Source organism: Oncorhynchus mykiss, chromosome 16 (assembly GCF_013265735.2).
Source record: "Oncorhynchus mykiss isolate Arlee chromosome 16, USDA_OmykA_1.1, whole genome shotgun sequence".
NCBI classification, from domain to species: Eukaryota; Metazoa; Chordata; class Actinopteri; order Salmoniformes; family Salmonidae; genus Oncorhynchus; species Oncorhynchus mykiss.
This window is the reverse complement of record NC_048580.1, coordinates 27,554,239-27,668,372: the sequence shown is the minus strand read 5'-3', so window position 1 is coordinate 27,668,372 and position 114,134 is coordinate 27,554,239. Positions and strand designations below refer to the sequence as shown.

The 114,134-nt window shown below is 43.3% G+C and overlaps 3 protein-coding genes across 5 annotated transcripts; 1 reads left to right on the top strand and 2 right to left on the bottom strand.

Moving 5' to 3' along the window:
• Positions 1 to 7,062: 7,062 nt before the first annotated feature.
• atp2a1l (ATPase sarcoplasmic/endoplasmic reticulum Ca2+ transporting 1, like) lies at positions 7,063 to 22,280 on the top strand. Of its 2 annotated transcripts, XM_021565504.2 has the most exons (22): positions 7,063 to 7,396; positions 9,807 to 9,824; positions 10,351 to 10,433; positions 12,161 to 12,265; positions 12,948 to 13,086; positions 13,777 to 13,857; positions 14,126 to 14,211; positions 14,611 to 14,908; positions 15,205 to 15,371; positions 15,650 to 15,738; positions 15,941 to 16,043; positions 16,591 to 16,839; positions 17,073 to 17,291; positions 17,465 to 17,576; positions 18,140 to 18,366; positions 18,594 to 18,814; positions 19,143 to 19,345; positions 19,632 to 19,851; positions 20,051 to 20,168; positions 20,398 to 20,515; positions 21,075 to 21,119; positions 21,964 to 22,278. In XM_021565504.2, the coding sequence occupies exons 1-21, from the start codon at positions 7,279 to 7,281 to the stop codon at positions 21,077 to 21,079; spliced, it is 2,979 nt and encodes a 992-aa protein (XP_021421179.1). In that variant the 5' UTR covers positions 7,063 to 7,278; the 3' UTR covers positions 21,080 to 21,119; positions 21,964 to 22,278. The 2 variants fall into 2 exon arrangements, with proteins under 2 accessions (XP_021421179.1, XP_021421178.1); XM_021565503.2 differs by lacking the exon at positions 21,075 to 21,119 and having other exon boundaries at positions 21,964 to 22,280.
• Positions 22,281 to 22,295: 15 nt separating this feature from the next.
• sult1st6 (sulfotransferase family 1, cytosolic sulfotransferase 6) lies at positions 22,296 to 72,945 on the bottom strand. Its single transcript, XM_036946678.1, has 7 exons — positions 72,102 to 72,945; positions 69,283 to 69,411; positions 40,195 to 40,292; positions 39,743 to 39,869; positions 29,584 to 29,678; positions 28,234 to 28,414; positions 22,296 to 22,913 (listed from the first exon to the last, which is right to left on the bottom strand). Exons 1-7 carry the CDS (start codon positions 72,286 to 72,288, stop codon positions 22,801 to 22,803), a joined length of 930 nt encoding a protein of 309 aa, XP_036802573.1. The 5' UTR covers positions 72,289 to 72,945; the 3' UTR covers positions 22,296 to 22,800.
• Positions 72,946 to 73,022: 77 nt separating this feature from the next.
• On the bottom strand, positions 73,023 to 107,232 carry LOC110491768 (U4/U6 small nuclear ribonucleoprotein PRP4-like protein). 2 transcript variants are annotated; one of them, XM_021565505.2, is made up of 11 exons: positions 107,104 to 107,232; positions 92,904 to 93,256; positions 91,624 to 91,708; positions 91,233 to 91,362; positions 78,020 to 78,245; positions 77,580 to 77,688; positions 77,119 to 77,150; positions 76,893 to 76,992; positions 75,159 to 75,224; positions 74,752 to 74,844; positions 73,023 to 74,024 (listed from the first exon to the last, which is right to left on the bottom strand). In XM_021565505.2, exons 2-11 carry the CDS (start codon positions 93,254 to 93,256, stop codon positions 73,878 to 73,880), a joined length of 1,341 nt encoding a protein of 446 aa, XP_021421180.2. In that variant the 5' UTR covers positions 107,104 to 107,232; the 3' UTR covers positions 73,023 to 73,877. The 2 variants fall into 2 exon arrangements, with proteins under 2 accessions (XP_021421180.2, XP_021421181.2); XM_021565506.2 differs by lacking the exon at positions 107,104 to 107,232 and adding an exon at positions 93,338 to 93,843.
• Between the last annotated feature and the right edge of the window lie 6,902 nt (positions 107,233 to 114,134).

Sequence of the window (114,134 nt, the reverse complement as noted above, 5' to 3'; positions counted from 1 at the left end):
GACTTTCATATGGTCAACGTTTCTCATTGGTTAAGCACCCTAGTAAGGGTTATTGTCAATGAATGGCTTACGGCAGAATCTCAAGTAATACTATTAACTCATTAATGAACAACAGAACGCATTACTTGACGCTGTAGAATTTGACTTTTCGCTTGCTATACCCCTGCATGAAGCTTCTGCCGCAAAGAAATGACTAGGTGCAAATGTCATTTAAGTAATTCAATAATATTGATCCCATGTTGCTGGGTGGACTCGTGCAAAAAAAATGTGGATCACTCTCGCACTCCATTCTATATATAAAAGAAAATATCAAATTTCTCTCCTGTATCTCCCAGTCTCTGTTTTCATTCGTCTTGCTGTCATCAACACTCGTCCTTCAAGGCGCTCTGTCCATCAATACGCCTTCCTTTCACAACCCCAATAAGGTGAGGGGTGAAGGAAATAGCAGTGTTAAGTTTAGACCTAAAAATGCATCATATGACCATGCTCTATGATCATTGCTCTGTGAAAAACGGGATGTCTACTCAAACCTTTCCCTATAGTTTCCCTGTACTATAATTTCCCTGTACTGTACTTTTCTATTCTTGGCCACATCAATTCCTGCAGTGTCATTCTCTAGCATGCGCCATTTGCAATTACAGATAGTCATTCGAAGAAAGAAGTTCAAGAGAGTAGGTTACGAATGCACATACAGTACCAGTCAAATGTTTGGACACACCTACTCATTCAAGGGTTTTTCTTTATTTTGACTATTTCCTACATTGTAGAATAATAGTGAATACATCAACATGATGAAATGACAACCAAAAAAGTGTTAAACAAATCTAAATAGATTTTAGATTCTTCAAAGTAACCACCCCACTGCCTTGATGACAGCTTTGCACACGCTTAGCATTCTCTCAACCAGCTTCACCTGGAATTATTTTCCATCTGATGCAGCACTCCATCACTCTCCTTAGTCAAATAGCCCTTACACAACCTGGAGGTGTTTTGGGTCATTGACCTGTTGAAAAACAAATGATAGTCCCACTAAGTGCAAACCAGATGGGATGGCGTATCGCTGCAGAATACTCTGGTAGCCATGCTGGTTAAGTGTGCCTTCAATTCTAAGTAAATCACAGACAGTGTCACCAGCAAAGCACCATCACACCACCTCCTTCATGCTTCACGGTGGGAACCACACATGCAGAGATCATCCGTTCACCTACTCTGCGTCTCACAAAGACAGCGTTTGGAACCAAAAATCGCACATTTTGATTCATCAGACCAAAGAACAGATTTCCACCGATCTAATTTACATTGCTCGTCTTTTTCTTATTGGTGTCCTTTATAAGTGGTTTCTTTGCAGCAATTCAACCATCACGCAGTCTCCTCTAAACAGTTGATGTTGAGAAGTGTCTGCATTTATTTGGGCTGCAATTTCTGAGGCTGGTAACTCTAATGAACTTATTCTCTTCAGCAGAGGTGATTCTGGGTCTTCCTTTCCTGTGGCGGTACTCATGAGAGCCAGTTTCATCATAGCGCTTGATGGTTTTTGCGACTGCACTTGAAGACACTTTAAAAGTTATTGAAATGTTCTGTATTGACTGACCATGTCTTAAAGTAATGGTGGACTGTTGTTTCTCTTTGCTTATTTGAGCTGTTCTTGCCATAATATGGACTTGCTCTTTTACCAATTAGACCATTCTGTGCTTCATACTTTGTGGGAACAGTTTGGTGAAAGCCCTTTCCTGTTTCAGCATGACAATGCCCCGTGCACAAAGCAGAGGTCCATACAGAAATGGTTTGTCGAGATCGGTGTGGAAGAACTTGACTGGCCTGCACAGAGCCCTGACCTCAACCCCATCAAACATCTTTGGGATGATTTGGAAGCAGACTGCGAGCCAGGCCTAATCGCCCAACATCAGCGCCTGACCTCACTAATGCTCTTGTGGCTGAAGTTCTGGCAGCAATGTTCTAACATCTAGTGGAAAGCCTTCCTAGAAGAGTGGAGGCTGTTATAGCAGCAAAAGGGGGACGAACTCCATATTATTTCCCATGATTTTTGGAATGATATGTTCGACAAGCTGTTGTCCACATACTTTTTGTCATGTAGTTACCTCAATTGCTGCCACACTTATTGCGCTATGAATGGAAAAGTCAAATGCTAATGCCTATTCAAATCTGACAAGCTAGCAAAACTAATGACACTATGTCAGAAACAAGGAGGCCTCTTTTGCTCCCATCCAACAGGGCTCGTTTTCCTGTCGGCTCCCATGAGTCTTGTGCGTGGGATATCCCTAAGTGAAAGGAATGGTGTGAACAACCATGTACTGCTGAATGCCCTTTACGACAAGTGAAGGCCCCAGCATGATGCAGGGAAAAGTCCTAAAATGGCCCCCGACATCTAAAGGTCCCCACTAATGCGTAAAAGTATGACTTATGGAACTAAACCTTATGGAACTGCATTCCCGAAATAAAATGACACTGGGTGCTATGCCCAGTTGCATGGTGTCACCTGGGCTATTTATATCCAGTGAGTCATTCTGACTACATAGAGACTCAGCTGCCACTTCTATTCTTACTGTATCTAATGCTGTAACAAGTAACCCTGCTAATGCCAACGCTATAGCTACTTTATCTATAGCCTTGACTGTGTACTACTAGTTAATGCAGCGCTGTCAATACCTCAACACAGCAACCTTCATGTTTTTATCGATGTTTCATTCATTTCATTGCTAACACTGAATTTGCAGAACAAATCGGTCTTAAGGCCTGCACAGAAGGCATTTGCTTCATACGACAGCTAATTAACGTTACGCTAACTACAGAACTTGGCCAGAGTTAAAGCTATGTACATTCCTTTCTCTGTGGATAGGCTCTGAAGTATTTTGGAATTGTGCACATGTTGTAAACAGGCGTTTTGTCCCTATTGGTTTTCAATACATATTGAGTTATGTCACTGTATGAACTTATCAGTGACTGGGCCAAGGGAACTGGGTGGTATCTCACAAACAGGATCCATGAAGCAGACAGCTACCTTTGATGAACAACCAGTGAATAATTGAGTTTATGAAGAAAGACCAAATGTACATGTTATCTCAAAGTTTAAGGGATAGTTCAGCCAAATTACAAAGTTAATGTTCCCCAATTAGCATTCAAATATTTCATGCCCATTTCAATGCGGACGTTAGTGGTTGGTGGCAGTGTTAGTTTATAAATCCTTAAGAGTCTATTGACGCGTCTCATTCTACCGCATCCGCCTATGTCGGCCTTGGTGGAAGGTGGCTGAGCTACAGTGGTGTTTGTCAGACCGTGAGACATCCTGAAAATGTCTGCAGCGTCCAAACTATTATGATCACTCTATGATGTTCTCAGTTTTGCTCAAAGACCCCCACAAGTGTCACGGGACTCTTCTGAAGGTAACCCATACAAACTAATGGAAGTATGGAGGTAGTTTTGTGCCAACAAAAATAAGGGGTTGTGTCCCCCCCAAAAAAAGCTACATTTTTCTGTGCTTTCCTAGATGTAGGACAGACACTTCAAAACCTTATTCCTTATGATTCGTTTTTGGATTGTCTTTTTTGCCACTTATGAATGTGTTATTCAATGTGTTTCTAAGGGCTATAGTAGTAAATGCCAAATTCTATATAATTCAACTTTTTTTAATACCTAAAGGGGTCCTAAAATTCTAAATCAAATAGCTAAATGATACATGGTATGACCATCTTAAAACAATTCCATATGTTAGCTGAGTTACTTGCGCCTCCATAGCTCTGACATTTTGAGTTAGTGGAAGTTTAACTGTGCAAGTCAGCAGGAACAGGCTGCGTTCATGTTTCGTAAGTTAGCTACCCACACAGCTGCAACACTGCGATAGTTATCACTCGCATAGAACCGGGACGCATATAGGATCTGGGGGTGGGGGGGTTAAGGCAGCACATGGCGATCTTTCAGGCTGGCATGACGGTGTGGCACGTTAGCGCTGCTGTTGGAGTGGCAGGAAGGGGTGTTGTGGGTGTCCCGGGGTGCCTGGGTTACACCACCCCAAGTTATCACAGGCAGCACAGAGGGTACTGACTGACACTGCACCCATAGACAGAGATCAGCAAGAGTGAGGGAGGGAGGTAGGTAGGGAGTGAGAGAGAGAGCAAGAGAGAGAGAGTGAGCGAGGATATTGAGTTAAATGTCACTGCTCTACCCTGAGGGAGACACTGACAGGCCGACCCTTTTCACAGCCCCCAAATCTCAGAGGTCAGGCAGGCCATACAACAGCTGAGAGGACCCAGCCTGGCTGAAGAGGGGAGGAGGGGGGGGGATGAAGGAGAGGAGAGGGGTGGTGAGAGACATTGGCAGAGGAAAAGGAGCATAAAATGTGTCATAAAAATGTCAGGGGACACCGAAGGAAAATTAATTCAAGGCTGAGAATAAAATAAGTGCCTGTACAGCTATCGTTTGTTTTTGGTTGATATACATGTATGGTCGGGACGTTTGACATGTGTACTGTACACATTGAAGTTATCAAGAGTATGTGTCTTGCCACTTGTTCTGTACGCTAATGTAATGCATGAAATAGTTGAAGTCAAGGCTATCTTTATTCAGAACACAGATATGGCGTTTAAAAGAAAACATATGTATCAAGCCTCATAATATTTTGTTTGTGACTGTGTGTCAATTATTGTATGCATGCATACATAGAGTGCATCACGTTTTAATTTGCTCATCTATCACTTATTCCCAAATCAACCCCTTGGCACTTGTGTAGATGTGATTTAATTAGATGGGTGTAAGCAATATGGTGGTAGCTCCATCTTGCCCTCTGATAGGCCAGGTGTAGTTGCCATACTGCAGACATCTATTGAATCCTTTTAAATCAATACAATTGCCTAGAGGGCAGGGCCTGAGGGTTAATTTGGCATTCGGGATATGTATGTGCCCTTCACTACTCACCCACTGTACAATTAATTTTATGGGGCTGCTTTGCCCATCTGCAGGGAGAGGAGACCTAGGTCATAAGGTCAGCCGCAGCTGCCTGGGCATCTGAACTCAAGGCCTGGAAAGCCCATTACTTCTCAGTATCGAACAATGCTTCTCAGTATTTGTCGATGTGCCCTTGAGCAAGGCGCTCAACCCTAATTGCTCCTATAATCCTGTTGAAGCCAGTGGTTCCCCAACCCTAATTGCTCCTATAAGTTGCTCTGGATAAGAGCGTCTTCTAAATGTCTCATATGTAAATGTCAAATGAACACTCGAGTCATGGTAGGTGCATTGTTTAAAGCAAATGGTCACCCACAAATCCATAAATTGTTCGTTTAAACCAAATGAGCGTTCAAGAAATGTCCCTCCATTGTACTACATTCGACCGAGACTTAACCACAGACCCACGAGTAAGGCAAACGGGAGCAAATGGAATCGTTTCCTCCTGAAGTGTCTTAATCAATGAACCATGACCATAGGTGGTGCCCGAGAGGACCGCTTGTCAGGTTATTCATCACGGATGAATGACAACTTCTGTTTCTCTCTAGAAGAAACCCCGTAACAGCCTTTAGGTCAGAAGGTGTCCATTTAAAATGAGCTAATAAACCAGTGGGGAAGACAACAGTTTTTTATTGAGTATTAGATTTAGAGAAATATCTGGACTTGCATGGTGTCATCAAACTGGGTTAATAAATACAACTAGGCTTTATTTTTTTTATCTATAAAACTGGCCACCGTTTTCTCTTACAAGTGAAGTAAGAAAAACAACCATACTCCAAGAATATTTCAAACTTGAAGTGAAGATACATTACCGAACTGATTGAAAGTGCATAAATCTAAATGATCAATGACCCTTTGACCAATGACATATGATACTTCCATAAAGTCCAAGTAATGCACCAGTTAACCACTGACCTAATTCCTAGAGATTTATGTCTTTGACTTTCAAAGTCCATTTTTGGTAGTATTGGTAGTACTTTAATATTCTATGCCACTATCTTTTCTCTTTAAAATACATTTTACCTGGGTCTTCTCTTTTGTTTCTCGTCAGTCGGCAGGCATTAACCGAATCAATGCTCTGGTTCTGCCACAAGAAGACATTGTACAGTTGCTGCATGAGTGTCGATTTCGGGGATCAACTGTCACACATCTACTTAATCTGCGTCATATCTCCCAACTGCCTTTCCCTCCTTCCCCTCCCCTCTCTCCACGGCGGGGTTCTCTCTACTGAGCGATAGTAAGATATACCTGCTCTCCTCTCCTGCTGCCCCACCAGTCATTCCTTTAACTCATACTCTAACGCCTTTCTTCTTTTATTCCCTCACTCCTTTTCTCTGCCCTTCTATTCACTCTCACTCCCCTTCTTTTGTTCTTTCTCTTTGTTCTTCTCATTTGCTCTCACATTCTAACACACTGTGTTACTCCATGCTTCCCAAGGTCCCCCAGGCCTCAAATGGTATGCAAATGGTATGCTTCTCATCATCTCTCTCATCTGTCCAACAAGTCTTTTGATACTTGTTTAATGAAAGGAAAAGAGGTGCAGTGAGATAATTACGATGATAAATGCCCCCCAACATTGCCCAACAGAAGTGGGCATAACCACATAACTGTGGTTTGAACTATCTGTTCGGTTCCATGTGAACCCCCATGCATCAATGTACCACCCTGGTTGCCTAGGCTTCGATGTCACTGCGCTCCGCTAATGCTTGTACTAAGTTAACCTTCCACCACCTCTCTCTATCCATCTCGCTCTCTCGCACTCTTTCTCTGTCTCGGCCCCCTTCCTCAGCAGAAACCAGTTGAGCCGTCACTCAATGTTTCCCCTCCTCCCCCTGCAAGATCTTCTGTCTCACTCTCTCACCTTCTCCCCTATCCTTATTCCACTGACCATGCATGTTCCAAAAACAGTTCTTATTCCATGGTACACACCCCCCCCCCCCCCCCCCCCCCTTCAACTCCGTATCCCCCCCACACACCCCCTTCCCCCCTCCTCCCCCAGGCCAAGTCCACAATTCCTGTCCAAGTCTACCAGCTTACCTCCCTATTACTCCACCTCGAGCCCCACCCTCACCGTCCCATATCTCTCATGCTGGAATTTAGAGGCGTGTACAATTGGGGTCCCCACCAATAGTGTGGCCGTGCTGATATAAAACCCTGCAGCAGTGTTTGCTTATTCGCCTTTCTGTCAGTCCAGCACTCCTGCTTGTGGAGGGGTCGAACAAAATCAAGGGACCAATACAAGTCCTAGTACCACACACAAAAGAAAAAGGAGCAACACAACGAAAATCAAAAGAGCACGCCTAGACACTGCTAGTAGCAAGGATGGAGAACGCGCACACGAAGACGCCGGCAGAATGCCTGGCCTTCTTCGGGGTGAACATGGAAACCGGTCTCACCCCAGACCAAGTCAAGAAGAACCTGGCCAAGTATGGCCCCAATGGTGAGACCCACGGAGGGATGGAGGGGTGCATGAAGACAGGGGGACATAGAAAAGAAATGGAATCTGACGGTAGAATAGACTAAGTACGGGAGGTGTGCCCTGTAGCATAGAGACCACTGGGTTAGGCATTTACAACCAGTAGATGTGATGTTTAATATGTGAAGGAAGGATCATATCTGTTAAGGACATCACAAGTTTTCCTCACTTTGAAGTTTTATTTTTTCTTCTTTAGGGACACTTGCAGCGGGCAGTGAGGTTCTGTGTTGGATTATTTTTTTAGAAAAGGGTTAGGTTCAGTTGCCACAGGTGGTAGACATGGACATACAGAGACGGAGAAGCAGAGACTTTTGGGGGCTTTGAAGGGCTATTTAAAGAGGAAAGGAAGAGGAGTGGGAGGCAGAGAGACGGGTGATGGCTCAAGAGTCTTCATGGGTAATATACAGGGCGAGCATTTTATATATTTTTTTATTTCACCTTTATTTAACTAGGCAAGTCAGTTAAGAACAAATTCCTTATTTACAATGATGGCCTACCAAAAGGCAAAAGGCCTCCTGTGGGGATGGGGGCCTGGGATTAAACAAATTATTTAAATACAACATAAATATAGGACAAAACACACATCAAGAGAGGCAACACAACACTACATAACGAGAGACTTAAGACAACAACATATCAAGGCATCAACACATGACCACACAACATGGTAGCAACACAACATGATAGCAGCACAAAACATGGTACAAACATTATTGTGCAGCACAAAGGGCCAGAAAGTAGAGACAACAATACATCACACAAATCAGCCACAACTGTCAGTAAGAGTGTCCATAATTGAGTCTTTGAATGAAGAGATTGAGATAAAACTGTCCAGTTTGAGTGTGTGTTGCAGCTCGTTCTAGTCACTAGCTGCAGCGAACTGAAAAGAGGAGCAACCCGGGGATGTGTGCTTTGGGGACCTTTAACAGAATGTGACTGGCAGAACGGGTGTTGTATGTGGAGGATGAGGGCTGCAGTAGATATCTCAGATAGGGGGGAGTGAGGCCTAAAAGGGTTTTATAAATAAGCATCAAGCAGTGGGTCTTGCGACAGGTATACAGAGATGACCAGTTTACTGAGTAGTATAGATTTCAGTGATGTGTTCTATAAGTAGCATTGGTGGCAAATCTGATGGCCGAATGGTAAAGAACATCTAGCCGCTCGAGAGCACCCTTACCTGCCGATCTATAAATGATGTCTCCGTAATCTAGCATGGGTAGGATGGTCATCTGAAACAGGGTTAGTTTGGCAGCTGGGCTGAAAGAGGAGTGATTACAATAGAGGAAACCAAGTCTAGATTTAACTAAGGGTAGAGAAAGCTTGTTTGACACTAAGAAAGCTTCGTTGTAGAGCATTTAAAACAAAATCTGAGGGGCCAGCTGAGTATAAGACTGTATCATCTGCATATAAATGGAAGAGAGCTTCCTACTTCCTGAGCTATGTTTTTGATGTAAATTGAGAAGAGTGTGGGGCCTAGGATTGAGCCTTGGGGTATTCCCTTGGTGACAGAGAGTGGCTGAGACAGGAGATTTTCTGACTTTATACACTGCACTCTAAAAGCAGAATTTCTGTCCTAGTGCAGCGGGGGAGGTCCTTAGATGGCTAACAGGGATGAATGATATGAAATATGATCACTGAGTTGCTGATCATTGACCAATTGCATGCAGCGTGAACTAGATAGACCAAGCAAAGTTAGATGGAAGTCTGCTTCGATTAGCTCGCTGAAATGCCCACACCATTTTGTGTTAATTTAACATTGCATAAGCTGGTCACAATTGCATTTCTGGCCACAGTTTGTTAATGATCATGCTTTTGTAGCAAAAAGTATTTGATGAATAAGCAAGTGTATCGATACACTTACAGGAAAGACTACAATCAGCAACATGGTAATTGCTATTATCAGATAATTGTCCACAATTCCATGGGCTACATTTCAATGCATTTCTGGTTTATGGCTAGTTTATGGGCAATCCAAATGTTATGTTGAATTAGTGTGTTCTTCCAGATTTTAAGGCTTGTTGATACAAAGCAATAGTTAAAACACTGATACATTATTTATTGAATCTGTTGTACACTAAGACACTTTAAAGTACAATTTATCTAGGTGAGATTTTTGTTTTTGGTTCACCCAAAATGGTGGAAAGTAAGTATATAGACATTCACCAAACTGTGCTTTAAAATGTCTTAGTGTACAACAGATCCAATAAATAATGTATCATTGTTTAACTATATTATATATCTGCCCAGTCCAAGTGGTGATGAACTAAGCTAAGTCTGACATATCATACAATATCATGCAATTTATTTTGTGCTAATATTGTTTTTTGGTTTCTGCCCACCTTCCCTTCCCTGCATCGTGATTGGACAACCCCAGCACTGCCAGCTGAGGAGGGTAAGTGTTTTTTTCCACATCAACTGTCACTCATCCGAATTCACAAATAAGAAGCATATTGTGGAAATGTACCAACGTTTATCAATATTATGAATACTTTTTTACACGTGATTCACATCATTTTAAAAATGACTACTGGCTTCAATCCAAAATAAGATCAACCTTTATCAGGAGTTAATTGAAACATGCAAGCAATCGTTTGATTGTGGAGTTTCTTGCACATTATTGTATAATCCTCACACTCTTGTATAATCCTGGTAACTGAGCAACCACATTTATAGGTGTATGACTCCAAATCATTCAATACATGGGTCATTTCCCTTTTTTATATGATAATCACTTATTTGGGGTTGGAAATCAAGCAAAACATGACATACATTATCTCTCTTACACAGCATTCGGCATAATGTTTATCTTGCCTCCAGACACTAGACAAAAATAACAAATACACACAAATTCTCAGAACATTATTTAATAATACTTTTTTTTCTATTTCTATCTCTCTCTCTCTCTCTCTCTCTCTCAGGTAAGACCACCTGGGAGCTGATTGTGGAGCAGTTTGAGGATCTGTTGGTCAGAATCCTGCTGCTGGCTGCCTGCATCTCTTTTGTGAGTGAACAAAGTCTATGCTTGTATTATTTCATCCGGGTTATTTTGCTCACGATAATAGTAATTGTAGCCAAGAACACCTGTGAAATTATTTCAAGATGTTAACATCAAGTTTAATTCCCTTCCCACCCCAGAGTGAGAAGAAAATACTTATTTCATATTTTTTTTAGGGGGGGGGGGACCACCCATCATACACCCTCATACCTAATCTACACATTTTTTGTTAAGACCCGTAATTGATATCAAACAGCTGTGACAGTGGCACTTAAAGTTGTAGGCCTACACCTGTAACCCAAGCCACTGGCCTGAAGAATGATCCTGCATATCACTGCTTTGGCATTGCTGTCTTGTCACCCTATCAAACAACTTGTACCTTCTCTTGGCACTCCAAGTCCCCTTCCCTCTTAAAATATATTTTTGAACAGGAGAACTTGGGGTGGGGGTACATTGAACAGGACAAATATAAGCACCCCCTATTTGATCTTGAGAGGGGTGGTTGGAGGTGTATTAATTCCTACCACACGCTTTCCACCCCTTGGGGCAGCTGTCAGGATGGCCTTAGAAGGCAAATATTGAGGAGTGGGTGAGAGACAGGGGGTGCAAGGAGTAAGGGGGGGTCGAGGGGGTAATGATTTATTTTAAGAAAGACTCAAGCCAGGGAAGAGAAACTGTATCCTTCGGGAAAAGGTCAGGTCTGATGGAAGGAACGATGGGCTTCCACAGAAAGAGGTAGAGAAGGTTGAAGTGGATACTGTAGGAGCATGGAGTTATGGGACATGGAGATCAAGTGTACAGGGATGGTGTCGTTATTGTGAAATACAGCAAACTGGAGCATTAAACTGCAAACTGGAGCAGTTGCTTCACTTTAGACAACAGCTGAACATCATCCACACAATTTAAGAAAACATTTTAACACAGCCAGCTGATTCGGTGTTTACCCATTAAAGTGTTGAGAGCATATATGGAGTGTGCGACTATTTTTTAAATATTTTGACATAAGTTTACTATTCCAAAATTGCAAATGCACAAATGCGAAATTTCAAATGCATAAAACATACGATTTACACAATTCAAACATTTTTGCACACAGCACTTATAAATGAATTAACAAAATGCAAGTTAAGTAGGTTTATTTCTGAACCTGTAACAATTTTGCCACCTGTTGTTGTGCCCATGTACACTAGCATTGAGTCTGTGTAAGAGTATCAGACAGTAAACAGACTAAAATAGAACAGTGATGGAACACACACATGAAATCATTTTCTAAATGCCTGATAGTGCCCTGCAGTGCCCTCTGAACACTGCTTATTCACAATCATCTGAAACATCCTCACAAGCTTCCCAAGGGCTTTTAAGCCAGGGGCTTCCCTCTGGAGAATTGTCATGTCCTAAAATCCATAACATCATTATAAACATGTGTAAACCATATATAAATCAACAGAAACCTACAGACAACCACAGACTATCAAATAGCCCATAGACATTCCTTGCTTTGCGGCAGATTCAGAATCAGACAACTTTATTGCCATGCCACAAATGTTACTAGGAATTTATTTTGATGTTTTACACAAAACCACTGTATCAGATAATAATTGCATTGATTTAACATTGATTTGACTGTGATCAAACACGGTTTCTCCTGCAGACAGCGTGACTGTATGCTGTGATGCAAATGCTAACACCAAATGCTAACCATTTTCCTCTGTTGTCCACCTGTTTGTGCTCAGGTGCTGGCTTGGTTTGAGGAAGGTGAGGAGACCGTCACTGCCTTTGTTGAGCCCTTCGTCATCCTCCTCATCCTTATCGCTAACGCTGTTGTTGGAGTGTGGCAGGTCAGTCGTGTTGACATACACACGTACACGTTGAGCAATGATACATACCCGCAGATTTGATGACCTATAGCATGTGGGTTGGTGACATAGTGCACGTGGGTTAGGGTTACTGAGAAAGATCAGTTTGCTCAATTGAAACAGAATTATTTTTGGACACCAGTGAGAATGACAGCCGGGCATGTTTTGAGTAATAACAAACAAACAGACAGCCACCTGCAGGGTAGCCTAGTGGTTAGAGCGTTGGACTCGTAACAAGAAGGTTGCAAGTTCAAATCCCCGAGCTGACAAGGTACAAATTTGTCATTCTGCCCCTGAACAGGCAGTTAACCCACTGTTCCTAGGCCGTCATTGAAAATAAGAATTTGTTCTTAACTGACTTGCCTTGTTAAATAAAGGTAAAATAAATCAAATTAAAATAAATTGACTGTGGCTCTGTTAGTTTTACCATGGTCTATTTCCTTAACATTTCTAACAGTTGTATTGTCTGTAGTTGTGTTATGAGTTAGGGCTACATGTTGTGACTAGTTATGCCTGCATTATGTTATGACTAGGTGTTTGTATTGTCTGTGGCTACGTCAGTGTTGACTACAGTTGGTGTTTGCATCGACTGTAGCTGTGTTAGAGTTGAAAGTGGGTGTTTGTATTGACTGTAGTTGCACGCGTGTCTGGTTGTCTGCCACAGGAGCGCAATGCCGAGGACGCCATCGAAGCTCTGAAGGAATACGAGCCTGAGATGGGCAAAGTCTTCCGTACTGACAGAAGGAGCGTGCAGAAGATCAAGGCCAATGTGATGGTTCCTGGTGATATTGTGGAGGTGTCCGGTGAGAGACCCATCTTTCTCTTAATGACCTATATTTTGATTCTGTAATTTCTTGTACACCGTTTTAAAGACCTAGAGACTAGGGACTCTAGACTATAGACTCATGCTGCAAGCTAAAGCTCAAGCTAAAGCATGATGGGACAATTCATCTGACTGTTGATGACTCAATGTGCCAATGTTTTAATTGTATGTGTCCCCCTAACAAATACATGCATTTTATTATCGCTTACCCAATCAAATGTTTTCCTTCCTTTTTTACCACTTTAGGTGTTAAGTGGCTTTATTGTGTAAACTGTTGAGAAAGAAAGTTAGGGACCCACAGAGTGTATATTTGAAAGGATTTTCAAGAGCAGGATGGAGGGGAGATGGGGAGGCCTCTTACCCATATAAGGCAGCGAGAGGGAGGGAAGGAGGGAGGGGGCAAACGGCTGTGAAATCATGCTGAGGGAAGGAAAACAAAATCTTGGGTATAAATACCCCCCTACCACCTGCCACACCTCTTCTCCCCTTCTTGCCCTCTCTCTCTCCCATCTCTCCCATTACCCACTGGTGTTCATTTATCATAGTACACCTGTTGCCCTTCAAGCCAGTCATTTCTATGGCATTCCTACGGCTTATTTTGATTGGTTGGTGTATAATGTGTCAGTTGAGGTTAAGCATGCATACTTATCTCCCCCCTCCCCTTCCCCAGTCGGTGACAAAGTCCCCGCTGACATCAGGATTGTTGCCATCCGTTCCACCACCCTCCGCATTGACCAGTCCATTCTTACTGGTGAGGATCCTTACACACCACAACTCCCTACCATATAATACATAACATGTTGTTTCAACTATGCAGAAACTAAAACAACAATACACAGTTACATGATTAAAAATCATTACGGATAAAGAACACAATCAGGTCTAAAGACCTATTTACATTATAGTCCTATAAGAAATGTGAGAAAGGGTACTTTTTAGACCTGTATAAGGCATTGTCTTGCATACTGTTTTCTTGTTATGTGTCGTCTCGTTGACCATTGTCTGTGGGTCCCCCTCAGGTGAGTCCGTCAGTGTGATTAAGCATACTGACCCCGTCCCCGACCCCAGAGCCGTCAACCAGGACAAGAAGAACATGCTTTTCTCTGCAAGTATCCCTCCACCCCTCCTTCCCTCCATACCTCGATCTCTCTATTCTGTTCTCCCCTCCACCACTGTGTCACTACATCCTTCTTCTCTGTATTCACCTGTCCCTACCTGCCTCCATCCTTTTTCTACACCTCTATCCCTCACTCTGGCCCTCGGCCTTTCTCGCTCTTTCGTAAACACAGCCTCTAGCGTTCTCTATTCATGACTAGTAAACTTTTCTTAATCCTCTTGGTTCCTAGATGAACAGAAGGCCTACAGTAGTGTATAACAGTTTGTAACAGGGTGTACAGTGTGAAATAGTGTATAACCATATAAAAAAAATGTTTTTACGTTGTATACTAAATTCTACGTTATTTTCTCACTGTCTATCCACCACTTCCACCTCTACCAACCACAGGGCACCAACGTCGCTGCCGGCAGGGCCATTGGCGTGGTTGTGGCTACCGGCGTCTCCACCGAGATTGGCAAGATCCGCGACCAGATGGTCGCCACCGAGCAAGAGAAGACCCCCCTGCAGGCCAAGCTGGATGAGTTCGGCGAGCAGCTGTCCAAGGTCATCTCCCTGATCTGTGTTGCCGTGTGGGCGATCAACATTGGCCACTTCAACGATCCCGTCCATGGAGGTTCCTGGATCCGTGGTGCCGTCTACTACTTCAAGATCGCCATTGCCCTGGCTGTGGCCGCCATACCTGAGGGTGAGGGAGAGAGGGATGGAGGGAGAGAGGGATGGATAGGGGAAATAGAGATGTAATGGGGAGGGGAAGGGGGCATGAATGTGTGTCTTTGGGGGAGAGATGGGTTGTGGTGTGTATGTGCGTGTCCGTGTATGTGTGTCTGTGTGTGTACTTGTGTGTGGTTGTTCAGGTATGTGCGGTTCACACAATGCTCGTTGTATGTGATATTCCATTGTGACTAAATGCACACTATGTTATTCTCACTATATCACTACTATTTGATTTACTCACGGTTTCGACTTTCATCTCTCTACCAGGTTTGCCCGCTGTCATCACTACCTGCCTGGCTCTCGGTACCCGCCGTATGGCCAAGAAGAACGCCATTGTCCGCTCTCTGCCCTCTGTGGAGACCCTGGGTTGCACCTCAGTCATCTGCTCTGACAAGACCGGAACCCTGACCACCAACCAGATGTGTGTGACCAAGGTGGGTGCTGCACAGAACATAGTACCCTATAACGGGTCTGCAACTGGCAGCCCACGGGCCAAATCCGGACTCCGAACCGATTTAATGTGGCTTGCCAAGGTTGTCTTAGTAGAAACATACAGACAAATTTGTACACAGACACACATTTCACTGGGACATTGGGCAGCATATTGTTCCCTATATGACCAATTTGGGCACATTCAGACACTTGACAGACTCGAACACGTACACAAACTGAACAGTAATTTCACAACTTCCCTTTGTTTCTTCCTCTCTAGATGTTCATCATCAAGAATGTCGACGGCGACCATGTCAACCTGGACATGTTCGACATCTCCGGCTCCAAGTACACCCCCGAGGGAGAGGTGTAAGTAGTCCCGTTTCTGTGGCAACCAGCGTTAACTTTACGACATAGGTACCATTCAAGCTACCGAGCCTCATATGACCACTATGTGAACGCATCTTCTCTTTATTCCCTCTTTCTCTATTCTCCCTATATCTTCCTTCTTTCCCTCTGTCAATCTCTCTCTCCCTTTTTCTTCCACCTCTCTATCTCTTCCCTCTCTTAGCTCCCAGGGAGGTGTTAAGACCCCCTGCGGATCCTACGATGGCCTTGTTGAGCTGGCAACCATCAGCGCCCTGTGCAATGACTCCTCTCTGGACTACAACGATGTAATGAATTGACTGATTTGTTATTTATTTATCACATTAGTAGGCAGGGACAGCGCACCATTCATTCATTCCATCCGTCAATAGTTCAGTTTTCCCATCAAGTCCTCGCTATGTCGCTCATTTTCTTCTGTAGTCCCCTAAACACAGATAAAACGACATGGCTAACACATATTTATGCTCTGACAAAGCCATTGTGACAAAGCTTTGAACTCTGTTGTTTAGTCGTCACATACAGCGGATAGGTGCAGTGAAATGTGTTGTTTTACAGGGTCGACCGTAGAAGTGCGGCGCCCCTGGAGATAATTAGGGTTAAGTGCCTTTCTCAAGGGCACATTGACAGATTTTTCACCTTGTCAGCTCGGGTATTCAAACCACAACCTTTTCCGCTTGGCAACTGAAATGTACTCCCTGCCGTCGTGGCGAAACAAACATTGAGTAACATGTTTTATGATTACGAAGGTGTCCCGTTGCTGTAGATTCCACCCTCGGCCTCTTCTTAACTTCTTTTCTGTGACACTTTATCTCTATTTATCTCCCTTCCCTCCAGGCCAAGAAGATCTATGAGAAAGTGGGCGAGGCCACCGAGACTGCCATGTGCTGCCTGGTTGAAAAGATGAATGTGTTCAACTCCAAAGTTACAGGCCTCTCCAAGCCTGATAGAGCCAATGCCTGTTGTGCTGTGATCAAGCAGCTGATGAAGAAGGAATTCACCCTGGAGTTCTCCCGCGACAGGAAGTCCATGTCTGTGTACTGCACCCCCTCCAAGGGCGATGGTGGAGCTAAGATGTTTGTGAAGGTCAGCTCCTCTCTCTCTCCACTTTCGAGCTCTCTTCTTCTAGTCCTCTTCCTCCAATGCGTTGAACATGGGCTTATGCCTTATTGTTCCGTTGCAAGTAGTTTATTAGCCACTAAATTATAGTCTCTCAACAGTTTTAGTGACAACTGCATTTTCAAAGCAGTAATGGAAGGAGTTTGATTTGGTCCCTTTGTGAAAACCCAACCTCTCTCCGTTTCCTCCTCACTCAATAGGGTGCCCCCGAGGGTGTGATTGACAGATGTGCCTATGTTCGCGTTGGCACCACCCGCATTCCCCTGACTAGTGCCGTCAAGGAAAAGATTTTGGCTGTGATCAAGGAATGGGGTTGCGGCCGCGATACCCTGCGTTGCCTGGCACTTGCCACCCGTGACACCCCCCTGAAAGTCGAGGAGATGAAGCTTGAGGATGCCACCAAGTTCATTGATTACGAGGTGAGAAAAAAAATATTTCTCTCTGTAGATAGATGGATGGATAGATGAGAGGATGGATGGATACATGGACAGATCCGTGGATGGACACCTTTTTTGGATGGATGTCTAGCCAGATATATCCAAGTTGGTTTTGACTCATCTTCACCTTTGTCCCTCACTCCTCTCGTCCCCAGACTGACCTGACCTTCGTTGGCTGCGTTGGTATGCTGGATCCCCCACGTAAAGAGGTTACGCCCGCCATTCTGTTGTGCAAAGCTGCTGGAATCCGCGTCATCATGATCACTGGTTAGTGTACCACTACCTTCTCTCTAGCACCCATTCCCAATACAGACCATCCTCCTTTACAAAGTGACTGTGTATATGTTTCCTTTATCTATGAGTTTGTGTTGTCTGTTTCTAAGTAAATATTATAATCTCCTGTGACTTTGATCTAGTTTGTGTCGCCTCCGTTCTTAAGTAAATATTATACTTGTCTGTGTTGAAAGTGGTGTTGCATCCACAATGGTTTTTGTTGTGTCTGGGCTATCACGTGTCTATTGTGTTAATATCTCTGTTTACATAGACTGTATTCCAGGTATTCCACGTTATATTAGCATGTTTTGTTTGTTGCTAATTCCCAGTCACAAATTACCTGGGGTTGAATTGGAGAGAAACATTTTTTTCCTGTAAAATTACTGTAAAAAACAACAACTGTAAATTCACCAGTAATTCAACTAAAATGTCAAAATGAGTTTCACGTTGAAAACGCAGTTCCCCTTCGATTCCACCCCTGGTCATTATTACTGTACAGTACATCTTTCTCTTTATCCTTCATCTGATTGGCTAATGTCACCCTTCGACTCCCTCAGGTGACAACAAGGGAACCGCAGTGGCCATCTGCCGTCGTATTGGCATCTTCACAGAAGACGAGGATGTGACTGGAAAGGCCTTCACTGGCCGTGAGTTCGACGACCTGCCCTCATTTGAAATGCAAAGCGATGCTGTCAGAAACGCTAGTTGCTACGCCCGTGTGGAGCCCTCCCACAAGTCCAAGATCGTTGGGTTCCTGCAGGGCCAAGACGAGATTACCGCCATGGTGAGGCCAAGACATATGTGTAGATACACATGCAATATACTATAAAATACACAAGTCTTCAAACGTTTCATAGTAGTTCAAGTGAATCCAAAGTTTACCCCAAATTCCTGTAACGTAACTGTTAGTGCACTGGAAGTGATCCAGTACTCCTCCAGCGATCTTTGAATGACTGACTTGCACATGCACCACTTCAACTGACCCTCTCTCTCTCCCTCCCCTTAAACCAGACCGGTGATGGTGTGAACGATGCCCCCGCCCTAAAGAAGGCCGAGATCGGCATCGCCATGGGCTCTGGCACTGCCGTTGCCAAGTCTGCCTCTGAGATGGTCCTGGCTGACGACAACTTCTCTTCCATCGTGTCCGCCGTCGAGGAGGGCCGCGCTATCTACAACAACATGAAGCAGTTCATCCGCTACCTCATCTCCTCCAATGTTGGTGAGGTCGTCTGGTGAGTGTTCTGTCCATACGGGACGGACTGGGTTCGAACCCTGGGCTCTCTGATACTGTGTTAGCCCATCGAGCTAAAACCTAGGTATTAGGTCGTCTGGTGAGTGTTCGTATGGGACCAACTTTTGAACCCGAGATTGTGTTAGCCCATCAAGCTAAAGCCTAGGCATTAGCTTAGGGACCTAACTTCTCTCCTCCTTGTCCTCCCCATCCCTTCAACTGTAGTCTGCTTTCATCTATTATTCTCTGGGATTTGTACTTTTTTAACTTGTAACCACTTGTAAAACCTAAATCAATCAATCCACCTTTTCTTCCCTTCACTCATTCAGTATCTTCCTGACTGCTGCCCTGGGTCTGCCCGAGGCTCTTATCCCCGTCCAGCTGCTGTGGGTCAACCTGGTGACTGACGGTCTCCCTGCCACCGCCCTGGGCTTCAACCCCCCCGACCTGGACATCATGGGCCGCCGCCCCCGTTCCGCCAAGGAGCCCCTGATCTCCGGCTGGCTGTTCTTCAGATATATGGTCATTGGAGGTAAGTGTGGAAGAATAGGACAGGGGAACTATCTGTTTTTGTCCCAAATGGCAACCTATTCCCTTCATAGCGCACTATTTTTGTCCTGGGCCAATAAGGTTTGTACTATATAGGGAATATGGGCCCTGGTCAAAAGTAGTGCACAATGAAGGGAATAGGGTGCCATGTAGGACATATCCCCTGTCTACTTTGCATTAGTAGGGTCCTGTAAGGGCTGGTTGAACACCACCAAGGTGTTCACCACCTGAGTCTGTGTCTGACGGTAAGTCTCTTTGGTCCGCACCAGGATATGTCGGTGCCGCCACTGTCGCAGCTGCCGTCTGGTGGTTCATGTACGATCCCACCGGCCCCGGAGTCACCTTCCACCAGCTGTCCCACTTCATGCAGTGCCACGACGAGAACGAAGACTTCGTCGGCATTACATGCAAGGTGTTCGAGGCCTCTCCCCCTATGACGATGGCTCTGTCCGTGTTGGTCACCATTGAGATGTCCAACGCCCTCAACAGGTCAGACGCAGAATGCACACGCACAGGCACATGCACAGACACACACTCATACACATACAGATGCAAGAGCACAGACACACAAGCACACACACAGGCATGCACTCGCGTACACACACACACACACACACACACACACACACACACACACACACTAATCATGTGATGTTAAATTGTCTCCTTTAACCCCCCTCCCTTACAGCTTGTCTGAGAACCAGTCTCTGGTGCGCATGCCCCCATGGAGCAACTTGTGGCTGGTTGGAGCCATGGCTCTCTCCATGTCCCTCCACTTCATGATCATCTACGTCGACCCCCTGCCCGTAAGTACTGTCGCTGTGGAAATGGTCTTATCACAGTCCTCTGTCACTGTGGAAATGGTCTCATCACAGTCCTCTGTCACTGTGGAAATGGTCCCATCATATGCTTATATGCTTAATAAATTTGACATTTATATTGCTCAGAAGACATTACTGAGTATTTTCTGCCAGTAGTTTGTCAGTTGTTCTTCCCTAATAACCCTGTGTTCTTCTCTTCCCTTCTCCCGCCCAGATGGTCTTCAAGTTGACTCACTTGAACGTGGAGCAATGGTTGATTGTCCTGAAACTCTCTTTCCCTGTCATCCTGATTGACGAGGTGTTGAAGTTTGTCGCCCGTAACTACCTGGAGAGTAAGTGTGCCTCTAACACACACACAAACACACCGTTACCATTGTAACCAAATGAATGGTATTCTATCCTTGTATTTGCAAGCAATTCTGCTTCTAAAGTACTTTGTATAACAGTTATACCCTAGCAGTTCTACTGTATAACATTCCTTGTTCTCCATTTGAATAACAGCTTCGATAAAAATCTTAAATTAATTCCTTCTTTCATTCACCCTGGTTATCTTTTATTTGGTATGAAATGAATAATCCTGCCATCTGGTTAAGACCATTTGTATCATAATGTTAATGCTTGTTTAACCTCTTCTAAATGTCTCTCTCAATTGTTTCAATAATTTTATCATCGGCTCTCACTGCCTTTATTTCTTCTTTATCTGTATACTCTGCTCTCTCTTTCTCTAACTCCCTGTATTCATCCTTTTTCCTCTAATCTCCTTTTTCTAACTCCCTGTCTTCCATCTTCCTATCTTCATACTCGCTCTCACCTCTCTCTCATTCTCTTTTATTTAATCATATAACTCCATCCTTTCATTCCTCAATAACACGTTGAATCATCTTTTTACAGACTAATCCTGCCTATCACCCACCATTAGCCTGTAACCACAGCAAGGTATCCCACCAACTGCGTCGCTAGCGGTTCTCTCTTTGTGTGTATGTCATTGTGTTTATGTCAGGAGAGTGGGTGTACATGTGCAAAGCGAACCTGTGTTTTATAACCTGCCCAAGTTGCGTTCTTGACGTTTTCAGTCTTCCGGGGGATCTCTAGCCTATATGCTCAAATGTGTGTGGACATGCTACTTCTGTATTGTATCTGTACTGCTCTGTATTCTGCTGGTCTGGTTTATGGATGTTGTTTTCCACTGTTATACGTATCATTCGTATCAGTGATGTATCAGTAGGCTTTGGGGATTTGTCCCAGATCTGTTTGTGCTGTGTAGCCAACTTGTACGGTTGTGACATAGAAGTTAGTTATACAGCACAAACCAGGATATCATGAATCATGTCCTGTTGTTGCTGCTGTTGTGAGTTGTCTAGATGCTTCGGCATTGACTGAGTCTGAGTGGGTAGATGTTTGACGCAGTAACTGTTGTTGCCGTAAACATTTGTAATATGAGCGATTATTCGATAAAAGTGTGATATATTTTTTGCTCAGTATACTTTACCTCTGCAGTAAATAACCATATTGTAATATTTACATAGTGAACGTTCAGATCCTATACTAATAAATTGCATAGAAATCTTTATAGAAAAAAATTATGACAAGAAAGGCTATTAATTAGCTATTATAGTATTATAGCTATTGTGATAATGCTACTATGGTTGAAATAACATGGTAATTATAGTTTCATTACATATTACATATCTCTGCTGCTAATTTCACCAGCTTTCATTTAAAACTAACATTGCAGTTAGCTCTTTCCCTCTGATTTACTGCTTTTTTTCTTTCCCTCTAGAAAAATAGAAATCTAGAAGAAGAGGAATTAGAGAGGTGGAGAAAGGGAGGACGAGGAGGAGAAGATTGAAAACGATGACGTTCACAACCAATGAATGAGGAGCTCTTGTGAGCCAACCAATAGAACAGAGGGGACAGAACAGGAAAGTCAACGAGAAAAAAAAAAAAACAATTTTTAAAATGCACATAAAACAACCTCTGTATATGGAAAGAGATTCAATTGGATTGGGGTTTTACTCCACCAAAACAATATTCAAATATTTAAGATTTTATTCATAGAAATAATGTATTAAAAAGAGATTTTTTGTTAAACTTGGATACCCTTGACTGTTGTTTTTTTTTTTGTTCAGTTTCTCCACCACAATCCAACTTGTGTTACATTTCACTACTACTCATTACTTTATCCGGGTCTTTGCCCCCATGTGCTCTACATCAGTCCAGTGTAGGAGAGAAGTACTGTGCTGAAGGTTGTCCATGACATTAAACAAAGGACAAGTTCCCTCACAACACTTAAGGTATTATATCTTTACCATGAATGAACAAAGTGATCACTACAAATGATGCATTGTGAAGCACATTTTATTGACAATTTTTTTAACAAAGGGCTGATTTTCAAGACATAAAATCAATGATTTACTCTCAACAGTACATCTGCATAAGCGGACAAACATTCAAATAAATGGTCTATATCTAAGCAATAATGGGTGTTTGATACTTTCCTTTGGCTTCTCACAAATCCCACGTCATTGGAAAACGTTCAACTGTTAGTGATTCGGACCTCATATAGTAAAAGTCTGCCCAGTTGCATTGTGTTGGAAATACAGAGACGAAAATCCCGCTAGATGTCAGTCCGGAAAGGGATGTCAGCATCCTTCATTTTTCTTTTGTAGTCTTCATCAAACAGTTGTGTCTGGGCAGGGGAGAAATGATTGGTCCAATCACCTACTACACCTGAAAGAAAACAAGAAGAGATTGAGATTGAGTCATTCCAACACACTCAGATACTGAAATACTAAATATCCTGAAATAGTCAATACACTGAAATAGTTAATGTACCGAAATATACTGAAATAGTCAATATAGGTGTTGAGAAAATCTTGCTCCAAGAATCAGGCAGAATTGATTTATCAGCAATAAGAGTTTATTCAAGCAATTGCAGGGAAGCTTACCCTCCAGATGAAACCGGAGAGTAACTTAAAAATGTACAAATGACACAGTAATATATATACTTTACCTACACAAAGAATAGCTTACATGAGAGATAAGGGAGATAAGGGGAGATAAGGGGTACTTTACTCCCTTAAAGCATTATACAAACAAAAGCAGGTTCTAACCAGTTCTCACAGCCTTTGGGGCACCAAAGATAAGGAGCCAATAACAGATCACTCTTTTGTGCAGTGTATGAAGAGGTTATTGGACAGTTGAAGGACAAATACCAGTGAATAGTACATATACTTCTAAAAATTACTTCTAAAAATTCACCTTTCCAGAAACAAGTCTCTCACTGTTGCCGCTTGCTATAGACCTCCCTCTGCCCCCAGTTGTGCCCTTGATACCATATGTGAATTGATGCCCCCCATCTATCTTCTGAGCTCGTGCTACTAGGTGACCTAAACTGGGACATGCTTAACAACCCGGCCATCCTACAAACTAAGCTTGATGCCCTCAATCTCACACAAATTATCAATGAACCTACCAGGTACAACCCCAAATCAGTAAACACGGGCACCCTCATAGATGTCATCCTAACTAATTCGCCCTCCAAATACACCTCTGCTGTTTTCAATCAAGATCTCAGCGATCACTGCCTTATTGCCTATATCTGTAATGGGTCTGCGACCAAACGACCACCCCTCATCACTGTCAAACGCTCCCTGAAACACTTCTGCGAGCAGGCCTTTCTAATCGACCTGGCCGGGGTATCCTGGAATGACATTGACCTCATCCCGTCAGTAGATGATGCCTGGCTATTCTTTAAAAGTGCCTTCCTCACCAGCTTAAATAAGCATGCCCCTCTCAAAAAATGTAGAACTAGGAATAGATATAGTCCTTGGTTCACTCCAGACCTGTCTGCCCTTGACCAGTACAAAAACATCCTGTGGCGTTCTGCATTAGCATCGAATAGTGACATGCAACTTTTCAGGGAAGTTAGGAACAAATATACACAGGCAGTTAGAAAAGCTAAGGCAAGCTTTTTCAAACAGAAATTTGCATCCTGTAGTACTAACTCAAAAAAGTTTTGGGACACTAAAGTCCATGGAGAATAAGAGCACCTCCTCCCAGCTGCCCACTGCTCTGAGGCTAGGAAACGCTGTCACCACCGATAAATCCACTATAATTGAGAATTTCAATAAGCATTTCTTTACGGCTGGCCATGCTTTCCACATGGCTACCCCTACCCACCCCTACTTCTCCTTTACCCAAATCCAGATAGCTGATGTTCTGAAAGAGCTGCAAAATCTGGACCCCTACAAAAAAGCCGGGCTAGACAATCTGGACCCTCTCTTTCTAAAATTATCTGCCGAAATTGTTGCAACCCCTTATTACTAGCCTGTTCAACCTCTCTTTCGTATCGTCTGAGATTCCCAAAGATTGGAAAGCTGCCGCGGTCATCCCCCTCTTCAAAGGGGGTGACACTCTAGACCCAAACTGCTACAGACCTACAGTGGGGCAAAAAAGTATTTAGTCAGCCACCAATTGTGCAAGTTCTCCCACTTAAAAAGATGAGAGGCCTGTAATTTTCATCATAGGTACACTTCAACTATGACAGACAAAATTAGGGAAAAAAATCCAGAAAATCACATTGTAGGATTTTTTATTAATTTATTTACAAATTATGGTGGAAAATAAGTATTTGGTCAATAACAAAAGTTTATCTCAATACTTTGTTATATACCCTTTGTTGGCAAGGACAGAGGTCAAACATTTTCTGTGAGTCTTCACAAGGTTTTCACACACTGTTGCTGGTATTTTGGCCCATTCCTCCATGCAGATCTCCTCTAGAGCAGTGATGTTTTGGGGCTGTTGCTGGGCAACACGGACTTTCAACTCCCTCCAAAGATTTTCTATGGGGTTGAGATCTGGAGACTGGCTAGGCCACTCCAGGACCTTGAAATGCTTCTTACGAAGCCACTCCTTCGTTGCCCGGGCGGTGTGTTTGGGATCATTGTCATGCTGAAAGACCCAGCCACGTTTCGTTTTCAATGCCCTTGCTGATGATAGGCTTTGTTACTTTGGTCCCAGCTCTCTGCAGGTCATTCACTAGATCCCCCCGTGTGGTTCTGGGATTTTTGCTCACCGTTCTTGTGATCATTTTGACCCCACGGGGTGAGATCTTGCGTGGAGCCCCAGATCGAGGGAGATAATCAGTGGTCTTGTATGTCTTCCATTTCCTAATAATTGCTCCCACAGTTGATTTCTTCAAACCAAGCTGCTTACCTATTGCAGATTCAGTCTTCCCAGCCTGGTGCAGGTCTACAATTTAGTTTCTGGTGTCCTTTGACAGCTCTTTGGTCTTGGCCATAGTGGAGTTTGGAGTGTGACTGTTTGAGGTTGTGGACAGGTGTCTTTTATACTGATAACAAGTTCAAATAGGTGCCATTAATACAGGTAACGAGTGGAGGACAGAGGAGCCTCTTAAAGAAGAAGTTACAGGTCTGTGAGAGATTGTTTGTTATTGACCAAATTCTTATTTTCCAACATAATTTGCAAATAAATTCATAAAAAATCCTACAATGTGATTTTCTGGATTTTTTTTCTCATTTTGTCTGTCATAGTTGAAGTGTACCTGTGATGAAAATTACAGGCCTCTCTCGTCATTTTAAGTGGGAGAACTTGCACAATGGGTGGCTGACTAAATACTTTTTTGCCCCACTGTATATCTATCCTACCCTGTCTTTTTAAGTTCTTCGAAAGCCAAGTTAACAAAACAGATTACTGACCATTTCGAAACCCACCATACCTTCTTCGCTATGCAATCTGGTTTCAGAGTTGGCCATGGGTAAACCTCAGCCACGCTCAAGGTTCTAAACAACATCATAACCGCCATCAAGACATTACTGTGCAGCCGTATTCATCGACCTGGCCAAGGCTTTCGACTCTGTCAATCACAACATTCTTATTGGCAGACTCGACAGCCTTGGTTTCTCAAATGATTGCCTCGCCTGGTTTACCAACTACTTCTCTGATAGAGTTCAGTGTGGGCCTGTTGTCCGGACCTCTGACAGTCTCTATGGGTGTGCCACAGGGTTCAATTCTCGGGCCGACTCTCTTTTCTGTATACATCAATGATGTTGCTCTTGCTGCTGGTGATTCTCTGATCCACCTCTACGCAGACGACACCATTCTGTATACTTCTGGCCCCTCCTTGGACACTGTGTTAACTAACCTCCAGACGAGCTTCAATGCCATTACAACTCTCCTTCCGTGGCCTACACCTGCTCTTAAACGCGAATAAAACTAAATGCATGCTATTCAATCGATCACTGCCCGCACCTGCTCGCCAGTCCAGCATCACTACTCTGGACGGCTCTGACTTAGAATACGTGGACAACTACAAACACCTGGGTGTCTGGTTAGACTGGTTAGACTGTAGACTATGTTCTCGTTGGCTGGCCCTCGCTTCATACTCGTCGCCAAACCCACTGGCTATAGGTTATCTACAAGTCTCTGCTAGGTAAAGCCCCGCCTTATCTCAGCTCACTGGTCACCATAGCAGCACCCACTTGTAGCATGCACAGGTATATTTCACTGGTCACCACCAAAGCCAATTCCTCCTTTGGTCGTCTTTCCTTCCAGTTCTCTGCTGCCCATGACTGGAACGAATTGCAAAAATCTCTGAAGCTGGAGACTCACATCTCCCTCACTAGCTTTAAGCACCAGCTGTCAGAGCAGCTTACAGATCACTGCACCTGTACATAGCCCATCTGTAAACAGCCCATCTATCTACCTACCTCATCCCCATACTGGTATTTATTTATTTATTTATTTTGCTCCTTTGCACCCCAGTATCTCTACCTGCACATTCATCTTCTGCCGATCTACCATTCTAGTGTTTAATTGCTATATTGTAATTACTTCGCCACCATGGCCTATTTATTTCCTTAACTTACCTCATTTGCACTCACTGTATATAGACTTTTTTTTTCTTTGGTTCTACTGTATTATTGACTGTATGTTTTGTTTATTCCATGTGTAACTCTGTGTTGTTGTATGTGTCGAATTGCTACACTTTATCTTGGCCAGGTCGCAGTTGCAAATGAGAGCTTCTTCTCAACTAGCCTACATGGTTAAATAAAGGTGAAATACAATTTTAAAAATAAAAATAGTACTCTTCAACTCGAGCATTTACATAGCATTTTTGCCCCATCCCACTGAAATAGTCAAGTGTATTTACTGCAATAAACAACTGTCCAAGGCAGTTAATACATAACATGCTCAGAGTAACTATAGAGAGAAATAGTAATGGCGTCTTTTTGGAGCCACTAACTCCGCCATGGTTAGTTGGACAAAGCCTATGGAGAAAATTAATGGCGTTTTGGCGTTCTATGAGATAATATTCATCAGCTAATGTCACTTTTTGGGAATTTTGAAAAAATGTATGTAATTAAAGAAAAAACAAAACACATAAAGGCTTCATAGTAATTTATAAAGGTCATGTTAACTGACTATGATCTCATAGAACAAAACGTGTAAGATCGCATAAGCCTGTGTTAACCTCAGACCTTATTTTCTGCGTTTATTCCAAAACCTTATTATTTTGCCATTCATTTTTCCTATATGGATGGCTGAACTGGGGGGCCAGGACCAAGTTTGGGAAACCCTAGACAAGACGTGACATAGTAAACAAAAAAATCTGGGACACTCAAATTAGTATGATATGTTACATTTGGTATGGTTATATAAGTCAGAAGGTTACTTAAGGCAAAAATGAAAGGAGGGTGGATGGATAGGCGTATAACGCAAAACTCTAACAGCCCAAAGGGCGGGTGGATTGGTTGGTTGGTCGGAGGATATATTGTACAAATTGCAATTCGTAACATATCATACAAAATGGATGACGGACAACCACAAATTAATTCATACCATACCAAACATAATATATAATACTAATTTGAGTGTCCCAGAATTTTCGTTTATTATGATACGTCTACCCCTGAGTTCAGGTTGATCATATACATAAAGACAGCTAGGGAGAGCCACAGCAGTGTGCAATCTGCCACGGACTCAGATAAGTCACATATGTCTTAATAGTAGATAGAGGGAGGCAGACCTTTTCTCATGAAGGGGGAGATGGACTGGTCAAAGACTGGTTTGGGGATAAAGGAGTAGTTGGCCATCGGGTTCTCCTTCATGGTCTTAAAGGAGGTCAGCTCCACAATGCGGCTGATGACATCATCTGCGAGCGACAGATCAAGGTAGTGCATGATGCGCTCCACTTCTCGTTGAGGATTCTGTGAGGAAGACAAACAATGAGAATTTAGCTGGAATATGTGTGTGTGTGTGTGTGTGTGTGTGTGGGGGGGGGGGGGGGGGGGGGGGTAGTACTTGCAAAACACCATTAGAGTTTAGTTTGAGAAAGACGCCTCACATGTCCTCAACTGGCAGCTTCATTAAATAGTACCCGCAAAACACGTCTCAACATCAACAGTGAAGAGGCAACTGCGGGATGCTCTCCTTCTAGGCAGAGTTCCTATGTCCAAAGTCTGTGTTCTTTTGCCCATCTTAATCTTTTATTTTTATTGGCCAGTCTGAGATATAGCTTTTTCTTTGCAACTTTGCCTTTGCCTTTGTGTTTTGCGGGTACTATTTAATGAAGCTGCCAGTTGAGGACATGTGAGGCGTCTTTCTCAAACTTAACACTCTAATGTACTTGTCCTCTTGCTCAGTTGTGCAACGGGGCCTCCCACACGTCTTTCTATTCTGGTTAGCGCCAGTTTGTACTGATATGTGAAGGGAGTAGTACACGTCATTGTACGAGATTTTCAGTTTCTTGGCAATTTCTCGCATGGAATTGCCTTCATTTGTCAGAACAAGAATAGACTGACGAGTTTCAGAAGAAAGGTCTTTGTTTCTGGCCATTTTGAGCCTGTAATCGTACCCACAAATGCTGATGCCGCAGATGCTCAACTAGTCTAAAGAAGGCCAATTTAATCGCTTCTTTAATCAGAGCAACAGTTTTCAGCTGTGCTAACATAATTGCAAAAGGGTTTTCTAATGATCAATTAGCCTTTTAAAATTATAAACTTGGAGTAGCTAACACAACGTGCCATTGGAACACAGGAGTGATGGTTGCTGATAATGGGCCTCTGTACGCCTATCGGGCACATTCTGACTTTGAATTTAAGCATGGGGAAACGCATGTGCCAGCCAGTTCTGCTTTTGGGGTAGAGATCATAGAAATGGAGGTGTGGCAGAGATGTGTTTACAGATAAGATCATTCTGATCATTCTGACCCTGGCTTCACACATAAATCCACCACCTTTACGAGAGAGAAAAGCTATACATTTATAAATTACAGTGCTGGTCATAAACTGTATATGTGCAAGTTTTTGTGTTGTGTGCTTCTCTATGTGTGCACATGCATCCGTGTGTGTGGACATTTGGTGCCACTCTCCCCTACCTCTTTCATGTCTTCATAGAAAATGTAGAGTATATTCCTCTTCTCTCGTTCCTCCCAGTAACCCTTCACATGGTCGTACCAGGACCCCCATGCCACTGAGGGAGAGTACAATACACAGTTGAACCACTTACACTCAAAACCAACCAACTCTCATTCTATCAGCATTTACATTAGCACTATCATAAAAGTATTCTGTCTCCATGATAAACACAGGCTAGAATTCTTTCACGGAAAGGGCATATTATTTTCTATGAACAGTTCGTGCAGGAGAAGCTGGGTCCCATGCCGTTGATTAACATTGTGCACCGCACGTGTCCTCTACGGAACGGATCTCGTGTATGATTGTATGGACCAAAGCTTTAAAGTTAAGCGGCAATTGTGTGCCTTGCAGCAGAATCCAGGGGTCTGACCTATGCAGGGATGAGGGTCAGCATCTATCCAGGACTGAGTGCCGAACTGCTAACACCGAGGGAAACCTACAACGAGGTGAGCTCCCAGCTACGCAAGTTAAAACTGAGATGTGGCTTCATCCGCCAGGCAAAACTAATCTTGACCTTCCAGAACACAACACACGTTTCCACAGCCAAGGAAGTGCAAGATGTCTTCAAGAAGCCCATCAAACCCAACACACAAGGGGATTAGCCAACAGATGGAACCCCATGACTGGCTTATTATTCAGGTACGCTATATCCATGCACAATCATGCAGCCTAGCCTATGGCTATGATGCTGCCCTCAGCATAAGACACTGAAGAGGATACCCCACACATTTGGGGAAAAGGAATAATATAAATATTATTGCTGAGCATTGAACTTGTTAGAATTATATTGCCTATGCTCCAGGACATTTACATAGAGATGACACCATGCCAATTAATGAACAATGGACAACATACAGACTTAAATCTGCTTGGGGGGATGATTTATAGAGAGGGTCTTGTGGGTGGTGACGTGACTTTCATTAACGTGATGACTGTTATTTATCGAATACTAACTATGTTTAATTGTCACCCAATTCTATTAATCATGTAACAATTAACTCATTAGGAATTTGGGGCCACCACGGGAGAAGTTGTTTAACAAGTTACTATCTCCTGAATTAACTCTAGAAGATATATAGATACAGTGCCTTGCGAAAGTATTCGGCCCCCTTGAACTTTGCGACCTTTTGCCACATTTCAGGCTTCAAACATAAAGATATAAAACTGTATTTTTTTGTGAAGAATCAACAACAAGTGGGGCACAATCATGAAGTGGAACGACATTTATTGGATATTTCAAACTTTTAACAAATCAAAAACTGAAAAATTGGGCGTGCAAAATTATTCAGCCCCTTTACTTTCAGTGCAGCAAACTCTCTCCAGAAGTTCAGTGAGGATCTCTGAATGATCCAATGTTGACCTAAATGACTAATGATGATAAATACAATCCACCTGTGTGTAATCAAGTCTCCGTATAAATGCACCTGCACTGTGATAGTCTCAGAGGTCCGTTAAAAGCGCAGAGAGCATCATGAAGAACAAGGAACACACCAGGCAGGTCCGAAATACTGTTGTGAAGAAGTTTAAAGCCGGATTTGGATACAAAAAGATTTCCCAAGCTTTAAACATCCCAAGGAGCACTGTGCAAGCGATAATATTGAAATGGAAGGAGTATCAGACCACTGCAAATCTACCAAGACCTGGCCGTCCCTCTAAATTTTCAGCTCATACAAGGAGAAGACTGATCAGAGATGCAGCCAAGAGGCCCATGATCACTCTGGATGAACTGCAGAGATCTACAGCTGAGGTGGGAGACTCTGTCCATAGGACAACAATCAGTTGTATATTGCACAAATCTGGCCTTTATGGAAGAGTGGCAAGAAGAAAGCCATTTCTTAAAGATATCAATAAAAAGTGTTGTTTAAAGTTTGCCACAAGCCACCTGGGAGACACACCAAACATGTGGAAGAAGGTGCTCTGGTCAGATGAAACCAAAATGGAACTTTTTCGCAACAATGCTAAACGTTATGTTTGGCGTAAAAGCAACACAGCTCATCACCCTGAACACACCATCCCCACTGTCAAACATGGTGGTGGAAGCATCATGGTTTGGGCCTGCTTTTCTTCAGCAGGGACAGGGAAGATGGTTAAAATTGATGGGAAGATGGATGGAGCCAAATACAGGACCATTCTGGAAGAAAACCTGATGGAGTCTGCAAAAGACCTGAGACTGGGACGGAGATTTGTCTTCCAACAAGACAATGATCCAAAACATAAAGCAAAATCTACAATGGAATAGTTCAAAAATAAACATATCCAGGTGTTAGAATGGCCAAGTCAAAGTCCAGACCTGAATCCAATCGAGAATCTGTGGAAAGAACTGACAACTGCTGTTCACAAATGCTCTCCATCCAACCTCACTGAGCTCGAGCTGTTTTGCAAGGAGGAATGGGAAAAAAGTTCAGTCTCTCGATGTGCAAAACTGATAGAGACATACCCCAAGCGACTTACAGCTGTAATCGCAGCAAAAGGTGGCGCTACAAAGTATTAACTTAAGGGAGCTGAATAATTTTGCACGCCCAATTTTTCAGTTTTTGATTTGTTAAAAAAGTTTGAAATATCCAATAAATGTCGTTCCACTTCATGATTGTATCCCACTTGTTGTTGATTCTTCACAAAAAAATACAGTTTTATATCTTTATGTTTTAAGCCTGAAATGTGGCAAAAGGTCGCAAAGTTCAAGGGGGCCGAATACTTTCGCAAGGCACTGTATATCTTACATCAATAACAATCACTTATTAATCATTACCTCATATCAGTCTCATTCTGAACATTGCAGACTTCTTGAATCCGCAAGAACCCCAGCCTTTCTGATTATTCAGTACTACACAAATTGATTTAATCATTTATTTACTAACTAACTAAATAATAACACAGAATACACATACACACTTACGTGACACAAACGTCCCTAGTGGACTGACAAGATATGACAGCTTGTTTCACATATGGAGGGAGGGGTAGATAAAGAGAGGGAGAGACAAATAGAGTCAAACTTATCGTACATTTGGAAACTACCCTCAAAGTAATAATAAGACTTTGCTCATGAACCACTGCTCGTTTGGGGTAAGGAATGTAATGTATTTATGTGTAGATGTCTTTGTCCTTTGTCTCTCTGAAACCGATCGATCCTTCTATGGGAAGTGGCTCGATGAGTGTAAGGCTCTGGTTGTCTACCAGAGGTCTCAATGTCCTTAGTTGTTCCGGGTTGTAGTGGATGTTTCTTCAGATACACCAGTTATTGTCTGATAGGATCTTCTCCTTCCTTTCTCGGGTAGATAGTCAAATTCTAGATCCATTTACATGTACAGCTGGAGACTGTCAAATGTTCTGGTCTAGTCTTTATCTTCTTCACTCGTGTTGAGTCTTAGAGTTTCAACCATTCATAATGTTTAGCTCACACTGTCCATCTGCTGGTCTGAATATGTTACATTTTAGACAGTCCTTTTATGCATTCTGGTTGGAAAGGTGGTTCCATCCCACTGACATGCTCTTCTGACCTCATTAGGGGCGTGACTTAGTTAATGTGCAACGGACATGAAAAACTATTATCTCATTAGAAAACCAAAATCACATTCCTATCTTAACAAACATAGTTTCATTGTTCTTCATATTCTATTAGCATCATATTGGATGGAAAACTGAAAGCTAGAATGTGTTTCCTTCCTAAGTTACAGTATTTGGTTCATACAGTTTTTAATAACATCACAAAATAATAAACAATATGACAGGATTATTCTTTAGATCCCCACAGACCATTCTTAACATTCCTATCTTATAAATATTATTCCAAAGTTCACTCTTTGGGCAAAATGTCTCTGTAACAAAGACATTCCTTTCCCAATACTGAGGAGCAAAGGGAGAGTTCTCTTTCACTTAATTTACGACAGGGTGTGACGGCGTCATCTCTCCTGTGGGAGAGAGGGGGGTCTGCCTATCTGTCAGCCATTTGGCATGCTGATCTAAGGCCTTGGATCCTCACCCAGAGTCATGACAGTGGTGAGCGACCAATTGGTGGGTTTCCCTGTGGGTCCTGCTTTTTATTTTGTATATCCATGGGCTTTTCAACATTAAAGATAGTATTGACATTCTAGAAGAACAATGGCAACACTAGCTATTCTCTAAGGAATTTGAAAGGCCTTAATATTCCTATCAAACATTCCAGCTGTCTTGATATTTTAGCAAGAAACCATATAACAATGCCCCAAGAAACACACCTGCTCCAAAAGGATGCAAATAGAATAGATAACCATTTCTACAAACTGGCTGTTTTTCATCAGCCCCAAACAAAACTAAGGGTGCAATAATGATACATAAGAAACTCAAAATCACCATCCTTGATAAAGGCAAAAACCAAGAAGGCAGAATCACTTTCCTTAAATGTATCCATAATGGAAATAAAAATTGCCTTTATTCATGTGTTTGCTCCAAATTCATATGATCCTCAGTTTTTTATTCTCTGAACACCATATTGTTAGAATTAACTGAATTCCAACTGGTTATTAGGACAGACATGAATGCCAATCTGAACATGCAGGACAAATCTAATAAAACCAACTACAATCCACAGGCAACCAAGGCTGTCCAACATATACTCTCTGATTACAACCTCAATGATGCCTGGCGAGCTCATAACTCTAAAGCAAAATGCTTTAGGGTACACTTTCTATTCAAACAGGCACAATATATTGTCCCGAATCGATTTCCTGCTATTATCTACTCCTCTATTTTCTTTAATCAAGAAAATGTAAGTTCGACACAATATGACCCTATGTAATCACCAGGCGTATTACTTACTGCTAGATACAAATTTCAGAATCTCCTTAAAGAGCCACAAGATGGCGCTGTAATGTTTCCTTATTACAAAATGCAACTTTCTGTGAACAATTTGAAACTGAATTTCAATAATTCATATTTATGAAGAAAAATTAAGTCAATGATCCTCAGATTTTATAGGACACCATTAAAGGTTTTATTGAAAACAATGCAACTTCATTTGCATCTGGGCTGAATTAATAAAAATGAAAGAAGATATCAGAAGTGTCAAAGTTATTAATAATGTTAGAGCGTTCTCAACAAACACTTTTATAAGACCAGGTAGGGACTACACGATTCAAAGTCAAGACATAACTACATCTTTTGATAAGATAGTGAGCAAAATTTGCCATCCATCAAGTTAGACAATTACTTCCATGGTAATCAAGCCAGTCATCTACTGACTAACAAGCTTCACAGTAACAATAAATTAGTGGATATTGCAACTATTCAATCTGAATGAGGTGAATTACTATCAGAACCCATGTATTGGTCACATGCACGTGGTTAGCAGATGTTATTGGGAGTGTAGTGAAATGCTTGTGCTTGTAGTTCCGACAGTGCAGCAATATCTAACATGTAATCGAACAATTCCACAACAATTACCTAATACACACAAATCTAAATAAAGAAATGGAATAAGAATATATACAGTTGAAGTCTGAAGTTTACATACACTTAAGTTGGAGTCATTAAAACTAGTTTTTCAACCACTCCACAAATTTCTTGTTAACAAACTATAGTTTTGGCAAGTCGGTTAGGACATCTTCTTTGTGCATGACACAAGTCATTTTTCCAACAATTGTTTACAGACAGATTGTTTCACTTATAATTCACTGTATCACAAATCCAGTGGGTCAGAAGTTTACATACGCTAAATTGACTGTGCCTTTAAACAGCTTGAAAAATTCCAGAAAATTATGTCATGACTTTAGAAGCTTCTGATAGTCTAATTGACATCATTTGTGAGTCAATTGGAGGTGTACCTGTGAATGTATTTCAAGGCCTACCTTCAAACTCAGTGCCTCTTTGCTTGACATCATGAGAAAATCAAAGAAATCAGCGAAGACCTCAGAAAAAAATTGTAGACCTCCACAAGTCTGGTTCATCCTTGGGAGCAATTTCCAAACGCCTGAAGGTACCACGTTCATCTATACAAACAATAGTACGCAAGTATAAACACCATGGGACCACACAGTCGTCATACCGCTCAGGAAAGAGACGCGTTCTGTCTCCTAGAGATTAACGTACTTTGGTGTGAAAAGTGCAAATCAATCCCAGAATAACAGCAAAGGACCATGTGAAGATGCTGGAGGAAACAGGTACAAAAGTATCTATATCCACAGTAAAACGAGTCCCATATCGACATAACCTGAAAGGCCGCTCAAGAAGGAAGAAGCCACTGCTCCAAACCACCATAAAAAAGACAGACTACGGTTTGCAACTGCACATGAGGACAAAAGATCGTACTTTTTGGAGAAATGTCCTCTGGTCTGATCAAACAAAAATAGAACTGTTTGGCCATAATGACCATTGTTATGTTTGGAGGAAAAAGAGGGATGCTTGCAAGCCAAAGAACACCATCCCAACCGTGAAGCAGGGGGTGGCAGCATCATGTTGTGGGAGTGCTTTGCTGCAGGAGGGACTGGTGCAATTCACAAAATAGATGGCATCATAAGGGAGGAAAAGTATATGGATATATTAAAGCAACATCTCAAAACATCAGTCAGGAAGTTAACGTCTCTTGGGTAGAGGACAGTATTTTGACGTCCAGATGAAAAGCGTGCCCAAAGTAAACTGCCTGTTACTCAGGCCCAGAAGCTAGGATATGCATATAATTGGTAGATTTGGATAGAAAACACTCTAGTTTCTAAAACTGTTCAAATGATGTCTGTGACAGACAGGCGAAACCCCGAGGACAAACCGCCCCCCCCCCCAAAAAAAAATTCTGTCTACCTATTTTCAATGGCTATCACTTTTATTATAAGGCCAAGTCCTCCCAGATTGCAGTTCCTAGGGCATCCACTAGATGTCAACAGTCTTTAGAAAGAGTGTCAAGCTGGCTTTTGGAAAAATGAGCCAGAAATTGTAGTTTTTCTTGGTGGCTCCCATTTTGGCTGTAGTGTTTTCATGCATGTGGATGAGAATGCATTCTTTGTTGTTTATCACCGGTAAAGACAATAACGATTCTCCGTCTTAAATTTTATGATTTATTTATGTGTTAGGGTAGCTGAGGTTTGATTATAAACATTGTTTGACTTGTTTGGATAAGTTTATTGGTAACGTTTGGGATTCATTTTGTATGCATTTTGAAGGAGGGAAACCGGTGGATTATTGAATGAAGCGTGCCAGCTAAACTGAGTTTTGGGGGTTATAAAGAAGGACTTTATCGAACAAAAGGATCATTTGTGATGTAGCTGGGACCTTTTGGAGTGCCAACAGAACAAGATCTTCAAAGGTAAGGCTTTTATTATATCGCTATTTCTGACTTTCGTGGCGCACCTGCCTGGTTGAAAAATGTTTTTCATGCTTTTGTATGCGGGGCGCTGTCCTCAGATAATTGCATGGTGTGCTTTCACCGTAAAGCCTTTTTGAAATCTGACACAGCGGCTGGATTAACAAGAAGTTAAGCTTTATTGTGATGTATGACACTTGTATTTTCATGAATGCGCCAGAAATGTGAATTTCACGCTCTGCCGTTTCACCGGATGTTGTCGAGGTGGGTCGCTAGCGGAATGCCTGCGCCAGAAAGGTTAATGAGTAGAAATTGAATCATCTTGCTGTGGTTCCCTGACACACATAGGTTGATGGAGTGGTATTGTGGGTGACCCGGCATATAGAACGCCCGTTCAGCGCTCTAACATTAATGGGAATGGAGAGGAGCTGAGTGGGGATGTTCAGCTCGGAAGCCAGGATAGCATCCATAAAGCTGTCATCGGCCCCAGAGTCGATGAGTACCCGAAGAGATTGACTGGTTCCCCCACAGAAAAATGGCATGAAAAGGGGTGCGAGTAAAGGGAGAAGAAAAGTTATCTGTATGGCCCACCAGAGTACTCACTCCTACTGGTGAGACTGGTCTTTTAGTGGGCAGGTGGAGACGAAATGACAAGTAGTCACGCAATTCAGGCAACTCTTAGTGTGAAGCCTGTATAGCCGTTCAGCTGGAGACAGCCTAGCTCTGGCCTAGTTGCATAGGCTCGGGAAGAGGTGAATCGGCATCTTCGAAGGCTCTCTGAGAAACTTGGGTAGCCTCGGGTTCTCTCAACAACGGAGCTGTCAGGGACTTTCAGGATAGCTCAGAGACGAGGTGGAATCGACTCGCCTCTCATTCCTTCGTTCCCGTAGTCGCCCATCGATCCAAATTGTCAAGGTGATGAGTGAGTCGAGATCCATTGGTAGTTCCCGAACTGCAAGCTCATCCTTTACTTCCTCCGATTCTCCATGCAGGAACATGTCAAATAGTGCCTCCGTGTTCCAGGCTCTCTCAATTGCCAACGTGTGGAAATCAACCGCATAGTCTGCCACACTGCGGGAGTCTTGATGAAGCTGGAGTAACTTCTGGGCAGCCTCTCTCCCGGACAATACGTTCTTTACTTCCGCCACAAACTCCTCCAGATTGAAGCATACGACAACTCCTCGTGCCTTCCAATGGTGGCTCCTTGGGAGAAGATGGCGTTGCGGAGCTGGTCCGAGTCTGCTGGGTTGTACTGGCAATGACGTTTCAGGTAAAACCCAGATGCAGAGTATCAAAGTAACAAAAGTTTATTACTAACACAGGGACAGGCAAAACGACAGGGGCAGGCAGAGGTCAGTAATCCAGTGTGGTGTGGCAAGGTACAAACGGTTGGCAGGCTCAGGGTCAGGGCAGGCAGAAAGGTCAAAACCGGGAAAAACTAGAAGTCACAGTCAACTTAGTGTATGTAAACTTCTGACCCACAGGAATTGTGATACAGTGAAATAATCTGTCTGTAAACAATTGTTGAAAAAATGACTTGTGTCATGCACAAAGTAGATGTCCTAACTAACTCGCCAAAACTATAGTTTGTTAACAAGAAATTTGTGGAGTGGTTGAAAAACGAGTTTTAATGACTCCAACCTAAGTGTATGTAAACTTCCGACTTCAACTGTACATATGCTATTTGGCCAAAAACATGTGAACACGTGCTCATCGAACATCTCATTCTAAAATCATGGGCATTAATATGGAGTTGGTCCCTTTTTTGCTGCTATAACAGTCTCCACTCTTCTAGGAAGGCTTTCTACTGGATGTTGGAACATTGCTGCAGGAACTTGCTCCCATTCAGCCACAAGAGCATTAGTGGGGTTGGGAACTGATGTTGGGCGATTAATCCTGGCTCGCAGTCAGCATTTCAATTCATCCCAAAGGTGTTCAATGGGGTTGAGGTCAGGGCTCTCTGCAGACCAGTCAAGTTCTTCCACACCGATCTCGACAAACCATTTCTGTATGGGCCTCTATTTTGTGCATGGGGGCATTGTCATGCTGAAACAGGAAAGGGCCTTCCCCAAATTGTTGCCACAAAGTTTGAATCACAGAATGGTCTAGGATGTCATTGTATGCTGTAGCGTTAAGACTTCCCTTCACTGGAACTAAGGGGCCTAGCTCGAACCATGAAAAATAGCCCCAGACCATTATTCCTCCTCCACCAAACTTTACAATTGTCACGACATATTGGGGCAGGTAGCGTTCTCATGACATCCGCCAAACCCAGATATGTCCGTCGGACTGCCAGATGGTGAAGCGTGATTCAACCCTCAAGAGAACGCATTCCCGCTGCCAATGGCGGCGAGCTTTACACCACTCCAGATGACACTTGACATTGCGCATGGTGATCTTAGGCCAGTTTGCGGCTGCTCGGCCATGGAAACCCATTTCATTAAGTTCCCGACGAACAGTTCTTGTGCTGACATTGCTTCCAGGGGCAGTTTGGAACTCGGTAGTGAGTGTTGAAACCGAGAATATATTATTTTTACGCTCTACAGCACCCGTTCTATGAGCTTGTGTGGCCTACACCTTCGCAGCTGAGCCATTGTTGCAGCTCTAGGAGGGCAGAAATTTGCCCAACTCAATTGTTGGAAAGGCGACATCCTATCACGGTGCCACATGGAATGTCATTGACCTTTTCAAGACGGGCTACTCTACTGCCAATGCTTGTCTATGGAGATCGCATGGCTGTGTGCTCATTTATCCTGGCATTGAAAGCACCATGCTCTACCAACTGAGGCATAAAGGACCACATTGGTATTAGTCATTTAGGAAAATGTTAGTTTCATTATATTACTTACGTTCTCCATTCATGAACTTGTGGATGTAGCCGTCCCACGGTCCAGGCTCAGGCTGGGTTAGATTCATGCGGTCAAAGTGGTAGTAGCTGACCAGGTTGTCCTTAGCATTCCTTGCAACATAGATAACCTGGGGAGAAGATGGCCATTGGAAGGTGTATCGTTTTGGTTGTCATTTACTGTTCTATGGATAATTTTTCAGATAACGTTAACTGAACATATTTACTTAATTCTAAAGCATCTCCAAACTCATAAAAAAAAAATCTGAATCTAGTACCTTTCACACTATAATTCCGACCAGAACTGTAATGTGCTAGCTCTGATATTGTCCCTTCACATCGTCCTTTTCAGCATGGTTCCAACAACTACGGTGGATGCATAACTAGCCCAGCACAGTACAGTTCGGCTCAGCTTAGTAGTATGAAAAGGGAATTAGGAGTCGTACTCCACCTTACCTTGCATTTGTTTTTCCAGAACCCTTCGGGCACCAACTTGAAAGGCAGATGGGTCTTGATGACCCTTGGGGGGTCCATGTTTTTAAGGAGGCTCAAGCCTAGGAGACACAATAGGATAAGTAAAATATTAGGGAGTTCTTGAAGGGTTAAAGTATGGGTCATTCTTACATTGCACTGGCTTTTGCATCCCTCGCCTTGAATTTGGGGATGTGGTTTGATGTGGGTGTGTTATGTTTCCTATGTTTTTTTGCTATGATTCTTTGGTATGTATGTTTGTTATGTTCGTACCCTGGCAGTTATTGTTGTTTGACCCTCTATACTCAACATAGTTGAGTTATCCTTAACATCCTAAACCACTGTACTATTTTTGACAGGGCCCTGAGTTTGAGGATGAGCTTGGAGGGTACTATGGTGTTGAAGGCTGAGCTATAGTCAATGAACAGCATTCTTACATAGGTATTCCTCTTGTCCAGATGGGATAGGGCAGTGTGCAGTGCGATGGCGATTGTATCATCTGTGGATCTATTTGGACAATATGCAAATTGAGGTGGGTCTAGTGTGTCTGGTAAGGTGGAGGTTATATGATCCTTAACTAGCTTCTCAAAGCACTTCATGATAAGAGAAGTGAGTGCTACGAGGCGATAGTCATTTAGTTAAGTTACATTTGCTTTCTTGAGTACAGGAACAATGGTGGATATCTTGAAGCAAGTGGGGACAGCAGACTGGGATAGGGAGATTGAATATTTCTGTAAATACTCCAGCCAGCTGGTCTCTGCATGCTCTGAGGACGCGGCTAGGGATGTCGTCTGGGCTGGCAGCCTTGCGATGGTTAACATGCTAAAACGTCTTACTCACATTGGCCACGGAGAACGAGAGCCCACAGTCCTTGGGAGCGGGCCGCGTCGGTGACACTGTGTTATCCTCAAAGTGGGCGAAGAAGGTGTTTAGAATGTCTGGAAGATGTCGTGTCCACGACACGACTGAGTTTTCCCCTTTGTAATCCTTGATTGTCTGTAGACCCTGGCACATACTTCTCATGTCTGAGCTGTTGAATTGCGACTCCACTTTATCTCTGTACTGACGTTTTTCTTGTTTGATTGCCTTACGGAGGGAATAACTACAGTGTTTTTTATTTAAAAAAAATAAAACCCTTTTTCTCCCCAATTTCGTGGTATCCAATTGTTGTAGTAGCTACTATCTTGTCTCATCACTACAACTCCCGTACAGGCTCGGGAGAGACAAAGGTTGAAAGTCATGCGTCCTCCGATACACAACCCAACCTAGCCGCACTGCTTCTTAACACAGCGCGCATCCAACCTGGAAGCCAGCTGCACCAATGTGTACCTGGCAACCTTGGCTAGCGCGCACTGCACCCGGCCCGCCACAGGAGTCGCTGGTGCGCGATGAGACAAGGACATCCCTACCGACCAAGCCCTCCCTAACCCGGACAACGCTAGGCCAATTGTGCGTCGCCCCATGGACCTCCCGGTCGCGGCCGGTTACGACAGAGCCTGGGCGCGAACCCAGATTCTATGAAGGCACAGCTGGCGCTGCAGTACAGAGCCCTTAACCACTGCGCCACCCGGGAGGCCTCCAGTGTTTGTTTTCAACCATATTCCCAGTCACCTTGCCATGGTTAAATGCGATGGTTCGTGTTTTCAGTTTTTGCGTGAATGCTGCCATCTAAACACATTTTTTGGTTTGGGTAGGTTTTAATAGTCACAGTAGGAACAACATCCCCTATACACTTCCAGATGAACTCAGTCATCATGTCTGTGTATACGTCAATGCTATTCTCAGAGGCAACCCGGAACATATCCCAGTCCATCAAGGTGAGGGGTATTCCTTACTAATCAGTTACCTTGATTCATATTGGGACCAATCTTGTCCAGAAAGTTGACTCAAGTTTGCGAAAATGCACCTGGAAGAACCTAGATGATCATCAAAACTCTGTTCTATAGACAGATTAATCAAAAGTATAACTTTTTGGATGACATGGGTCCCGTCATGCCCGGTGAAAACCAAACACTTCATTCCATGGTAAGAACCTCATACCAACGGTCAAGCGTGATGGTCGTGTGATGGTTTGGGGATGCTTTGCTGCCTCAGGACATGGACAACTTGCTTTAATAGAAGGAACCATGAATTCTGCTCTGTATCAGAGAATTCTACAGGAGAATGTCAGGCCATCCGTCTGTGAGCTGAAGCTGAAGCGCAGCTATTTCATGCAGCAAGACAATGATCCAAAACATACTATCAGGTCTGCATGAAAATGGTTAAACATTTGAAGTTTTGGAATGGCTAAGTCAAAATCCAGGCCTAATCCCAATGTTGTGGCAGGACTTAAAACAAGCAGTTCATGCTTGAAAAACTACTATAAAATGTTGCTGAGTTAAAGCAGTTCTGTATACAAGAGTGGGCTAAAATTCCTCCATAGCGATGTGACAGGCTGATCAACAACTACAGGAAGCATTTTGTTGCAGTCATTGCAGCTAAAGGTGGTACAACCAGTTATTGAATGTAAGGGGGCAATTACTTTTTCAGACAGTGGAATTGGGTGTTGCACAACTTTGTTAATGAAATATGTAAAATAAGTATAGATTTTTTTGTTATCTGTAAACTCCGGTTCCCTTTATCTAATATTAGGTTTTGGTTCTAGATCTGATAACATTCAGTATAAAAAATATGCAAAAATCAGAAAGGTGGCAAAAACTTTTTCATAGAACTGTATTTGCTGCTTCGTCACTCAATCCCGTTTTAAAAGTCTCCCTAAATGTTTTACATTCCCTGAGACCAACCAGAAATGTTTCCTTCTGCAAATAGCCTACTACTGTAGGTGTGTTTCGCTCAGTGCAACAGAAAGCAGGGGTGTAGTGCTGCCACATAGTTGCTATGTAACTTCTTACAATGGTGCTGGTTTAGTAAATTTAGATCAAAGCTGAATCAATGTCTTTCAAGATCATATAATGATTCATTAGTATTCTACCTGACATAACCAAATCCAAATAGAATAGTATATTATAATGTTACTGTTACACCAAAAACACCACCTAATTTCTTACGGTATTTTAGGATACTTAACATTATTTGTCACATGCGCCAAATACAAGTGTAGACCTCACAGTGAAATTCTAACTTACAACCCCTTAACCAACAGTGCAGTTCAAATAGAGTTAAGAAAATATTTACCAAATAAACTAAAGTAAAAAATAATAAAAAGTAACGCAATAACATAACAATAACGAGGCTATATACAGGGGGTACCGGTACCGAGTCAGTGTGCGGAGGTACAGGTTAGTTGAGGTAATTTTTACATGTAGGTAGGGTTGAAGTGACTATGCATAGATAATAAACAGCGAGCAGCAGCAGTGTATAAAACAAATGGAAGGGGGTGGGGGTCAATGTAAATAGTCCGGTGGCCATTTGATTAGATGTTCAGCAGTCTTATGGCTTGGGGTAGAAGCTGTTAAGGAGATTTTGGTCCTAGACTTGACGCTCCGGTACCGCTTGCCATGTGGTAGCAGAGAAAACAGTCTATGACTTGGGTGACTGGAGTCTCTGACAATTTTATGAACTTTCCTCTGACACCGCCTATTATATACTGTAGGTCCTGGATGGCAGGAAGCTTGGCCCCAGTGATGTACTGGGCCGTTCGCACTACAATCTGTAGCGCCTTACGGTCAGATGCAGAGCAGTTCCCATACCAGACAGTAATGCAACCTGTCAGAATGCTATCGATGGTGCAGCTATAGAACTTTTTTGAGAATCTGGGGACCCATGCCAAATCTTTTCAGTCTCCTGAGGCGGAAAAGGTTTTGTTGTGCTCTCTTCACAACTGTCTTAGTGTGTTAGGACCATGAAAGTTCTGAAGATCTCATGCAACGCTGTGTACTACTCCCTTCACAGATCAGCCAAACTGGCTCTCCCCAGAATAGAAAGAGGAGTGGGAGGCCCCGGGGCACAACTGAGCAAGAAGACAAGTACATTAGAGTGTCTAGTTTGAGAAACAGATGCCTCACAAGTCCTCAGCTGGCAGCTTCATTGAATAGTACCTGCAAAACACCAGTCTCAATGTCAACAGTAAAGAGGCGACTACGGGATGCTGGCCTACTAGGCAGAGTTGCAAAGAAAAAGCCATATCTCAGACTGGCCAATAAAAAGAAAAGATTAAGATGGGCAAAAGAACACAGACACCGGACAGAGGAACTCTGCCTTACAAAACAACAGACAAAAATGTAAATGCAATAAAAAATGTTTTTTAAATTCAAACAAAAAAGATAATAAAAAAATAATGAGACATTAGCCGTAGGCAATACATTTCTTGGCAATCGCTAGCAATATTTCTGTTAGCTTTATAGTATGGCTTTGCCTAAGATTGGAATTAGTAAATTTACCCAGTAGACAGACCTCCGGGTCTAAAGGGAATGCAGCCCCATGAATTGAGTATATGGTATCACATACCCCCTGCCAGAATCCGTTTAGTTTTGAACACTGTCAAGTGGAGTGGACGAATGTTCCTTCATCTGAGCCACATCTAAAACATAGGGAGGAGATATCAGGGTTGAACTTGTGCATTCTAGATGGGGTGATATAGAGCTGATGAAGGAAATTAAACTGGATCAGTCTGTATCTGGAGTTCAATGGGAAAGTAACACCATCCCTGTATAGGTCACTCCATAGCCCCTCATCAAGATCAATACCCAGATCTTTTCCCCATCTAAATCGGGTTTATTTTGCTCCGGCAGTGGTAGTCCTGACATAAGAGCATCGTAAACACAGGAAATGGTCTTGAACAATGGTTGATCTGCATGGCAGAGTTGTTCAATAGGTGACATCTTAGGTAGGTTCCATTGTCCCTTGAGATTCACCCTAATAAAATGTTGTAGTTGTATGTAACTTAAGAAGTCCTTGTTAGACAAGTGGTATTTCTGTTTCAGCTGTTCGAAGGACGTACGAATTCCCTCCTCATAACAATGAGAGTGATACCCTTATCAGACCATGGTCTAAAGTTACTATTCTGGAAAAACATAGGAATCAATCTATTGTTCCATAGAGGGGTTTTAGGGGAAATAAAACCTCTCGTCTGAACAGCTCATGCAGTAGCACCATGCCAGGACAGAATTTATAATTAAAGGGTTGTCTGTGGTAGTTTTTATAGATCTTCTGTCCCATTTGTAAAATAATTCTGCCCCAGAGTCCTCATTCAACCATGAGGGAGAATGACCATTGTCAAACCTCTGAGCCAGAAATCTAAACTGCGCAACCCAGTAAAACATCCTGAAATTGGGGAGGTTTAAGCCCCCTTGACCGTAGTCAAGGGTCAGTTTGTCCAGTCTAACCCTAGGGGTTTTGCCGTGCCATATAAAATGTCTGGTCAACTTGTCGAGAGAGGGGGCACATGGATGGGGAGAGATTGCAACAAATATAGAAATCTGGGCAAGACATTCATGTTAATTAAATTAATTCTACCCAGTAGAGTGAGAGGCAAGTCCATCCATTTTCACAGGTCACCTTCCACCTTTTGCAACAAGCTGACCAGATTGAGTTTATAGAGGTTGTTCAGGTTACCATCCACCATCACCACCCAAATATGTGAAGCCCATAGGCGACCATCTAAAAGGAAACTTATGCTTAGTGGTATGATGATCAAAGACAGACAACGGTAAGATTTTGCTTTTGTTAATTTTTAAATTGACCTTATATCCAGAGAAATAACTATAATACTGTAATAGGTTATGTAAGTGAGAGAGGGAATGTTCTGGATAGAAATAAGATAAGGTCGTCCACAAAAAGTGATAATTTATGAGTATGGTGGCCCACCTCAAAGCCATGTACAGTGGGGCAAAAAAGTATTTAGTCAGCCACCCATGTGCAAGTTTTCCCACAAAAAAGATGAGAGAGGCCTGTAATTTTCATCATAGGTACACTTCAACTATGACAGACAAAATTAGGAAAAAACTACAGAAAATCACATTGTAGGATTTTGAATTCATTTATTTGCAAATTATGGTGGAAAATAAGTATTTGGTCAATAACAAAAGTTTATCTCAATACTTTGTTATATACCCTTTGTTGGCAATGACAGAGGTCAAACGTTTTCTGTAAGTCTTCACAAGGTTTTCACACACTGTTGCTGGTATTTTGGCCCATTCCTCCATGCAGATCTCCTCTAGAGCAGTGATGTTTTGGGGCTGTTGCTGGGCAACATGAACTTTCAACTCCCTCAAAAGATTTTCTAAGGGGGTGAGATCTGGAGATTACTAGGCCACTCCAGGACATTGAAATGCTTCTTACGAAGCCACTCCTTCGTTGCCCGGGCGGTGTGTTTGGGATCATTGTCATGCTGAAAGACCCAGCCACGTTTCCTCTTCAATGCCCTTGCTGATGGAAGGAGGTTTTCACTCAAAATCTCACGATAAATTAATTCTTTCCTTTACACGGATCAGTCTTCCTGGTCCCTTGGCAGAAAAACAGACCCAAAGCATGATGATTCCACCCCTATGCTTCACAGTAGGTATGGTGTTCTTTGGATGCAACTCAGCATTCTTTGTCCTCCAAACACGACGAGTTGAGTTTTTACCAAAAAGTAATATTTTGGTTTCATCTGACCATATGACATTCTCCCAATCTTCTTCTGGATCATCCAAATGCTCTCTAGCAAACTTCAGATGGGCCTGGACATGTACTGGCTTAAGCAGGGGGACACGTCTGGCACTGCAGGATTTGAGTCCCTGGCGGCGTAGTGTGTTACTGATGGTAGGCTTTGTTACTTTGGTCCCAGCTCTCTGCAGGTCATTCACTAGGTCCCCCCGTGTGGTTCTGGGATTTTTGCTCACCGTTCTTGTGATCATTTTGACCCCACGGGGTGAGATCTTGCGTGGAGCCCCAGATCGAGGGAGATTATCAGTGGTCTTGTATGTCTTCCATTTCCTAATAATTGCTCCCACGGTTGATTTCTTCAAACCAAGCTGCTTACCTATTGCAGATTCAGTCTTCCCAGCCTGGTGCAGGTCTACAATTTAGTTTCTGGTGTCCTTTGACAGCTCTTTGGTCTTGGCCATAGTGGAGTTTGGAGTGTGACTGTTTGAGGTTGTGGACAGGTGTCTTTTATACTGATAACAAGTTCAAACAGGTGCCATTAATACAGGTAACGAGTGGAGGACAGAGGAGCCTCTTAAAGAAGAAGTTACAGGTATGTGAGAGCCAGAAATCTTGCTTGTTTTCCACCATAATTTGCAAATAAATTCATTAAAAATCCTACAATGTGATTTTTTCTGGATTTTTTCTCATTTTGTCTGTCATAGTTGAAGTGTACCTGTGATGAAAATTACAGGCCTCTCTCATCTTTATAAGTGGGAGAACTTGCACAATTGGTGGCTGACTAAATACGTTTTTGCCCCACTGTACATATGAGATGAATAATGCAAGATATGCAAACATTATTAAGTGACTATGCTTAGGACATCCGGGATCCATTGAGTGAAGAAATGGACTGGGTCACGGCCCTTGCGGTCCTCTTTCAATCCCACCACACGGATATTGCTACGCCTGCTCTGGTTCTCCATCTGGTCTACCTTGTTTATGAGAGAGGCGTTGTCCTTCTGCAGCTGTGATAGACTGCAAGATGGCGTAGCAGTGCAGACGTGGTTTGTCGTTCTCCCCTGTACATTTTGTATTTTTCGTATTTTTTTGTATATATTTCCATTTATTTTCAAATTAAATATACCTTCCGGTAACCTGCCTCACCCAATTTGATACGGAGCCGCAATTTTTAGACCTTTTAGCCAGAACCTCCATCAGCAGCTAGCCATCAGAAGCTAACCAGCTAATTAGCTACTAGCTATTTCGTCATTGTCAGCCACTGCTAGCGGCCTTTACCTTCGGCACAGACACCAGACGCTTTATTCAACTTGCCAGCCTGCCAGTATCGGACTGTTTTCTCCACTACAATGCCAGATTCCTGCCGTAAGCCCTGGACCATTACTCCTGATCATCACAGCTAGCTAGCTGCCACTGAGTGGCCCAGCACGGAAGCTAGCTATGAGCCAGGCCCACCTCCCGGCCCGCTCAGTAATCACTCAGCTACACAGCTGATGCCGCCAGGACTCTTCCCGGACTCTTTCCCAACACGGCTAGAATTCCACTACTCCACCGGATCCTTGCTGTAAACTCTGGACCTTCGCACCGGGTCATCACTGCTAGCTAGCTGCTACCGAGTGGTTATAGTGGCTAACTCCCCTGCCCCGAAGCTAGCACCAGTTAGCCGCGAGCCAGGTGCATCTCCCGGTGTTAAAGGAATATAACAATTCCTATATGTGTTCATTAACCAATTCAATTGAAATCACTCTTGTCTGTTTCTAAGAATTTGTAAGATCCTTATTTGCATAAAATAGACAGAGACCAGTCTACCAAAATTACACAATAGCATTTATTCTCGAGAGCATTGGTCCTAATACAATGTACATTGGTTTATATACCTCACATTTCGTCATAAATGTCTCTCCTCCTCTCGGATACAATGGAAATATAGTTCACAAGCCTTCCCACATTGTCTGCCACCTGTTAAATAATCTACTACAAGCCCAAGGTCTCCCCCCTCCCTGGGTAGGGACAGAATGTCCTGTAAGGAACACAGTATTCCAGCCGGTCTGACGATAGCTCCATTAGTTTCTAACAAGGAACAGAAATTCCTTGTTCTAATTTTTGACTAAAACTACACACATTATATTCAGTATTATGATTATAATAAGATTCACACATTCATACAGTAGCATAGTAGTATTCTGTTGAGTTATAGTTCTAAGTTAAATGTATACATAATTGAGTCATTATTCATAAAAATCCCATAACACCCGGGTAGCAAACAAAATTACTACAACCACAATACCTCTTTTGCCAACTGGCCTGGACCCTTAGTTGACACGAAGCCCCGCCGTTCCACCACGACTGGTCTGCTGACATAACTCCATCCGCTGTGCCCCCAACCAGCCTTTGCCGGACGTCGGAGCAGGCGCATCTACTAGCCCTGGTCTGCTAACTTTAAACGCTGTGTCTCCCGCTTGCTAGGTAGTAACAACTACCCAGCGGCTTCCCTGTTTCATCTATTGCTGTTCACTGGACCCTATGATCACTTGGCTACACAAAGAGGCGTTGTCCTTCTGCAGCTGTTTTATAACCTGGTCATGTCGAGTGATGGTATCTTTAATGGTGCTAATGCGTAACTCAGCCTCAGTCGTTTTCAAAAGGAGATCGTTCAGGGAGGATTTCAGGTCGTCAATGGAAGAACGGAGTTCAGACGATTTCTTGTCAATTTCCAGTGAAAGACCTTTGTTACTATCTTGAATTTCCGGGAGGAGAGTTTTTTATTTTACTTGTTTTATTTATTTCACCTTTATTTAACCAGGTAGGCCAGTTGAGAACAAGTTCTCATTTACAACTGGCCAAGATAAAGCAAAGCAGTGCGACACAAACAACAACACAGAGTTACACATGGAATAATAATAATAAATAGTTGGATGGGCTATTTACAGATGGGCTATGTACAGGTGCAATGATCTGTGAGCTGCTCTGACAGCTGATGCTTATAGTTAGTGAGGGAGATATGAGTCTCCAGCCTCAGTGATTTTTGCAGTTCGTTCCAGTCATTGGCAGCAGCAATAATTTAAAGGAACTGGAAGGAAAGGCGGCCAAAGGAGGAATTGGCTTTGGGGGTGACCAGTGAAATATACCTGTGCATGCTACGGGTGGGTGCTGCTATGGTGACCAGTGAGCTGAGATAAGGCAAGACTTCACCTAGCAAAGACTTATAGATGACCTGGAGCCAGTGGTTTTGGTGAGCAATATGAAGCGAGGGCCAGCCAACGAGAGCATACAGGTCGTAGTGGTGGGTAGTATATAGGGCTTTGGTGACAAAACGGATGGCACTGTGATAGACTGCAAGATGGCGTAGCAGTGCAGACGTGGTATGTCGTTCTCCCCTGTACATTTTGTATTTTTCGTATTTTTTTTGTATATATTTCCATTTATTTTCAATCTCTTTTCCATTTTTAAATTAAATATACCTTCCGGTAACCTGCCTCACCCAATTTGATACGGAGCCACTATTTTTAGACCTTTTAGCCAGAACCTCCATCAGCAGCTAGCCTTCAGAAGCTAACCAGCTAATTAGCTACTAGCTATTTCGTAATTGTCAGCCACTGCTAGCGGCCTTTACCTTCGGCACAGACACCAGACGCTTTATTCAACTTGCCAGCCTGCCAGTATCGGACTGTTTTCTCCGCTACAATGCCAGATTCCTGCCGTAAGCCCTGGACCATTACTCCTGATCATCACAGCTAGCTAGCTGCCACCAAGTGGCCCAGCACGGAAGCTAGCTATGAGCCAGGCCCACCTCCCGGCCCGCTCAGTGATCCCTCGGCTACACAGCTGATGCCGCCAGGACTCTTCCCGGACTCTTTCCCAACACGGCTAGAATTCCACTACTCCACCGGATCCTTGCTGTAAACTCTGGACCTTCGCACCGGGTCATCACTGCTAGCTAGCTGCTACCGAGTGGCTATAGTTGCTAACTCCCTGCCCCGAAGCTAGCACCAGTTAGCCGCGAGCCAGGTGCATCTCCCGGTGTTAAAGGAATATAACAATTCCTATATGTGTTCATTAACCAATTCAATTGAAATCACTCTTGTCTGTTTCTAAGAATTTGTAAGATCCTTATTTGCATAAAATAGACAGAGACCAGTCTACCAAAATTACACAATAGCATTTATTCTCGAGAGCATTGGTCCTAATACAATGTACATTGGTTTATATACCTCACATTTCGTCATAAATGTCTCTCCTCCTCTCGGATACAATGGAAATATAGTTCACAAGCCTTCCCACATTGTCTGCCACCTGTTAAATAATCTACTACAAGCCCAAGGTCTCCCCCCTCCCTGGGTAGGGACAGAATGTCCTGTAAGGAACACAGTATTCCAGCCGGTCTGACGATAGCTCCATTAGTTTCTAACAAGGAACAGAAATTCCTTGTTCTAATTTTTGACTAAAACTACACACATTATATTCAGTATTATGATTATAATAAGATTCACACATTCATACAGTAGCATAGTAGTATTCTGTTGAGTTATAGTTCTAAGTTAAATGTATACATAATTGAGTCATTATTCATAAAAATCCCATAACACCCGGGTAGCAAACAAAATTACTACAACCACAATACCTCTTTTGCCAACTGGCCTGGACCCTTAGTTGACACGAAGCCCCGCCGTTCCACCACGACTGGTCTGCTGACATAACTCCATCCGCTGTGCCCCCAACCAGCCTTTGCCGGACGTCGGAGCAGGCGCATCTACTAGCCCTGGTCTGCTAACTTTAAACGCTGTGTCTCCCGCTTGCTAGGTAGTAACAACTACCCAGCGGCTTCCCTGTTTCATCTATTGCTGTTCACTGGACCCTATGATCACTTGGCTACACAAAGAGGCGTTGTCCTTCTGCAGCTGTTTTATAACCTGGTCATGTCGAGTGATGGTATCTTTAATGGTGCTAATGCGTAACTCAGCCTCAGTCGTTTTCAAAAGGAGATCGTTCAGGGAGGATTTCAGGTCGTCAATGGAAGAACGGAGTTCAGACGATTTCTTGTCAATTTCCAGTGAAAGACCTTTGTTACTATCTTGAATTTCCGGGAGGAGAGTTTTTTATTTTACTTGTTTTATTTATTTCACCTTTATTTAACCAGGTAGGCCAGTTGAGAACAAGTTCTCATTTACAACTGGCCAAGATAAAGCAAAGCAGTGCGACACAAACAACAACACAGAGTTACACATGGAATAATAATAATAAATAGTTGGATGGGCTATTTACAGATGGGCTATGTACAGGTGCAATGATCTGTGAGCTGCTCTGACAGCTGATGCTTATAGTTAGTGAGGGAGATATGAGTCTCCAGCCTCAGTGATTTTTGCAGTTCGTTCCAGTCATTGGCAGCAGCAATAATTTAAAGGAACTGGAAGGAAAGGCGGCCAAAGGAGGAATTGGCTTTGGGGGTGACCAGTGAAATATACCTGTGCATGCTACGGGTGGGTGCTGCTATGGTGACCAGTGAGCTGAGATAAGGCAAGACTTCACCTAGCAAAGACTTATAGATGACCTGGAGCCAGTGGTTTTGGTGAGCAATATGAAGCGAGGGCCAGCCAACGAGAGCATACAGGTCGTAGTGGTGGGTAGTATATAGGGCTTTGGTGACAAAACGGATGGCACTGTGATAGACTGCAAGATGGCGTAGCAGTGCAGACGTGGTATGTCGTTCTCCCCTGTACATTTTGTATTTTTCGTATTTTTTTTGTATATATTTCCATTTATTTTCAATCTCTTTTCCATTTTTAAATTAAATATACCTTCCGGTAACCTGCCTCACCCAATTTGATACGGAGCCACTATTTTTAGACCTTTTAGCCAGAACCTCCATCAGCAGCTAGCCTTCAGAAGCTAACCAGCTAATTAGCTACTAGCTATTTCGTAATTGTCAGCCACTGCTAGCGGCCTTTACCTTCGGCACAGACACCAGACGCTTTATTCAACTTGCCAGCCTGCCAGTATCGGACTGTTTTCTCCGCTACAATGCCAGATTCCTGCCGTAAGCCCTGGACCATTACTCCTGATCATCACAGCTAGCTAGCTGCCACCAAGTGGCCCAGCACGGAAGCTAGCTATGAGCCAGGCCCACCTCCCGGCCCGCTCAGTGATCCCTCGGCTACACAGCTGATGCCGCCAGGACTCTTCCCGGACTCTTTCCCAACACGGCTAGAATTCCACTACTCCACCGGATCCTTGCTGTAAACTCTGGACCTTCGCACCGGGTCATCACTGCTAGCTAGCTGCTACCGAGTGGCTATAGTTGCTAACTCCCTGCCCCGAAGCTAGCACCAGTTAGCCGCGAGCCAGGTGCATCTCCCGGTGTTAAAGGAATATAACAATTCCTATATGTGTTCATTAACCAATTCAATTGAAATCACTCTTGTCTGTTTCTAAGAATTTGTAAGATCCTTATTTGCATAAAATAGACAGAGACCAGTCTACCAAAATTACACAATAGCATTTATTCTCGAGAGCATTGGTCCTAATACAATGTACATTGGTTTATATACCTCACATTTCGTCATAAATGTCTCTCTTCCTCTCGGATACAATGGCAATATAGTTCACAAGCCTTCCCACATTGCCTGCCACCTGTTAAATAATCTACTACAAGCCCAAGGTCTCCCCCCTCCCTGGGTAGGGACAGAATGTCCTGTAAGGAACACAGTATTCCAGCCGGTCTGACGATAGCTCCATTAGTTTCTAACAAGGAACAGAAAGTCCTTGTTCTAATTTTTGACTAAAACTACACACATTATATTCAGTATTATGATTATAATAAGATTCACACATTCATACAGTAACATAGTAGTATTCTGTTGAGTTATAGTTCTAAGTTAAATGTATACATAATTGAGTCATTATTCATAAAAATCCCATAACACCCGGGTAGCAAACAAAATTACTACAACCACAATACCTCTTTTGCCAACTGGCCTGGACCCTTAGTTGACACGAAGCCCCGCCGTTCCACCACGACTGGTCTGCTGACATAACTCCATCCGCTGTGCCCCCAACCAGCCTTTGCCGGACGTCGGAGCAGGCGCATCTACTAGCCCTGGTCTGCTAACTTTAAACGCTGTGTCTCCCGCTTGCTAGGTAGTAACAACTACCCAGCGGCTTCCCTGTTTCATCTATTGCTGTTCACTGGACCCTATGATCACTTGGCTACACAAAGAGGCGTTGTCCTTCTGCAGCTGTTTTATAACCTGGTCATGTCGAGTGATGGTATCTTTAATGGTGCTAATGCGTAACTCAGCCTCAGTCGTTTTCAAAAGGAGATCGTTCAGGGAGGATTTCAGGTCGTCAATGGAAGAACGGAGTTCAGACGATTTCTTGTCAATTTCCAGTGAAAGACCTTTGTTACTATCTTGAATTTCCGGGAGGAGAGTTTTTTATTTTACTTGTTTTATTTATTTCACCTTTATTTAACCAGGTAGGCCAGTTGAGAACAAGTTCTCATTTACAACTGGCCAAGATAAAGCAAAGCAGTGCGACACAAACAACAACACAGAGTTACACATGGAATAATAATAATAAATAGTTGGATGGGCTATTTACAGATGGGCTATGTACAGGTGCAATGATCTGTGAGCTGCTCTGACAGCTGATGCTTATAGTTAGTGAGGGAGATATGAGTCTCCAGCCTCAGTGATTTTTGCAGTTCGTTCCAGTCATTGGCAGCAGCAATAATTTAAAGGAACTGGAAGGAAAGGCGGCCAAAGGAGGAATTGGCTTTGGGGGTGACCAGTGAAATATACCTGTGCATGCTACGGGTGGGTGCTGCTATGGTGACCAGTGAGCTGAGATAAGGCAAGACTTCACCTAGCAAAGACTTATAGATGACCTGGAGCCAGTGGTTTTGGTGAGCAATATGAAGCGAGGGCCAGCCAACGAGAGCATACAGGTCGTAGTGGTGGGTAGTATATAGGGCTTTGGTGACAAAACGGATGGCACTGTGATAGACTGCAAGATGGCGTAGCAGTGCAGACGTGGTATGTCGTTCTCCCCTGTACATTTTGTATTTTTCGTATTTTTTTTGTATATATTTCCATTTATTTTCAATCTCTTTTCCATTTTTAAATTAAATATACCTTCCGGTAACCTGCCTCACCCAATTTGATACGGAGCCACTATTTTTAGACCTTTTAGCCAGAACCTCCATCAGCAGCTAGCCTTCAGAAGCTAACCAGCTAATTAGCTACTAGCTATTTCGTAATTGTCAGCCACTGCTAGCGGCCTTTACCTTCGGCACAGACACCAGACGCTTTATTCAACTTGCCAGCCTGCCAGTATCGGACTGTTTTCTCCGCTACAATGCCAGATTCCTGCCGTAAGCCCTGGACCATTACTCCTGATCATCACAGCTAGCTAGCTGCCACCAAGTGGCCCAGCACGGAAGCTAGCTATGAGCCAGGCCCACCTCCCGGCCCGCTCAGTGATCCCTCGGCTACACAGCTGATGCCGCCAGGACTCTTCCCGGACTCTTTCCCAACACGGCTAGAATTCCACTACTCCACCGGATCCTTGCTGTAAACTCTGGACCTTCGCACCGGGTCATCACTGCTAGCTAGCTGCTACCGAGTGGCTATAGTTGCTAACTCCCTGCCCCGAAGCTAGCACCAGTTAGCCGCGAGCCAGGTGCATCTCCCGGTGTTAAAGGAATATAACAATTCCTATATGTGTTCATTAACCAAGTCAATTGAAATCACTCTTGTCTGTTTCTAAGAATTTGTAAGATCCTTATTTGCATAAAATAGACAGAGACCAGTCTACCAAAATTACACAATAGCATTTATTCTCGAGAGCATTGGTCCTAATACAATGTACATTGGTTTATATACCTCACATTTCGTCATAAATGTCTCTCCTCCTCTCGGATACAATGACAATATAGTTCACAAGCCTTCCCACATTGTCTGCCACCTGTTAAATAATCTACTACAAGCCCAAGGTCTCCCCCCTCCCTGGGTAGGGACAGAATGTCCTGTAAGGAACACAGTATTCCAGCCGGTCTGACGATAGCTCCATTAGTTTCTAACAAGGAACAGAAAGTCCTTGTTCTAATTTTTGACTAAAACTACACACATTATATTCAGTATTATGATTATAATAAGATTCACACATTCATACAGTAACATAGTAGTATTCTGTTGAGTTATAGTTCTAAGTTAAATGTATACATAATTGAGTCATTATTCATAAAAATCCCATAACACCCGGGTAGCAAACAAAATTACTACAACCACAATACCTCTTTTGCCAACTGGCCTGGACCCTTAGTTGACACGAAGCCCCGCCGTTCCACCACGACTGGTCTGCTGACATAACTCCATCCGCTGTGCCCCCAACCAGCCTTTGCCGGACGTCGGAGCAGGCGCATCTACTAGCCCTGGTCTGCTAACTTTAAACGCTGTGTCTCCCGCTTGCTAGGTAGTAACAACTACCCAGCGGCTTCCCTGTTTCATCTATTGCTGTTCACTGGACCCTATGATCACTTGGCTACACAAAGAGGCGTTGTCCTTCTGCAGCTGTTTTATAACCTGGTCATGTCGAGTGATGGTATCTTTAATGGTGCTAATGCGTAACTCAGCCTCAGTCGTTTTCAAAAGGAGATCGTTCAGGGAGGATTTCAGGTCGTCAATGGAAGAACGGAGTTCAGACGATTTCTTGTCAATTTCCAGTGAAAGACCTTTGTTACTATCTTGAATTTCCGGGAGGAGAGTTTTTTATTTTACTTGTTTTATTTATTTCACCTTTATTTAACCAGGTAGGCCAGTTGAGAACAAGTTCTCATTTACAACTGGCCAAGATAAAGCAAAGCAGTGCGACACAAACAACAACACAGAGTTACACATGGAATAATAATAATAAATAGTTGGATGGGCTATTTACAGATGGGCTATGTACAGGTGCAATGATCTGTGAGCTGCTCTGACAGCTGATGCTTATAGTTAGTGAGGGAGATATGAGTCTCCAGCCTCAGTGATTTTTGCAGTTCGTTCCAGTCATTGGCAGCAGCAATAATTTAAAGGAACTGGAAGGAAAGGCGGCCAAAGGAGGAATTGGCTTTGGGGGTGACCAGTGAAATATACCTGTGCATGCTACGGGTGGGTGCTGCTATGGTGACCAGTGAGCTGAGATAAGGCAAGACTTCACCTAGCAAAGACTTATAGATGACCTGGAGCCAGTTGTTTTGGTGAGCAATATGAAGCGAGGGCCAGCCAACGAGAGCATACAGGTCGTAGTGGTGGGTAGTATATAGGGCTTTGGTGACAAAACGGATGGCACTGTGATAGACTGCAAGATGGCGTGAGCAGTGCAGACGTGGTATGTCGTTCTCCCCTGTACATTTTGTATTTTTCGTATTTTTTTTGTATATATTTCCATTTATTTTCAATCTCTTTTCCATTTTTAAATTAAATATACCTTCCGGTAACCTGCCTCACCCAATTTGATACGGAGCCACTATTTTTAGACCTTTTAGCCAGAACCTCCATCAGCAGCTAGCCTTCAGAAGCTAACCAGCTAATTAGCTACTAGCTATTTCGTAATTGTCAGCCACTGCTAGCGGCCTTTACCTTCGGCACAGACACCAGACGCTTTATTCAACTTGCCAGCCTGCCAGTATCGGACTGTTTTCTCCGCTACAATGCCAGATTCCTGCCGTAAGCCCTGGACCATTACTCCTGATCATCACAGCTAGCTAGCTGCCACCAAGTGGCCCAGCACGGAAGCTAGCTATGAGCCAGGCCCACCTCCCGGCCCGCTCAGTGATCCCTCGGCTACACAGCTGATGCCGCCAGGACTCTTCCCGGACTCTTTCCCAACACGGCTAGAATTCCACTACTCCACCGGATCCTTGCTGTAAACTCTGGACCTTCGCACCGGGTCATCACTGCTAGCTAGCTGCTACCGAGTGGCTATAGTTGCTAACTCCCTGCCCCGAAGCTAGCACCAGTTAGCCGCGAGCCAGGTGCATCTCCCGGTGTTAAAGGAATATAACAATTCCTATATGTGTTCATTAACCAAGTCAATTGAAATCACTCTTGTCTGTTTCTAAGAATTTGTAAGATCCTTATTTGCATAAAATAGACAGAGACCAGTCTACCAAAATTACACAATAGCATTTATTCTCGAGAGCATTGGTCCTAATACAATGTACATTGGTTTATATACCTCACATTTCGTCATAAATGTCTCTCCTCCTCTCGGATACAATGACAATATAGTTCACAAGCCTTCCCACATTGTCTGCCACCTGTTAAATAATCTACTACAAGCCCAAGGTCTCCCCCCTCCCTGGGTAGGGACAGAATGTCCTGTAAGGAACACAGTATTCCAGCCGGTCTGACGATAGCTCCATTAGTTTCTAACAAGGAACAGAAAGTCCTTGTTCTAATTTTTGACTAAAACTACACACATTATATTCAGTATTATGATTATAATAAGATTCACACATTCATACAGTAACATAGTAGTATTCTGTTGAGTTATAGTTCTAAGTTAAATGTATACATAATTGAGTCATTATTCATAAAAATCCCATAACACCCGGGTAGCAAACAAAATTACTACAACCACAATACCTCTTTTGCCAACTGGCCTGGACCCTTAGTTGACACGAAGCCCCGCCGTTCCACCACGACTGGTCTGCTGACATAACTCCATCCGCTGTGCCCCCAACCAGCCTTTGCCGGACGTCGGAGCAGGCGCATCTACTAGCCCTGGTCTGCTAACTTTAAACGCTGTGTCTCCCGCTTGCTAGGTAGTAACAACTACCCAGCGGCTTCCCTGTTTCATCTATTGCTGTTCACTGGACCCTATGATCACTTGGCTACACAAAGAGGCGTTGTCCTTCTGCAGCTGTTTTATAACCTGGTCATGTCGAGTGATGGTATCTTTAATGGTGCTAATGCGTAACTCAGCCTCAGTCGTTTTCAAAAGGAGATCGTTCAGGGAGGATTTCAGGTCGTCAATGGAAGAACGGAGTTCAGACGATTTCTTGTCAATTTCCAGTGAAAGACCTTTGTTACTATCTTGAATTTCCGGGAGGAGAGTTTTTTATTTTACTTGTTTTATTTATTTCACCTTTATTTAACCAGGTAGGCCAGTTGAGAACAAGTTCTCATTTACAACTGGCCAAGATAAAGCAAAGCAGTGCGACACAAACAACAACACAGAGTTACACATGGAATAATAATAATAAATAGTTGGATGGGCTATTTACAGATGGGCTATGTACAGGTGCAATGATCTGTGAGCTGCTCTGACAGCTGATGCTTATAGTTAGTGAGGGAGATATGAGTCTCCAGCCTCAGTGATTTTTGCAGTTCGTTCCAGTCATTGGCAGCAGCAATAATTTAAAGGAACTGGAAGGAAAGGCGGCCAAAGGAGGAATTGGCTTTGGGGGTGACCAGTGAAATATACCTGTGCATGCTACGGGTGGGTGCTGCTATGGTGACCAGTGAGCTGAGATAAGGCAAGACTTCACCTAGCAAAGACTTATAGATGACCTGGAGCCAGTGGTTTTGGTGAGCAATATGAAGCGAGGGCCAGCCAACGAGAGCATACAGGTCGTAGTGGTGGGTAGTATATAGGGCTTTGGTGACAAAACGGATGGCACTGTGATAGACTGCAAGATGGCGTAGCAGTGCAGACGTGGTATGTCGTTCTCCCCTGTACATTTTGTATTTTTCGTATTTTTTTTGTATATATTTCCATTTATTTTCAATCTCTTTTCCATTTTTAAATTAAATATACCTTCCGGTAACCTGCCTCACCCAATTTGATACGGAGCCACTATTTTTAGACCTTTTAGCCAGAACCTCCATCAGCAGCTAGCCTTCAGAAGCTAACCAGCTAATTAGCTACTAGCTATTTCGTAATTGTCAGCCACTGCTAGCGGCCTTTACCTTCGGCACAGACACCAGACGCTTTATTCAACTTGCCAGCCTGCCAGTATCGGACTGTTTTCTCCGCTACAATGCCAGATTCCTGCCGTAAGCCCTGGACCATTACTCCTGATCATCACAGCTAGCTAGCTGCCACCAAGTGGCCCAGCACGGAAGCTAGCTATGAGCCAGGCCCACCTCCCGGCCCGCTCAGTGATCCCTCGGCTACACAGCTGATGCCGCCAGGACTCTTCCCGGACTCTTTCCCAACACGGCTAGAATTCCACTACTCCACCGGATCCTTGCTGTAAACTCTGGACCTTCGCACCGGGTCATCACTGCTAGCTAGCTGCTACCGAGTGGCTATAGTTGCTAACTCCCTGCCCCGAAGCTAGCACCAGTTAGCCGCGAGCCAGGTGCATCTCCCGGTGTTAAAGGAATATAACAATTCCTATATGTGTTCATTAACCAATTCAATTGAAATCACTCTTGTCTGTTTCTAAGAATTTGTAAGATCCTTATTTGCATAAAATAGACAGAGACCAGTCTACCAAAATTACACAATAGCATTTATTCTCGAGAGCATTGGTCCTAATACAATGTACATTGGTTTATATACCTCACATTTCGTCATAAATGTCTCTCTTCCTCTCGGATACAATGGCAATATAGTTCACAAGCCTTCCCACATTGCCTGCCACCTGTTAAATAATCTACTACAAGCCCAAGGTCTCCCCCCTCCCTGGGTAGGGACAGAATGTCCTGTAAGGAACACAGTATTCCAGCCGGTCTGACGATAGCTCCATTAGTTTCTAACAAGGAACAGAAAGTCCTTGTTCTAATTTTTGACTAAAACTACACACATTATATTCAGTATTATGATTATAATAAGATTCACACATTCATACAGTAACATAGTAGTATTCTGTTGAGTTATAGTTCTAAGTTAAATGTATACATAATTGAGTCATTATTCATAAAAATCCCATAACACCCGGGTAGCAAACAAAATTACTACAACCACAATACCTCTTTTGCCAACTGGCCTGGACCCTTAGTTGACACGAAGCCCCGCCGTTCCACCACGACTGGTCTGCTGACATAACTCCATCCGCTGTGCCCCCAACCAGCCTTTGCCGGACGTCGGAGCAGGCGCATCTACTAGCCCTGGTCTGCTAACTTTAAACGCTGTGTCTCCCGCTTGCTAGGTAGTAACAACTACCCAGCGGCTTCCCTGTTTCATCTATTGCTGTTCACTGGACCCTATAATCACTTGGCTACACAAAGAGGCGTTGTCCTTCTGCAGCTGTTTTATAACCTGGTCATGTCGAGTGATGGTATCTTTAATGGTGCTAATGCGTAACTCAGCCTCAGTCGTTTTCAAAAGGAGATCGTTCAGGGAGGATTTCAGGTCGTCAATGGAAGAACGGAGTTCAGACGATTTCTTGTCAATTTCCAGTGAAAGACCTTTGTTACTATCTTGAATTTCCGGGAGGAGAGTTTTTTATTTTACTTGTTTTATTTATTTCACCTTTATTTAACCAGGTAGGCCAGTTGAGAACAAGTTCTCATTTACAACTGGCCAAGATAAAGCAAAGCAGTGCGACACAAACAACAACACAGAGTTACACATGGAATAATAATAATAAATAGTTGGATGGGCTATTTACAGATGGGCTATGTACAGGTGCAATGATCTGTGAGCTGCTCTGACAGCTGATGCTTATAGTTAGTGAGGGAGATATGAGTCTCCAGCCTCAGTGATTTTTGCAGTTCGTTCCAGTCATTGGCAGCAGCAATAATTTAAAGGAACTGGAAGGAAAGGCGGCCAAAGGAGGAATTGGCTTTGGGGGTGACCAGTGAAATATACCTGTGCATGCTACGGGTGGGTGCTGCTATGGTGACCAGTGAGCTGAGATAAGGCAAGACTTCACCTAGCAAAGACTTATAGATGACCTGGAGCCAGTTGTTTTGGTGAGCAATATGAAGCGAGGGCCAGCCAACGAGAGCATACAGGTCGTAGTGGTGGGTAGTATATAGGGCTTTGGTGACAAAACGGATGGCACTGTGATAGACTGCAAGATGGCGTAGCAGTGCAGACGTGGTATGTCGTTCTCCCCTGTACATTTTGTATTTTTCGTATTTTTTTTGTATATATTTCCATTTATTTTCAATCTCTTTTCCATTTTTAAATTAAATATACCTTCCGGTAACCTGCCTCACCCAATTTGATACGGAGCCACTATTTTTAGACCTTTTAGCCAGAACCTCCATCAGCAGCTAGCCTTCAGAAGCTAACCAGCTAATTAGCTACTAGCTATTTCGTAATTGTCAGCCACTGCTAGCGGCCTTTACCTTCGGCACAGACACCAGACGCTTTATTCAACTTGCCAGCCTGCCAGTATCGGACTGTTTTCTCCGCTACAATGCCAGATTCCTGCCGTAAGCCCTGGACCATTACTCCTGATCATCACAGCTAGCTAGCTGCCACCAAGTGGCCCAGCACGGAAGCTAGCTATGAGCCAGGCCCACCTCCCGGCCCGCTCAGTGATCCCTCGGCTACACAGCTGATGCCGCCAGGACTCTTCCCGGACTCTTTCCCAACACGGCTAGAATTCCACTACTCCACCGGATCCTTGCTGTAAACTCTGGACCTTCGCACCGGGTCATCACTGCTAGCTAGCTGCTACCGAGTGGCTATAGTTGCTAACTCCCTGCCCCGAAGCTAGCACCAGTTAGCCGCGAGCCAGGTGCATCTCCCGGTGTTAAAGGAATATAACAATTCCTATATGTGTTCATTAACCAATTCAATTGAAATCACTCTTGTCTGTTTCTAAGAATTTGTAAGATCCTTATTTGCATAAAATAGACAGAGACCAGTCTACCAAAATTACACAATAGCATTTATTCTCGAGAGCATTGGTCCTAATACAATGTACATTGGTTTATATACCTCACATTTCGTCATAAATGTCTCTCCTCCTCTCGGATACAATGACAATATAGTTCACAAGCCTTCCCACATTGTCTGCCACCTGTTAAATAATCTACTACAAGCCCAAGGTCTCCCCCCTCCCTGGGTAGGGACAGAATGTCCTGTAAGGAACACAGTATTCCAGCCGGTCTGACGATAGCTCCATTAGTTTCTAACAAGGAACAGAAAGTCCTTGTTCTAATTTTTGACTAAAACTACACACATTATATTCAGTATTATGATTATAATAAGATTCACACATTCATACAGTAACATAGTAGTATTCTGTTGAGTTATAGTTCTAAGTTAAATGTATACATAATTGAGTCATTATTCATAAAAATCCCATAACACCCGGGTAGCAAACAAAATTACTACAACCACAATACCTCTTTTGCCAACTGGCCTGGACCCTTAGTTGACACGAAGCCCCGCCGTTCCACCACGACTGGTCTGCTGACATAACTCCATCCGCTGTGCCCCCAACCAGCCTTTGCCGGACGTCGGAGCAGGCGCATCTACTAGCCCTGGTCTGCTAACTTTAAACGCTGTGTCTCCCGCTTGCTAGGTAGTAACAACTACCCAGCGGCTTCCCTGTTTCATCTATTGCTGTTCACTGGACCCTATGATCAATTGGCTACATAGCTGATGCCTGCTGGACTGTTCATTAATCACGGTACTCCATTCTGTTTTTTTTTGTTTATCTGCCTCGAACTCAGCCCCTATGAGTAGTTAACTGACCCTCTCTGCCCATTCATTGCTATTTTACTTGTTGTTGTCTTAGCTGAGTAGCTGTTGTTGTCTTACCTGTTGCTGTCTTAGCTAGCTCTCCCAATCAACACCTGTGATTGCTTTATGCCTCGCTTTATGTCTCTCTCAAATGCCAATATGCCTTGTATATTGTTGTTTAGGATAGTTATCATTGTTTTAGTTTACTGCGGAGCCTCTAGTCCCACTCAACATGCCTCAGATAACTCCTTTGTCCCACCTCCCACACATGTGGTGACCTTACCCAGCACAACTAGTATGTCCAGAGATGCAACCTCTCTTATCATCACAAAATGCCTGGGTTTACCTCCACTGTACCCGCATGCCACCATACCGCTGTCTGTACACTTTGCCCAAATCTATTCTACCACACCCAGAAATCTGCTCCTTTTATTCTCTGTCGCCAACGCACTAGACAACCAGTTTTGATAGCCTAAAGCCGTACCCTTATCCTACTCCTCCTCTGTTCCTCGGGTGATGTGGAGGTTAACTCAGGCCCTGTATGTCCCCAGGCACCCTCATTTGTTGACTTCTGTAACCGAAAAAGCTTTGGTTTCATGCATGTCAACATCAGAAGTCTCCTCCCTAAGTTTGTTTTACTCACTGCTTTAGCACACTTAGCCAACCCTGATGTCCATGCCATGTCTGAATCCTGGTTTAGGAAGGCCACCAAATATCTGAGATTTACATCCCCAACTACAACATTTTCCATCAAGATATAACTGCCAAAGGGGGAGGAGTTGCAATCTACTGCAAAGATTGCTTGAAAGGTTCTGTCATACTTTCCAGGTCTATGACCAAACAGTTCGAGATTCTAATTAAAAAAATTAATCTCTCCAGAAATAAGTCTCTCACTGTTGCCGCCTGTTATAGACCCACCTCAGCTCCCAGCTGTACCCTGGACACCATATGTGAATTGATTGCCCCTCATCTATCTTCAGAGTTCGTTCTGTTAGGTGACCTAAAAAGGGGGCATGCGTAACACCCCAGCAGTCCTACAATGTAAGCTAGATGCCCTCAATCTCACACAGATGATCATGGAACCCACCAGGTACAACCCTAAATCCGTCAACTTTGGCACCCTCATAGATATTATTATGACCAACTTGCCCTCCAAATACACCTCTGCTGTTATGGGTCCGCGGTCAAACGACCAACCCTCATCACTGTCAAACGCTCCCTAAAACACTTCTGTGAGCAGGCCTTTCTAATCGACCTGACCCGGGAATCCTGGAAGGATATTGACCTCATCCCATCAGTCGAGGATGCCTGGTCATTTTTAAAAGTAATTTCCTCACCATCTAAAATAAGCATGCCCCTTTCAAAAAATGTAGAACTAAGAACAGATATAGCCCTTGGCTCACTCCAGACTTGACTGCCCTCGACTAGCACAAATACATCCTGTGGTGGACTGCAATAGCATCAAATCGTCCCCGCGATATGCAAGCGGATGGGCCTTCGGGGGACGTCGCGATGGAGGAGCCTGTTGAAACCCCCTCTGGCAAATTACATCGGTAGACCAGTCGTAATGGATCGGCGGGCTCGGCGTCGGCAGTAAAAGGGGTCCAAGCTAATTGGCAAAGTAGGTATTGTAGCCCAAGGAGTGGCTGATGGACCTCTTCAGCTAAGATGGGCCTCTTCAGCTAAGATGGGCCTAGCACGAGGCTAGTTCCAGGCTAACTGGTGCTTGCTTCTGGACAGAGACGTTAGCCAGGAGTAGCCACTCGGATAGCAGCTAGCTAGCTGCGATGATCCAGGTGAAAAGGTACAGAGCTTGCGGTAGGAATCCAGAGATGTGGAGATTTGGTGGAGAAAAGCAGTCTGGTATGCTCTGGGTTGAATCGCGCTGTGCAGACTGGCAGGAGTTGACCGGGCTAAGGTTAGCTGATGACCGCTAGCAGTGGCTAACTGACTACTAGCTAGTAGCTAGTTAGCAGGCTAGCTTCTGTTGGGGCTTCCGATTCTAAAGTATAGAAAATAGCAGATCCATACCAAATTGGGTGAGGCGGGTTGCAGAAGAGTATGTTGAAATTGAATTTAAAAATATAAAAAATATATACAAAATATATACAAAATATATATGAAGAAAAAATATATATATACACAGGACATGAAAAGACAAGACATCTGAACTGCTACGCCATCTTGGAGATTAAACGTAGCAAGCATGCCGGCAGACTCTGAAGAGGCTGCTGAGAGCAACAGTCTCAAATTATCTTGGGATTCAACAAAGTTTTGGTCATCCTTCTTGCCTCTTGGCCGGAGGTCCATGGCTCTTTGGGAAGGTATGTAAAATTTCAAGAACTTTGAACGTTTCTTCCAGTGTAGTTGCAAAAACCATCAAGCGCTATGATGAAACTGGCTCTCACGAGGACCGCCACAGGAAAGGAAGACCCAGAGTTACCCATGCTGCAGAGGATAAGTTCATTAGAGTTAAATGCACCTCAGATTGCATCCCAAATAAATGCTTCACAGAGTTCAAGTAACAGACACATCTAAACATCAAGGAGACTGTTCAGAGGACACTGCGTGAATCAGGCCTTCATGGTCAAATTACTGCAAAGAAACCACTTCTAAAGGACACCAATAAGAAGAAGAGACTTGCTTGGGCCAAGGAACATGAACAATGAAAATTAGACCAGTGGAAATCTGTCTTTTAGGTTGATGAGTCCAAATTTGAGATTTTGGTTCCAACCGCTGTGTCTTTGTGAGATGCAGATTAGGTGAACAGATGATCTCTGCATGTGTGGTTCCGACCGTGAAGCATGGAAGAGGTGTGAAGAGGTGTGATGGAAGAGGTGTGATGGTGTGTGGGTGTTTTGTTGGTGACACTGTAGGTGATTTATTTCCAATTTAAGGCACACTTAACCAGCATGGCTACCACAGCATTCTGTAGAAATATGCAATCTTATCTGGTTTGCGTTTAGTGGGACCATTATTTGTTTTTCAACAGGACAATGACAAAATACAGCTCCAGGCTGTGTAAGGGCTACTTGACCAAGAAAGAGAGTGATGGAGTGCTGCATCAGATGACCTGGCCTCCACAATTGCCAGACCTCAACCCAATTGAGATGGTTTGGGATGAGTTGGACTGCAGAGTGAAGGAAAAGCAGCCAACAAATGCTCAGCATATGTGGGAACTCCTTTAAGACTGTTGGAAAAGCATTATATGTGAAGCTGGTTGAGAGAATGCCAAGAGTGTGCAAAGCTGTCATCAAAGCAAAGGGTGGCTACTTTGAAGAATCTGAAATCTAAAATAGATATTTTGATTTGTATTTTGGTTACTACATGATTCTATATGTGTTATTTCATAGTTTTGATGTCTTCACTATTATTCTACAATGTAGAAAATAGTACAAACAAAGAAAAATCATTGAATGATTAGGTGTGTCCAAACGTTTGACTGGCACTGTGTGTGTATTTATATATATATATTTGTTTAATAATAATCTTAATATGTCACACATTTGAGTATTCTGTGTGATAATTTGGTGTGTCTAAAAGTGTCAATGGTGTTACTCTATTTAAATTAAGGGAAATTAAATTGTGAGCCAAATTATAAATCATATGTCATTAGAAATGAAGGACCTTATATTTAAGCATCTGGGGCTTCCATTTAAAAAAAATCCTTAGTTTACCTATAATGTGTCCTTGATGTTACTAATCAAAAAGTTATTAAGCTGCCTTATTAGTTGATTTAAAATGAGAAGATTTACCCAAAGACATTGAAATCATGAAAAATTTTGATTTTTTTCTCTCCCCAAAATGCTATTCCCAAAAGCCACCTCAATCTAAGAATAACCATAGAGGTCTCTAGTTGGATATAATCCATTTTTGACAAAGTTCTTAACTGGGTGGGGATTCCTATGAGTTGGGAGTGATCAGCCAATGATCTGCGCATTGGCTTCTTCTTCAAATTGGGTTGCCTGATTTGTAAATGGGTTTAAGCTGTATCACTGCCATTTAGTGGCCAAAATACTTGAACAACACAATATTTGGTTCAGGACACCAGCACTGCAGGTGGCGTTAAATTACCATTATAAGCTTTTTCGTTTTTTTAACACAAAAGAAGGAAATTGACTACTTGAAAATGGAGATAGCCTCAATGTTGCTGCCTATGCTGTCTTAGACGCCATAGTAGGACAGATACAGTATATTACAAAAGCATCCATCCATACAAGACCATCCTACCAATCCTCGACTTTGGCGATGTAATTTACAAAATAGCCTCCAATACCCTACTCAACAAATTGGATGCAGTCTATCACAGTGCAATCCGTTTTGTCACCAAAGCCCCATATACTACCCACCATTGCGACCTGTACGCTCTCGTTGGCTGGCCCTCGCTTCATACTCGTCGCCAAACCCACTGGCTCCATGTCATCTACAAGACCCTGCTAGGTAAAGTCCCCCCTTATCTCAGCTCGCTGGTCACCATAGCATCTCCCACCTGTAGCACACGCTCCAGCAGGTATATCTCTCTAGTCACCCCCAAAACCAATTCTTTCTTTGGCCGCCTCTCTTTCCAGTTCTCTGCTGCCAATGACTGGAACGAACTACAAAAATCTCTGAAACTGGAAACACTTATCTCCCTCACTAGCTTTAAGCACCAACTGTCAGAGCAGCTCACAGATTACTGCACCTGTACATAGCCCACCTATAATTTAGCCCTATCAACTACCTCTTTCCCAACTGTATTTAATTTATTTATTTATTTTGTTCCTTTGCACCCCATTATTTTTATTTCTACTTTGCACATTCTTCCATTGCAAAACTACCATTCCAGTGTTTTACTTGCTATATTGTATTTACCTTGCCACCAAGGCCTTTTTTGCCTTTACCTCCCTTCTCACCTCATTTGCTCACATTGTATATAGACTTGTTTATACTTTATTATTGACTGTATGTTTGTTTTACTCCATGTGTAACTCTGTGTTGTTGTATCTGTCGAACTGCTTTGCTTTATCTTGGCCAGGTCGCAATTGTAAATGAGAACTTGTTCTCAACTTGCCTACCTGGTTAAATAAAGGTAAAATAAATAAATAAAATAAACAAGGCCTAATACAACATTTTGTGCAGTGTGTTTATGTGTGTGTGTGTGTGTGTGTGGATAAAAAGAAAAAGGCATATTTCCTCTCGACCATGAACAATAAAGTAAACTTTATATTTGTTGCGTCAGCCGTCGTGCATCATAAAACACTGTTGCACACTCAATAAAGATTCAAAGGTTAACCTTCATTAAGAAGTAGCAATCACAGCACAAGTGATTTTGGCCTTGTTCTCTGTACTTGCTTTTAACACACACAAGCACAAACACACACGCACACACACGCACACACACACACACACACACTGCGGGGAGATGTTTGTGGGTTAATAACTCGTTCTCTGATCAAGGTAGAGGAAACGGGTTGTTATTAAGACCAGCGCCCAAACATTCCTCCAGGAATTGGGTTTGTGAGCCGTGGGTTACACATAATATGGCCCTGCACTGCGGACCAGAGTTGCGAGATCCATTTAAGCTAAGTAGGAAGAAGAAATAGAACAGAAGCTTGAAAATAAATACTTTATCTCTGCCTATAAATACTTTATCTCTGCCTATTTGAGCTTGACTGGCTTAATAACCTAATAGAAACTTCCCAAAATTGCAAACCCTGCCCATCTGGCACTCCAGGCAGACTCTAGCAAAAAACGTATTGCAAGAAGTATTTGAAAATAGGTATTTGACCCAGGTCTGCTACAATGATACACATTGAGCTCTGAACAGCTTGTAGGATGAGAAAGCACACACACACACACACACACATACACACGCACCAGAGTGGATGGGCGGGGGGGAGTGGATCTCCAGGAATGGGATTCGGAAGGAGGTGGGTGCTCTCCTTGCGACCTCTGCGTCTCCGTTGTTAAGCAGCAGGTCCACAATCTCCTGGGTCCACGTGGTTCCTGAGAGACAGGAAAGGTAGAGGGGCCCATTGAAATATAATTACTAGAAGCCACTCAGACCCCGGCAAGTTGACTGGAACACTCATGGGTACCGCCAACAGTCCACCTATCACAGATGATTGACTTGAATGAGAATGTCCATTCTAGTAATTATATTTCTTTGGAATTTACATTACTCCAGGGGTATGCAGTGGACATTCCAAACCAGTGGCCAGTACAATTATTGTGTTCTCCCACTCCAAAATACCCACATGAAAAAAATATTATATGGTGTAAATACTTTAGTATTCACTGTAGTTTTTTTGCGGACTTTACTGTAGTATTCACTGTAGTGATTTTGCGGACATTCTGTTGTATTTACAGTTTACTATAGTTTAAATACTGTAGTAAAAAAACTGTAGTATATACTATATGAATTACTGTAGTGCTTTTTTGGACTGTGGTATACTGTAGTATTTATGTAGCATTTTGGCAGACTGTAGTATACTGTGTATTTTTTTGTGGACATTACTATAGTATTTACTATAGTGTTTTTGTTTTATTATCTTTGACATAGAAGTGGGGGCTTTAACCTTCAGGAAATGTACTGGACAAATACTAAAATAGCCCATTTTCCATAACCTGTAGGTAGGACTGGGGTCTGAATGAACAGTTCAGAGCTTCTATTATTTTCTATAACCTGTAAGTAACACAATATATGGTCTATACTTGGCATATACAGGTAACTGCCAAAATAATGGAGACACTTATGTAAATTAGGGATGTAAAGTATATTGAAAGTAGGTTCTTCCAGAGAGGTGTGGTTCCTGAGGTCATTAAGCAATCAACATACCATCACACTTAGGGTCATGTCTAAAAATAGTCAGTGCTATCAGGGATCTTTGGGACATCCCTGCCCCAGTGGTGTAAAGTACTTAAGTAAAAATACTTTAAAGTACTACTTAAGTCGTTTTTTTTTGGTATCGGTACTTTACTTTACTATGTTTTATTTTTGACTACTTTTACTTTTACTTCACTACATTCCTAAAGAAAATAATGTATTTTTTACTCTTTCCTTGACACCCAAAAGTACTTGTTACATTTTGAATTCTTAGCAGGACAGGAAACTGGTCCAATTCACGACCTTATCAAGAAAACATCCCTGGTCATCTCTACTGCCTCTGATCTGGCGAACTCACACAAATGCTTAGTTTGTAAATTATGTCGGAGTGTTGGAGTTTGCCCCTGGCTATCCATCCATATATATATAAAATGTATTTGTCATAAACATCTTCGGGATAGGGGGCAGCATTTTCACTTTTTGATAAATAGCGTGCCCAAATTCAACTTCCTGTTACTCATCCCCAGAATATAAGATATGCATAGTATTAGTAGATTTGGATAGAAAACACTCTGAAGTTTCTAAAACCCTTTGAATCATGTCGGTGAGTATAACAGAACTTATGTAGCAGGCAAAACCCAGAGGACAAACCATTCCGATTTTTTTTTGAGGTCACTGTCTATTCAATGAGATTTCATTGGGAAACCATTTCTAAGGGACTTGTTTGCAGTTCCTACCGCTTCCACTGGATGTCACCAGTATTTAGAAATTGGTTGAGGTTATTCCTTTGTGTAATGAAGAAGTACGGCCATCTTGAATGAGTGTCACTTGAAGTGTACTTTTTGAGAGAAGCGCATGATTCGAAAAGTAGCGCTTTACATGTTGCGTTTTTGTATATTTGTTCAGTATAGAATCAATACCAAGGTGCATTGAAGCTGTTCTGGCTCGTGGTGACCCAACGACCTATGAAGACACTTTATGTTGGTGTTTCCTTTATTTAGTCAGTTACCTGTATGTTTCTCACTTATGGGTGGCACAAATTGAGATATGGGGGAGGGAAATAGGCAGGGTATATGCAAATTAAATACTGTAGTATTACTATGATAAAACAACTATAGTTTTTCTGCGGACTGTAATGTTTTTGCGAACATTACTGTAGTACAGTGTTATTCTTTTACCTATTTTACGTAGTAAGTACTACACAAGATCAAGGGATACTACAGTGTGAAGTATAGTATTGTACAGTATACTACAGAATCATATAGTAAATACTGTAGTATTCTATAGAAAAGTATTTTTTCATGTGGGTAGTCTTCTGTTGAGATACTGTAACTCCACGACGACCCAGGTTAAGAAGATCAAGCTATGAACCACAATCCAAAATCTATGAAAAGGATAAGCACCTTATTGTTTTCAGGATTCGTGTGCTTATCTGGTTCATTCATTTTGGTTTGAGGCATGTAGCTAGCACAGGAGGCACCTTAATTTGGGAGGACGGGCTCATAGTAATGGCTGGAATGGAATTATTGGAACAGTATCAAACACATGATCTACATGCGTTTGACACCATTCCATTCACTCCATTCCAGCCCTTATTATGTCCTCCCCTCACCAGCCTCCTGTGAAGCTAGCTCTAGACAAACGATGCCGTGGTGTGTGGACTCATCTTGGCGTTCGACTACTTTTAAGGTCTCAAAATATCTGACAAACTTTGATTTCATACTTGTTCCTTTGATCTAGCCTTGTTAAACCAGCCTAAATCCTGTGACCGCATCATTCTGCGAGTGCAGTTTTCAGTCTGGTTAAACCAGGCTACCTTTAATCATCTGTGAATGACAAAATCATTAATAAATAACCTATTTCCAGTTACCTGCTTTGGGGTAGGTGGCAATGAGGAGATCAGAGGGATCGGGGCAGAAGGACCAGATAGAGTCCCAGTTGTGGACAATGTGGCACATGAGAGGGACCCCTTGGATCTTGATCAGGGGAAAGCGGTGGAATGCGTCACCCGCTGCCGCGATGGCCTCGTTGTACGACAGCTCTTCTTTCCCAGCCATGACTTCAAATTCCTCCACGAGGAAGCAGAACCACAAGCAGACCACAAGGAGACCAAGAGAAGACCACAGGGAGCCCAAGAACGTAAAAGTGTTTAAGTCCGGTATTCTGCTTATCTTCTTGGAGTGGTTGGTCCTCTTTGTCAGTATGCACAGAAAGTTGACTTGCTTGTTCTTCTCTCTGTATCACTCTAGCTTTCTAACATCTCTCTCTCTCTCTCTCTATGCAAGATCTCTCACTTTTATTTTGTTTATCCTAAATAGCTTTCTCTGTATCTCATGTCTGCTGAAGACAAGAAAAGCACAGAAGAGTATATGGGATCTGTCTCTACCTTAGCTGCTGTAGATTCCGGTGTCTGCTCTCAAACTAGTTCTGTCTACTCTACCTCTCCTTGTTCTTATTCTCTCTCTCTCTCCCTCTCTCCCTCCCCCCCCCCCCCCCCTCTCTCTCTGTAATATTTGACTATATGATCTTACTCCCTTCTTACTATCCCTATCTCCTAGAATATTTGTCTAGGCCCAAAATGTTCTCTCCCTTCTCCTACTCTGTTTTTAACCTCCTCTCTCTGGCTGAGTGCTGTCTGCCTGCTCTGAGCTCTATCCCGGTGTAAGCCATTCCGACTTCCTATACTAAAGTGCCCTTATGTAACTCCCCAGGCCAGACTGAATTCCACTTTCTTTTTTTCTTTTTTTTACCAGTGAATCTGGAGTTCGAGGGAGGGACAAGGGAGTGTCTAGAACTATCTGTTCCAAACAGAGCAGCTAGCCAAATATTCCTTCGGCTATTTACTTCCCAAGTAAAAACGGGTTGCTATAGTCTAATTAAGAAATAAACAAAAGACAGCACAAGAACATTTGATTGACATAGATTAGTTTAATTAGATAAGTATTCACTTTTTATATTATGGCTGCTTTAAAATTCCATTGTTCTTTGTCTAATCTCCTGCTCACACACACATTTTACAGTTCCCTTGGATGGCCTCTTATGAAACGTTGAAGCCTGCTAGTTTGCAAACACTCCCTAAAGTTAGTTAACTTTTGACTTAAGTCCTATAGTTGTCTAGTCCTGTGAGACAATGACTGGAGCAACAGGCCTCAGGCACTTTGGCAGTCAACATTTTTTCACAAAAGTCTGCTCTCATGTGTCCGTACTCACACTGCATTGTTGAAATATATCCGCCCGCACATGACATAGTTCAATGTCTTATATATAAAAAGAGTGTACGTTCTGTAACTCAACATCTCGACATCAAGTAATAAAAGCAGAATTAACAACAGTAAGTTTAGAGGGAGACTAAAACAAAATACTGTTGCTTCCATGCAGGATATGAATGTTGAAGAGCGTTAGCAAATATATGAATACAACATTAAATAATTTGGTACCTCTTGCGTTACATTTGAGTTAAGTAATCCGTGTGCACCAAAAAAAAAATGTTTTAGAATTATTATTATTTATTTTTTTACTAAAACAAGTTTACATCTTTACATTCAGGACATGTAAACAAAAACGTAATGTTCTGCGTGCGTTAAACACACAGCGACCGACAACCGAACGGCGCCGTTGAATGTAACATCATTTCTCCTTGGAGGCCCTACTTTTTGGAATGCTGCTGACCATCTCGCTCCAGCAGATACACACTGGTCCCAGAAGTGGCTGCGATCAGGCCTGTCCACTTCCCCGCCAGACACACGGACGAGCCGAACACGGCCGAGGAGAGGCCCAGCAACCTGGACTCAGTCTGAGTGGGAAGGGAGAGGGAGAGGAGGGAGAGCAAGGGGGAGAAAGAGAAAGAGGGAGGGTGAGGAGGAGGAAGAAGAAGGGGAGAAAGAGTAAAAGAGAGACAAATAAAGACAGAAATAGAAAGAGGTGGTTGAAGAATATTAGATTTCTGTGAATTCATAATTATATTCATTTCTTCAGTGTTGATTTGAACAAATATATCTATTTCCATGCATTATTAGGACAAAGAAGTGCCATTGATTACCAGATGAGAACAACGGTGAAGGACCTTGATGTGATTACATTGAGAAGTGTCACCGGCCACATCATCATGATGATGCAAAAAGCATCATTCCAATATCTTGAAAACATGACTGCTGACATGCAAAACATTTTGGGACTGTATCAGCAGACTAATGAAAAAAAAAATTAAAAAAATAGTTTTGAGTGGATTGTCCCTTTAACCTTTGATTGATGGAGTCTGTTTTTTTTTTTACTATACCATCAGAGGGTATAACAACAACGTGCTGTAGGAGGAAGGTAAACAGTTGCTAGTTAAGAGGTGCCATTTTTTGTTTATAAATAAATATTTTATCGCTTCTCTCAGAGTTTTGCTTACTGTATAAACGACTCACCGCGCAATAATAGACTTGAACAAAGCTGCAAGATATCTTACTTCACAAGAATTCCTACATAATTATAAACTTTACTACTTTATACTGTACCTAAAATACCAATATACTAACCGTCATAGTCCACCTGTTAATGACTCTCAGCATATTTGATTGGCTGCCAGCTGCCACGATATGATCCTGGCCAAGCCAATGGCATGTGTAGATCTGTGCGAACAACAATTTGACACAAGCACTTTCAGAACAAATAATTCCAGAAGGGTTCTTTGGGTGTCCCAATGGGATAACCCGTTGAAGAACCCTTGTGTTTTCCAGGTAGACACTTTTGGTTCCAGGTAGTACCCTCTGCGGAAAGGGTTCTACATGGAATCGAAAACGGTTGTACCTGGAACCCAAAAGGGTTATTCAAAGGGCTCTCCAATGGGGACAGCCGAAAAACCGTATTAAGTTCTAGATATAACCTTTGGAATAGTAGTTGAGGTTTAGATCATTTTTTTGTGTGGCTATATTGATGGACTCACTTTGCTCTCTCCTTGGTAGTCATTAGGCACTTCAGTCACTTTCTGACCTGAGACATAATCCCAGATCTAAAAGAGAGAGAGAAAAAGTGCAAGAGAGAGATAAGTGAGCATGCTATGCATATATGCATGCATTGCAGCTGTCTTTGTCTGCACCCACTTTGGCACCCAAATGTCCCAATACATTGTGTAATAAGCTATAGTTTTAGGGTCATGCCCTGGTATCAATATGGAGATAATAATCACATTGATTGAAATAGGAAAACAATTGTTAAAGTTTGTGTAAAGCTACAGTACCTGAGCTGAGGGGAAACCATTTTGTATTAAGACGAAAACAATAACATGTTTGTCAAAGTCAGAGACAATGATTGCAGGATTATGTGATTTACTGTAAATAGACAGATCTCTAACCTTTAACCATGAGAAAGGTTACCCTAAACCTCTCAGTATGTACTGAATAAAATCGGATTACTTCTGGATGACTATCCTTGGTTAGCCTGCAACTGCCTTCTCAGTTTATGCTGCAAACAGATACACTGCGTATACAAAACATTAGAACACCTACTCTTTCCATGACATAGACTGAACAGGTGAATCCAGGTGAAAGGTACAAGTATGATCCCTTATTGACGTCACTTGTTAAATCCACTTCAATCAGTGTAGATGAAGGCGAGGAGACAGGTCAAACAAGGATTTCTAAGCCTTGAGACAATTGAGACATGGATTGTTTATGTGTGGCATTCAGAGGGTGAATGGGAAAGACAAAAAAATGTAGGTGCCTTTGAACACGGTACTGTGTGGTAGTAGGTGCCAGGTGCACCAGTTTGTGTCAAGAACTGCAACGCTGCTGGGGTTTTCATGCTCAACAGTTTCCCGTGTGTATCAAGAATGGTCCACCACCCTAAGGACATCCAGCCAACCTCACACAACTGTGGGAAGCATTGGAGTCAATATGGGCCAGCATCCCTGTGGAACGCTTTCGACGCCTTGTAGAGTCCATTCCCTGACAAATTGAGGCTGTTCTGAGGGCAAAAGGGGTTCCTTATGTTTGGTATATTCAGTGTAAATTCAATCTCTAAATAACCCTCCAGCAATCTTGGTCGTCACTATCTGGACAAGTGGCAAAGTCATAAACCCAACCTATTTCTCTTCTTAAAATCTGATTTGAAACCTAACCCTAACCTTAATCCTAACCCTAAACCCACTGCTAACCTTATGCCTAACCCTATCCTTAAATTAAGACCAAAAAGCTTATTTTTGTTTTCATAAATTTTAACCATATACACTGTAGCTAGTGGGAACCATCAATCTTGGGCAAGTGCTGGCTCAACTTCCTCCTGCATCTTCTTGATTTACTGGCATCACTGGCTAAGAGGTCAGCTGCACTGTCAAGTTCCAGGGAAAGCTTTCCCAACCCACATTTTATTTTAAATAATTCATTTAAATACTATTACAGTCTAGTACACTGTTTCCCAACTCTGGTCCTTGTGTACCCCCAACAGTACATATTTTTGTTGTGGCCCTAGACAAGCACACCTAATTCTACTCGTCAAATAATCCTCAAGCCCTTGACAAGTTGAATCGAGTGTTGTTCATTTAATTTTTTACTGTAATATGTCTGCACATTTTTCAAAAGTTATCTGGGCTGTGACTTAATCTTTGTATTCTGATTACGTCATCCCTGTTACATGTAATCCGTTACTACCCAACCCTATTTGTTTGTTGCTGTGTTGTCACCTCCAGTGCGTTGTCCCTCCTCCAGGAGCCAGACAGGATGTGGTTGACAGCTGGATCGATCTGAAGCGTATCACCACACACGTGAGGACCCGAAAGCATCCTAAAAGCGGGGTAGACAAAGATAATGCCTTATAAAACCTGTCCATGGCTAATCTGGATGCATACACCATAATCCTGACGCATAAACCATAATGATTGAAGACAAATAAAATAATTACAGTTTTACCTGACAGAGTGCTGCTGTCTGGTATCCCAAAACTGCGAGAAGACAAATATTATTAGACAGATATTTTAAATAAATTTAATTCATTGAATTGAATGACTTTCCCTGGAAAATCACCTTGCTTGCCACGGCAGTTTCTAAATTGATCTACTTAAACAGGCGTGTCAAACGAAAATTCCTGGAGGGCCATGTGTCTACAGGTTAGCACTCCTACCTTGTACTTCAATGATCAATTAATGTCATTGTCACCGCTCTAGGTCTTAACTGAATACGAATTTACAATAAATAACATCAATAACAAAAGCCAAGAGATACACAGGCCTGCAGGAATCGAGTTTGACACCCCTGTCCTAGAACAAATGTATGAATGTGGTCTCTAGTTACTAGACCAGACTAGTGTTCACAAACCACAAATCAAGCTTCTTAAGATTTTGGGATTCTATACAGTAAACTGCAATTGTTACCTGTATGGTGTTGTCCCAACCCCCAGAGATGAATTCTCTCTCCATCTCTGGGTGAAAAGTCACTGCGAAGACCCGAAAACAATGTCCATCCATAACTGTTCTTGTGGAGCTGAAAATAAAATGGTGGAAAATAAATACAACGACCTAAAGTGACTCAAAATGTGTTTATTTTGTAAAGGAAGATTGGAGTTCCGACCTTCTCACATATTTTGTATTTATTTGACAGCACACTGGAATAGACAGATGAGAAGTGCTAAAACAGAATTAGTACCCACTTCGCTAGGAGTATATTTGGTCCGGGGGGCTAACCACAACACCAGACTCAGGCACACTCAAATGTTTTATTTTAAATAATGATAAAATTGTCATAATGTTCCACATCAGGAAAAAATTGTATTGTAGAAAATTTTGCTTTCAGGGATTATTCATGTTTTACCCACCTGGCCTTGCAGGTCATCAGTCTCTGGTGAGTGGAGAGGTCATACAGATGAATGGCTGAGTCGGACCCCCCTGTGGCTGCTTTCTCTCCAGAGGCGGAGACGGAGAGCGAGAGGGTCTGTCTCTGTCCAACTCCTCCCTCTCCACCTCCAGTCTCCCCCACGTCTCTCACCCCCCACAAACACTCTCCTCCCCACACGTACCAGCTCCTCACAATGCCGCTGGCATCTCGAGGAAGCGACACAGGAGAGAAGGAGTTGGTAATTGTCCATTTCAATACAGAGGAGAATCCTTATTTCTCCCATTGACATCGATGCATGATTATGTGTTAGTTAGTGGGATTCACCACACACAGAGCCTAGTGAAAGTACTCACACCCTTGCAGTTTTCACATTTTGCTGCTGTTAAGGAATTTAGCCCCAGCTGCAGCCCCACGCTAGGGAATACTGTGTGTGCACTGAAGCTGAAAGCTAGATTGTGTCACTGGCGGTCTGGGGGGGGAACTTCATGCAGAGCTAACCATCAATGGCTGGGTTTGTCTGTGGTCTGGGATCCAGGAGACCCAAAGTACGAAACATACTGCACATGAAATAGATACTTTTATAGTTTTCTGTATATTAGAGAATCCCAATGATGCATGTCTATCAATAGCTCTCTTTCAATCGGTCAATTTCAGTACAACATACTATAGGGAGTCGCACTTTCACGGCTTCGGTTGAAGGATACACAATCATGCCTGACAAGGCCACCTTCCACAGGTGATAAGCATGAGGCTCGGATTTATTCCTTCAATTATTTCTTTCTTCATGTCGGTGTGAACAGGAACGATTCGCGCTAGTAAAACAAAACAATTGGAAAACTAGATTGCTTTATAGTGGTAGAGTGTGCTCAGCCCCTGGACATTGTGTGCTGAATTTTGTACTTGTTTTCAAAAGTCTTCTAATCACAAACTATTACTTTTTCTTCAATTTGTTGGTGCAATGAGTAATATGGCTAAGAAAACGACAAAGATGACGATGGCTACAAGCTGGGTTCGGGGTCGAGATCATGTCCCCAGTCATGTGACTATAACATTTCTCTGAAAGACACTCATGATCTATGTATAGTTTGTCTTAGCTTGGAACACTCGCAGGAAGCCCTCCATTGAACCATTAGTGTGCGCATTGCCACGTACTGCGTACAAACTCCTTAGAAAGATGTGTAGCGTTCTTGAGAAATCTTGGAATTACCTCGGCCCAGCCGAGGTGCAGGAAGCAGAGTTGGATTGGTGGTCGGAGCAAAGGACTTGTCTAACTAGGCGTGGGGTATGTGGTGGCTGCCCGCTCCCAACCTGGTTCCTGTGCGCTCTGGGGTATGGGAGGCTACTCGAAGAGATAGCTCCAACACTGCAGTAACACCTAGCAATAAAAAATTAAAAACAACACACATAATACAGATATTATTAAATGTTTTTATTAAGAAATATCAGAACGATGTTAGAAACTGGAATACAAATATATATATACATATAATGTACATAAACATATCAACATATATAAGCATGTATAGACAGTATACGTACAACAGTAGTTATATAGGATGAGACATGACTAGAATAAAGTATTTACAGTGTACTTGGAAAGTATTCAGACCCCTTGACTTTTTCCACATTTTGTTACGTTACAGCCTTATTCTAAAATGTATGATTTTATCCCCCCTCATCAGTCTACAAACAATACCCCATAATGACAAAGGAAAAACTGTTTTTTAATTTTTTTTACAAAATGTATAAAGAATAAAAATAGAAATATCACATTTACATACATATTCAGACCCTTTACTCAGTACTTTGTTGAAGCACCTTTGGCAATTACAGCCTCGAGTCTTCTTGGGTATGACGCTACAAACTTGGCACACCTGTATTTGGGGAGTTTCTCCCATTCCTGTCTGCAGATCGTCTCAAACTCTTTCAGGTTGGATGGGGAGCGTTACTACACAGCTATTATCAGGTCTCTCCAGAAATGTTTGATCGGGTTCAAGTCCGGGCTCTGGCTGGGTCACTCAAGGACATTCAGAGACTTGTCTTGAAGCCACTCCTGTGTTGTCTTGGCTGTGTGCTTCGGGTCGTTGTCCTGTTGGAACATGAACCTTCCCCCAGTCTGAGGTCCTGAGCGCTCTGGAGCAGGTTTTTATCAAGGATCTCTCTGTACTTTGCTCCGTTCATCTTTGCCTCAATCCTGATTTAGTCTCCCAGTCCCTGCCGCTGAAAAACATCCTCACAGCATGATGCTGCCACCATCATGATTCACCGTAGGGATGGTGCCAGATTTCCTCCAGACGTGACGCTTGGCATTCGGGCCAAAGAGTTCAATCTTGGTTTCATCAGACCAGAGAATCTTGTTTATCATGGTCTGAGAGTCTTTAGGTGTCGGGCTGTCATGTGCCTTTTACTGAGGAGTGGATTCAGTCTGGCCACTCTACCATAAAGGCCTGATTGGTGGAGTGCTGCAGAGATGGTTATCCTTCTGGAAGTTTTTCCCATCTCCACAGAGGAACTCTAGAGCTCTGTCAGAGTGACCATCGGGTTCTTGGTCACCTCTCTGACCAAGGCCCTTCTCCCCCGATTTCTCAGTTTGGCCAGGCGGCCTGCTCTAGGAAGAGTCTTGGTGGTTCCAAACTTCTTCAATTTAAGAATGATGGAGGCTACTGTGTTCTTGGAGACCTTCAATGCCACAGAAATTGTTTGGTACCCTTCCCCAGATATGTGCTTTGACACAATCCTGCCTTGGAGCTCTACAGACAATTCCTTCGACCTCATTGCTTGGATTTTGCTCTGACATGCACTGTCAAATGTGGACCTTATACTGTTGGGTTCTGAGAATATGAAAATATACTTATTCATGTCACTAATGGAGTGCTGTTATTTAGAGGGTCTACACCAGAAGTTAATGGTTATAGGAGGAAGGTATATCGTGTGTGCAATTAAGCTTGGAATGTGTTGAGTGCAGGGAAGCAATTACATGTGGCAGGCATTGATAAGGGGAGAGAGCAATGGATTAGTGATGGAGGGGGGTTGAGGTCAGGTCCGGTCACCTTCAGGGAGATATAAATGTTTATGGCCCGTATCACTAGGGTCTTGCCTAGCAGTAAAGAATGATGTTTCTACAGACATGTAGGAGACTCAGCCTATGAGGAACGGTTAAATATCAGTGCTTGTGTGAAAATGGTTTTGTCTAATGCAGCTGTATTGATCCTCTGGGAATAATAAACTTGGTTAAGCTTTCATAGTGTTCATAGAGTTTTTTACTCTGAGAATTAGAACCTAACAATAGACAAGTGTGTGCCTTTCCAAATCATGTCCAATCAATTGAATTTACCATAGGTGGAGACCAATCAAGTTATAGAAACATCTCAAGGATGATCAATGAAAACAGGATGCACCTGAACTCAATTTCGAGTCTCATGACAAAGGGTCTGAATATGTACAGTTGAAGTCGGAAGTTTACATACACCTTAGCCAAATACATTTAAACTCAGTTTTTCACAGTTCCTGACATTGAATCCGAGTAAACATTCCCTGCCATAGGTCAGTTAGGATAACCACTTTATTTTAAGAATGTGAAATGTCAGAATAGAATTGGAGAGAATGATTTAATTCAGATATTATTTCTTTCATCACATTCCCAGTGGGTCTGAAGTTTACATACACTCAATTAGTATTTGGTAGCACTGCCTTTAAATTGTTTAACTTGGTACAAATGTTTCAGGTAGCCTTACACAAGCTTCCCACAATAACTTGGGTGAATTTTGTCCCATTCCTCCTGACAGAGCTGTTGTAACTGAGTCAGGTTTGTAGGCCTCCTTGCTCGCACATGCTATTTCAACTCTGCCCACACATTTTCTTAAGGATTGAGGTCAGGACTTTGTGATGGCCACTCCAATACCTTGACTTTGTTGTCCTTAAGCCATTTTGCCCCAACTTTGGAAGTATGCTTGGGGTCATTGTCCATTTGGAAGACCCATTTGCAACCAAGCTTCCTGACTGATGTCTTGAGATGTTGCTTCAATATATTCACGTACTTTTCCTGCCTCATGATGCTGATCTATTTTGTGAAGTGCACCATTCCCTCCTGCAGCAAAGCACCCCCACAACATGATGTACCCCGTGCTTCACGGTTGGGATGGTGTTTTTCGGCTTGCAAGTCTCCCCCTTTTTCCTCCAAACATAACGATGGTCATTATGGACAAACAATTCTATTTTTGGTTCATCAGACCAGAAGACATTTCTCCCAAAAGTATGATCTTTGTCTCCATGTGCAGTTGCAAACCGTAGTCTGGCTTTTTTTTACGGCAGTTTGGAGCAGTGGCTTCTTCCTTGCTGAGCGGCCTTTCAGGTTATGTCGATATAGGAATTGACTCAAATTACAGCGGGGCAAAAAAGTATTTAGTCAGCCACCAATTGTGCAAGTTCTTACACTTAAAAAGATGAGAGAGGCCTGTAATTTTCATCATAGGTACACTTCAACTATGACAGACAAAATAAGAAAAAATAAATCCAGAAAATCACATTGTAGGATTTTTAATTCATTTATTTGCAAATTATGGTGGAAAATAAGTATTTGGTCACCTACAAACAAGCAAGATTACTGGCTCTCACAGACCTGTAACTTCTTCTTTAAGAGGCTCTTCTGTCCTCCACTTGTTACCTGTATTAATGGCACCTGTTTGAACTTGTTATCAGTATAAAAGACACCTATCTACAACCTCAAACAGTCACACTCCAAACTCCACTATGGTCAAGACCAAAGAGCTGTCAAAGGACACCAGAAACAAAATTGTAGACCTGCACCAGTCTGGGAAGACTGAATCTGCAATAGGTAAGCAGCTTGGTTTGAAGAAATCAACTATGGGAGCAATTATTAGGAAATGGAAGACATACAAGACCACTGATAATCTCCCTCGATCTGGGGCTCCACGCAAGATCTCACCGCGTGGGGTCAAAATGATCACAAGAATGGTGAGCAAAAATCCCAGAACCACACGGGGGGACCTAGTGAATGACCTGCAGAGAGCTGGGAGCAAAGTAACAAAGCCTACCATCAGTAACACACTACGCCGCCAGGGACTCAAATCCTGCAGTGCCAGACGTGTCCCCCTGCTTAAGCCAGTACATGTCCAGGCCCGTCTGAAGTTTGCTAGAGAGCATTTGGATGATCCAGAAGAAGATTGGGAGAATGTCATATGGTCAGATGAAACCAAAATATTACTTTTTGGTAAAAACTCAACTCGTCGTGTTTGGAGGACAAAGAATGCTGAGTTACATCCAAAGAACACCATACCTACTGTGAAGCATGGGGGTGGAAACATCATGCTTTGGGGCTGTTTTTCTGCAAAGGGACCAGGACGACTGATTCGTGTAAAGGAAAGAATGAATGGGGCCATGTATCGTGAGATTTTGAGTGAAAACCTCCTTCCATCAGCAAGGACATTAAAGATGAAACGTGGCTGGGTCTTTCAGCAGGACAATGATCCCAAACACACCACCCGGGCAACGAAGGAGTGGCTTCGTAAGAAGCATTTCAAGGTCCTGGAGTGGCCTAGCCAGTCTCCAGATCTCAACCCCATAGAAAATCTTTGGAAGGAGTTGAAAGTCCGTGTTGCCCAGCAACAGCCCCAAAACATCACTGCTCTAGAGGAGATCTGCATGGAGGAATGGGCCAAAATACCAGCAACAATGTGTGAAAACCTTGTGAAGACTTACAGAAAACGTTTGACCTCTGTCATTGCCAACAAAGGGTATATAACAAAGTATTGAGATAAACTTCTGTTATTGACCAAATACTTATTTTCCACCATAATTTGCAAATAAATTCATTACAATGTGATTTTCTGGAATTTTTTTCTCATTTTGTCTGTCATAGTTGAAGTGTACCTATGATGAAAATTACAGGCCTCTCTTATCTTTTTAAGTGGGATAACTTGCACAATTGGTGGCTGACTAAATACTTTTTTGCCCCACTGTATGTCTATTAGCCTATCAGAAGCTTCTAAAGCCATGACATCTTTTTCTTGAATTTTATAAGCTGTTTAAAGGCACAGTCAACTTAGCGTATGTAAACTTCTGATCCACTGGAATTGTGATACAGTGAATTATAAGTGAAATAATCTGTCTGTAAACAATTGTTTGAAAAATGATTTGTGTCATGCACAAAGTAGATGTCCTAACCAACTTGCCAAACTAAAGTTTGTTAACAAGAAATTTGGGGAGTGGTTGAAAAACGAGTTTCAATGACTCCAACCTAAGTGTATTTAAACTTCCGACTTCAACTGTAGGTGAAACCGGGCTGGCTAAACAAGTGCTGCGTAGTATGCTAGCCAGGTTGGCTACTCGCCGAGGCAAGCTAGCAATTACTACCTATTCCTCCCTCTCCACAGTAGAGTTTCTGGGGTACAGTACATCTCTTATTTAGTATATGTAGCGTTAAGTCACTTGGTTATTCTAAACGGGTTGTGCTGTGGTCAAAGAGTTTAGCTAGCCTAGCTTTGAAAAGCCTCCTGGCTAACGTCGGCTAACATGCTTCACTTCCAGCAATGGGAATCTTACTAGCTTCCCCCCAGCATTATGGCACCCCAATCCTATTTTCAATTCCTGCAGTTGGAGGGAGTGGAGGAAGCGAGGTTTACTTGCACCTCCGATGAGGAAGCAGCTCCCAAGCACTTGGCTGGGGTAACCCCCAGGGCGAGGGGCATTGGCACGGGTCTGACTGAGTAGTGCGCCCCTCCCCCAAAAAAATACTGTGACAAGAGTGCCCCCACGTTTGGTTATGGTCCAAATGGAGTACTACGTCAGCCATTGCCAGAGCCCCCTGTGCCCGTAAATAGGCCAAGCTTCATTCAGGCTATGCAGTCTCACACAACGTACAGTACCAGTTTGGACACATCTACTCATTCAAGGGTTTTTCTTTATTTTTATTGTTTTCTACATTTTAGAATAATAGTGAAGACATCACAACTATGAAATACCAAATATGGAATCATGTAGTAACCAAAAAAGTGTTCCAACAAATCAAAATATATTCTATATTTGAGATTCTTCAAAGTAGCCACCCTTTTCCTTGATGACAGCTTTGCACACTCTTGGCATTCTCTCAACCAGCTTCATGGATTGCATTTCAATTAACACGTGTGATTTGTTAAAAGTTCATATTTGCGTTTGAGCCAATCAGTTGTGTTGTGAGAAGGTAGGGGTGGTATACAGAAGATAGCCCTATTTGGTAAAAGACCAAGTCCATATTATGGCAAGAACTCAAATAATCAAAGAGAAACGACAGTCCATCATTACTTTAAGACATGAAGGTCAGTCAATCTGGAAAATTTCAAGAACTTTGAAAGTTTCTTCAAGTGCAGTCGCAAAAACCATGGTTAAACCATTAACCAGCATGGCTATCACAGTATTCTGCAGCGATACGCCATCCCATCTGGTTTGCGCTTAGTAGTGGGGCTATCATTTGTTTTTCAACAGGACAATGATGCAAAACACACCTCCAGGCTGTGTAAGGGGTATTTGACCAAGAAGGAGAGTGATGGAATACTGCATCAGATGACCTGGCCTCCACAATCACCCGACCTCAACCCAATTGAGATGGTTTGGGATGAGTTGGACCGCAGAGTGAAGGAAAAGCAGCCAACAAGTGCTCAGCATATGTGGGAACTCCTTCAAGACTTTTTGTAAAGCATTCCTCATGAAGCTGGTTGAGAGAATGCTTAGAGTGTGCAAAGCTGTCATCAAGTCAAAGGGTGGCTACTTTGAATAATCTAAAATATGTGGTGATTCCACATGTGTTATTTCATAGTTTTGATGTCTTCACTATCATTCTACAATGTAGAAAATAGTAAAAATAAAGAAAAACCCTTGAATGAGTAGGTGTGTCCAAACTTTTGACTGTTACTATATGTTAAATGCTTGTCCATGTTTAATGCTACCCCCTCTGTTACCCTGCGTTCCACAGGGTTTAAGGGGTATATCAATCTCTCCAGGGTGAGAGTAATAATTAGGGTCTCTGGCTCCTTTCCCCAAAGGTGGTTCATTATTTGTATTCATTGTTGATTCCTGCCCGTAGCTCACTCGTCCCTATTAAGTGTCCAGTGATACAGGTTATGGGCTCTATGGGCGATTAGTTGTTGGTAGCGGAGTCGAGGGAATGAGCAGGGTTGGACACGACCACGCTATTATCCCACACACATTCTCTGTGGTTCATATGATCCCTGAAATGAGCTGTCTGTTGTCAGGTCAATGCTTTTCATTCCTGGGAATTAAGAGTCAATTATGATTCACCCCTGTATGTTAGAATAGAAGGGGTCAGTTTTTCAGAGCTGTCTCGGGACTCTACGCTGACATTTTTACAAGAAGCACATGTGCTTCTATGTTAACAAATGTAAGCGCACACAAATACATTTAGGAGCACAATGATAATATTTGAGGAAGAGAGTTTTATGATAAGAAATTACGAAAAGTGCATGGATAAAAGTTTTTGGGAGTGTTCCATGCTCAATCAAGCACAATGTACCCTCAAATATTCAGTAATTTAGGTGAGACAAAAATTATCAGCTGCCCCTTTAAGGGGTGGGCCATTAGCGTGATGTGTCTGTCAGAGATTTTCCAACATCTCTTCTTTTTGCTAGTAGTTGAGCGAGCTCAAACTAACATTGACAAACAACCCAGCGTGTGACCAAAACGCTATAAATAGCCAAGAAACACGAGGACAAAGTCACACTTTAGTAGACTTTCGGGTAAATTCGACCAACTTCTATGCTAAAAATGACTCTTTCAGCCCTTCACTCACAGTGCTCTTAGCCCCGTTGCTGCATGAGTGGTGGTATTACCTTGCGCAACAACAACAGTGCCAGTGCTGAAAGATTCATTTGATGGGATTCATAGTTCTTTGTGCGATTAGCTACCAGCTATGAGGCAAAACGTCAGAAATAAAATAAATAAAACTTTAAAAGTGCACATATCCGCTATCTCAGTGTGTCATGTGGGAAAATGACGGAACCTCACTGGGGGCTCAAAACCTGGTGGTGCTTGAAAGGTTACGCAGTCTCAGACCAGTCTCTAAACCTACTGCACTCGCATGGGACTTAGAGCTGGTTTTGGAGGCACTCTGGAGTCTGTGGATCTGAAGATGCTCTTCTATAAAACCTCCCTGCTCATGGCTTTGGACTTGGCTAAATGTGTTAGGGACCTCCACACATTATCTGTACACCCTTCCTGTATGCCCCAGGCGACTCCAAGGTTACTTTACGTCCAAATGCAGCCTTCGCCCCAAAAGTCATGGCTATATCCTACAGGTCGTTAGCTTTTGAACTATTTTCCTTTTCGCCTCCTTCTGAAAAAAACAGAGGTTCCATATCCAGTGTCCAGTGGCAGCTTTACGCACGTACATTGAAAGGACCCGGGGTATCCGGTTATCTGAGCAGCTTTTTGTCTGTTTTGCTAATCCACCTCGCAGCAAGGCACTCTCTAAGCAGCGTCTCTCCCACTGGATTATCTCCCTGGCATATTATCAGCAAGCGACAAGGGTTACCTAGTGGTGTACGTGCCCACTGCACCAGGGGTCTGGCAGCATCTAGGGCATTGTTTAAAGGGTTAACTACAGGAGATATTTGTGCTGCAGCAAGTTGGGCATCACCATACACTTTTGTGAGGTTTTATCACTTGGATGTCACTTCTCCCTGTGTAGCCCACAGCGTGCTTATTATGGCTGGGACTGGGGAAAGTCACTAGGCAACGTGCGCGTAATACCCAGACTGTCACATCTGGCGGGGTCAGATCTGGGTGGTCTGCCATGGGCTGTTTTATTTAGTATCTGTTGGGGTCGGCTTGGGGTGTGATTATATTTCTCCATAGTATGTTGAACTGAAGTTGACCAACTGAAAGGGAACGTAATATTATGACTATAACTACTGTTCCCTGAAGGAGGGAAACGAGGTGCAACACCTGTTTGCCCCCCCGTTTCTGGGCTCGATAAAGAGCGGTATTAAATTGAAGGAATGAATCCGAACCTAACGTGTATCACCTGTGGACGGCGGGACTTCCAACGAGGCATGTATTTCACTGGCCTTGTCAGGCGTGATTGTACACTGAGTATACAAAACATTAAGAACACCTGCTCTTTCCATGACATAAACTGACCAGGTGATTCCAGATGAAAGCTATGATCCCTTATTGATGTCACTTGTTAAATCCACTTTTGAATTGTGCTTTTGAATGGGGTATGGTTGTAGGTGCCAGGCACACTGGTTTGTGTCAAGAACTTTAACGCTGCTGGATTTTTCATGTTCAACAGTTTCCCGTGTCAATCAAGAATGGTCCACCACCCAAAGAAAATCCAGCAAACTTGACACCACTGTGGGAAGCATTGGAGTCAACATGAGCCAGCATCTCTGTGGAATGCTTTCGACACCTTGTAGAGTCCAAGTCCCGAAGAATTGAGGCTATTCTATAGGGACAGCCAACTCCGGTCCTTGAGAATCACATTCGTTCAGTCAGAAGCATTTTGAGTTACGATAGCAGTTGAAATCTGAGCATTTTGACTAAGTCTGCGTGGAACAAAAGCAGACTTGTTATTGTGCATAGAATTAGAATGACTAGAACAGACATTTCCGTTCAAGGTTAGTAGCAGTGTTGCGGAGTAGTTCAACTAGTAATTTAACTAATTCAATTAGTAATGAAATAAGTAATTTATCCCATGTGGCTCAGTTGGTATAGTATGGTGCTTGCTATGCCAGGATTGTGGGTTCTATTCCCACGGGGAACCAGTACAAAAAATATTAAAATGTACACTCTGGATAAGACCATCTGCTAAATGACTAAAAGGTAAACTACATTTTGCAGTAGCTTGGTGGTAGTTGAACTATTAAAAAATATATACAGTGTATATATAATACGCAACATGCAAAAATTTCAAAGGTTTACTGAGTTACCGTTCATATAAGATAATCAGTCAATTGAAACAAATTCATTAGGCTATAATCTATAGATTTCCCATGACTGGGAATACAAATATGCATCTATTGGTCACAGATACCTTTGAAAAAAAATTAGGGGCGTGAATCAGAATACCAGTCAGTATTTGGTTTGACCACCATTTGCCTCACACAGCGCGACACATCTCCTTCGCATTAGAGTTGATCTGGCTGTTGATTGTGGCCTGTGGAATGTTGTCCCACTCCTCTTCAACGGCTGTCTGAAGTTGCTGGATATTGGCGGGAACTGGAACACACTTTCATACACATCGATCCAGAGCATCCTAAACATGCTCAATGGGTGACATGTCTGGTGAGAATGCAGACCATGGAAGAACTGGGACATTTTCAGCTTCCAGGAATTATGTACAGATCCTTGCAACATGGGGTCGTGCATTATCATGCTGGAAACATGAGGTGATGGCGGCGGATGAATGGCACGACAATGGGCCTCAGGATCTCGTCACGGTATCAAATTGCAATCGATAAAATGCAAATGTGTTCATTGTCCGTAGCTTATGCCTGCCCATACCTTAACCCCAACACCACCATGAGGCACTGTGTTCACAACGTTGACATCAGCAAACCGCTTGCCCACACGACACTAGCACGAGCACGCAGATGAGCTTCCCTGAGACGGTTTCTGACAGTTTTTGCAGAAATTATTTGATCGTGCAAACCCAGTTTCATCAGCTGTACGGGTGGCTGGTCTCAGACGATCCTGCAGGTGCAGAAGCCGGATGTGGAGGTTTGACATGCTGCCAAATTCTCTAAAACAACGTTGGAGGCAGATTATGGTAGAGAAATTAACATTCAATTCTATAGAAACAGCTAGCGCACATTCCTGCAGTCAGTATGCCAATTGCACTCTCTCTCAAAACTTGATACATCTGTGGCATTGTGTTATGTGACAAAACTGCACATTTTAGAGTGGCCTTTTATTGTCCCCACACTCTTAGAAAAAAAGGTGCTATCTAGAAACTAAAATGGTTATTCGGCTAGGGAAACCCTTTGAATAACCCTCCAGGTAGAACACTTTTGGGTTCCACAGAGGGTTCTACATGAAACCCAAAAGGCTTCTACGTGGAACCAAAAAGGGTTCTCCCTGGAACCAAAAATAGTTATCCTATGAAGACAGCTAAGGAGTGCAGCACAATGTACACCTGTGTAATGATCATGCTGTTTAATCAGCTTCTCGATATGCCACACCTGTCAGGTGGATGGATAATAGGATAATAATAGTGTGTTTAATAGGCTAAATTACACATGATCTAAACATAGAGTATGACCCCAAAGGGATCTGTTCTTGCAATTTGTAGTTTATGACATTTCAGATTTACATATGATAATTTTTCACAAAGTAGTTTGGATGTAGTGAACTACTTTTTCTAAGTAACTTTAGTAAGTATACTATATTTTTCTTCAGGGTAGCTTTAGGGTAGCTTAATTTCTTCTAGTGTGAAGTAATTGGTAGCTTGGTAAACTATATCTTCAGAGTAGCTTCCCCGACACTGGTGCATTGTGGAGGAGAAAAGCCGGATGCCAAGACGTTCCGGATGTCATATCCTCACATATCTTTGATTACAATCATAACACGAGTAACCTGCTTAATTGCTTACACATAACTTTAAAAAGTCTGAAGTAAACAAGTGTTTTCCATCACCATGTGCCTCAAATCATACAGGATGCAGAATTGTCAGAGGCCCTAGAAACTCGTGACAGTTGAATCTTCTACTGGCTCAAAATGCGGAACATCACTGTACCAGAAACATGACAAAGTAGCAGAACTCTCATCGTTCTCATTGTTTAACTGAAAGTTGTATCAGCTTCATATCAATCAACGATTGTAATGATGCATGTATACATCATTGAGAATGTCTAACTTGAGATTGAAGAAACATGATTTAGTACCATGCCCTTGCATCTAAGTACCTGCCAAGTCAACTTATTAGAAAATACAGGTCTACAATGGCAGACATATTGATTGTACCATTGAGCACACTTAATTGCCTTGGTCTGAGGGGCTTCTCCCATTTTAGTCATTCTATTTCTATGAGTGTGTGACCCTTTAGGACAAGTTATGTTTGTTCAGGAGAGGGGCCCTCAGAGAGGGCTAACATGTATCACTCACAGCCAGGTCCACCCATTGACTTGAATTTGAATGTCCATTCTAGTCATTCTATTTCTATGGGAGTAAGATGTATTACTCACAGGTAGCCAGCAGGAGACAACGTGACTGGGAGCTCAGAGTGAATCGTAGTGCAGTAACTGGTAGAGAGGACAGAATGCTGCTGCTGTCCCTTAGTGTCTGTAAAAAATTCCCATTGTCCATACTGTAGAGCTGAAAAAGACAGATGGCGTTAAATTAATTCAGACGTCCCAATGACAGATCTATAATTTATCATTCTCCTACACGTCAATTGGTCAGCCACATATCAACGGTGTTGTGTTCATTAGGAAGGAAAATGAAAAATATTTGTGGGGAGATACTATCTGCACCTGTCCAATAAGAAACATTTGTTTTCATTGTCTGGTGCAAAACGTTTTGCTACAGTGTGCCTTAATGAACATAAAAGTTGGAAACGGTGTTCAAGTCCAATACCTTGATGGCTCCGTCACTCAGACCAACAGCCAACAGAGTCCCTTCATTGTTGAACTGGCACGTCATCACCTCACTCCCACACTCCCTGAGACATGGACAGAAAGATGGAGGTGGAGAAGGCCTTCACACCTCTGGATATTTGTCAACTGTCAGTGCATATTGTGAAAATTTAGATGTAGACACACACACACACTTACACACAGAGTATTTTGTAATTTGTACAGTGCATTCAGAAAGTATTCAGAGCACTTTACTTTTTCCACATTTTGTCACATTACAGCCTTATTCTAAAATGGATTCAATAGTTTTCCCCCCTCATCAATCTACACACAATACTCCATAATGACAAAGCAAAAACAGGTTTTTAGTATTTTTTGCAAATGTATTCAAAATAAAAACTTAAACATCACATTTACATAAGTATTCAGGCCCTTTACTCATTACATTGTTGAAGTCCCTTTGGCAGCGATTACAGCCTTGAGTCTTCTTGGGTATGACGCTAAAGTTTGGCACACTTGTATTTGGGGAGTTTCTCCCATTCTTCTCTGCAGATCATCTCAAGCTCTGTCAGCTTGGATGAGGAGCGTCGCTGCACAGCAATTTTCAGGTCTCTCCAGAGATGTTCGATTGGGTTCAAGTACGGGCTCTGTCTGGGCCACTCAAGGACATTCAAACTTGTCCCAAAGCCACTCCTGCATTGTCTTGGCTGTGTGCTTAGGGTTGTTGTACTGTTGGAAGGTGAACCTTCGCCCAGGTTGAAGGTCCTGAGCGCTCTGGAACAAATTTTTATGAAGGATCTCTCTGTACCTTGCTCCGTTCATTTTTTTGTATTTAATCCATTTTAGAATAAGGCTGTAACCTATAACACAATGTGGATTAAGTCAAGGGGTCTGAATACATTCTGAATGCACTGTATATGAAAGGCCTGAAAAAAATCACCATGTAATTTGTAACAAGATACTTCAGAAAATCTTAAAAATACTGAAAAACGTCTCTAAAATGATTTTTTTAATAGCGGTTCACAATTTCTTGGGCCCTACAATCCCAAATGTAATGCATTGGTATCAGAAGTCTTATGGCACTATCGTGTGAGGCCACGAGAGGTGTTGGTGGAGGAGCTTGAAAGAAAGCACTTCCAGAGCAAGGATAATGGGGTGATTTAGGTACAAAAGTAAAATCGAATTTTGTATTTTCTGTACTTTGTAGTTTACTTTAATAATTTGTTTGGATGGGTATCTCTGCACACACACACACAGACACACAAGGCTTAATCTACTTACAACACAGAGTGAATGTGGAGCTCTCCTTTGGTTTTAGGCTGGGTGTGTGTAGTACTTATGTACGCCTCTTCTTTATAGACATTGGTCTGTGGGCCTTTACCTACATCTCTCAATTCAGTGAGATCTAGACCAGTTGTGGCACTCTCTTTATGTGTGTCTGGTGCTCTGTCTAACTCTGCTTCACTCTCTGCTTCTTCACTGTCAGGGTCAGTCTCAGATCCAGGGTCTGTGCTGGGGTCTGAGTCAAAGTCACTCAGCATATAGCTATGACTGGGTTGTTTAGACTCTTCTTCACCATCACCATGAGCTTGGAAGACTCCTCTCCTGGAGGCTGCAGTGGCATTGTTAGACATCTGGATAGGAGAACATGAGATGTAATATAGATTTTCTTTATGAACTTTATAGATCAAAGGTATTTTTAAAGAAAAACTTACACAATGGCAGCTATGTTGACACTGCCATGTTGATCTGAGTCTTGCTGTTGGAAAACCACTTTAGACTACAGTGACAGACTTTCGGCTGCCACAGATGCACCTCGCCAACTTATGTCTACAGTCAGCTTCGCTATCCTTACTGCTCGAACACACCATTGCGATGAGCGAGCAAGGTGCCAGGGTTCCGGTATTGAACATAGAGAAGTTAGATTTCAAAATTCCTAATAAGACACTTTGGTTATCACTTTGTGCAAACATCACTCACAGTCGAAGATATTAACATTTTATATTCATCTAATGTTTGCCATGTTTTTGGATGATGTGATGATGTTGCAGCTCACGCTGCTCCCTGTGCGCACTGAGTGCTAATGTGTGTGTGAAGTTGGGTGCTGTAAACCGGATGCAACCCGGATATAGACGGTCCATGAATCGGCGAGCGAAAGTGAGTAGATTAAAATAAATTATAGTTGTCACATGCGCCGAACACAACAGGTGTAGTAGACCTTACAGTGAAATGCTTACTTACAAGACCTTAACCAACAATGCCGTTTTAAGAAGAATAAGTATTAAGAAAGTATTTAAAAAATAAACTGAAGTAAAAAATCATAAAAAATAAATAAATAAAAATTCAAGAGCCCCAAATTCAAAAATTTGGTGCGGCAGGGTAGCCTAGTGGTTAGAGTGTTGGACTAGTAACCGGAAGGTTGCAAGTTCAAACCCCCGAGCTGACAAGGAACAAATCTGTCGTTCTGCCCCTGAACAGGCAGTCATTAGGCCGTCATTGAAAATAAGAATTTGTTCTTAACTGACTTGCCTAGTTAAATAAAGGTAAAAATTAAAAATTAAAAAAATACAATAACAGTAACGACTCTATATACAGGGGGTACCGGTACAGAGTCAATGTGTGGGGGCACAGGTTAGTCGAGGTAATTGAGGTAATATGTACATGTAGGTAGAGGTAAAGTGACTATGTATAGATAATAAACAGAAAGTAGCAGCAGAGTAAAAATGGGAGGGGGGTTTCAATAGCTTGGAAGTAGAAGCTGTTAAGAAGCCTTTTGTACCTAGACTGCCCTCCGATACCACTTGCCGTGTGGTAGCAGAGAGAACAGTCTATGACTAGGGTGGCTGGAGTTTTTGACAATTTTTAGGGCCTTCCTTCCTGACACCGCCCAGTATAGAGGTCCTGGATTGCAAGAAGCTTGGCCACAATGATGTACTTGGCTGTACGCACTACCATCTGTAGTGTCTTGTGGTCGGAAGCCGAGCAGTTGCCATACTAGGTGGTGATGCAACCAGTCAGGAGGCTCTCGATGGTGCAGCTGTAGAACTTTTTGAGGATCTGGGGACCCATGCCAAATCTTTTCAGTCTCCTGAGGGGGAATAGGTTTTGATGTGCCCTCTTCACAACTGTCTTGGTGTGTTTGGACCATGATAGTTCGTTGGTGATGTGGACACCAAGGAACTTGAAGCTCTCAACCTGCTCCACTACAGCCCCGTCGATGAGAATGGGGGCATGCTCGGCCCTCCTTTTTCTGTAGTCCACGATCATCTCCTTTGTCTTGATCATGTTGAGGGAGAAGTTGTTACCCTGGCACCACACTGCCAGGTCTCTGACTTCCTTCCTATAGGCTGTCTCATTGTTGTCAGTGTTTTGTCATCAGGAAAAAGGGAGGCGCAAAATGGGAAAAAAGGGAGGCGCATCGGGGCTAGTCGCATTAGAAGGGGTGGGAGATGAGGAAATGTTGGACAGGCAAGGAGGCATGGCTGAGTCAAATATGAATGCTGACTTAATAAAGTGTTGATTAAAGAGCTCAGCCATGTGCTCCTTGTCAGTAACAACCACATCATCAATATTAAGGGACATGGGCAGCTGTGAGGAGGGGGGTTTGTTCTCCAGGTTTTTAACCGTTTTCCAGAACTTCTTGAGGTTAAAGCATTTTGCCAAATGGAATTCTTGAGGTGGAGTAACTCTGCCAGATCAAGCTCATACCAGGGGCTGTTTTTAATTCTCATTTTCTTTTGGGGGATGGGTTTGTTAACAAAACCACTGAAAATATAAAAAAATAAGGTTCTTTCAAGCTTCTTTGACAGAGGGGATCAAGCAGATTCTATACCAATCTACAGAGGCCAGGTCATGAAGGAAGCCACCCTTTGCCTTGATGACAGCTTTGCACACTCTTGGCATTCTCTCAACCAACTTCACCTGGAATGCTTTTTCAACAGTCTTGAAGGTGTTCCCACATAAGCTGAGCACTTGTTGGCTGCCATTCCTTCACTCTGTGTCCAACTGATTGTGGAGGCCTGATGCAGCACTCCATCACTCTCCTTCTTGGTCAAATAACATTTACACAGCATGGAGCTCCTTTGGGTCATTGTCAAATTGAAATAGTTGAAAAACAAATGATAGTTCCGCTAAGCGCAAACCAGATAGGATGGAATATTGCTGCAGAATGCTTTGGTAGCCATGCTGGTTACGTGTGCCTTGAATTGTAAATAAATCACTGACAGTGTTCACCAGCAAAGTACCTCCACACCATCACACCTCCTCCTTCATGCTTCACAATGGGAACCACACATGCAGAGATCCTCCTGCGTCTGCATCTCACAAAGACACAGCGGTTGGAACCAAAAATCTCACATTTGGACTCATCAGACCAAAGGACAGAGGTCCATCGGTCTAATGTCCATTGCTCGTGTTTCTTGCCCCAAGCAAGTCTCTTCTCCTTATTGGTACTCTTTACTAGTGGTTTCTTTGTAGCAATTCGACCATGAAGGCCTGATTCACGCTGTCTCCTCAGAACAGTTGATGTTGAGATGTGTCTGTTACTTGAATGAGGGTGAAGCATTTATTTGGGTTGCAATTTCTAAGGCTGGTAACTCTAATGAACTTATCCTCTGCAGCAGAGGTAACTCTGGGTCCATTCCTGTGGCGGTCCTCATAAGAGCCAGTTTCATCATAACGCTTGATGGTTTTTGTGACTGCACTTGAAGAAACTTTCTAAGATCTTGAAATATTCCGGATTGACCCCCCCCCCCCTACCTTGTCACAACACAACTGATTGGCTTAAGAAGGAAAGAAATTCCACAAATGTACTTTTAACAAAGCACACCTGTTAATTGAAATGCATTCTAGGTGACTACCTCATGAAGCTGGTTGAGAGAATGCCAAGAGTGTGCAAAGCTGTCTTCAATGCAAAGGGTGGTTACTTTGACGAATCTCAAATATAAAATATATTTTGATCTGTTTAACACTTTCTTTGGTTACAACATGATTCCGTATGTGTTATTTCGTAGTTTTGATGTCTTAGCTATGATTCTACAATGTAGAAATAGTACAAATAAAGAAAATGCCTTGAATGAGTAGGTGTGTCCAGACTTTTGACTGGTACTGTATATAATTATTTTATATATTTTGGGGGGGAGTTCCCCTGTCCCATTTTGTATAATTAAGTGTAATGGATTTATACTATAATTCAGTTGGGGGCGGTAATGCAACATATTGGATGCCAACTGCCGTTAACTATCACCGAAGAAAAATCGCTACTGTTGACTGGCGTAGAGTTCGGCTGCCTACTCCAACTTGCCTCTGTAAAAAATATGGTGTGCACAAACAACCCGAAAAAAACCCTTGCCGAAAACCAAAACGAACAAAAATTTCACAAAATGTTGTCATAATATGTAAACATACTGTTCAAAACTGTTTCAGCTGGGATGCATGCAGAGACCTTAAGTTAATTTAACTCATGTCTGTTAGCAAAAAAGCTTGTTGTGAACAGCGTGCACATTTCTTCGTAAGCTAGTGCATAATTATAATGGGTTTTTGTGTGTGAGAGGGGTGTTGAAACTAAATTAGTAAAGACAAGATTGTGGCTAATAAAACTGAGCACAAAAATAAATGTTTTCAGGACCATGGAAAACTATGCGAGCCATTCCAGAGAAAAGAGCTAAACTAGTGGACTAGTTTGTAAGCCTACATTTTTTACATTAGCAGGAGCAGGCCTGCAAGCCAAGGGCGAGAAAATGCCATCTTCCTAATTTGATATTGTTCCCGTTCGCCAAGTCTAGAATTGTAAACTAATAGAAAATAATAATATATTTTAATATCTCTCCTCAACCCCCAATTTCATTGCAGGAAAACATAGTTTGGAAAGCAAATGGCTAAGACAATGAGGCTTCAGGGCTTCAGGCTTTTCGGTGTGGGAGAGTGTGAAATGTGGGGACCTGGTGTCCAAGTAGGCACATGTAAGACATTTAATTTGTTAAGTATAGTCGGTTTGTAATTCCACTCACTAGTTGTAGCTGTATAGTCTGTTTGTTTGTGGTGTTGGTCTTGGCTAGCTTAATATTCCGGTTAAAATACACCAGTTATGCTATTTTGGATCACGCTGTTGATGTCATGCAGCCTGTCGTTTTTGTGTTTATACTTTTTCATAACGACAAAACGGCAAGTTTGATGTCTGCGACAATAGAATGTTCATGATGTCACTGTGACAACTGTATAGACATGTCGATAGACGTAGTATAAACCAGCCTTTAGTCTTGAAAACCTGTTTAGTAATATAAAGTACTCACTCAGTTTAGCACATGGCCTCACATGTGAATCCTTAAAGAGATGGGTGGGGCTAAAGCTTAAGATGGTATGAACAATGCTGAATGGGTCTAGACAATGAATGAGCAGAAGAAGTGGTTTTACAAGTTTTTCAACTTTTAAAGCAGAATTACTTTCCCATTGTTCCTCAACTGCAGTGTATGATATACCATTTTCTAGCTCTAAATATTTACTATAATCCAATGTAAAAAACAGTGACATTTTGCTACATAAGACCAAATCGAGCCAGTCAGTCACATTTTTCTAACTAGTGAGAATGCTCGGAAGCAGGCAATGTTGAAAAGTCATCTTTAGATATGTTGTAATTTTCTTAAATGTTGTTTTGTAATTTACTAAATCAAGCAGACAATAAGAAAATTGCATTTGAAAAAGTTGAAATGTTTTCTGTGAGCCAATGGGGTAACCTAGGTAACCACAGGAGGTTTCCCCACAGGCGGGCGGGGTTATGACGTTCTATGTTCTATCTAATAACGACTTGAGCTTCTCAATTACACTCCATGCTATTCTCAATACTACACTCAATCTTCCTCGACTCAGTTACATGGCAGACTTTGTCTTGATCTGTGTAATGATATCCCCAATGCCCAATAATACTTGTGTTTTTTCTTCCACTGTTCCCACCCTGTGCTGAAGAACCACCAATGCGCTTGTGGTCGGTCCTTCAACCAGTGGCATACCTTTACATCGCAGGCAGTGCAAACCAGACAACCCTACATCTCTGACCATCTCATGTTTGAGGTTCACGACTCGACATTTATGCTTGTCCTCTTGTCCGCTCAACTAAAATAAATAGTCGGACAAGAAGAATATAGATTTAGTTGTCCGAATGGACAAGTAAAAAAAAGCACAAATAATAATATCAAACAATTACTCCGATTAGAATTGGATCAGATAGGCCAATATTGGTATAATATTCCAAATCTATTTTTCATGTACATCAATTTTAAAAAAGCCTACATGTCAAAGTGTAAGTGATATACATATTGGCTACAGCCTCATGTCCAAAATGATGCTGACATGAGGGAGGCGCCAGAAAATGTAGCCAAACTTTAATGAGATGTTTAAGTACATAAATATAGGCCAAAACGCCAGTCATGTTTGACAAATATAATGAAGGATAATTAACATTAACATCTAAAGCAGGTGTCAAACTCGTTCCACGGAGGGCACAGTGTCTGCGGCTTTTTGCTCCTCCCTTGTACTTGATTGATAAATTAAGGTCACTGATTAATTAGTAAGGTACTCCCGAAACCTGGTTGGCTGGGTCTTAAAACCTCTCTGGTACCAGTGGGACGGTAGCGTCCCACCTCGACAACAGCAAGTGAAATTGCAGGGCGCCAAATTCAAAACAACATAAATCCCATAATTAAAATTCCTCAAACATACAAGTATTATACACCATTTTAAAGATAAACTTCTTGTAAATCCAACCACAGTGTTCAATTTCAAAAAGGCCTTACGGCGAAAGCACACCGAACGATTATGTTACGTCAGCGCCTAGTCACAGAAAACCATACAGCCATTTTCCAGCCAAGGAGAGGGCTCACAAAATTCAGAAATAGCGATTAAATTCATCACTAACCTTTGATGATCTTCATCAGATGGCACTCCCAGGTCTCCATGTTAGACAATAAATGTTTGTTTTGTTCGATAATGTCCCTCTTTATGTCCAAAAACCTCAGTTTTGTTGGTGCGTTTAGTTCAGTAATCCAAAGGCACAATGCGCACTCACAACATCCAGACAAAAAGTTTTTTAAAAGTACAATAAAAGTTTGTAGAAACATGTCAAACGATGTTTAAAATCAATCCTCAGGTTGTTTTTGTCATAAATAATCAATAATATTTAAACCGGACAAAAGCTTCGTCAATAGAAAAAGAGAAACAAGAAAGGCGCACTCCCGATCACGCGTTGAAATCATGTCTGGAAATTTCCACTGTCCACTCATTGAAAGTGCTGTATCTCCCGCATTTTTCAGAGTAAAAGCCTGAAACAATGCCTAAAGACTGGCCAAATGTAGAAGAAGCCATAGAGATCGTGAACTGGGTCCTAAGTCTTTGTATGGTGGATAGGCTTTCAATGGAAAAACAGCAACTCAGCTTTCACTGTAGAAATGTAATCTTAACATTTCAAACAACTACAATACCAAAGCATTTCAAGTGAACTTTCAATAACAAGTTTACAGTCTGGAACTCTTAGGGCAGCGATCCGCCTACACCCTTTGACATTTCACATGTCTATGGCAGCTCTGGGCTTGACCTCTCTTCCTGACCTTGTGCGATATGATGCTGAGCATGCTTCTGTGTCAGTCAACAGTTCTTGTGGTGTTGCAAGTAAGTATGGTGTATGTTGTGCTGTGTGTGTGTTTAGTCCATCACGTTCTCTTTCAGGGGAACAGTTAATCTCATCAGTGTGTTGTTCTTTTGTGTTCAGTAGGTGACGACGATTGCGGCGGTACACCGCTCCTTTTGCGGTATGGACGTGATATGAACGTTCAGTGTCAGCTGGCTGGATGACGACTGTTGGCTTCCAGAGGCCATGCTCCTGGATTGTAACGGACTCTCCGTCGATCAGTGGTGGCAGTGGTCTAGCTGACCTGTCGTAGTAGTATCGCTTTTGTTGTTGTTGCAGCTGCTGGTTGGTGCTGGGAAGGATTGAGCGAAGTCTGCGGCTCATCAACAGCTGGGCTGGTGATTTGAAGTTGTCAACTGGAGTGTTGCGGTATTTAAGGAGACTGAGGTAGGGGTCTCGCTTGTCTGCTATTGCTTTGTCCATGAGTAATTTAGCAATCTGCACAGATTTTTCAGCAAGGCCATTACTTTGAGGGTAATGTGGTGACGTGTGAACTCCCATGCTTTTGTGAAGGATTCAAACTAATTTGATTTGTAACAGGGCCCATTGCCAGATATTAAAGTCTCTACAATGCCATGCCTGGCAAAGGCTGCTTTCAGCTTGTGTATCACAGCTGCAGATGTGGTGCTGTTAAGGTTGTCGAGTTCGAAGTATCTGCTGTAGTAGTCCTCTGTTACGATGGTTCCAGAATTCTTATACGCTCTGAGGGCATTTTCTCCTCTCCTCAGGCCATCCATCCTGTATGACTTTCCTCAGCTGTGTGAGTTGTGAGTCCTTTTCTGTTTCTATTCGGATCTCCTTCAGTTTTGTGTCACTGACTGGTAAGTTGCTGTACACAGTGTGCACTTGCATGTCCATGCCTTCACAGAGGCTGCTGTCCTTGTAGGTAAGAAACTTCCTGGAGAGTGTGTCTGCAACAGGGATGTCTTTGCCTAGACGGTGAGCTACTGCAAGTCGTATTTTTGTAGTTGAAGGATCATTCTCTGTAGCCTTGGCGGGGCTGCGGCTAGTGGTTTCCTCATGATTGACTCAAGGGGCTTGTGGGCGGATTCCACAATGACTTGTCGTCCATATACGTACTGATGGAAACGTTTACATCCGAACAGAATGGCGTAGAGCTCTTTTTCGATTTGAGCTTAGTAGATTTCACAGTCTGTGAGAGATTTGGAAGCATAGCCGATGGGTTTTCCTTCTTGCAGTAGCACTGCATCTAGTCCATACTTTGACATGTCCACTTGGAGTCTAAGCTCTTTGTTGGGGTCGTAGTAGGCAAGGATCGGTCCTGGTTCTCTCGTGATCAAGTCTTTCACACTCTGGAAAGCAATGTCATGTTGCTTGTCCCAGAGAAACTCACTGGACTGCTTTAGCAGTTGACGCAGAGGTGCATTAGCATCGGAGAGGCTGGGTGCAAACTTGACTAAGTAGTTGACCATGCCAAGCACTGTTTCAGCTCTGCACGGTTCTTTGGTGGCTCCATTTCTTTTATGGCTGAGATCTTCTGTGGGTCTGGCTTGATTCCATTCGCTGTGAGAAAATGTCCAAAGTAGCTGACCTCTGTAGCGCCGACTGTGCTCTTCTCGGGGTTGAGCCGGACTCCTCTCTCGCGGGACCTTTGCAGCATTTCAGCATTGCAGGTTTCTGGGATAATGGTGTTGATGTGAGCCATTAACAACCTTTCAAAGCACTTCATGGCTATGAACGTGAGTGCAATGGGTCTGTAGAGTGCAATGGGTCTGCAGGTTGCCTTTGTGTTCTTGGGGACAGGGACTATGGTAGTCTGCTTGAAACATGTTGGTATTACAGACTCAATCAGGGACATGTTGAAAATGTCAGTGAAGACACCTGCCAGTTGGTCAGCACATGCCCGGAGCACACGTCCTGGTAATCCATCTGGCCCCGCAGCCTTGTGTATGCGAGTCCAGCTGCACTGGCGAGTCCAGTGCAGCTGGACCTGTGAACAAACAGCATTAAACACTTAAACCGCCCGCATACATAGGTTTGGCTGGTGCCTAGCAGAACTCGGCTAGGTGAACCGAATGAGTGTGCTCGCATACTCCCTTTAAAATAAAAATGAAAAAAAGGGGAAAGGAGTGATATTACCCCGGGACCGTAGAGGACGATGAGCTGGTAATAGCCATCTATGGGCAAAGAAGGAGGTGACAACAGACCCAAACAAGGAATTACATAAATGACATGAAACATCCAGGTTTTAAACAATTAAGTTTATGGTTAAATAGTTTAAAATTGCTAACTCCTCCGCTCAGATTCAAGGTGGGTGATGTGAGGTGTGACCATTTGATCTGAACAAACCAAGTAAACAGAATCAAGCCTTTAGACCAGGGGTGTAAAACTCATTCCGTGGAGGGCCTAGTTTCTGCAGGTTTTTTGTTTTTTTCTTTCAATCAACTTCACTAGGGTAGGGGGCAGCATTCGGAATTTTGGATGAAAAGTGTGCCCAAATTAAACGGCCTGCTACTCAGGCCCATAAGCTAGGATATGCATATAATTAGTAGATTTGGATAGAAAACACTCTAAAGTTTCCAAAACTGTTAAAATAATGTCTGTGAGTATAACAGAACTGATATGGCAGGCGAAAACCTGAGGAAAATTGAAAGGCTGTTTTTCCATTGAAACCCTATCCACCATACAAAGACTTAGGACCCAGTTCACGATCTCTATGGCTTCTTCTACATGTGGCCAGTCTTTAGGCATTGTTTCAGGCTTTTACTCTGAAAAATAACATGTTGGATCATTGTTTCAGAGTCTATGTTGATTCAGTTGGTGTAGTATGCAATATAAATGGTTACTTACCTTGAGTCCAAACTACAGAGCATGTATTCAAAAGAAATGCTTAGAATATGTAAACATTTTTATTTTGTTTTAAAAGAAGGGGGATGTAATATTCATATGTGTAAACATACTGAATTGTAATTGGATGCATTTTACTGCCGTATCATACTGTGCTATGATTGGTTAAGACCACCCAGATGGTTAGGTCATGGTCAGTTGATCATGGTTGGCGATACGTCAACATGCCAGTTGTAGCTAGCTAATAAAGAGCTATGTTAATAAATATCCTGTAGTACTGCATTTTCTTATTTTGCACAAAGCGTGCAAAACAAGACAACTCCTGAACAGGTAATCAAATGGCTACCCAGACTATTTGCATTGTGTACCCCCCCCCCCCCCCCCCCCCCCCCCACAAGCCCTCTTTTTACGCTGCTGCTACTGTCTGTTATCATATACAGTGCCTTGCGAAAGTATTCGGCCCCCTTGAACTTTGCGACCTTTTGCCACATTTCAGGCTTCAAACATAAAGATATAAAACTGTATTTTTTTGTGAAGAATCAACAACAAGTGGGACACAATCATGAAGTGGAACGACATTTATTGGATATTTCAAACTTTTTTAACAAATCAAAAACTGAAAAATTGGGCGTGCAAAATTATTCAGCCCCCTTAAGTTAATACTTTGTAGCGCCACCTTTTGCTGCGATTACAGCTGTAAGTCGCTTGGGGTATGTCTCTATCAGTTTTGCACATCGAGAGACTGACATTTTTTCCCATTCCTCCTTGCAAAACAGCTCGAGCTCAGTGAGGTTGGATGGAGAGCATTTGTGAACAGCAGTTTTCAGTTCTTTCCACAGATTCTCGATTGGATTCAGGTCTGGACTTTGCCTTGGCCATTCTAACACCTGGATATGCTTATTTTTGAACCATTCCATTGTAGATTTTGCTTTATGTTTTGGATCATTGTCTTGTTGGAAGACAAATCTCTGTCCCAGTCTCAGGTCTTTTGCAGACTCCATCAGGTTTTCTTCCAGAATGGTCCTGTATTTGGCTCCATCCATCTTCCCATCAATTTTAACCATCTTCCCTGTCCCTGCTGAAGAAAAGCAGGCCCAAACCATGATGCTGCCACCACCATGTTTGACAGTGGGGATGGTGTGTTCAGCTGTGTTGCTTTTACGCCAAACATAACGTTTTGCATTGTTAACAAAAAGTTCAATTTTGGTTTCATCTGACCAGAGCACCTTCTTCCACATGTTTGGTGTGTCTCCCAGGTGGCTTGTGGCAAACTTTGAACAACACTTTTTACGGATATCTTTAAGAAATGGCTTTCTTCTTGCCACTCTTCCATAAAGGCCAGATTTGTGCAATATACGACTGATTGTTGTCCTATGGACAGAGTCTCCCACCTCAGCTGTAGATCTCTGCAGTTCATCCAGAGTGATCATGGGCCTCTTGGCTGCATCTCTGATCAGTCTTCTCCTTGTATGAGCTGAAAGTTTAGAGGGACGGCCAGGTCTTGGTAGATTTGCAGTGGTCTGATACTCCTTCCATTTCAATATTATCGCTTGCACAGTGCTCCTTGGGATGTTTAAAGCTTGGGAAATCTTTTTGTATCCAAATCCGGCTTTAAACTTCTTCACAACAGTATCTCGAACCTGCCTGGTGTGTTCCTTGTTCTTCATGATGCTCTCTGCGCTTTTAACGGACCTCCGAGACTATCACAGTGCAGGTGCATTTATACGGAGACTTGATTACACACAGGTGGATTGTATTTATCATCATTAGTCATTTAGGTCAACATTGGATCATTCAGAGATCCTCACTGAACTTCTGGAGAGAGTTTGCTGCACTGAAAGTAAAGGGTCTGAATAATTTTGCACGCCCAATTTTTCAGTTTTTGATTTGTTAAAAAAGTTTGAAATATCCAATAAATGTCGTTCCACTTCATGATTGTGTCCCACTTGTTGTTGATTCTTCACAAAAAAATACAGTTTTATATCTTTATGTTTGAAGCCTGAAATGTGGCAAAAGGTCGCAAAGTTCAAGGGGGCCGAATACTTTCGCAAGGCACTGTACCTTTTTTGCACTATTGGTTAGAGCCTGTAAGTACGCATTTCACTGTAAGGTCTGTTGTATTCGGCGCACGTGACAAATAAACTTTGATTTGATTTGATGTCTGGCAAGTGCGCACCTCTTTTGCTGCATAATCACAGAAACACCTCATCCTCATGGTACCCCAACTACTGCTGGGAGACTACGAATGATTTGTGTGAAATCACTATTGTCAAATAACTGATCTTATGTAGTTGGAAATTAAATGGGAATGACTTGATTAACTGAAATGGCAATAATTTTGTTGTTTGTGTTTTCTCACTGTAATGCACTGATCATAACATTATTGTATTATTGTATATTATTGTGGTTTCTGTAAAACTGCAGGTTTGTACAATACGACCTGACCTTTGGTCACACCCAGGAAAAGAATACTGTGGAGAAACAATATCAGACACACTGACAATCTTTTTGTTGCCTCAATGAATACAAATAAACATCAAGTAACTTTGAAAAATCTATTTTGAGTGCTGCCCCTCTACTAAAGAATCTGATATACTTATGTTGCTCAACACACCAGTTCTGAACTTTCTATAACCTTTTACGATAGAGATGATTTTCACAAGTTGAACTCTCACATATTTTGATTGTCCACATAGGGCTCTCAGATCATGGTTTTCAGACTCAAATGTTCAGTGATGATTGTGTGAAAATGTTAAATGGACAATCAATGACATAATAGACTCAGCTTGAGTATGTATTTATCCTCTATCCCAGTCCCTAATTGAACCTTAAGCCATACCCCCTAGACCCCTTTGGAGATATGGGAGAACTGGTGTGCCTTGAAAAACTTTCAACTCTTTTCCTAATCGTGATCATTTTTTGGAACACTCACTTATAAACATGACCTGTGGAATGCACGTGGAATTTTGACTTGGGAGCACCAGTGCCTCTCAGATGATACATTGAATGGCAAATGGTTACATCTGTATCGTTGTTTCAAGTCAAGTGTGCTCAGTCTGTTGTTTCATTTCATGCAGTACGGATCAGAATTCTTTTTGCGTAGAAGGTTAGGAGAACTTACGCAGCAGGTAAGGATAATTAACGTAGCATTAGGTTAAGGTTAGGACATTGGTTAGGCTAGGGTTAGTTCAAATGCTCCCCGAAATGACTCAAAATGTCGATTTATGTGTAACTTCCGTAGCTGTATAAAGAATCCCGGAGCAGACAACGCGAAAAGTCTGTCGATGTGGCCTTGAGCAAGACACTTAACCCTAATTTGCTCCAGTAACGCCATATTACCATGGCTGACCCTGTAAAACAACATATTTCACTGCATCTATCCGGTGAATGTGACAATAAAAACATATTTTTCCATTAATTATCCCAGTAAACCCAGATCTCGAAAATGGCAGATACAGTGAAAGTGAGTAATTACATTGAAAAAAACGGTTGGCCGTCTTGGACGCTGTCTCCAGTTATTTTATAGTTCAATGACCTCACTAATGGTGCTTTCAAGACAACTGGGAACTCGGGAAAAAATAGGTCAAAGTTGGATGACTGTACTAAACGAATTTTCCCAGTCTGAGCTTGTTTTTTCCTGAGGCAGAGATTTCCGGAGTTCCCAGTTGTTTTTAATGCGGCAACGGTCACATACAGTATCTGCGCATGTGCACGTGTTGCTTCACGCTGTTACACCGTGGTAGCAACAGGACCAACACAGCAGAGAAGTTTGGTAGAGAAGTTTTAACGCTCGTAGTTGTTGCGGTAATTGACCCACTATGCTGTTTCCTTTGTGCACCTACTTCACATCGCTGGGTATACCTTTAACTAGCTAACTAGATTCATCTAGCTAGCTATCTAGTTGGCAATACACTTGCCCTGTGGCTGGCTGTCATGATCAAACCAACACACTTTGGATCAATAAAAAAGGCAAAACCGAAAACGGAATCATCCCACCTTATCTTTTTTTGAGTAATCCTTGTTTCTTTTTTCTGGTTGACTGTTGTGTTATGTTGTATTTGAACACCAACATATGTTTTCAACGCTAGCTCTCGCCTCTCCTCCAGACAGTCATTTGAATCGAGGTGACAACTAACATTGTTGCTTAGCAACCAACCTCATTTTAAACCCCCTCCGCTCATGGAGATGTCATGATCCATGACGCAATTGTAAAGGCAAAAACAATGAGGTGCCAAATTGAGGGGACATATGATTATTATCACGCACTACAACATCTATAAAAGCTACCTTGTAATAAATGTTTTGCACAATAAACGCAGTATATGAGATAATAGGATGAGTTATGTTGAAACATAAATGTATATTGTGGGTTTTATGTTAGGATGAACCTATGGGCACGTTTGAGTGTCAGGGCAAAAGCATAGGGCTAAAGCTAAAACAGTACAGAATGAAGATAAGCAGGAACTGCTTGTCTAATACAAATCCCTGATCAGGCTTATAGGTGATGTCATGGCAAAATTGGCTAGCTAAACCATAGATATCCTATTCAATTACTAGAGGGGAAAGGTAAAACAAATCTCAAACTTCCAGAATGGGATGAAAATGGATTGGTCCGGGAGAAATCCAAACCAGTCTAATTGGAATGAATGGCACTAGAGGCGCAATCCTGATTTTACTTATGCAGGAAAATAAAAGTAAGGCATTTGATATATCACAAATTGTATAATACCACAAATATTGTCATAGAATTATAAATACCATACAGGTTTTATACACATTTCATGTAATTTATATGTAATTAGATCTCAATTTTGTGTTTTCTTGAAAAGCTGTGAGTGCTATTATATGACACAATATCAGAACTTGTTGCATTTACAACTTGTCTAAGTCCTATCATCAACTGATTTCAGTCAGTGTATGGCTGTGGATTGACTGCATTGTTTGAATGGAATGTAGACATATTGGCAGTTGAAATTTTAAAACATTTATGGAATCATTCCTCTAAAACTGTCTGGCTAGTTAGCTAGCAAACATACAGTGCAGATAAATTCTTCAAAATCATTATTTTACACAATATCTTATCACAGCACTGGCAAACCATGGACCAACTCCCTGACCAAAATGGCTGCGCTTTATCACATCATAAGAAGGTTCATGCCCTTTCTAGTATTCTAATTCCTATTTCTATGAGCTAAACTCATGTGCTGAATCACGTCATTGAGTAGGCAAACTGTGCATGTGCAGGCTGTAAATTCAAAACCATCTTAGATATAAAGTTGTTTTTGATGAAAATGTAATGAATGAAAAAGTATGTGGACACCTGCTCATCAAACGTCTCATTCCAAAATCATGGGCATTAATATGGAGTTGGTCCCCCTTTGCTGCTATAACAGCCTCCATTCTTCTGGGAAGGTTTTCCACTAGATGTTGGAACATTGCTGCGGGGACTTGCTTCCATTCAGCTACTAGAGCATTAATGAGTGTCATGCTGAAACAGGAAAGGGCCTTCTCAAACTGTTGCCACAAAGTTAGAAGCACAGAGTTGTATAGAATATAATTGTAAGCAGTAGCTTTAAGATTTCCTTTCACTGGAACAAAGGGGCCTAGCTCGAACCATGAAAATAAGCCATAGACCATTATTCCTCCTGCTCCAAACTCTACAGTAGGACTATGCATTCGGGTAGGTTGCGTTCTCCTGGCATCCGCCAAACCCAGATTCGTCCGTCAGACTGCCAGATGGTGAAGCGTGATTCATCACTCCAGCGAACGCGTTTCCACTGCTCCGGAGTCCAATGGCGGTGAGCTTTACACCACTCCAGTCGACGCTTGGCATTGCGCATTGTGATCTTAGGCTTGTGTGCGGCTACTCGGCCATGGAAACCCATTTCATGAAGCTCCAGACGAACAGTCCTTGTGCTGACGTTGCTTCCAGAGGCAGTTTGGAACTCGGTAGTGAGTGTTGCGACTGAGGACAGACGTCATTTCACGATGACATGGCTCTATACATAACTGAGTGACGCTGTCACGACTCCGACGAAGGTGGCTCCCCTTCCCGTTCGGGTGGCGCTCGGCGGTCGTGTCGCCGGCCTGCTAGCTGCCACTGATTCTTTTCTCCCCCTCCATATGTGTTTATTGAGTACACCTGTTTTGAGTTGGTTATAATTAGTGAGGCTTTATTAGTCAGCTGGCCCGCCTGGTTCTTTGTGTGGGATTGATTATTGTAACCCTGGTGTTTGCATTAGATGTACATGTTTGTGTATTTAGTGCTAGACTGTTTTCGTTTCCCTGTGTCTGGGGCATTTGGTTTGAGCACTCGTAAGTGGGGTGACCGTAGTTCACCGTGTGTGCATTAAAGAAAAAGCACTTTATTGAACTCTGCTTCCTGCGCCTGATTTCACCCTCACGACACCCAGGACCTTACAGAATCCCGCACCACGAAAGAATGGAGTCAGCGTCAGCGTTCCTCTCTCCCATCGATGGAGGAACGGGTCCTACACCATACCACCGTTCTCCATCGGATCGGAGCGGCTGTGGATCAGGTGATGGAGAGAATGGACCAATGAGAGAGAAGTGGTCTCCTCTCTCCACCTTCGGCTCCCCCAGCTCAGGACTCCCCATCCCCCGGCTCCAGTGCTCTCCGTCTTACGCTCCCGAGGGTTTATGATGGAGCGGCGGCGGGGTGTCAGGGGTTCTTACTCCAGCTGGAACTGTACCTGGCCACCGTCAGACCCACTCCCTCAGGAGCGGAGAGGGTGAGTGTCCTCATCTCCTGCCTCACGGGTCGTGCTCTGGAGTGGGCGAACGCAGTCTGGAATGGCCCAGACTCAGCGAAGGAGCACTACCCAGAGTTTTCCCGCCGTTTCCGCGCCGTGTTTGACCACCCTCCAGATGGCCGAGCGGCGGGAGAACGACTATTCCATCTCAGGCAGGAGAAGAGGAGCGCCCAGGATTACCCGTTGGAGTTCCGGACCTTGGCAGCAGGATCTGGGTGGAACGACAGGGCCCTTATCAACCACCACTACCGGTGTAGTCTCCGGGAGGACGTCCGCAGGGAGCTAGCGTGTCGGGACACCGTTCTTTCCCTGGATGAGCTGATTGACATGTCCATCCGACTGGACAATCTGCTGGCTGCCCGCGGGCGTTCGGAGAGGGTCCTGTGTGTTCCACCACCCAGCACCTCCGCTCCCGTTCCAATGGAGTTGGGAGCGGCTGTGCCGAGGGGTACCGGAGGAGGAGGCTCCCCCTGCACCAGCTGTGGTCGGAGAGGACACACGACCGATCGGTGCTGGGGGGGTCCGTCTGGGAGTCGAGATGGCAGGCGGAACACTTCTCAATCACCCCAGGTGAGTCAGCACCAAACTCACCCAGAACCCCCTGTTGGTCACATGTTTGTCTTGATTTTTTTTCTTAAAATTTTGCCCTCTTCCCAGCATAGGGCGCTAGTCGTTTAAGGCGCAGCTGGGAACTTTATGGATCGCGGACTCGCTCTTAAATTAGGTGTTCCGCTTGTGCCGATAGATTCTCCCTTTCCCGTGCACTCCCTAGATAGCCGGCCATTAGGATCAGGGGTGGTCAGGGAGACCACAGTTCCACTGGACATGGTAACGCAGGGGAATCATAGGGAGCGTATCAGTCTCTATAATATTGATTCGCCTGCGTTAGCAGTGGTGCTAGGGATTCCCTGGCTGGCCCGGCACAATCCTAAAATTTAGTGGAGACAGGGTTCTCCAGGGGTGGTCAAAGGAGTGTTCTGGAAGGTGTCTGGGAGTTTCCATCGGTGCCACGTCGGTGGAGAGTCCAGACCAGGGTCCCACGGTGTGCATTCCCCCCGAGTATGCCGATTTGGCAATCGCTTTCAGTAAAAAGAAGGCAACTAAATTACCACCACATCGACCGGGAAGGGATTGTGCGATAGATCTCCAGGTAAACGCTGCGCTTCCCAAGAGTTACGTGTACCCATTGTCCCAAGAGGAGACGTTGGCTATGGAGACATATGTCATGGAGTCTCTGGGACAGGGGTACATTCGGTCCTCCATCTCACCCGTCTCCTCGAGTTTCTTTTTTGTGAAGAAAAAGGAGGGAGGTTTGCGTCCGTGTATTGATTATAGAGGTCTAAATGCCATCACAGTGGGGTTCAGCTAACCACTACCTCTCATTGCTACGGCAGTGGAATCATTTCAGGGAGCGCAGTTCTTCACCAAATTGGATCTCAGGAGCTTGTATAGTCTGGTGCGTATTCGGAAGGGAGACGAGTGGAAAACCGAATTTAGTACCACATCGGGCCACTATGAGTACTGCGTCATGCCGTATGGGTTAAAGAATGCTCCAGCCGTTTTCCAATTCTTTGTAGACGAGATTCTCAGGGACTTGCACGGGCAGGGAGTGGTTGTTTATATCGATGACATTCTGATCTACTCAGCCACTCACGCCGTGCATGTGTCTCTGGTACGCAAGGTGCTTGGTAGACTGCTGGAGCATGACCTATACGTCAAGGCCGAGAAGTGTGTGTTCTCTAAACGAGCCGTCTCCTTTCTGGGTTATCGCATTTCCACCTCGGGGGTGGAAATGGAGGGTGACCGCATTAAGGCCGTGCGTAATTGGCCGACACCGACCACGGTAAAAGAGCTGCAGCGGTTTTTGGGTTTTGCCAACTACTACCGGAGGTTTATCCGGGGTTTTGGCCAGATAGCGGCTCCAATTACCTCACTGCTGAAGGGGGGCCCAGTGCGGTTGCGGTGGTCAGCAGAGGCGGACGGAGCTTTCAACAGGTTGAAGGCGCTGTTCACTGATGCACCCGTGTTGGCGCATCCGGACCCCTCTCTAGCATTCATAGTGGAGGTGGACGCGTCCGAGGCTGGGGTGGGTGCCGTGCTATCACAGCGCTCGGGTACGCCACTAATACTCCGCCCCTGCGCTTTCTTCTCGAGGAAGCTCAGCCCAGCGGAGCGTAACTATGATGTGGGGGACCGGGAGTTGTTAGCGGTGGTCAGGGCTCTGAAGGTGTGGAGACACTGGCTTGAGGGGGCTAAGCACCCCTTTCTCATCTGGACCGACCACCAAAATCTGGAGTATATTCGGGCAGCTAGGAGACTGAACCCACGTCAGGCAAGGTGGGCCATGTTTTTCACCCGATTCCGGTTCACGTTATCTTATAGACCGGGCTCCCAGAACGTGAAGGCGGACGCACTGTCCCGCCTTTACGACACGGAGGATAGGTCCACCGAACCTACTCCCATCCTTCCCGCCTCAAGGCTGATAGCACCAGTGGTATGGGAGGTGGACTCGGACATCGAGCAGGCATGCGTTACGGGCTGAACCCGCGCCTCCTCAGTGTCCGGCGGGGCGGAAGTACGTGCCGCTTGGTGTTCGGGACCAACTGATTCGGTGGGCTCACGTCCTACCCTCCTCGGGTCACCCTGGGGTGAGGAGGACAGTGGGGAGCCTTTGGGGGAGGTATTGGTGGCCTACCTTGGCTAGGGACGTTAAGGTTTATGTCTCCTCCTGTTCGGTATGCGCCCAGAGTAAGGCTCCTAGGCACCTTCCTAGAGGGAAGTTACAACCCCTCCCCGTTCCACAACGGCCATGGTCACATCTATCCATAGATTTCCTGACCGATCTTCCCCCGTCTCAGGGGAACACTACGGTTCTGGTGATTGTGGATCGGTTCTCTAAGTCCTGCCGTCTCCTCCCGTTGCCCGGTATCCCTACAGCCCTACAGACTGTTTAGGCATTATTCACCCACGTCTTCCGGTACTACGGGGTGCTGGAGGACATAGTTTCTGATCGGGGCCCCCAGTTCACGTCCCGAGTATGGAGGGCGTTCATGGAGTGTCTGGGGGTCTTGGTCAGCCTGACCTCTGGTTATCACCCCGAGAGTAATGGGCAGGTGGAGAGAGTAAACCAGGAGGTGGGTAGGTTTCTGCGGTCGTATTGCCAGGACCAGCCAGGGGAGTGGGCGAGATACATCCCCTGGGCCGAAATGGCCCAGAACTCAATACGCCACTCCTCTACTAATGTGTCCCCCTTTCAATGTGTGTTGGGGTACCAGCCGGTCCTGGCACCGTGGCATCCGAGCCAGACCGAGGCTCCTGCGGTGGAGGAATGGGTGCAGCGCTCCAAAGAGACCTGGAGGGCCGTCCAGGAATCCCTCCAACAAGCTAGTGGATGGCAGAAAAGGAGTGCTGATCGCCACCGCAGTGAGGCCCCCGTGTTTGTACCGGGGGACAGGGTCTCGACCCGAAACCTGCCCCTCCGCTTGCCCTGCCGGAAGCTTGGGCCGCAGTGTGTAGGGCCCTTCAAAGTCCTGAGGAGAATAAACGAGGTGTGTTATCGATTACAAATCCCTTCCTATTATCGTATTAACCCCTCGTTTCATGTGTCTCTCCTCAGGCCGGTGGTAGCTGGTCCCCTACAGGACGGTGAGGTGCCGGAGGTCCCTCCTCCCCCTCTGGACATCGAGGGGTCCCCGGCGTATACGATACGGGCCATTCTGGACTCGAGACGCTGGGTGAGGGGCCTGCAGTACCTCGTGGACTGGGAAGGGTACGGTCCGGAGGAGAGGTGCTGGGTACCGGTGGGGGACATTTTGGATCCGTCAATGTTGAGGGATTTCCATCGCCTCCATCCGGATCGCCCTGCGCCTCGTCCTCCGGGTCGACCTCGAGGCCGGTGTCGGCACGCTGCGGGAGCCGCACGTCAGGGGGGGGGGTACTGTCACGACTCCGACCGAAGGTGGCTCCCCTTCCCGTTCGGCGGTCGTCGTCGCCGGCCTACTAGCTGCCACTGATTATTTTCTCCCCCTCCTTATGTGTTTATTGAGTACACCTGTTTTGAGTTGGTTATAATTAGTGAGGCTTTATTAGTCAGCCGGCCCGCCTGGTTATTTGTGCGGGATTGATTATTGTAACCCTGGTGTTTGCATTAGATGTACATGTTCGTGTATTTAGTGTTAGACTGTTTTCGTTTCCCTGTGTCTGGGGCATTTGGTTTGAGCACACGTAAGTGGGATGACCGTAGTTCACCGTGTG

What these genes read in the sequence shown, in the direction of transcription:
- atp2a1l (XM_021565503.2), top strand. Translation starts at nt 7,279, where the DNA reads ATGGAGAACGCGCACACGAAGACGCCGGCAGAATGCCTGGCCTTCTTC. An exon ending in TGATATTGTGGAGGTGTCCG is followed by an intron (nt 13,087 to 13,776) that starts GTGAGAGACCCA and finishes CCCCTTCCCCAG; the next exon opens with TCGGTGACAAAGTCCCCGCT. An exon ending in AATGTTGGTGAGGTCGTCTG is followed by an intron (nt 18,815 to 19,142) that starts GTGAGTGTTCTG and finishes TCACTCATTCAG; the next exon opens with TATCTTCCTGACTGCTGCCC.
- sult1st6 (XM_036946678.1), bottom strand. Translation starts at nt 72,288, where the DNA reads ATGGCTGGGAAAGAAGAGCTGTCGTACAACGAGGCCATCGCGGCAGCG. An exon ending in TGCCACCTACCCCAAAGCAG is followed by an intron (nt 69,412 to 72,101) that starts GTAACTGGAAAT and finishes CCTGTCTCTCAG; the next exon opens with GAACCACGTGGACCCAGGAG. An exon ending in CTCCCCCTTCATGAGAAAAG is followed by an intron (nt 22,914 to 28,233) that starts GTCTGCCTCCCT and finishes GTTTTCTTTCAG; the next exon opens with GTGTAGTAGGTGATTGGACC.
- LOC110491768 (XM_021565505.2), bottom strand. Translation starts at nt 93,256, where the DNA reads ATGTCTAACAATGCCACTGCAGCCTCCAGGAGAGGAGTCTTCCAAGCT. An exon ending in TTGTCTCCTGCTGGCTACCT is followed by an intron (nt 78,246 to 91,232) that starts GTGAGTAATACA and finishes CGCTTCCTCGAG; the next exon opens with ATGCCAGCGGCATTGTGAGG. An exon ending in TTAACAGGTGGACTATGACG is followed by an intron (nt 74,025 to 74,751) that starts GTTAGTATATTG and finishes CTTCCCACTCAG; the next exon opens with ACTGAGTCCAGGTTGCTGGG.